Consider the following 121,896-nt stretch of genomic DNA (forward strand, 5'->3'; position numbering starts at 1 on the left):
TTAAAGTCATGGAATCAAACAACATCAATCATAGTAAGGCTAATCCCTAGGGTATTCCACACATTGCATGTTTGGAAAAGGAGAAAATGCCAGAAGAGACGATGCAAAGAAATAACTGGTGAGTTAAGAGGGAAATCAAGGGCTTATCAGGCTTAGGATTTCAAATAAAATTTGCGATATTTCAAAAAAAAAAAAAAAAAAAGGAATGATCAACTGGACCAAATAGCACTGATAGTTTGGGTAAAATAAACATAGATTGGTAAAATGAATGTTGTTGGTAATCTTGAAAAAAGTGGTTACCATAGGGGTAAAGCTCAATGGGAACAGGTTGATGAGAGAATACCATGTGAAACAATAGACACAGTAGTTTGGACACTTCCTTTCTGATGGTTACCATAGAGCAGTCTAAAGTACTGCCAAGGATGGAATTTTTTCTTTAAAGATGGGAGATATTATAGCCTAAGTATGGCTTGCACTTGATCCTGAGGTAAGGAAAACACTGAGGATGCAGGAAAGATGAAATTACTGCTAGAAACAAGTCCTTGTGTAAACACAAGGGGAGGGAATCAAGTTTACAAATGTAGGAGTTGTGTAACCAAGCAGGACCCTGTGAAGCCTTCCCACAGTGGATCCACACTCTTGTCCTCTGCCTGCATTTTTGTCTATAGAAAAACTTTAGTCAAAGAATCAGTTTGATCAGAGAAGTGAGAAAATACAGAGAAAAAGGAATACAGTCAAGCAAGACAGAGTAATAATAGTTTAGCCACTCAGCAATGTCAAGGACTTATGGTTCTTCCTCATGGACTATAGATAATATGCTGAGCCATGTCTTGGAACGGTTTTGCAGGTGCTCAAACCCCTACCAGGCGGAAGAAGTCAACTGCATGCTGCCCACAAACATGTAGACCCCAGACCAGTTGGAAACAGAAGGTTGATGATGCTGACTCCCAATTACCTCATCACCAAACAGTTAGGAAAATATCCAAGGGCTGATCATGCCCGGCTCCTTGAAGAGTAAGAGTAAGAGTCCTCACCACTCCTCCAAGAGGCACACAGTCCTCGAAGCACTAGCCTGCTGTGTACCCTCTGCCTGGCAATTAAAGCTACTTTTGCCGGTTTCCACATTTCTATTTGGCGTCAGTGTATAGAGGCAGCCGATACTTCGGTGATAGTTGGTAGACAGATAATTCATTGCAATGAAAAAATTACTCCACAGACAGAGACAAGGGATATCAGAGCTTCACATAAGTCTACTCTCTTGGGCATTAGTGGCTAAAACAACATCCTTCAGCTCATTCTATTGTGACACTGGCACTGGCTGCTCTAGTGTAAGTGAGGAATGTGGAGCCACACGGACACCCATCCTGCACTGTGTGGGGTGCTATTCACATTAAAACTTCAATAAAACCCTTTCAACTGACTGTGTTATAGATGCAAAAACTGAATCTTTGAAAGCCTAACTTATACAGCACCATTTAGCCACCATGTTACAGAGCCGTGATTCAGATTTTACATTGGAAGCCTTCTTATCTAGGAGGATCATAAAATTTAACATCCAATGCAGATACTTTTGAGAGTGAAAGGCACAAGTATAATAGTTCAGCTGAGATAAGAGGTATAAACCAAGACTTTCTAGAGTATATTCAGCATTAGATCACCCTGCCTTTTCCTCCATTTTTGATATAATTTAGTACTCAAGTCAAAGCATTCTACTCAATTTCAATTTTTCCGTGGCTATTTTTGACATTAATAATAACTTTAAGTTAACTAATAAAGAGGCCAGTTAGGTTTGGAAAATTATAATAAAAACAGGAAAACTTAAATATGCCTAAGGATTAATTTATTGAAATGACTGGTTAGGAAATTATAATTCCATAAATTATTTTTATACATATTTTTGAAATATTCATGGTATTTCCAACTCAAAATTGAAATTCTGTGCTATTAGTTGAATTAAAATTTTGAAAATAGAGAATTTCTGAGTCAAATTCAAATTAAGATGAAGGCCATATAAAGCATAAAATAAATAAGAGAATAAAGTTTCATTTTTTTCATGTAGACTCATTTAAAAATTATTTGGTAGCATGATGCAAAGATTGAAAAGTTGTCACATTTCCAGTCGCAGTCAATTCTGCGGAATAGAGAACAAATATAGAATTAATTATGTTATAAAACTAATCTCTTCCCCTCTGTAATTCTGATATGACTAATTCATAAGAGAAATTTTATTACAAATGTTCCATGCTGTGCCCTATCTTGGAGGCATATAAAAGTTCCTCTAGGAAAAAATATCATCTCACCTAGAATTGTTTTATTAAAATGTTTACTATATCATGATCACAAAAGGGTGTGTGTTTTAAGAATCTCAAAACTGTATTGACTTCCTTTTTTAAGCTTTATATCTGGACTAGTGAACTGCATTTTGACTCATGAATTAAGAGAAAATTTATACATTTTAAATGAGATTAAAAATACTTGAAGTTCATAAAGCCTAAGTTAGAAATGTGAATGCAGTTGGTCTTTAAAATAGCTCTACTATATTTACATAAAAGTAAAATAAATTATTTTTAGTTTTCCATAACAATGATGAAAATCAAGTGTAAGTGTATAGGCAACTGAAAGAAAACCAATCAAATCTGCCAACAGTACATAAATACAATTTTGAATGATTTGAAATAGAAAAGATTCATAGCTAATTAAAAGATTCAGTAAATAATCAATCAATGAGAATAAATTGATAATTAATAATTAGGTTGCCATATTGATGGAATTTGCCTTTATTTTAGGCTTATCCAGGAGAATGAAGTGCAGAAAGATACTAACTATAAAAATGATTAATCTGATTTTCAAACTCTTAAAGCTTACCAAAAGTGAGGAGAGGGCATTAACTTTGAAATCCTCTTAGACCTTAAAAATTAAAAAATAAAAAAGCGAATAAATATACAGTTCATCTTTTGGCAAGAACAATTTCCCTGAGTATTCCATGAGTATTGAAATAGGCATCTCAGTATCTTGCCCTCAAATGTTCATATATCAAAACAAGATGTGAAATGAGGCATGTGGGGAAATAATTGCACATAAGGAAAACTTCAAAATTGCAGATAAAAGCAAACCTTCTTAGGTTTGTTATTCCAAGCCACATGAGATTGTTACATTTAATTCTGGCTTTAGTATACCTTAAATCCTCTCTCTTTATCTCAATTCTCAACAGACCAATTAAATCATAATCCCTGAAATTATCTCTTCCCAATATTCAATTTCCCCTACATATAGAGGTAAGTACAATTATGTCGAATCTTTGTGGGTAATCCTGGACTTTGAGATTTGGGAGGAAATCTCCCAGTTATTGGTTATTCTATTTGTAGCAAATGTTGAGAATCACTATCTAAACTATGTGCATTTTGGAACCACTTATTATTCATTGTCTCTTTTATTCTAGAGTTCTTGCTTAATTACTCTAACAGCAACTAAACATCATAAGTGAAACAGCACAGTGAATAAACTTGGACTTACAGGGTTGTAAACTGGGGCAACTGGTTGAGGCACAGGGTAGAACCCTGGAGAGGGCCAAGTAGAGGATCCTGGTAGAGCAGAAGGGCCTGGAAGGGCATATCTCTCTGGGGGAAGGGCACCACTTGCTGGGGAACAGGCAGGACTTTGGCCTGAGGCAGGGACAGCAGGGGCTGAGGAGCAAACATGGGGGTCTGAGGAACAGGCTGGGGAATCTGGTGCATCAGGGACTGGAGCAGAGGCAGAGAAAGGCCTTCAAAATTGGTGAGAGTTAGGCTCTGGCCTTCCACAAAAGGCTCTGCTGGAGATTTAGGGAAGGGCATTCCTTTACGCTTGGGAACAATGGTCTCCTTAGCTTTGGAATCTTTCATTACTTCAGGATGAAGAAGAGGCACCACCACAGGGACCTGGGCAAGAGGCAGGATGTTTTGTGGAAGGATGGGGTAAGGGATGGGCTCGGTGTAAGGATGGGCTAGAGGCTGAGGCTGGGGAAACTGGTGGATTTTATTCTGGCGTTCATTCTGGAAAGAAGGAAAAAGAATCGTTGAGTCCGTAATGCAGCTACAACTGTCATTCATGATGAATTAGCGGCCTCTTTTTTTGAACAGTCATAATTAAGTGAAAAGAGAACAAATTGTTCACTTCTTTTGGTTTAGGAGTCATACCATGTGAGGATACTGGGTAAAATGCTCATGGAGGGACTGCTCCCTAACCCCTTCCTTCCTAGGCAATGCGCAGAGCCAAGGGAAATCAGTGTTTGGAGATGTCAAGATTTGTTTCACCTTTTCCTGAGCTGCCTGCGGAGCTGTAGCTACTTACTTTGGTCTTCAGAGGGTACAGACTTTACAACAATGTGTTGATAATAGACCAAATTGTTTTCATATAATGAAGGAAGAGTTCTTCCCAAAAAGGCTTGGATAACTCCAAGATTTATATTGTTTAAGTCTTAATTTGTGTTTTTAATTCAAGAGGTACTTAATGGCAAACTTCCAGCACTACTTCCCTTGGTATAAAGTGGTAATCTTGAGTTTTTAAAGAGGCATAAATTTGTAAATTCATTTTGATTTAGAAAATATTTGGGGTAAGTACCAAATAATCCAACTTCATTGGTAAAACAGGAAAGCTTAAATATCATGATTGGATAAATATGTTACCACAAGAGTAATTTAATTAAAGAATTTTATTTCATCCTCAAATCCTTGTTTTTAAGCAAGCCCTGCTTATTAATAACTATGCAAGTTGTCACACAATTGTGTACTCAATTGTTCTGTATCTTACTTTTCTCAACTGTGTAATGGAAATTTTTTTAAGACCTTCACACATTCATAAATGAGTATAAAAGCTACAGAATGTTAATGTAAAATCATTGGATAGTCACTGTGTGCCAGCTCATCCACCCTATTGGCTTATGAATTTTCTCAATTTTACAGAAGAAGAAATTGAGGTACAGAGAAACTTGGGACCAGGGTTATACAGCTGATATAGGATCCAATCAGGATTCGTGGTGCACCACCTCCCTACTCTTTCATCAAGGGGATCACAGCCCGAACCGGAAATGTTCCCATTAAGTGCACTTACTGAAAACAGGTATACTGTTGGTAAAATGAATAAATCAATAGTTATTCACAGGTACTTATTCTTTACTCTGGAAGTTGATTATGTATTTAAATGTGTCTATGTCTTTAAAATCTTTTCACTTTGTCATAGTTTAATTTCTTACACTGATTTATATTAATACCATGTTTTTGAGTGAACATATAAACATTTTGCATATATCATGTTTAATAATAATTTTCAAAATATGCTCATCATGAACAAATTACCTCTGTTTGTTGTTGTTCCTCCCGCTTTAGCTTCTCAATTTTCTCCTAGAAAACAGATCACACCAAAATAAATGTTGCTATTTGTAACAAGTGAACAGGAAGTTTTGAAAATAGGCGTATTTAAGGATGAAGTCTTTACCTTGCTGATGTGAGTAATAGATTCCTTTAGAAAAATAAAAATAAGATTGAGTTTTAATGAACAATTCTTATTTGTCAATATAAGTCAGCAAATGACATTTTATAGGTTAATGTGGACACCTTGTTTGATAATATTATTTTAATTGCTGGAAATTTATGTTACACTATTCTGAATAAATCTATTGTATAAAAGAAGAACAGATGATGCAGTCATAAAAGGAAAGAAAATGAGTGAGCATAGTAACAACAGAGGCCTGTAACAGATACTAATTTCTCTCTATTACCCTTCTTACAATAACAAAGGATCTCTAATAACCCATCTGATTTGAAAAGAATAACAGTCATTGAAAATACAGTAATCAGAGTTCCTGTCGTGGCCCAGTGGTTAACAAATCCGACTAGGAACCATGAGTTTGTGGGTTCGATTCCTGGCCTTGCTCAGTGGGTTAAGGATTTGGCGTTGCCATGAGTTGTGGTGTAGGTCGCAGATGCGGCTCAGATCCCACTCCCACATTGCTGTGGCTCTGGTGTAGGCCAGCGGCTACAGCTCTGATTAGCCCCTAACCTGGGAACCTCCATATGCTGCAGGAACAGCCCTAGAAAAGGCAAAAAGACAAAAATATGTGTGTGTATATATATAATCACTGATACCTTTGTTACTCATTCTTAGTCCGCTTGTTATGAATTATAAGAAATACATATCCTCCCTCTAGGATCTCATAACCTTTGTGAAGAGTCAAAGTTTAGTGATGTACCATTTCACTAACAGGTGATAACAGACTCAAAGAGTGATGTGAGGGTTAATATCTACCTGACTGACACCCTGGGCAGATTTAGGACTAGACTAAGTCTAACTACCTCTTATTTACTAGACTGCTATTATGCTATTATAATGACAAAATGTGTCCATTTGCACATCCGCCCCCTGACTACACTGCGAGATCTTTCTTATGGGCTTCCCTCTTTCCAGTTTGTACCGCAGCTCTAGTTAAAGTCTGATACATAAATGTATCAATAAATGTCAAAACAGTGAATGAGGTTAATATAGAGAGAGATCAAGATAGAAAAAAAGACTGTACAGTTCATTAAAAAAAAGAAGAAGAAGCGGAGCACAGTGCCACAATTTCAAGTAGCCAGTCAACTCAGAAATGGCTAGAACGTTAAATCCTCCGGACATGTATTCTCTCTTTAAATATATACAATGGAAATTTACATTAGAACTTAAGTGTCAGAATATAGATATGATAGCTTCATCAATGCATGTTCGTGTTCACACTAAAAGAAAGATAGTGCAGTTTTTTTAATAGTTCTAAATTTGGGAAATTACCTATGAATAAACATTGGCTTACCTCACTGCTTGAAAGGCTTTCCACAGTCTGAAAAGGAAAAAAGAAAGGAAAAGTTGAAATTCAACCTCCAGCTAAATCTGCTAGATCATCAGAAAGTTTTACTATTTTATGCTTGGGAATTTTTCTCTGAATAAAAATATCTTACCTCACCAGATGCATTGAGTTCTTCCTTCTATAGAGAAAAAAAAGAAAAACCAGCATTTTAGTCCCCATAGTTGACTCATTATTAAACATTTTTCCTATCTGAATTTTACCTTCCTTATGCAGAGCTATCTATTTCACAAACTGAAAAAATATGTTCTATGTCTTTTGAGAGACTTGTAATTGCTTTTACATTATTTAAATGTATTAACTTTTTACTGGTATATTTTTATTTTTCCTTAATGAGGAGTTTTTTATGGATAACAGAAAAAAAAGTTATTTTCATTTGTATTGAATACTTTCATTATGATTATGAATATGTTTGTGATTATTGTCTGATACCCCATCTTCTGGAGTATCATTCTCTGTTCAATAGACACAGGTAGGATTTAACTGGGTGCCCTAGAGATCATATATTTCATCACTGGAAGAAGATGGAAGTGTATTTGTGTAATATTACTCTTTTTATTGTTCTCATATGTGTTTCTTCTTGTTTATCTGTTGCTTATTGGTTTGCTTGATTACCTTAGGCACTGGTGGCACAATACTACAGAAAGCATTTGATCCAGATGTGTGGCCCCAGTGGATATTGTTGAGATGGTGGGTGAATGCAAGGAATTTTCTTAGAAGTGAAAAAATAAACAAACAAAAACAAACCTGCTCTTCTGCATTATTTATACCTTTACAGTGTTGGTAATACCATTTTCTACCCATAGGCAGGTAGTACTATTCCTTATTTATTCAGAGATTTTTTTTCTGTACTTACCGCTCTTGCAAGGGCAAGAGCCACGAAGCAGGCAAGGATGAGGAGCTTCATGGCGATCAAGTCCTGTGAATGGGGAAATGAGGGAAAAAATGTATATGACTGGTCAATCTAATATATTTCTTATTTTATTTCCTCTAAAAGAAACCAAAGGTGTAATAAAAATGTCTGATAGAAATTTTGTCATATGACCAGGGTCAACATCTACTATGACTCCTTAATCTTACATGTCAAGTTCCTATTTCATTGCCAGCCATTCAGATTTTTTCCACTAACAGCCTTATCCTACTTCAATCTTTTTCATCTCATTTCACAGTACATATTAGTTTTTTCTTTTGAAATACAGAAGCTACAAATATTGACAGAAAGCTTAATTAATAGATTCAAAAATATTTATTTGGCACCTTTTAAAATTTTTTAAAATTGAAGTACAGTTGATTTACAATGTTCTGTCGATTTCTGCTCTACAGCAAAGTGACCCAGTCATACATATGTAAACATTCTTTTTCTCATATTATCTTCTATCATGTTTTATCACAAGTGATTGGATAGAGTTCTCTGTGCTGTACAGCAGTTTCTCAGTGCTTATTATTTAGCACTTTTTATTGCCAGACTTTGCTTATGTGCTGGAATGTTAGCAGTGAACAAAATAGTAAGGTCTCAGCCCTATTGGAGCCTCAGTTCTACAGAGAGGAAAGTTATCAGATAAAATGCATACAAAGAAGGTCATATTTTATTTTAGCTTTATTGAACTAAATGATTTATATGGATAATTGGCTTATACATAGCTTTTTATTTCCATAAGACTGAGCTTTTCATTTTAGTATTTCGTTTACTTGCTCCACTTATCCAGATGTTTTCTTGGGCGGAATGGTTTGTTTCTTCTCCATATATATCCACCTCACAGTCCTAATCCCCCATACCTAACAGCATCTCTTCTCCTTTGTGCCACATAATTGTGGAGATTATACACTCTCCTTCTTTCATCTCTGTGAACATGTGTGCACTTGTCTCTTGATGATTTACCAAAAGGTCAGGTTCACTTGCCCAATCCCCACTCTAGGCTGCTTACCACTCCAGGCTATCTCCCCACTCCAGGCTACCTCCCCACTCCAGGCTACTTCCCCACTCCAGGCTACTTCCCCACTCTAGGCTACTTCTCCTGGCTGCATAGCATAAAATATGTTAATACTTTTGACCAAAATGTACTAAATGGTAGATTTTACTGCATTTCTAAAAGTTTTGTAAAAAAATAATGTTTGTGCCACCAATATCCCTTGACACGCAATCTTCAATCCAAGATTTTTACTAAATTAAGACTTTTCGCCCTAGATTTTTCTCATGGGTGCTGTCTTATTCCTTATTGATTTTACTTTATGCAGAAATTCTCAAACATTTCCAAATATTTTTTACTGTAGAGACTGAAAAAAAGAATATAGTACTTTATTAGAATTCTTTACAAGTAGGGAAGATATTATTACATGTTCTTTATTTTATAATTATAATTTTATTTATAAATTTTTAAGCCAGGATTTTTATTATTGCCTTTTTTTTTTTTTTGGCATATTGAAATTCCTAGGCTAGGGATTGAATTGAAGCTGTAGCTGCTGGCCCATGCCACAGCCACAGCAATGCTGGATCCTTAACCCACTGAGCAGGTCCAGGGATCAAACCCATGTCCTCATGGATACTAGTAGGGTTCATTACCACTGAGCCACAACTGGAACTCCATGAATTTTAAACTATTCTTTATTTCAGATCATGTTTTCCTTCTTTTTTGTTCCCAGATAAACTCTGTTCCCCCTAGGATTTTTTTTTTTTCACAAAGTAAACATTTTGTTTGTCTTTAATTTAATTCTGTATTTTATGAATCTATTTTAATAGTTTTGAAATATCATAATATAAATGGTAAATTGAGAATTTGGATATTTTAAACAATTCTGACAAATATGCTCTTCTTCTAAAAATATTATTTATAAATATTTTAAGGAGCACATGTTCCCAAACAAATCTCTCCATTTCTTGACTGACATGCAACATCTATAAACTATTTGTGGGCTAAAACTTTCTTAATAATGATTATTCATATACCCATGCTATAAATTAAATGTATTTGCCTTTATGGCTGTGGTATGTTTAATCAATTTGAGAGACATATAATTCAAGAAATGTATCTTTTAATACAGCCTGTTAACTAGTCTTTTACTAAAGGAAATAGCAGTCACCATTACTACATTTTGTTAGATTCATACAACACGGTCATTTAAATTTTTATCAAATCTTTACAGGCACTTCTATTTTCTTAAACTAAGTACTGAAAATAGTATCAGCACTATCTTAAATACCCACAAATACCCTATATATTAAATACATATTTTTAAGCAACTATGTTCTTTCTATATCTCAACGTAGTTTAAGATCAGGATGAGAGGATACATTGAATTGAATCTGAAATTCTTACCTTTTCTCCAAAGTGGAGGACAAGAAGTGAAGGAGGAGGTGAATGGATAATCATCCACTTCTGTGGCTATTTTTATACAGTATTTAATGACATGCTAATTGTGTGGTTGGAAAATAAAATCAATAGTGAGTTTGAATTCCAAGAAATCTGCATGATTAGAAAATGATTTCTTCCTATTATCTATCCCCAGAAATTCTGAGGAGCATTTTAACAAGTGGATAATTTACCATCTGATAAAGAAAATCCATCCAGGAAATGAAACTGTTCAATAAGTACAGACGTTGGCTGGGGGACAGTGACATTCTGGCCCAGTCCCCAAGTTATGGTAGCCACAATAAGGTCTCTTTAGCACTTGGTAGGTTTTCAAGAGTTTTCTTGTGGGGAAATTCTAATAGGTATTGGAGATACACAGGCCACACGAAGGTCACTATTTCATGCTAACTAAATAGATGTTACCATTTTATGCCATAATGGAGAAAATGACATGACAAGCCTGTGATGACAGCTCAGACCTAAGGAAGAAAGAGAGATGTAGGCTAAAAGGAAAGGAAGAATATGGTCTTGAACATGATAACAAAGTCACTACAACTAAATCAAATAGTGAATTTAGGTTATGAAGTGCAAGGAGTAGCGAGTAGATGGAGATGAGAAGAAAGACAAAGGGGTGACATAACAGTGGGCAAAGAATTCTAAGGAGTGCAAATTTTATTCTCTAGATAGTGAGGACTTTTTGAAGGGTTTTAAGACAGAAAGCAACATTTAGAGAATATTTCTAGAGAAAAAAATGATACTGGTACAAATTTATTAAAGTGGTGCTTCTAGGAATTCCCTTTGTGGCTCAGCGGGTCAAGAACAAAACATGGTGTCCATGAGGATGCAGGTTCAATCCCTGGCCTTGCTCAGTGGGTTAAGAATCCGCATTGCCACAAGAGACCTTGGTCACAGGTGCAGCTCAGATCTGGTGTTGCTATGGCTGTGGTATAGACCACAGCTGCAACTCTGATTTGACCCCTGGCCTGGAAACTTCCATGTGCTTTGGGTGCAGCCTTAAAAAAAAAAAAAAAAAAAAAAGAAGAAGAAGAAGAAGAAAGAAAGAAAAGAAAAACAAATCGATCCTCTCAAGTTTGGTCTCATATCTTCTATAGTGAATCAATGTATGTCAGCTAATATTCATGAAGGCCAAATGATGGAAGGAAGAAAGAAGATGAAAGCCCAGACAGGAGGAGGGTCTCACCTAACGTGCTATAATAGAGTCTGAGCCAGGCCTCAAAAGTATTTCTTAGTTGCCCACGTATAAATGTTGTCTTCAAGTTTCTTTGCCTCTTTAGTGATAGATGTTCATAAATGTAATTGGCTGATTGTATTAGACTACTCATTTTTATCTTTATTTCTTCTATTCATTGCCTGTAAAGATATATTCAGTACTTAAGTATAGATAGATGCTGTTATGAAGTAAGCAAGTAGAGTATCGGCATAATTAATGATTTTTCTTCATAAGATACCTTGCATTCATATCATGCTAGATGTATGTGGGAGGGGAATATTCCTGACTGTCATATAGGTTTTGTATTCCTCAGAAACCCAACTCAGTGTCTACTGTGTATTCAAATTATTCAGCTAATATTCATTCTAAGAGTGTTCATATGGAGCCAGGAGGAAGCCATGAAAAGAAATGATGAAATGACCCCAGTGTCATAGGTATAACTAGAAAAGGTCTTGGCTGTTCACTGTGCCTTTATGTGTTAGCTCTTGGTTGCCAAGGCCATAGGCAAAAGAGTATAATTTCTAAGAAAAGGAATACAAAAGCAAGTGTGCCCTAACCATTTGATACTTCCTTTGTGTTTTCTCAGCAAGATGCTTTACCTATTGTGCAATAAATATAACATTCCCTTATGACTATCTCTCACCAATTTTGAATTATATGAATAGATACAGTTATGGACTTGATTGGGCCAGAAAAGTAGGTAAAACCTTGATCAAGGAAATCACTAATAATACACCAGAGAAAAAGACTTGCCCAAGGGAGAGTTGAAAAGCCAGAGATTTAAGATAACATCAGGTGCCACTGGCCAGGTAAGCCTCAGAGCACAATGACCAGTAAGGAGCAAAGTGCCATATGGGCAAACCAAGCTTTTGCAATGAATAACCCAAGCGTTGCCATTTTTATATATCAAAGTGAGAATTTCATCCACAGAAATTTTATAAGACAACCCTGGGTGAGGAGTAATATATGATCTATGCAAAGTGTTCTAGTACTATTTGTTATAAGCAGAATTTGTTCAGTCAAAGCTTTTTCCAATATTGGATGATGAATCTGAAATATGCAGGCATGAGATATAGGTAAAGCAAAAAGGTAATAGCTGAAACCATGTGAATAACACCCTCAAGAAATAGAGTAATAGAAAAGCTGATAAGGGAGTTCCTGTCGTGGCTCAGTGGTTAGCAAATCTGACCAGCACCCATGCAGATAGGATCCTGCGTGGCTGTGGCTGTGGTATAGGTCAGCAGCTACAACTCTGATTTGATCCCTAGCCTGAACCTCCATATGCCACAAGTGTGGGCCTAAAAAGAAAAAAAAAAGAAAGAAAGAAAGAAAAGCTGGATAAAAAGTACAATAAAAGGACCAAAAATTGTTCAGAAAATAAGGACTAGAAGAGACCCTAGATATCATCCATATGATGTTTTAAATATATTTTAGAGGCAAAGAAACAGAGGGCCTGTGAATTTGCATTGTTTTTTTTTCAGGAGACTGCAGCTCTTTAGAAATAGAGCTGTTACTAAAAACTTCATTTTTCTAAATAATATTTGAGACTCTGTTTAATAACTTCCAAAACATGGGCGGGGGTGGAAATAGGATAAAAAAAGAGTGAAGTTTATATAATGATTCAGATATGGCAACAATGTAAAACAAAATTTGTTAATTCCACCAAATTATTAGTTAAGAATAGGTAGCATAGCATTATTTATATAGATGTAATATTTTAATTCTTTCCATGAGATTGCATAGCATTATTTATATAGATGGAATATTTTAATTCTTTCCATAAGATTAGCCACATAAAATAACATCTGATTTATGATAAATATGGCTATTGAGATTAATTTATAAAGTTAATCAAGAATCAGGAAATAGTGGGAGCTCCCATTGTGGCTCAGCAGGTTAAGAACCTGACTAGTATCCATGAGGATGCGGGTTCCATCCCTGGCCTTGCTCAGTGGGTTAAGGATCCAGCATTGCCATGAGCTGTGGTGAAGGTTATAGATGCGGCTAGGATCTGGCTTTGCTGTGGTTGTGGCATAGGCTGGCAGCTGAGGCTCCAATTTGACCCCTTCTGAGGCTGCAGGTGTAGCCCTAAAAAGCAAAAAAAAAAAAAAATGTTTTGAAGTGAAATGTCTTGTCGCATCTGTCTTGGAAAATGATTCAATAAAATTGACTATTTCATTTGCTCAGGGAGGAATGTGAGTGATGGCTGGTGGTTCACCCACTGCTGAGATGGCACTAGCAGAAGCCCAGAGGCCCATCCCAGCATTTTCTCCATCTGCTCCATCTTCTTCTGGAAAGCCAGGGTGCAGGTTTTGGCTTCTTTAAACTGATTTAAAAGCGAATTCCTGCTGTATTTTGCACTTTATATAATTAATAGCAAGGAAAAGTTCATCGTCGATATTAAAGAAAAATTTAAAGAATTGTTTAAGGAGATCTGGCTTAACACATGTTTATTCTGCTCACCACTTCAGGCATAAGATATAGCCAGATGTTTGTAGGTACTCAGAATATAGCTGTTGAAATACCAAATAAATAAGTGAAATAATTATTACAACCAATTATGTGATCAAAAGGCATCGAGTAAAGGAATCTTCACGTTAGAAACCAAGAGTTTCGAACTTTTAAAATTACTGCTTAAATAGACTTCTTTATATTCACCAGCATGAATTCATCAGGCCTTCATATATTTCATTACCCTTTGCCCATTTTCTGTGATAAAGATATGAAGATATATAAATACAAATATATATATATATAATCTGAAATGAGTTACTGATTGTCTTCATTTACTTTCACAGTCTAAACAGGAAGTTTCTCATCCTTTCCTGCCTTCTGGCTCTTGCTCTGGCAAAACATGTGAGTATAATGGCATCTCCATCTTTATTTAAAGGAAAAAAAGAAGAAAACCTGAGGACATTTTGCAACGTGCACAGGAGGATGGGGGTAAGTAAACTGACTATATTCTGAGCCTGATGAACCAGCAAATAAAGACCTAACTGGCACTAAGCATCTCCTTTCCAGAATAGGAATGTGCTCTAATATCAGGGCGGTTTTGAAATACCTTCCCTGTTGCGTTGAATTGGGATTCTAGCTGCAGATGGAAAAGCAAACACTGTACTCTGTGTTTTGATTTTCTTGAGAACGTGCATTCCTCTGGCAGGTAGGTCAGAGCCACAGTTACTGCATGGTTTGACAAAACAGTGTCAGGGTCTCACCGTACTTAATGGCAATAGACACAGGACAGCGTTACGTGACAAAATCTGAACTTGCATTCAGCATGTCTGAATGTGACGTGGAACTTTGCAATTTACCAGTCATGTAGCCTAGTGGAAATACTTCAGTTTGTTTGAGCTTCGTTCCCCTTAGATGTGAGGAACTAATTATAGTCTTCATAGGTAGTTCTGAGTATTTAATTAGGTAAGAAATAGGAAGGTGTTTTACACATAAAAATACTCATAAATGTAATAGACCATCATGTTCATTATTATTCTAAAGAAGAGAATAGGGGTTTGTTCCTTAATGTACAGGGAACATGCCTTCCAACTCCCTTCAATGGCTGGCTCATTCGTCACACAAGGTGTGTTGGTGCTCAGAGCCTTGGCTACCTCAGGCATTCTGTTCTGAAGGAAAATCCTTGCTTATTTTGTTTCCCTAAGGAATCTGAAGAAACAGTCACTGAGGTTATTATTTTTCATTCAAATAAAATTATCTTAATATTATCTAATACGTTTTTTTTGTGTTTTTAAACGTGGGCTTTTCCTTCTTAACAGAAAAATTGAGCTGGCTAAAGAAGAAAAGCACTCCCTAAACCCAGCAGGTAAATTTCATTTACCCTTTGTAACTTCAGTTAAAAGATTTTACTACTTTTTCCAAGTGATCAGTGACCTCTTAATTTTTCAGAATAAATTAAACTTTAGAAAGAGAAAGACAAATACCGTGTGTATATGTGGAATCTAAAATACAGCACAAGTGAACCTATCTACAGAACAGCAATGGACTCAGAGACTGTGGATGCCAAAGGGAGGAGGAACAAGGAGGTATAGACTGGGAGACTGGGGTTAGTAGGTGTAAACTCTTACATTTAGGAAGGATAAACAACAAAATCCTACTGTATAGCACAGGGAACTCTACCCAGTCTCCTTTGATAGGCTGATGGAAAAGAATTCAAAAGATAATGTATATATAATGTATATATATGTATCACTGAGTCATTTTGCTGTATGGCAGAAATTGGCACCACATTGCAAATCAACTATACTTTAATAAAAAAAAAATTGTTCAAGTTAAAAGAAAAAGTTTCAGGAGTTCCCGTCATGGCGCAGTGGTTAACGAATCCGACTGGGAACCACGAGGTGGAGGGTTCCATCCCTGGCCTTGCTCAGTGGGTTGAGGATCCGGCATTGCCGTGAGCTGTGGTGTAGGTTGCAGACATGGCTCGGATCCCACGTTGCTGTGGCTCTGGCATAGGCTGGTGGCCACAGCTCCCATTAGACCCCTAGTCTGGGAACCTCCATATGCTGCGGGTGCGGCCCTAGAAAAGGCAAAAAAAAAAAGTTTGTTTCATGGTACAGTGCTATTACCCTAACAAAGAAGTGTGTCTGTCTTGAAATAACAATGAGGTATTCTCCTTCTATTTATTCAAATATGAATGAGTTCCAAATGCTAAAAATATTATTTAAAATCGAAGTGACTTAAGTGCAAATATAGCTCAAATGTGTCTTACTAATTTATTCTCACTTACTTTTACTTGAGCAACATGGCCTAATGCCTTATGATTAAAAATGAGTAACTGCTCTATTTTCAAGTATCGGGTTATCTAATACCTCCAAGACAGTGCAAGTTTGGTCCCAGGCCCCCACAATATAGCAAATATTGCAGCAAAGTGAAGCATACAAATTACCCGTTTTCCAATGCACATCTAAGTTATGTTTACATGCTACTATAGTCAATAGCACACTTGACAAAGCAAGTAACTATTAAGATAGTATAGCTATTTATTAAATATTTATTTCATTAAATTTTAAACTTCAATTAAATTTATTTTCTTTAAAATTTATTTTATTATTTGTATTAATTTAAAATTTTTATTCTATAAATTTTAATAAAATTTTTATCTTATTGAATTTTAATTAAAATTTATTTTATTAAAATAGCACACTTGATAAAGTGTACAATAGCATTATGACTGAAAACAATGTACATACCTTAATTAAAAATACGTAATGATAGAGTTCCTTCCCACTGTTATACAAGGGAATCAGTGGTATCTCTGTAGCACCAGGACTTAGTATGATCCCAGGCCCAGCACAATGGGTTAAAGGATCCAGCATCACCGTACCTAGAGCTTGGATCTGGATTTGATCCCTGGACTGGGGACTCCATATGCCCTGGAGCAGCCAAAAAAAACAAACAAACAAACAAAAAAAACAAAAAAAAACAAAAAACTAAAAACTTTATTGATAAAAAATGCTAACCACCATCTGAGACTTTAGCAAGTTGTATCATCTTTCAATAGCAACATCAAACATCACTGATCACAAATCACCATGACAAATATAATCATAATGAAAAAGTTGGAAAGATCCAGAAAATTCTCATAGAAAAATTGTACCATTTAAATTTGTCACAACTTTCAAATTATTTTTAAAAAATGCAGTAATGCAGTATCTTTGAAATGTGATAAAACACGGTGCCTTGCCAGAAGCTGTTTTAGATTCCAGCAACTTGTTTTACAGTGCAGCCCTATCACTTAGTATCTCTTTTTTAATTGTTTTTTTTTTCCTTTTTAGGGCCGCACCTGCGGCATATGCAAGTTCCCCAGCTAGGGGTTGAATTGGAGCTGTATCCACAGCCACAGCAACTCAGGATTTGAGCCATGTCTGTGACATACACCACTCCTCTTGGCATCCCCAGATCATTAACCAACTGAGTGAGGCCAGGGATCAAACCTGCATCCTCATGGACACTTGTCAGATTCGTTTCCGCCATAATGGGAACTCTCTTAGCGTCTCTTGGAAATTTGTCCAATACCAAACTTTTTTAAGCTGAATTTTTCTCCTCTATAAAATAATAACAGCTTGTTGGCCCTGTGAGAGTTTTTTTTATTAAATTTGATAACATATGTAAATTAGGGAATGCTGGGTGCACAGAACATGCTGTTATTCTTCCATAAACAACAAATTTCCTCTAAAATGATTGTCAAAGAAATAGCCCCTGCCTAAGATCCTCCCAAAGTGCAACCCTCTCCACTAAAAAACTACCTGATTTTAGAACTTTGTTTCTGTTTAATTATAGTTTTAATAATATAACTTAAAATTCCAGTTTTACAAAGTTCTCAGTGTTCCTAAAATTTGGTCAAAGTGATTAACAATGGCACACGTTTGTTGTGTTGATTTTTTCCATAACCATTTATCAATCTAATAATTATTCTCTGGCTTTTTAAAAATCTACTGGCTCTCCCTCTGTATGAACTAAAGCTGCATTTTAAAGTCTTACTGGTGGGGGACAGGATTAAGATGGAGGAATAGAAGGACTGGAGCTCAAATTCTCTCCTAAAAATAACAAAATTAACAACTAAAGACTGAGCATTCTTCATCAAAATGGACCAGAAAAATTAAAAAAGATACCCTAACTCCAGAAGAAAAAGAGGAGGCCAAATCAAGCAGTAGGAGGGGTGATTTCACCATATAAACAACCCCATACATCCAGGGTGGGAAGCTGCACAGACTGAAAACTAACTGGCTCACAGAGACTCACCTACAGGAGTGAGAGTTCTGAGCCCCACATCAAACTCTCACGTGTGGGGATCTGGCACAGGGAGAAAGAGCCCCATAGCATCTTGCATTGAAGGCCAGTGGGGCTTGTGTGCAAGAGCTCCATAGGACTGGGGAAAATGGAGACCCCATTCTTAAAAGGTGCACACAGACTTTCACGTGCACTGAGTCCTGGGACAAAGCGAAGTCTCCAGGGGAATCTGGGTCAAACCTGACCACAGTTCTTGGAGGACATCCTGGGAAAACAGGGGTGAACATGGCTTGTTGTGAGGGAAGGACATTGGAAGCAAAGCTTTTGAGAATAGTCAGCAGCGTGCCTATCTCTGGAGGTGGCCATTTTTGGAAAATCTGGCCCCACCCATCAGCCAGTGCTGAGAAGCCCCAGGGCAAACAACAACCCAGGTGGGATCACAGCCCCACCTCACAGTAAACAGGCTACCTAAAGACCCCTCAGGCACACAACTGCCTCTAATCCCATCCAGAGACTAAGCCCCACCCACCAGAGGGATTAGAATCAGCTCCACCTACCAGGGGGCAGGCATCAATCCCTCCCATCAGGAAGCCTACAGCAAGCCCCCATACTGACTTCAGCCACAGGGGGGCAGACACCAGAAGTAAGAGAGGCTACAACTCTATTATCTGTAAGAAGGTCACCACACCAAAAACCTATAAAAATGAAAAGACAGAGGACTATAACTCAGATGAGGGAGAAAGGAAAAACTCCAGAAAAACAGCTAAGCCATGAATAGATTCTCAGCCTCCAGGAAAAAGACTTTAGACTCTTGATGCTGAAGATGATGCAAGACACTGGAAATAAACTGGAGGCAAAGATGGATAACTTACAGGAAACACTGACCAAAGAGATACAAGATAGAAAACTTAAATAAGAAGAGATTCAAAATACAATAACTGAAATAAAAAATGCACTAGAAGGAGCTAACAGTAGAATACAGGAGGCAGAAGACCGAATAAGCGAGGTGGAGGACAGATTAGTGGAAATTACGGATGCAGAACAGAAAAGAGAAAAAAGGTTGAAAACAAATGAAGAGAGTCTCAGAGAACTCTGGGATAACATGAAACACACCAACATCCGTATTATAGGTGTGCCAGAAGGAGAAGAGAGAGAGGAGACAGAAAAAATATTCCAAGAGATAATAGCTGAAAACTTCCCTAACATGGGGAAGGAATCAGTCACTCAAATCCAGGAAGCACAATGAGTACCATATAATATAAACCCAAGGAAGAACACCCCGAGACACATACTAATCAAACTGACCAAAATTAAAGACAAAGAGAAAATCTTGAAATCAGCTAGGGAAAAGAAACAAATAACATACAAGGGAACCCTGATAAGGCTATCAGCAGATTTTTCAACAGAAACTCTGCAGGCCAGAAGGGAGTGGCATGATATACTTAATGTGATGAAAGGAAAAAACCTCCAACCAAGAATACTCTACCCAGCAAGGCTCTCATTCAGATTTGAAGGAGAAATCAAAACCTTCACAGATAAGCAAAAGCTGAGAGAATTCAACAACACTAAACCAGCCTTGCAACAAATACTAAAGGAACTTCTATAGGCAGAAAAGAACAAGAGAAGAAGGAAAGGAAAAAGAGCAGCAAAAACAAATCCAAAGTAATTAATAAAATGGAAATAAGAACATACATAACAATAATTACCTTAAATGTTAATGGACTAAACGCCCCAGCCAAAAGACATAGACTGGCTGAATGGATACAAAAAGAAGAACCACATATATGCCGTCTTCAAGAGACCCACTTCACTTCTAGGGACACATACAAATTGAAAGTGAGAGGATGGAAGAAAATATTTCATGAAAATGGGGATCAAAAGAAAGCTGGAGTAGCAATACTCGTATCAGACAAAATAGACTTTAAAATGAAGAATATTTTAAGGGACAAAGAAGGACATTACATAGTGATCAAAGGATCAATCCAAGGAGATGATGTAACAATTTTAAATATCTACGCACCCAACACAGGTTCACCACCATATATAAGGCAACTTCTAACAACCTTAAAAGGAGAAATCGACAATAACACAGTCATAGTGGGGGACTTTAACACCCCACTTACAGCAATGGACAGATCAACCAGACAGAAAGTCAATAAGGAAACACAGGCACTGAATGACGCATTAAACCAGATGGACTTAATAGATATTTATAGGACATTTCACCAAAAGCAACAGAATACACAATCTTCTCAAGGGCACATGGAACATTCTCTAAGATTGATCATATCCTGGGTTACAAATCCAACCTCAGTAACTTTAAGAAAATTGAAATCATCCCAAGCATCTTTTCTGACCACAACGCTATATGACTGGAAATTAACAACAAGAAAAAAACTGCAAAACCCACAAACACGTGGAGACTCAACAACATGCTATGAAACAACTAATGGATCACTGAAGAAATCAAAGAGGAAATTTAAAAATACCTACAAGCAAATGACAACAAAGATACAACCCTCCAAAACCTATGGGATGCAGCAAAAGCTGTTCTAAGAGGAAAGTTTATAGCAATACAAGCCCACCTCAGGAAACAAGAAAAAAGCTCAAATAAACAAGCTAACTTTACATCTAAAGCAGCTCGAGAGAGAAGAACAGACAAGACCTAAAGTTAGTAGAAGGAAAGAAATCATAAAGATCAGAGCAGAAATCAATGAAATAGAAACAAAGAAAACCATAGAAAAGATCAATGAAACGAAAAGCTGGTTCTTTGAAAAGATCAACCAAATTGATAAACCCTTAGCCAGACTTATCAAGCTAAAAGAGAGAGGACTCAAATCAATAAAATTAGAAATGAAAAAGGAAAATAACAACGGACATCACAGAAATACAAAGGATCATAAGAGAATACTACATGCAACTATATGCCAATAAAATGGAAAACCTAGAAGAAATGGACAATTTTTTAGAAAAGTACAATCTTCCAAGATTAAACCAAGATGAAATAGGAAAGATGAATGGACCCATCACAAGAACTGAAATTGAAATTGTGATAAAAATCTTCCAACAAACAAAAGTCCAGGACCAGATGGCTTCACAGGCTAATTCTATCAAACATCTAGAGAAGAGCAACACCTCTCCTTCTGAAACTATTTCAAAGAATTGCAGAGGAAGGGATACTCCCAAAGTCATTCTATGAGGCCACCATCACCCTGGTACCAAAACCAGACAAAGACTCCACAAGAAAAGAAAACGATAGGCCAATTCCACTGATGAACATTGATGCAAAAATCCTCAACAAAATACTAGCAAACCACATCCAACTATACATTAAAAGGATTGTACATCATGATCAAGTGGGATTTATCCCAGGGATGCAAGGGTTCTTCAATATCCGCAAATCTATCAGTGTGATACACCACATTAACAAACTAAAGACTAAAAACCATATGATCCTCTCAATAGACATGGAAAAAGCCTTTGACAAAATCCAACACCCATTTCTGATAAAAACCCTTCAGAAAGTGGGCATGGTGGGAACCTACCTCAACATGATAAAGGCCATATACAACAAACCCACAGCGAACATCATTCTCAATGGTGAAAAGCTGAAAGAATTCCCGCTGAGATCAGGAACAAGACAAGGATGTCCGCTCTCACCACTACTCTTCAACATAGTTCTGGAAGTCCTAGCCACAGCAATCAGAGAAGTAAAAGAGATAAAAGGAATCCAAATTGGAAAGGAAGAAGTAAAACTATCACTATTTTCAGATGACATGATACTATACCTAGAGAATCCTAAAGACTCTACCAGAAAACTGTTAGAGCTCATCCACGAATTTGGCAAAGTCGCAGGATACAAAATCAATACACAGAAATCAACAGCATTTCTATATACTAACAATGAAAAAGCAGAAAAGGAAATTAGGGAAGCAATCCTATTTACCATCACATCCAAAAGAAGAAAATACCTCGGAGTAAACCTGCCTAAAGAGACAAAAGACCAGTACTCTGAAAACTATAAGACAGTGATGAAAGAAATCAAAGATGACACAAATAGATGGAAAGATATACCATGCTCGTGGATTGGAAGAGGCAATATTATCAAAATGACTATACTACCCAAGACAATCTACAGATTCAATGCAATCCCTATCAAATTATCAAGGACATTTTTCACAGAACTGGAACAAAATATTTTAAAGTTTGCTTGGAAGCACAAAAGACCCAGAATAGCCAAAGACATCCTGAAAAAGAAAAATGGAGCTGGAGGAATCAGGCTTCCGGACTTCAGAATATACTACAATGCAACAGTCATCAAAACTGCATGGTACCGGCACAAAGACAGAAATGTAGATCAGTGGAACAGGATAGAAAGCCCAGAATTCAACCGACGCACCTACAGCCAACTAATCTATGACAAAGGAGGCAAGTATATACAATGGAGAAAGGATAGCTTGTTCAATAAGTGGTGCTAGGAAAACTGGACAGCCACATGGAAAAGAATGCAATGAGAACACTCCCTAACACCATACACAAAAATAAACTCCAAATGGACTAAAGACTTAGATGTAAGACCATATGCTCTAAAACTCTTAGAGGAAAACATAGGCCAAACACTCTCTGACATAAAGGACAGCAACATCTTCTCAGAAAAAGAAAAATAAACAAATGGGATCTAATAAAACTTCAAAATTTCTGCACAGCAAAGGAAACCCTAAACAACACAAAAAGACAACCCACAGAATGGGAGAAAATCTTCGCAAGTAAATTGACTGACAAGGGATTCATCTCCAAAATTTATAAACAACTTCCACAGCTCCATACCAAAAAAACAAACAAGCCTATCAAAAAATGGGCAGAAGATATAAACACAATTCTCCAAAGAAGATGTACAGATGGCCAAGAAACACATGAAAAGATGTTCAACATCACTCATTATTTGAGAAATGCAAATCAAAACCACTCTGAGGTACCACCTTACACCAGCCAGAATGGCCATCATCTGAAAGTCTACAAACAATAAATGTTGGAGAGGGTGTGGAAAAAAAGGAACACTAGTACACTGTTGGTGGGATTGTAAATTGGTGCAACCACTGTGGAAAGCAGTATGGAGATTCCTCAGAAAACTAAACATAGAACTACCCTTTGATCCAGCAATCCCACCCCTGGGCATCTATCCAGAGAAAGCCATGACTCGCAAAGACACATGTACTCCAATGTTCATTGCAGCACTATTTACAATAGCCAAGTCATGGCTAAATGTCCATCAACAGAGGAGTGGATCCAGAAGATGTGGTACATATACACAATGGAATATTACTCAGCCATTAAAAAGAATGAAATACCAGAATTTTTTGCAGCATGGATGGACCTAGAAACGATTGTGCTAAGTGAAGTCAGCCATACAATGAGACACCAACATCCAATGCTTTCACTGACTTGTGGAATCTGGACAAAGGACAGACTGAACTTCTTTGCAGAACAGATGCTGACTCATAGACATTGAAAAACTTATGATCTCCAGAGGAGACAGTTTGGGGAGTGGGGGTATGTGCTTGGGCTGTGGGATGGAAATCCTGTGAAATCAGATTGTTATGATCATTATACAACTACAGATGTGATAAATTCATTTGAGTAATAAAAAAATGGAAAAAATAAATATATAATAAATAAAGTCTTACTGGTGTTCCCTCTGTATAATCTAAAGCTCTTAAGGAAAGGCTATGCCCCTAAGGTCTCAAGAAACCTCTACAGTAGTAGGTGCAAGTATTTGTACTTAGGATTGAAGTCATAATCAGGAGGTAAGAGGGGCATTTATTAAGTTCTCATTCATGACAGGCAATACCCAAAGTGCTTTACATAGTTCTATCAGTAAGAGGCACTCAAAAAGATTCGGCATCCTGCTAAAGATCAAAGATTTCAGAATATAGGCTCATGCTAGGTTCAATTTAGTTTCTCTGACTCTAAAGACCACTTATGGAAAACAACATGGAAAATTCATATACACATCTTGGTAATTAAACAATCCTATTCTTTCTTTTTTAGTTGCAAATATATTCTTACATTTTAAAACCTTTTTGTCTAAATTCTGAATTTAATATATGATTTCAAATGTTATAGTTCACTCTATGAATGTAGTCGCAATTTTAGGGAATTTTACATAATGATCAACTATTTAGTTCACTCTATTTGATATTAGTTGACCTGATCTGTTTCATGGAGATTGTTTAATTGGGGGTAATTATTGCTTTTTTTTTTTAATATGAAAGTAATCTCAATATTACCAGCAGTGGGCAATCCTCCCAAATCCCTGGGTTTATCACCAATATCAGCTAGCTGTGAGCCCATTAAATCTCATTAAGACAACCCCTTACTAATTTATGCCTACTCTGGCAAGTCTACTTCTTCTAACCCCAGAATAAAATAATAGCCATATAAAGAAAAGGAATGAAAGAAATAGTTTTTGGTTTGGTTTGGTTGGCGGCGGGGGAGTGTTGAGCAACACCCACAGCATATTGAAGTTCCCTGCTGGTGCAGCAGATTAAGTATCCAGCATTATCACCAAAATGGCTCAGGTCACAGTTGTGTTGCAAGTTCTATCCCTGGCCCAAGAATTTCTGCATGCTACAGGTGTAGCAAAAAAAAAAAAAAAAAAAAAAAAAAAAAAAATAGGTTTAATAAGTGAATTCAAAGAAATTTTTAGGTCAGAAATTATTTCACAAATATTTAAGCATTAATTATACAAAGCATAAATACAGTAATAGAAATTGAAGTGATTCTTTATTGGACTTATAGTTTTCTTTTATGTGTTTATCGTGTATTATTTCACTTTAATCCTATATTTATTCATTGGTAGGCAGAATTCATTAGTTTTGTTTTACAGAACAATTTTATTCAAAATTATTCAGTGTCCTGCCCAAACTCTAACATGTCAATATCATTTGGTAAAACTCTACTTTGGCTTAAAGAAGTCTTATTTTTCTAATAGGAGAAGTAAAGAGCAAAGCAGGAACATGAAAGAAAGAAAGTAACAATTTATTCTAAACAATTTAAGACTGGAGTCAGAAGTCCTAGTTCCACCATTAACACCCTGCCCTTGACTGTTTAGGCTTCGCATGACTTTGATGTAAATGAGCTTCTGAGATAAGCATGTAGAATCAACAGAGAAAACTCAGCATTTCAGACTATGTGTTTAAATGATAATATCTTACCATTCATTTTTCATTTAAATGTATCTTTCTTTTCAAGAGAAATCTCTAAGACAAAGTTTTCACTTGATCAGCAAGTAAGTTCTTTAAACCTAGAACTTAAAAAACAAATAAAAATCAGAAAGTTATGTTTTAAATTTTGATAATTTTTTATTTTTGTCTTTTTTTTTTTTTTCTTAGGGCCACACATGCACCACATGGAAGGAGAGGTTAAATCGGCAAGCCTATAAGACCACCACAGCAATACAAGATTCTTAACCCACTGAATGAGGCTAGGGATAGAACTTATGTCCTCAGGGATACTAGTTGGATTTGTTACTTCTGAGCTACAATAGGAACTCTGATAACTTTTTAAATCGAATGAAAACTGCAATAGCAACCATCTGCTTTAAGCAGTCATTAAAAACAATGATAGTTCATTTCCTCTGAAGGCACAGGGGATATTCATACTCTATAAGAACTGTATTAAAAAAACAATTTAACTGGTAGAATTTTCTCTCATAACTCAATCATTGTTTTTGTGAAGTATGTTGTTTTTGTGAAGTACATTCATACTCTATAAGAACTGTATAAAAAAAAATTAACTAGAATTTTCTCTCAAAACTCAATCATTGTTTTTATGAAGATGTTTTTCAAAATAATCTAATCTGATAAAAATGCTAACTAAAATTGCTATTATGTGAATACTGTGATTAAACTTATGCTTTACATAAGAGGAGCATTCGCCTTGAAGGATTTATTCATAATTTAATTCCATGTATTTACTATGAGTATTTATTCTGTACTATACCAAGTGGGGACTATTACACATAGTGAATACTCAGGTTCTAATAATATATTTAGTCATATATCTGTATGTATATCTATATAAACTTAGTTATAGGTAATTAAATTTATCAATATATAGTTATAGGTAATTAAATTTATCATATAAAATTTATATATATATCTGTACATATTATATATAATCTTAGTTGTAGGTAATTAAATTATCAATAAACACTTAACCCTGTACCAGGTTAGAATGTGCATGCATTTATAGGATTGTACAGAAATAATTTGTTATTTTCTCTTTCTGAAAGAATGTGACTAGAAAATTCAGTCCCTGTATTTTCTTACTTCACATATCATACCACCCTACAGCCATATTTTGGCAGAATTATTAAAAGAGAATGCAAGAAAAAAGAAAGATTCTAATGCATTGTGGTCTTTGCCTTTCATGATACTCACCTTCCTTATCAATGTTTGATAAAATGGTTGCAATTGAAAACTGTTAAGCTCTTTTCAGCTCTCTCCAAGTAATAAAAACCCTTTTTTTGCTCTAAAAGAAATGAATGTGAAGCACAATCCTATCTGTATTTTCCTTATTGACTGACTAAGCTACATAATCATCCCTTTAACCAATTCCTTTTCCCACTTTGAGTTTTACTGGAGTAACATTATGTGAGGGCTTCTTTGAGGTCAACTAATTACAATTTTTTAAAAAAGTTTATTGGAATATAGTTGACTTACAATGTTTTGTTAGTTTCAGGTGTACAGCAAAGTGAATCAGTTATACATATATAGTACCAATCTTTTAAGAATAACTCATTTAATATAGGTAAAATCTTAGAATAGTACCTGGTGCATAGGAAGCTCCATATTAAATGTTTGCAATTTTATTATCTTAAACCAATAATTTTGCGTGTTTTTAAGCTTTATGTAAATACTGTGCATATATCTCTTTCTGCAGCTTTTATTATTTGCTTAATATTATGCTTGAGACTGGATATTCATCCATGCTAATATATACAAATTTCTTTTGTGGTATCTCACTGTGTGATTTTACAAACTAATTACAATTTATTTCATCATATTCCATATTCTACAAATACATGGTCCACAACTTCAGCTGGATTCTTTTGAACTATTTATTCTAACAATTCCCTGATTTGTTGCTAGTTCCTTTTGCCACAGTACCCATTCTAAACCTTTCATTGAGTCCTTACATTTCCTATCTGAGTCGAGCGAGGTCAGAAGAAAACCCCTAATGTCACTTTACCCTAATGTCACTTTACCGAAGCAGCCAGGCACTGGAACATTAAGTTTCTAATGCCCTTCATAAGTGGTGTCACCAATGACCTTCAACAAGAAATATTTTAGTGGTTCAGGCACTTTTCAAACAGTACTTATTGAATGTTTATTGAGTGCTTAATTGTCAGCCAAATTTCTGGTTGCTGAAGACACAGCAGAGAGCAAAAGAGACAAAGCCCTACTTTATGAAACTTTCATTAGGCTTGGAATTGGGAAAAAAGAAGTAAATAAATGATGCATAATATCTCAGATGGTAACAAGTGCCCTAAAGAGATAAAGGAGGGGCAGAGGCACAGAGGCTATTTTAAATAAGACAGTCAAGGGCATCTTCTCTGGTAGAGTGACATTTAAGAAATGATATAAATTGAGTATGGGAGTGAGTATGGAGGAAGAAATTTCCAAGTTGAAGGAATAACAAGTGCAAATTTATTGCAAAGGAAATGTGTCTGTTTTGGGGGTAAATGTCAAAGAGACCAGTCTGGATAGAAAAGAAGCAGAAAGAAAAAAAAAGTAGGCCACACAAAAAGGGTGTGCAGATTATTAAAGCTCTGTAATTCAAGTTAAAACTTTGTTTTGAGATGGAAGTCACTGAAAAGGATTAGATCTTTATATTTTGAAAGGAGGCAAGGGTGAAAACAAAGCTACATATACTTTGATCTTAGTTAAACTCTTGATTTTTTCCATTTCCTTTTATTTTATATTTGTTTTTAATTTTATTTCATTTTCTGAAGTGTGAAATCTAGGATTTCATATTTAATATTTAGCACGTCTTGAACTCAAATAAGTCCTTTAAATCTAACACTTTAAGTAAATTTGCTTGTTAAAATCTCATTCCTAGAAAGTCCTTAAATATACCTACATTGCCATCCTATTGAGGACATCAATTCTATAGGGAACAAAAATTTTGTTTTTTGTTTTTTCCCTAAATGTAGAATTCAGGACTACTTACTAGATCTTTATTTTTTCCCCATTTTTTTCACATATCTCTCACCCTTCCTCTCAAACTGTCTAAAAGTAGCACTAGTTTTCTGAAGCATCTAACTCCTCTCTATTTCTAGAAAATAATCACCTATTTCATAGAGAAAATTGAATCTATTGAACATTAATTTCATCCATTGCCCACTTTCCCTCTTCTGTAGATGTCTCCTCGTATATGTCTCCTTCCTGTATACATCTCCTTCCTGAATGTGTCTATGTTTCCTGAGATTTATAACTTTGTCCCTTCAGTCTTAAAAGCTCTGGTAACTCTCACATTTTCCTAAAATATTTGACCAATGTTCTTAGGTTTTCATTTTCTCCTTCATCCTTATATAATTTTTAATTTATTATTGCTAATGAAGATTACCATGATAAAAACAAAAGTGATAATGCTTAACATTTCTATTTGCAATGTATTTTATACACATTCTTGTTCAATCCACTCTCAGCTATTAGTCACCTATTCCAGAGGATAAAATTGTAGTTTAAAGAGATTAAGCAATCTTCAAGGTCATTATAACATTTGTTCATGATAATTAATCTTCCTTCCTGATGTTTTATCCCCTTGGATTCCATGATTCACTACTTGCCTGAGGATTCTCTTCTCTTGCTTTGCTTTACCTTCAAGGTAAAGACTTCATAAACTTCTATATTTTCTCTTACACATCAAATTTTGTAATCTAGGGGTTCTTTCCTAATTTTACTTTGCTTCTGACTCTACAACTTTTTCCTATATGATCTCTTAAATTTTCATAGTTTTAATCACGTTAATATGCTGATTACTCCTATATCCTCAGCTCCAGCCTGTATCTTTTTCTCTCTAATTTGGCATCATATATCCAACCTTCTCCCAGACTTTTCTATCTTCAGTTGCCTTTAACCTTGTCTATTTCACAAATTACAAGATGTCTTAGTCATCTTGGCTGCTATTATAAAACACAATTGATCCTTGAATAACATGGGTTTGAATTGTTCTGGTCCACTTACACTCTGATTTTTTTTTTTTTTCCAATAGTAAATACAGTACTGTATGACCTGTGTTGGTTGAATCTACAGATACTCAACTGTGGATACAGAAGCCTGACTATGAGAGTTAAGTATCAATGTATTTATGCATCCTTTGTGGGGACCAGGACCAATCCCCTAAAGTTTCAGAGAGATGACTGTACTATAGACCAGATTGCTTAAACAATGGACATTTATTCATTACGCTCCAGAGGCTGGGAATTCCAAAACCAGGGTACACTTGGGTTCTATTATACAGGCTCTCTTCCTGGCTTGCAGACAGCTTCCTTCTTCCTGTATCAGCACATGGTAGAGAGAAGCCTTAGAGTCTCACCTTTTAATATGGGCACTAGTACCATCATGGGCTCTCCACCCTGCGACCTCATCTAAATCCAATAACCTCCCACAATGCTCACCTCCTGATAGAGTGGATTAGAAGGAAGGTAGGGCTTAGACATATGAATTTAGAGCAATACATTCAGTCCATAATATAAGGTAATGTCCTTAAAGGCAAGAATGAGAGATTATCACTTTGAATATTCCCATTTCCCAGAAGTTTTTGTTACCTAGTAGGTCACCCTATGGTCCATATTTGTCATTTGCAGTATTTTGTTGTTGTTTTTGGGGGCCATACCTTTGGCATATGGAAGTTCTTAGGCTAGGGGTTTAATTAGAGCTGCAGCTGCCAGCCTATACCACAGCCACAGCAATGCTGGATGCCAGCCACATCTGCAGCCTACACTACAGCTCGCAGCAATGCCAGAACCTTCTTAACCCACTGAGCAAAGCCAGGGATTGAACCTGTGTCCTCATGGATGCTAGTCAAATCCGTTTTTGCTGAGCCACAATGGGAACTCCAGCACTATTTTTCAACTTAGTAATTCACACAGGAATATATACAAAATGCTTCTTTAATTAAATAAACATCATAGATTTGTAACAGACCATACCTTGTTTTCACTGAAGGAAAAATAAAGGAGAAGGAGGAGAAGGAAGAGGAAGAATAAGAACAAAAGGAGAAGTAAAAGAAGAGGATGGAAATCCAGCATAAGTAAGTGCCCTTTTATATGTTGGGTCCTAGGCCACCAATTAAATGTCACACTCGTGATAAAGCAGGTGCTCTTATTGATTTTTTTTTCATTCAAATAAAAGACCTTGGCATTTTCAAACAGTATGGTGGTTGATTATATAGGATATATATCTGTTTTCTTAATTATAAAGTATCAGGTCATGTTCTGGTTCATGAGTCTTCTAAAATGACCTATTGTTCCTGGAGGTTGAAACCGCAAGTGACACAAGAAGGCTACTCCTGTGCTCAGAGTCCACTACTCTTCCTTTCTACTGTCAAACATAATCCTCACACTTCCTACCATGATGAAGTGAAAAATAATGGGTGGAATAACGCCTACATTTTAGTGTCCCAAACCAAAATACAGGTGACTCAAATTTAATGTTTTAGCATCTATCAATTTTTATAAAATGGAATTTCTAATTTGTTGCTGTTGTTGTTTGGTGGGGTCTTTAGAATACTATTTCATTTTTTGTTCTCTAAACTATGGATATCATAGGTCTACTGCCTCAGAGTATTTCTTAAACAAGCCAAGAAGAAAGGGGGGGGTGGGGCAAGGACAAAGTAATCAATAAGGAGAGAGAGAAAAAGAATAGAGGAAAAAAATAAAAATAAAATGTTTGATATTTCCAAAATGAATACAGAAGGGCTTATTTTAAAAATTGGACTTATATCAATGATTCCTAAACCTTGCATCTCTTTTTTCCACTGAGAATATACTTGAGATTTGATTTGTTTTGCATTTGAGAAGAGACTTCATATAGCCATGAGGCATAGAAAATAATGAAGAGGAGCAAGAATTGTTTAAATTGAATTGGATTTTAATCCTTTATTCATTTTAACAAACCATCTCTAATGTTTTATATGCTATCTAAAAAATAACAGTAATTTCTAGGAGGGATGGTCAAAGGTAGCATAGAAAATTGACCCAATAAATATTTCCTTAAAACATCTAATGTAAAACTAATCCTTAATTTCTGTTTAAGAAGTTCACTAGAGACAAATGTACATTTATGAGTCTATTATGTGATTTCTCAAGCTTTATTGTACACAAACACCTGCAGATATTGTTAAAATGGCATTCCTAGTACCCCTCTAAGATTTCATTCAAAGTGCCCACATTTTGAGTAAGAGAATAACTTTGTTTACATTTTGAGTAACAGAATAACCACGTTAACATTTAGTTTCCATTGAGGAAACATGAGCCCCTAAGACTCAGAGGAAGTAAATTCAATTCAAAACATATGCGCACCTGCTTATTATGGGTGATAAAAAGTACTGAGCTTCATGGTTATTTGACCTTTTTTTTTTTTTTTTTTTTTTTTTTTTTTTGCACAGTGTCTTTTTTTTTCCATTTCGCTTTAAAAATAAGAAACATTTTATCAAACAATACCCATAGGTTTGCCAAATTTTTACAACTTTAAGACAAGATATTCTAAGTCAATAGAGTAAAAGCACGATTTGACACATTTGAAATAAAGGATGACTCCAGTTTATCATGGTGGTCATCACCATAATTAGAAAGCAGGTAAAATTTTGAGATGATACTAATTTTAGTAAGGACATGTTTAAACCTACATAGGATAGATGGCATTCTCTAGAAACACTTTTACCATTGCCAATCATTTCTACACCTGGCTTATTCTACACGTTTCCTCTTGTTTTATTCAATTCACACATGCCTAGACTAACACTGGGACTAACATTTGTTGGGTCCATTGATTTTCTGGTCACAGTGCTTCACCATTTCTTTTGTAAAATCACCCTACCAAGTTTATTTTTAGTGAGGACAGATTTGGGGCAGTGTTTTCAGTTCTAATAATATGATCTCATAACTGATGGGATTTGTAAAAATAAATGGAAGACTTCAGTGTATTTAAATACACCAGTCCTCTAGAAAAGCACAACTTCTCTCAGGGCTTCAGAATTTCAGCTTCTCTGACTGGTAAGTCTCATCTTGGAAAATGATATTATACATTTACTTATAATATACATAAACTTTTGCTTGCTGGGATGAATTGGAAACCATTTATAAAATGTGTTATTTATTGATATTTTTGCATATAGAATATGTGCAAACTATATAGGAACTATGTATATGCATATAGAAACACTTTAAAGAAATTGTAACTCTATATCATGATCTGAAGATAAGTTCAGGATGTCAATGCCTCTGAATTGACAGCAATTATTTCACAAAATGAATGTTGTGGAAAATGGAGTGCTCCATCTTCTCTGTTGCTGGGGTATTCTCGAAACCTTTTGAATTTCCTTGACTAAATATATGCTCTCCACTTTGTTAATAATTACTTTTACTTTAGACCTAAAGTTAAACTTTACATTTTATAAAAAAAAGATCTCTTGAGTACCTTAAACTCTCTTTTTGCAAATTGTGTATTATTTTAAAGGTTTGAGCAAACTTTTTCAAAGTTATATTATTTCATCACTAATTCTTTCATTACTTTTTGATTATCTTTTTCATCTCTCAGAATAAGTTCCTTTTTTTCTGCATAAGGAATACCATATAACAAACCATTGTAATAATTCATTTTATTTAATACATCTTCATTTAGCCTGTTATTTCAAAAGTTCTTATTATTTCAAACTTCTATTATTGTGTTCTTTGGGAAGTGTTTTCTCAGAACCCTTAGATTGTCTGTCTGTCTGTCTGTCTGTCTATCTATGTATCATCTATCTATTGAATACCCATTTCTGTGTATTTACCTGAATCTAATATCTAATGCCACAATCCTGAATTAAACCAATGAAGCAAAATCAGCAGATATGGAAAAGGAGAAATATCATCAGTCTCCAGTTCTGATTCCTATGTTCAAGATTTAGCGTTATTTAGCAGTAGAATAGTTTCTTCTATCATTACAGCGAAAATATTGCCATAACATTCTATAAAACTTGATGAGTAAAAAGGATAAAAGAGAGTCTTTACCCATTATTTGCCTAATATTTGGGGAAGTATTTTTATTTAGATATTTATTATTCAGAAATAATCTACTTTTCAACAATGATAATGAGCTGGAGTCGCTTGCATATACAGAATTATAAAAACACATCAGAGTCCCAAATTAGTTAATTTTGATCATAAAATCATTTAAATATCATTTCAATTTAATTTTCAAAACAACTACAAATATTTTTCCTGAAACTTCTTTTCAATTTAATTTTTTTCTAACGAGTATTATTAATTTTCTAATACCAGTGCTGCACCATGCCCACAATGCTCAAGCCAGAAAACTGGCTCATACGCGCTAACTCTGTTCTAAAACAAGACCCTGTTACTTGCCATTCTATCTTCTAAACACCTCAGACCCTGCCTTAATCATGATTCCTAATGTCATTATGTTAGATCGTATAAATTCACGACAATCTAACTGGCCATCCTGTCTCCATTTTCATCCTGTTTACATGCTGAACTTTTTCATTTTCAGGCTTTCTCTCTCATTTTCATTTCTTCGCAGGCTCCTCACACTCTCTTTACTTATCCTGTGGAATGTAACACAATTTTCACCTTTTTCTTTTCTTTAATACCTCCATGCCTTTGATCTGTTTAAGATGCCCTTTGTGCATATTTTTATAGCACTTTAATATTCTCATATCACAGCACTTCGCTTATCAAGATACCTACCAGTCACTAAATTCCATGGGATCAGTAATGTGTTTCCCATGTCCTTCTGCTTCTAGTCTGTTTCACAAGGCATTTGATATGTAAATGTTTGATTTGTAAGTGTAGGAGTGAATGTGCTATTGATTTTTCACATATGTTTTCACAGGACTCTGCCAAATATGAAGTTCTTTATCTTTGCCTTTATTATGGCTCTCATGTTTGCCATGATTGTAAGTATATTGGGACATTTTGAAGAATATGTTCTCAGGAATTAGCTAGCATCTCTCTGATTTCTTGTGTTCTGATATATGTGTGCATTTACCTGAACATGTTTTTAGAAATGTTAATGTTTTTATATGAACATTTTCCTTGAAGTAAGCTATGTATTAAGGACTTAGAATAAATCTTAAATACACAAACACACACACTAAACACACATAATTAGCTTGATGTAAAAATTGATTTTTTAGAGAGCATCATACAGATGTGAGTCTGAGATGCTAATAAAGACATTTAAATATTAAAACTATGGAACTACCAAATGTCAGGTTTTCTCTATATTGTTGTTTACTGTTCTGTGTCACTAGGTAAAACCGACCTCTCTGAATTTCTTTCCTCCTCCTTCTAAATTTGTTTCTTCTTCTGTAAAAACAATGCTACCTTTCACTTTGGTGTTTTTTGTGTCTAGTTACTGAGATGTTTTTCAAGAAATAATCATTCTTCTACTAATCTAATCCAACAAGTTCTACTGGATATTTCAAAAGCAAACTGATTGTGACATCACAGTCTAATAGCTTATATTTTATAAAATAATAGAAGTGTAAAATATAAAAATCTAAGAAGAGAAAAATAGATCATATCAGACCCTATTAGCACAACTTATATATGAATGTAGCAGCTTTTGAGCTACTTGAACATATTTATATAAAAAATATTTGACTTGAGGAAACCTAAACATTAACTTTTCGATTTCATTCTCCTAGTCACAATGATAGATTTGTTTTCCTTTCACAAAAGATAATCCAGAGCGAATGGATATTTCAGCGTAGCAAAGTAATTATGGTAAAAGACTTTATTCACATTAAAGATACCATTCAACAGACAAAAAATTAGTTTAGTGTATCAGTTGCCCCAAACTTTATTGCCATTTTGTTTAGCCATAACTGTGGAAGCTAAATGCATTTGTATGCTCAGTATGGAATTATAAAATTAAAATGTCAACTATTTTCTTCTTTTCTTTTTTACCAGAAAGCAGATTCATCTGACGAGGTAAGACTCTTTCTTTCACCTGAAAACTTAGCAATTAAATATGTTTTAAAGTGTTAATCTGGATTTCCCTTTGTGGCCCAGTGGGTTGAGAAGCCTACTAGTATCCATGAGGATTCAGGTTCAATTCCTGGCCTTGCTCAGTGGGTTAAGGATCCTGCACTGCTGCAAGCCTGTGGTGTAGGTCAAAGATGTGGCTGGGATCTGGCCTTGCTGTGACTGTGGCATGGGCTGGCAGTTGCAGCTCTTATTGGACCCTTAACCTGGGAGCTTCCATATGCTGCAGGTGTGGCCCTAAAAAAAAAAAAAAAAAAAAAAAAAAAAAAGTTAATCTTGGAGTTCCTGCTGTGCTGCAATGGGTTAAGAATCTGGCATTGTCTCTGTGGCAATGTGGGTTTGATCTGGGTTGGTGCAGCTGTGATGTAGGTCACAGTTGCAACATTTATGATTTGACACTTAGTCCAGGAACTTCCATATGCCTAGTGTGTGGCAATATATATATAAATTTGTTCTTTACTTTAACAGAAACATCACCGGAAATGGCAAAATCGGGAGGTAAGTATTCCTCCGATAATGTGGTATAGTACAAGAATATTTGTTTCTCTGAGTACTTAGAATCCATACTTATCTCTGAAACATATTTATATAATGATTGGTTAAAATGAAGTTTGACTTATTTATTTATGATACAATGGATAAAGACCCCAAAATCTTGTATACTAGTGAAAATTCAAAATGCCACCCTGATAAATCCAATTATTTTTCAGAAAATAGCTATCTTTGTCCAGTAAATTAATTGCTTTGGTCCAAACACTATTGAAATCCTAATTATTTTGAGTATAATATATGCCTAAAGGACCATAGAAGCTATTAAAAACACGTATAATGAGGTCAGTTTCTAAGACCTGATCCTTTTGGAAGGTAATGAAGTCCTTGATGTATGTTGAATTGACCATGTTAAATAAGGTAAAATTTTTCATTTATCTGACGTTCTCTTAATGAAATGTATCCCTGATATCTCATATTATTTGGCATGTCATATCAATGTGATCAGGTCCAAAAAATAACAAGTAATATAGTAAGTAGGTGAATTCAAACAGCATGAAATAAAAAGATGCAGAACGATGGAGGGTATTTGAAATAACAAAAGTGAATATCAAAGAATGTAGGACTTTTAAAAAACGTTATCTCATTTATAAGTAAAAAATTAGAAGGAGCAAATCCACCTAAACTGCAATTCCTCCTCCCTGGAATATTCCCAGATGGTCAAAGTAACAGTTTGAAGGTAATGTTATAAATAATATTTAAATCTTTTTTAAGTGGTCGACTCTAATCATTGACTCCGTCTATACTCTAAAACAACAAAATTTTCAACAAAAATACAAATGCTTCATTATTTTTGCTACTTTAAAACATTCTTGGAGTTCCCGTCGTGGCGCAGTGGTTAACGAATCCGACTAGGAACCATGAGGTTGCGGGTTCGGTCCCTGCCCTTGCTCAGTGGGTTAACAATCCGGTGTTGCCATGAGCTGTGGTGTAGGTTGCAGACGCGGCTCGGATCCCGCGTTGCTGTGGCTCTGGCGTAGGCTGGTGGCTACAGCTCCGATTCAACCCCTGGCCTGGGAACCTCCATATGCCGCAGGAGCGGCCCAAGAAATAGCAACAACAACAACAGCAAAAGACAAAAAGACAAAAAAAAAAACAAAAAACAAAAAACAAACAAACAAAAAAAAAACATTCTTATTTTAAAAAGTAGAAATCCAACTTAGAGTTTGAAAAAAGCAATAAAGTAGATGATATATAAGGTCCTACCAACATTAATAACCTAAGTTTTTCATGAAATTTAGTGAATTACATGCACTGTAATGATCTCAATTCTCTGCAATTTTCTCTTTCCTTTTGTTTGTATACAGAGAGAGCATTATGGTCGAAATCGGCCATATTACCCGTATGCACCAAATTATCCTGCATATCCATTAAATTACCCATATGCTTAAAACGCTGCTCAGCAACCACAGGACATGATTACAGAGGTAAATTGACATTTAATATTCTCTAGAAGTATCAGTGGTGACAGTTAAAACAAGAAAAAAAGAAAAGAAAAAAAAATCAACCCATCAAACTAAAAGCAGCCCCTATTTAAGAAATGTAGGCTGGTATAGCTTTCATAAAGTATGCTTACTTATTTAAATGTATCCAAAAGAAAACTTCTGTCCTAGTGTGGTTAAGAGGCTGATGCTTTGGGGGTGGGACCACCTATTTTGTATTTTATTCAGATAACTATAGTTTCATGACCTTGAACTATTCCTAATATTTTCTAAACTTCAATTTTTCCCATGGACAAAATAGATATTATAATAATTCTTAGCCACATCACAGAACTGGTGAGACACTTGAGAAACATATTACATAAAAACTTTAAACAGAATTTTATTTAATTGTGACTGTAAGCTGCCCTACCACTTAATCTGTGCCTGGATAGTGTTTAAAACTTTTCCTCTAAATGTAATCTTTGGAGCAGCTGCACAAGCAACATCTGGGAACTTGTCAGAAACATACACTCTGAAGCCATACTCAGACCTATTGTACCAGAATCTGTAGGTTAACAAGATCCCTGTATGATTCATAACATAAGAAATTTTGAGAAACTTTGCCTTGAGGATTCTGATGAGTCCTCTGATGAGGACAGGGACCTAATATAAACCAACAAGAAAAATAGGAAAATATTACTAAATGGACTTTAGAAAATCACTTTTATGTAAAACAACAAATTTTCCAGGAGTTCCCATCGTGGCTCAGTGGTTAACGAATCCGACTAGGAATCATGAGGTTGTGGGTTCGATCCCTGGCCTTTCTCAGTGGGTTAAGGATCCAGCGTTGCCGTGAGCTGTGGTGTAGGTTGCAGACGCGGCTCAGATCCCGCATTGCTGTGGCTCTGGCGAAGGCCAGCGGCTACAGCTCCAATTCGACCCTAGTCTGGGTACCTCCATATGCTGTGGGAGCAGCCCTAAAAAAGGCAAAAAGACAAAAAAAGAAAAAGAAAAAATTTTCCAAACATTATGAAAGATTAAATATGTCGCTAAAAAATAAAGCAATATTTTTGGAGGCCGTCCCACAATTTAAAGCTGAAATAGTTTCCAAGGTTTTTAATACATTTTAAATACACATAGTAAATTATTCAAATTGAATTCCCTGTTGCCATTAATGACAGGAATACCTATTACCTAGGCATAGGCAATAGCTGAAGATAATTTAAAATGGAAGGGTTAGGAGTTCCCATTGTGGCTTAGTGGGTTAAGAATGCAACTAGTATCCATGAGGATGCGTGTTCAATCCATGGCCTTGGTCAGTGGGTTAAGGATCTGGCATTGCCACAAGCTGTAGGGCAGGTCACAGACATGGCTTGGATCCTGCATTGCTGTGGCTGTGGTGAAGGCCCATAGCTCCACCTCTGATTCGACCCCTAGCCTGGGAACTTCTATATGCCACAAGAGCTGCCCTAAAAACCTTTTTTAAAAACAAAGAAAGAAAGAAAAAGGAAGGATAGATTTAAAATATTATTTGGGAGAGATATATAAGGATGAAATGAATAGGCTATATTTAGGTGGAGGGGTAGGGAGGCGGAAATAGATTGGTGATAGAAAGACAAAGAAATATGAGAAAGAGGCCCTAAGAAAAGGCAATCAGATTTGGAGATAGATTGAATAAACAACTAAATAAGGGAAAAAGTTTGAAAAAAAAAAAGAAGTAAATACAAGATTGTCAGTATTTGATTAGTAAATATAAGGGCTAAGCAAATATGACTTTCAAAAAAGAGACATGGCTCTGCTATTATTTTGTCTATGTCTTTATTATTATTGCTGTTGTTTCTTTTGTAGAATTTTGTTTTATGAATATGTTTGGCTTCTTTATGTAGAAGATGCTAAAGAAGACAGTTTGGCTATGTTCAATCTGAAGGAGAATAGCATTCAAATTAAAAGACCAAGTGGGTTAAATGCAGGCCTTACCCACTGCATCTCATGTGAGAGGAGACAAGTGGAGGAAAAAGGATAATAGAAAGCATTCTTTGAATTTTCAGTATTCATTTCAAGTTCTTGAAGTGCCAGAAATAGTACTATTGGCTTCGTACATGATTAGCTTGGTTACATGTTTGAAGGGTTGGAAATAAAGTAGTTACTTAAACGTAGAGAAAGATGAGTTCCTTTGTTGAGCAGCAGGTTAAGAGTCCAGCCTTGTCACTGTGTGGTACATGTTCAATGCCTGGCCCGGAAATTTCCACATGCTGTGGGCGTGGCCAAAAAAATAGAAACAATTTAAAATAAATGCTGTTCCTTGTGTTATTATTTTAGAAAATAAGGGTCCAACAGAAGTTTTTATTCATTCAGTCATCAACTATTTCCTGACCACATCGTGACCATGCAGTGAGACATCTGCTGGGGGTATAAATACTTTTAAGCCCAAATCTCTGGACTTGACAGTTTATTATCTAGTTTTAAAGATGGATGTAAAACCAAGTAATTATAAGTGAGAAAATCACTTGATAAAGGAATGATATGATTGGATGGGTTGCTTAGGCTTATTATAGAGAAAGTACATGGCAGGTAGAATCAGAGGGAATACAGACAGACAATAAAGAAGTCAATATGGAAACCATCAAAATATTTTAATATGAAAAATAGGAGTTTAAACCAAGAAAAAGGAGCAGTGAGAGCAGAAATCTAATGTATAAATATTTTAGAATAATTTAGCAAAGCAGTTTTTTTACATGAAGCACTAAAGTAGACACAGTTTTTGGTCAAGGATCCTTTGACATGTCAAATAAAAACAAGTCCAAAATAGATCAAGAGAGATTCATTGAGAACAGCGACCACTGCAACAGGGAGAAAGCTCAAATCTCAGAAATCTGCAAGGGTCTCAAAGCAAATAGTAAAGTCTTTCCTTTCTAGAGTAGAAAGAGGTAAGCAAAGATTAGCGGAAACTTTTAGGGGAAGTTGGGCAAGCAGAAGGAAATGACCAGTTGAGTCAGACAGAAAAAGTGCCCACTCTGGTCAGCTAATCCTCAGAAGAAGCTGTTAACAGGGCATATTCTTAGAAGTTAGCAAAGGAGAAGACAAGCAGGGGTAACACATACATGATTGTGAGCAAAGAAATAGAGCTGATATAACTCAAAAACAAATGCACATAATAGGATTAGCAATGACTTCATGTGTGCTTCAGATTTAATAAAAAAGACTGTTTACTCTTTATTCACAGGTTTGGTGAAAAATCCCATTTGCTTTGTACTCACGACGATTCTTCCTATTCTTCCCGCTATGTCCACTTCCCAGCTTTCACAGCAGAAAAGAAAAATTCAATGAAGTAGTTACATGAACACCACCAGCTGAAATCAAATATCAGTATTTTTAAAACAATAGTAATGATATTCTCTGAACTATTTGATTGGTTTCTACTTTCCTTTCTCTGTTAAAATATTTTGAAAATTAAAAAAAAAGTCCCACGCATAATAAATTGATCTATCAAGCATACAGTGGATTAATTTCCTAGGGTTGCCATAACAGGGCACCAAACTTAATGGCTAAAAACCAATAGAAATTTATGTTTTGAAATCTTTATCTGGTAAATTGCAGTCTTGGACGGTGTGCTTATGTAGGAGCATCCTTGTAGATACTGGGTGTGCCCTGTGCCTTTGGTTGGAGGGCTGGATTGGGTTGAATGTCAGTCACATCTGTCTTCAGTGTGTGCTGGCAGCTGTCACCTTGGTAGGGGGCGACGCTGGTGATGGAGGGGCTAGGGCAGGTGCCAGGAGTGAGGCATGACTTCCTCTCTGCTCTGTGGCTGTCACTTCCCTGCCAGGGGCCAGGTTTGATCTCAGCTTACTGCACCAGAAGCCCTGAGGGTTGGGCTCAAGCTGGCTCTGTTCCCTTTAAAAGTGTGTTTTTCTTTTTCTCCACACCAAGACCTTTGCCCCAGAGGAGGGAATGCTGAAGCAAGGGAGGCCTATGCACAGATAGCGGTGCCACAGGCCACCTGTGTAGACATCTGTGGCTCTGCTCAGACTGTCTCAGTTGTAAGCCAACATTGTCTTTCAGAGTCAGTCATTGCTGTCTGTCTTTGCCACCCCTGCCCTGTTGTAGAACTGCTCCCCAGAGCTGACAGGGCCTGCATGGACTCTTGGCATTTGTCAGGAGGTGAGCTGTGGTGGAGCAGCTGCCATCAGAGACCTGGGTGGCTTCTGAGGCACTCCTTGAGAAAGTGTCCCCAGTGGCCACCTCCCTCCCACTGGGGATCTGCCCTGGGACTGGGCTGCCACTGGGTCCCAGCTTTGAGTCTTTTTCCCCATCATAGCCACGCCAAATCCAGTGCCACACGATGGCATGGACTGAGCAGGGTTGGAGCTTCTGCTCAGCTCTCTCTGTCCTGCTTCGGGAGCTAGTCAACATGTGCGTGCTCCCCATGAGTGGAGTCCAAGTTTCTCTAGCTCTTCTGTTTGATCCAGTGGTCTTCCTCCATTTTTGACGGTTGGCCTGGGATGCCCCATCTGTGGCTTGACCCACTCACTCGCCGGGGTAGGTATCAACTGAAGCAATCTACTCTTTTCTGTGTCCTCTTCCAGGGACACAGTTCCCAACCCAAAGGATTTTCCTCCCTTCCTACCCAATTATGTAGCTGTCTTTCCAACAGCCTTAGATATGAAGGAGTCCTTCTGCCAGTTTAGAGTTAATTGTCAGCGAGGATTTTGCTACATGTAGATATACTTTTGACATTCATAAGAGGAGGCGAGCTCCACCTATTTTATTGTTATACATGGTTGAGAGAAAGTAAGGTAGCCAAGAAAAATTATTAATTTCAATAAAACATAAATAATAAGATTTCAATTTATTTTGACATTTATCTCCATATATGGAAAAACAAGAAAAGTTTAAAAAATTATAGGTTTTCCTCTTGATACAAGGATGTCCTTCTTGGATACAAGGTTTTTAAAATACAAAAGCTCTTATTCTACAGAAACACATACGGCACTTCAATTCATTTACTGTTTCTTTATTTGCTCCAATTTTTTTTCCACATTGACATCCTTTGTAGAAAATATTGAGACCACTAGACTGTCAACTATCCAATCAGACCCTTCTATAACTGAGTCCAAATTTAAATATTAAATTTTCTTCTAGTCTCAAAAAATATCCCGATTCTCCTCTATTTGAGTGAACTTCTTTCTGTTCCCTCTCCAATCTAATTTCTTAGTGATAAGAGTGAAGAGAAAAATAGGAATGACAATGATAAATCATAAAAATTCACTGACCAAGTTTAAAGTGCCATATAATATATATGCATTTTCCTCTAAAGAGTTACTAAACACCTTGCAAATGAAAAATTGCAGCTGAGAAAGATTAAGTAATTTGACCCTGAAGTTTTCCATTTTATTCAGTTCTGGTTATCATGTTTTCTTTCTTGGTAGTTCTCCTTATAAATATCTTAATTTGGTTATTTTTTACATGTAATTTCATGGTCTTCTGTTCTCTCTCCCATACATAACATTAATGATCTAAAGTTTTGACCTCAGCCTACTTACTGCCTGACTGCACTTTTCCTGTATCATCTCACCCACATTAATTGCCATTTATATTCTAGGATGCCCTAATACCCTCAGCCTAGATGTCTCAACCCTAGATGTCTCTGTATACTCGTTTGCCTTCCTGGTTAATATGTAAGCACCTTACGTCAGGGTCAATATGTTTTCATTTGAATCCCCTGGACTAGAACTGCTTCTTATACCCAGTTGCACTCAAAGAATGTTTCTAATTTGTCATGTCTTATTTCTAGATTACAAAATAATGAAATAGTAATATAACATACAACCTAAATTGTTTGGGGGTTAAAAAAAGATGTACTCAAGGACCTGTCAAGGACCCTCCAGCTTGGGGCTTCTCTCATTAGTATGGATTGATTAGTGTCATCCAGTCATTGGAGGAGATTAAAGCCATAAAACAGAAAAGTACTTTACAGAAGTTGGCTCTGGGTTGTATCCTCATTCTCTTGAGATATCAATATCTCTTTGTTGTGCTGTGTTGCAAATGAAACACCTTGACATTCTCAAGGATACAGCATTTGGCCTTGGAGGACAATATACCACTCTTCCTTTATTTAAAGAGAGCAATACAAGCTCTGGAGTATTAGTTTTTTAAAGCCATCCACAGGCCATGGAATATAAGATTATAGATGAAATAAGAATGCCTCTCCTGTACTTGAGACTGGCAGTTCTTATTTCTGAATGTCACACATAATCCACCTACTTCCTATTTTATTGAGTATAATTTAAATATATCACACTAAATAAATAACATTATATTTTAATATTGCAACCTAAACTATAAGGTGTGTTAAACTTCGTATGGACTATATGTATTTTCATTATATTAAAATAGGACCATTTCTTTTTTTTCTATGGATCTTTTTTTTTTTCACTGTACAGCATGGGGACCAAGTTACACATACATGTATACATGCTTTTTCCTCCCATTGTTGTGTTGCAATGTAAGTATCTAGACATAGTTCTCAATTCTACACAGCAGGATTTCATTGTAAATCCATTCCAAGAGCAATAGTTTGCATCGGTTAACCCCAAGCTCCTGATCCCTCCCACTCCCTCCCTCTCCCCCTGGGCAGCCACAAATCTATTCTCCAAGTCTATGATTTTCTTTTCTGTGGAAACATTCATTTGTGTTGTATATTAGATTCCAGTTATAAGTGGTATCATATGGTATTTGTCTTTCTGACTTACTTCACTCAGTATGAGAGTCTCTAGTTCCATCCATGCTGCTGCAAATGGCATTATTTCACTCTTTTTTATGGCTGAGTAGTGTTCCATTGTGTATATATACCTCATCTTCCTAATCCAATCATATGTTGATGGACATTTGGGTTGTTTCCATGTCTTGGCTATCATGAATAGAGCTGCAATGAACATACGGGTGCATGTGTCTTTTTTGAGGAAAGTTTTGTCTGGATATATGCCCAAGAGTGGGACTGCTGGGACATATTGTAGTTCCATGTATAGATTTCTAAGGTACCTCCATACTGTTCTCCATAGTGGCTGTACCAGCTTACATTCCCACCAACAGTGAAGGAGGGTTCCCTTTGTCCACATCCCCTCCAGCACTTGTTATTTGTGGACTTATTAATGATGGCCATTCTGACTGGTGTGAGGTGGTATCTCATGATAGTTTTGATTTGCATTTCTCTACTACTCAGAGATGTTGAGCATTTTTTCATGTGCTTGTTGGCCATCTGTATATCTTCCTTGGAGAACGGTCTAAAATAGGACCATTTCTTTATTTCAAATTTCTTATCAGATATTACTTTTTATCTAGTCAGTAATGTGAGCTTAAAGCATGTAACAGTGCTTATGTCTGTTGTTTAAAAGAATAGGGAAAGAGGAGTTTCTGTTGTAGCTCAGCAGGTTAAGAACACAACACGGTGTCCATGAGTTTGCAAGTTCCCTCCCTGGCCTCTCCCAGTGAGTTAAGGATCTAGCATTGCCACAAACTGCAGGGTGGGTTGCAAATGCAGCTTATATCCGGCATTGTTGTGGCTCTGGTGTAGGCCAGGATTTAATCCCTTACCTGGGAACTTCCATATGCTGCAGGTGTGGCTGTAAAAGTCAGGAAGAAAGAAGGAAAGAAAGAAAGAAGAAAGAGAGAGAGAGAGAGAGAAAGAAAGAAAGAAAGAAAGAAAGAAAGAAAGAAAGAAAGAAAGAAAGAGAAAGGAATAAAGAGAGAAAGAGAGAGAGAGAAAGAAAGGAAGGGAGAGAGAGAAAAAAGAAAGAAAGAAAGAAAGAAAGAAAGAAAGAAAGAAAGAAAGAAAGAAAGAAAGAAAGAAAGAAAGAAAGAAGGAAGGAAGGAAGGAAGGAAGGAAGGAAGGAAAGAAAGAAAGAAAGAAAGAAAGAAAGGAAAGAAAGAAAGAAAGGGAAGAAAGGAAGAAAGGAAGGAAGGAAGGAAGGAAGGAAATTAAGAAGGGAGGGAGAGAGGAAGGAAGGAAAGAAAGAAAGAAAATAGGGAAGGAAGAAGATAAAATGGAGAAAACTTGGGGAAAAAATGACATTGATCATGTCTTAGCAATGCATACTTTAAAAGTCAGCCTTATCCTGGGAGTTCCCGTTGTGGCTCAGTGGTAATGAACCTGACTACTATCCATGAAGATGTGGGTTCCATCCCTAGCTTTCTGGCCTTGCTCACTGGGTTAAGGATCCAGCATTGCTATAAGCTCTGCTGCAGTAGCAGATGCAGCTCGGATCTGGCATTGCTGCAGCTGTGGCATAGGCTGACAGCTGCAGCTCTGATTCAACCCTAGCCTGGGAACCTCCATATGCTGAGGGAGCCTACATAACTACAGTATTTAGATCACATGCCCAAATAATTTAATTGAATTTTCTAACTGCCTCAAATAAATACATGGTTTCTTTTTTTAATGATCCAAAGAAAAAGTGTAGAATATGTGCCACTAACATCTTGGGTGTGATTACATAGAAATTCATCATCTGAAAGCCTAACATATATTTTGCTATAATTAAGTATACATTTAAACACATAGTAATAATAATGATTATATTTCATAATTTCTTCTGTTATAACACAAAAAAACAAGCCAAGTAGTCAGAGATCCTGCACAAGCCTTGTGAGATAATTACAAATGGCAGGAAGTCATTTTAATGGAGAAATGTATAACGTTTAGAGGGCCTTTATGTAGCAATCTCATTATTTATTTATTTTTTTGCTTTTTAGGGCACACCCAAGGCACATGGAAGTTCCCAGGCCAGGGAGCTGGAGCTGCTGACCTACACCACAGCTCACGGCAACGCCAGATCCTTAACCCACTGAGCGAGGCCTGGGATTGAACCCACATCCTCATGGATACTAGTTGGATTCATTACTGCTGAGCCACATCAGGAACTCCTCATTTTTTTACTTTTTTATTATTTATAATTTTGTTTTTTATTTTTAATCTATTCTATGTTTCAGGGATTTTGTTTTGAAATTAATTTTTAAAGAAAGTTGCTTTTTAGTTTTCTACAGTAATTTGCTAACGAAGTTGGCTATAAATCTAGACTCAATTAAATCCACCTATTCTAAAGATAGGAAGTCATAGTATATCTGATGCCTACTAAACTACTAGGGAAAATAAGAATAAAATCATTATTTGGTGAAAAGAATATTTCTCACTGTATATGTAATGGCAAATTATTCCCTTGCGTAACAATTTGCAGAAGCTGGATAATATTTTTTTCCAGATACTCATTTAGCAAATATTTAATTGTCTACACAGTTACTAATAGTGTAATAGTAGAATACTATAATCAGACATATGTGTATATATAATAGTATTTACAATACATAAAATGTAAAGTTAATTACATTACTAAAATAATCCATAAATAGCTTCTCTGCACCAGACTTGAATGTATGTGCAATTACAGGATTATAAATTATAGAGATAATCCATTGTTTTCTTTTTCTGCATAGGTGTGACTGGAAAATCCAATCTGTGTATGTGTTTTCTCACCTCTCATCTCACACTATCCACCACCACCACGTTTAGGCAAAATTGTCAAAAAGACAGAACAAAACAAAAGAAAGACTGATGCAAACTGACCTCTGGAGTTTCAAGATATTTGCCTTCCTAATTGAAGTTTCATGAGATGGTTACAATTGCTAACTCTTAAGCTCTTCTCACTGGGGTTTCTGAGTAATAGAATTTTTTTAAAATTCTTTCCTAAAGAAATAAATATGAAGCACAATTTTAGGTGTGTTGTCTTCATTTCTATTTTCATATTGACAAACTAAGCTATATAACCACTCTTTTAACCACTTCCTTTTCTCATTTTGAGTTATGCTGAAGCAAATTTATATGAAAGCTTTTTAGAGGTCAGTTAATTCTAATTTATTTCATTATATTTCATATCCTATATGATTGAACTATTCATTCTAAAATATCCTGACCTTGTTACCAGTTCCCTGTGCCACCGTGCACAGGGCCAGAGAGTCCACAGAGGCCAGAAGAGAAACATAAGAAACACTTTATAGCAGCCTGCAAAGAACTTAGAGATTCTAATGACTTCATTCTGTAGTGTCACCAATGACCGTCATCAAGAAGTACTTAGTGGGTGACTCAATTAAATTTCCCCAGATATTTATTAGATGACTATGTATTGAGTGCATAGGGGTCAAGCATTGTTCTGAATGCTGAAGACACAGCAGGAAGGAAAGAGATAAAAGCCTTGGCTTTTTTTTTTTTTTTTTTAAGGGCAGTACCTGTGGCACATGGAGGTTCCCAGGCTAGGGGTTGAACTGGAGCCACAGCTGCAGGCCTACACCACAGCCACAGCAACGTGGTATCTGAGCTGCATCTGTGACCTACACCACAGCTCACAGCAACACCGAATCCTTAACGCAGTGATCAAGGCCAGGGATTGAACCCACATCCTCTTGGATACTAGTCAGGTTCATTTCCACTGCGCCTCAGTGGGAACTCCCAAAAGCCCTGTCTTCATGGAACACAGATGACAATGGGAAACAAGAAGAAAACAAATGATACTTATGTCTCAGGTGGTGATAAATGTTATTTAAAAAGTAGAAGAGCACAGAGAATATCCTAAATAGAGAGTCAAGAACTTCTCTGATAGAGTGACAGTTAAGAAAAGATATAATTAAGCATACAAATGGTCAAGGAGGAAATTTTCAAGTTCAAAGGGGAACAAGTGGAAAGTAATTGCAAAAGAAATATGTGTGTTGTTTTAGGGAAAATTTCAAGGAAACCAGCCTGGATGGAGAGGAAGGGAGGAAGTGGAGAGACAGATACTAGACCGCAGAGATGGGGTGGGCAGATTTTCAAAGCTACTTTGGTCAAGTTTAGACTTTGGCTCATAACGGAAACCATAGAAGAGGATAAGATCTTTATTTATATTGTGGAAAGAGGAAAGGGTGGAAATAAAAATACTTTGACTTTACAGAGACCATTAGTTACCTGCTCTTTCCATTTCCTTTTATTTTCTGTTTGTTGTTTATTTTATATCATTTTCTTCTAATCCATGATTTCATATTTATCATTTAGTACATCCTTGAAATAACTCAAATAACTCCTCTGAACTTCTGGCTTTTAAGTAACCTTCCAGGATTGCTAGAATCTCAATCCTGGAATGTCCTTATTTTCACTTACACTATAATCCTACTGAGAACACTCAACTTTACAGAAAAAATTTCACTCATATTGCCTAAACATAGAATACAACACCACCTACTATGTTTTTTGTTGTTTTTTGTTTGTTTTGTTTTTAACTTCGTCATGTACTCCTCACCTTTAAATACATTGTGCAAAAATTTATTTGCTGAAGCGTCTAACTCATCTAACACATTAGTCAATTCTAGAAATGATCACCTATTTTGTAGAGACAATCGAGTTCATTTGTCACCACTGCCTTCAACCTCCCAAACTCATTTTCTGTAAATTGCTATATGTCTGATCAGATTTCTAACTTTGTCCCTCCAGTCTTACAGGTTCCAATGACTCTTCTACTTTCCAAAGATGTTTTGTCACTGTGCTGCAGTTCTACATACTGCTTTATCCCAGGGGGATATTTTTTAAATTAAGACATTCTTTCATATGAGGCTATGAATATAAAGTAAAATAAAATTTAATGCTTATAGTTGAACAATTTCTATTTGACATGTGATTTATATACACTCTCATTTAATGTAGCGCTGATTCTTATTATAACTCTTCAAATGGAAGTTGTAGTTTAAAGAAATTAGGAAAACCTCAAGGTCATGGCAACATTGGTTCAGGATGGTTAAGCTTCTTTCTTGAAAGTCTATCTACTTGGCTTCCACAATTCTCAAGTTGCCTGGAAATTCTCTTCTCTTCTGTTTGCTTTACCTTCCAGGAGACATTCCTGGACTTCTGTATTTTCTCTCACACATTCCCTTGGTGTGATCTAGGGGTTCTTCCTCAGCCTACTTCTCTCCCGACTCCACATGCTCTTTCATATATGATCTCTTCAATTTTCACAGTGTTCCCTATAATCAACAAACTGATTATTTGCAAATCTTAAGCTCTAGTCTGGATCTTTATCTCCCTAATTTAGAATCATGCACTCTCTGGGACTTATCTATGCTTGCCTTTAACCTGTTTCATAAGTTACAAAATAACATGCATTGGGTTTCTTAAACAACTGACATTTATTTCTAGTAGTTCTGGAGTCCAGAAATGAGACATCAGGGTATCCGAGTGGTTGGCTTCTTGGCATAGGACCCCTTCCTGGCTTGCAGACTTCCTTCTTACTCTAGCCTCACATGGTGGAGAGAGGAAACTCTAAGCTCTCTTCTTTTTATAAGACTTCTAATCCCATCATGGGGGTTCCACCCTTTGACCTCATTTAACCAAATGACCAAACTTCTAATAAAACATATTGAAGGTAGGACTTCAACATATGAATTGGGAGGAATACAAGCATTCAGTCCACAACAGAAGGTAAACCCCTTAGGAGCAGATAGAAGACAGAATCACTTTTTGTCCCAAATGCCCAGAAGTTTTGTTGTTATCTGGTGGTCAGTCATATGTGGTTTTGTGTGGTCATTTGCAATGTTTTTCATTTTAGTAATTCCCATGGGATTGTAACACAATGTGATTTTTTTATCTAAATAATAAAGATCATTGTTTTTGTCATAGACTGAAGACCATGGTTTCACTGTAGGACAAATGAAGGAGGATGAGCAGGGGAGGAGGATGAGGAAGAAAAACAAAGGGAGAAGGAGGAGAAGGATAAGAACATTCCAGCAATAATATCACCATAAATACTCATTCACAGGTTGCATGCAGTGTCACCAATTTAATGTCACACCTACGATACAGCGGGAGCTCTTTATTGATGTTTCCCTTGTAAATGAGGGAACCTGGCATTTTCAAACAGTATGTTGTTTGGTTTTTTTGGACAAGACATCTGTATTCTTAATATAAAATATCAGGACATGTTCTGGTTCATCAGCCTCCCAAAATGATCTACTGTTCATGGAGGATGAAACCAGAGGTGACACAAAAGGGCCACTCCTTGTTTAGAGTCCACTGTTCTTATTTCTTACTGTCACACATAATCCCCACACTTCCTATTATGTTGAAGGGATAATGACGGGGGATAAAAGCCTATTTTTGTTGTTCCAAACTAAAGTATGAATGAATTAAGTTTAAATGTGTTTTAACATCTATCAATTTTGTTACCTAGGAGTTTGTGTTCATTGCTGTTGTTTGGTAGTGTCCTTGGTGTGTTGACTCAAATTTGGTTCACTAGGGATGAATATCATAGATGTATCAGAATAGTGCCTTGTAATGTTGCTAAAATGAGTCAGTGAAAACAAAATGAAGGAACAAACAAAGGGGAAAAAGTGAGGGACAAGAATGGGAGAGAAAAATAATAAGGAGAAGATGGAGGAAAGTCATTTGTTAGTTCAAAATGAGGAAAGCAAACCTTATTTTGAAAAATCAGACTTATTTCAAGGCTCACTGAACTCTACATTTCTTTTTCCATCCAGAATATAGTAGAGATTGGATTTGTTTTGCGTGTGAGGAGACTGTCTATCTAGGAACTATGGACATCATGAAATAAGAGTAAGAACTAATGAAATTAAATTTGACTTTAATTCTTTATTTGCCTTACTAAATTATTTATATTATTTTTTGGACTGCTCAGAGAACAAAAATAATTTCTCTTGGGATTGTTCAAATATAGCATAGAAGATCCACCTAATAAATATTTATTTAAACTCCTGATACAAAACAGTAAGTTCTATTGATAGAGTCAAGTCTCTAGAAAACATCTTTATGAATCTACCACCTGACTTCTCAGATTTATGGTACAAAAAAAAAAAAAATCACCCATAGGTATTGTTAAAATGGGATTCCTAGTACATCTCTAAGATTGTGATTCAACATATCTGGGTAGAATGTTAATGAACTTATTATTCCAACAAGCTCTTATATGTTGATTTTGATGGTCGCATGTAATAGACTTTGAGTACAGATGAACTAAGATATGTAACCCATTTAAACTTTATGTGATTTTTCTAATATTCAATTCTGAGTACATTTCTTTAGTCCAACCAGTAGAAAGAGGAATGTTTTTTTAATAAATTTTCCTAGGGATGTACTGATATCTTATTTTTTTCATCTGTCTAGAATAATCATGCTAACGCATGACTTCCATTATGAAATAGTGGTTCTTAACACTCACATAAGTAAGTTAAATTCTAACATATGCATTAATTGTTATGTGAAATGTGTACTACTCAATTTCTATGGTCACTTGACTTTAAAATTAAGAATTTTAAAATTATTTTTTAGATAACTGAATTTTTCAAAAACACTTGAATATACCTTAAGATAATATTCTAAACACAGTGGAATAAAAATACAATTTTAATAATTTGTAGTAAACACATTTGAGGTACAGGATAACTTCAATTTTATTACACCAGTTATCAACATTCATTAGACAAATTATCACCACCATCAAGGCTAAAATTGTATCTGTCACCTCCCAAAGTTTTCTCTTGCCCCTTCTGCAATTATTATTATTATTCTGTGTGTATGTGGGGGTTGGATCTCTTAACATAAGATCTACCCTCAGAGCACTCCTTAAAGATGCACTACAGCATTGTTGGCTATACACATGGTCTGTATAGTAGGCCTCCAGAACTGTTATCCTGCACGATGGAATCTTTGTACCTTTGGACCATCATCTTCTTATTTGCCACTGACCCCAGCCCACAGTTCTACTCAATGTTTCTGTGAGTTGGTCATTTAAAACTTCTACCAATAAGTGAGATTGTACAGTATTTATCTCTCAGTGTCAGGTTTATTCCATCTAGTACAATATTCCTCAAGTCCTTCTATGTTCTATATGTCCTGAGTATCATATTTTCTCCTGTGTTAGTGCTGAATAATATTCCTTTTGTGTATATACCACATTTTCTCTGTCCCCTCATCTGTCAATGGACATTTAAATTGTTCCCATGTTTTGGCTACTGTGATAATGATGTGATGAACATGAGAGTGCCAGGGTCACTTTGAGACCCTGACTTCAATTCCTTTGGGCCAATACTCAGAAATGGGCATGCTGGCTCAGATGGTAGTTCTATGTTTAATTTCTTGTGGAATCTCCATGGTGTTTTCTTTATGGGATACACCAATTTATATTCCTACACCACCCCAGGAAATCACCAACACATCAAGCTTCTGATGTCCTCCATCAGTGGTGTCACCAATGACGTTCACTAAGAAATATTTACTGAGTGACTAAATAAATTTTCCAATAATATTTATCAAGTGACTATTTATTGAGTTCTAGGTGGTGAGCATCGCTTTGGGTGCTTAAGATACATCAGGGAGCAAGAGACAAAAGCCCTACCTTCGGGGAATTTACCTTAGAGTTTGGAGTGGGAAACTAGAAGTAAACAAATGATACATACTATCTCAGGTAGTAATAAGAGCATAGAGGCTATTTTAAATAGGAAGAGTCAAGAACATCTCCATTCCATTCATTTAAGAAATGAAATAATTAGAATATGAGTGTGAGTATGAAGGAAGAAAATGCCAAGTATAAGAAACAGCAAGTGAGATGTTCATTTGCACTGGATATTAGATTCCAGTTATAAGTGATATCATATGGTATTTGTCTTTGTCTTTCTGGCTCATTTCACTCAGGATGAGATCCTCTAGTTCCATCCATGTTTCTGCAAATGGCATTATGTCATTCTTTTTTTATGGCTGAGTAGTATTCCATTGTGTATATATACCACATCTTCCGAATCCAATCATCTGTCGATGGACATTTGGTTGTTTCCATGTCCTGGCTATTGTGAATAGTGCTGCAATGAAAATGCGGGTGCATGTGTCTCTGTTAAGTAGAGTTTTGTCTGGATAGATGCCCAAGAGTGGGATTGCAGGGTCATATGGAAGTTCTATGTATAGATTTCTAAGGTATCTCCAAACTGTTCTCCATAGTGGCTGTACCAGTTTACATTCCCACCAGCAGTGCAGGAGGGTTCCCTTTTCTCCACAGCCCCTCCAGCACTTGTTATTTGTGGATTTATTAATGATGGCCATTCTGACTGGTGTGAGGTGATGAAAATCATGGACTTGGAGAAGAGACTTGTGGCTGTCTGATGGGAGGGGGAGGGAGTGGGAGGAATCGGGAGCTTGGGCTTATCAGACACAACTTAGAATAGATTTACAAGGAGATCCTGGACTTGGAGAAGAGACTTGTGGTTGCCTGATGGGAGGGGGAGGGAGTGGGAGGGATCGGGAGCTTGGGCTTATCAGACACAACCTAGAATAGATTTACAAGGAGATCCTGCTGAATAGCATTGAGAACTATGTCTAGATACTTATGTTGCAACAGAAGAAAGGGTGGGGGAAAAAACTGTAACTGCAATGTATACATCTAAGGATAACCTGACCCCCTTGCTGTACAGTGGGAAGAAAAAAAAAAAGAATAGATTTACAAGGAGATCCTGCTGAATAGCATTGAGAACTATGTCTAGATACTCATGTTGCAACAGAACAAAGGGTGGGGGAAAAATGTAATTGTAATGTATACATGTAAGGATAACCTGCCCCCTTGCTGTACAGTGGGAAAAAAAAAAAAAAAAAGAAACAGCAAGTGCAAGTTTATCACAGAAGAAATTTCATAGAGACCCGCCTAGATAGTGGATAAGGCAAGAGGTGACAAGAGAGAGAAAGTAAGTCGGCCGCAAAGGAAGTGTGTGAGGATTTTTAAAGCTCAAGATTAGACCTTGGTTTGAGATGGAAGCCCTTGCAGAGAATCTGATCTTTACATGTTTTTTTTTTGGAAGGATGCAAGGGTAGAAGCAGAGATACATTTGCTAGGACTTTACAGAAATGTCTACACCCTTGATCTTTCCTTTTTTTTTATATACTTTTTACACCCTCACCAAGTTCCCAGACTAGGGGTTGGATCTGAGAGTTGCAGCTGCCAGCCTACATCACAGCCATAAGCCACAGCAACACAGTATCCAAGCTGCATCTGTGACCTACAGCACAGCTCAAGCCAATGCTGATCCTTAACCCACTGAGCCAGGCCAGGGATTGAACTTGCATCCTCATGAACTAGTCAGGTTTGTAAGCTGCTGAGCTACAGCAGGAACTCCCTCCTTTTCCATTTATTTACTATGTTATTTGTTAATTTTATTTCATTTTCTTCTCACCCAGGACTTCATAGTTATCATTAGCAAACACTTCACTACCTCAAAAAACTCCTCTGAACCTCTGGCTTTAGACAACCCTACTTGCTAAAATCTTAATCTCAAGAAGTCCTTATATTTTACTCACACAGAGGTCCTACTTAGGACAATTAATTGTACAGAGGGAAAGAAAAGTGTCTTTATGCTTTCTAAACGTAGAGCACACTGCCACTTACTAAAAGTTTTTTCGTACTTGGTCCTATACCTCTTGCCTTTTCCCTTTAATAAAACATTTAAAATAGCACTCATTTTCTAGATCATCTCACACTTCAGTCAAATTCAGAAAACAATTACCTATTTCGTACAGAAAATTGACTCCATTGGCATCCCTGCCTTCAACTTCCCACCCACCCTCTTCTGTAAATTGTTCTATGTCTGATCCCATTTTTAACATTTCCTCTTCAGTTTTAAAGATTAAGATGACTTTTCTAAAAATGTTCTATCACTGTGCCTTGGCTTTTATTTCCTCCCTGATCCTTGGAAAACATTTTAGGTAAGATGTTATTGCTAATAAAGATTATCATGATTAAAATAAAAACGATAATCCTCGATGTTTACATTTGAACAACTTCTATTTGCAATGTGATTTATATGCATTTTCATTTCATCCAGACTCAGCTATTATTACAACTATTCCAAGGGATAAAACTGTAGTATAAAGAGAGTAAGCAACCTTCAAGGTTATCGTAACATGAGTTCAGAATGGTTAAGCTTCCGTCTTGAAATTCCATCCCCTTGGCTTCTACAATTCTCAAATTGCCTAGAAATTCTCCTCTCCTCTACTTCTCTCTCCTTTCTAGGAAACCTTCATAAAGATATGTAGTTTTCTCTCACACATTACATTAATGTAATCTAGGGATTCTTTCCTCCGTTTCCTTCTCTTCTACTAAATTTTTCCAATATGATCTCGTCGAGTTGTATGTTTTCATTACATCAGCGGCCAATTACTCCTAAATCTTTGGTTCCAGCCTGGACTGTTTTCTCCCCATTTTGGTATCCTGTGTTCAACCACATTCTGGACTTTTCCAACTTCAGTTACTTTTATCCTTGTCTGTTTCATAAATTATAAGGAGTCTTAGCATAAGACGCCACAGCAAAATACAACTGACCCTTGAACAACACAGATTTGGCCTCTCCATGTCCGCTTGTATGCAAATTGTTCAATGGTAAATGCATTACTGCAGAATCCATGGGTGTGGATTGATCTGTGAATGTGGAACCGTGGTCTCCTTGTTGGGACTTAGAATCAATCTCTTGAGAACAGAAAGGAAGAACTGTACCATAGACCAGGTTGCTTGAACAACAGATAATCATTTCTCATCATTCCGGAGTTTGGGAAGTCCTAATCAGAGTCAGCATAGCTAGGTTCATTGTGGGGGCCTCTTGCTGGCTCACACTCAGCTGCCTTCTTCTTGTGTCTTCACAAAGTGGAAAGAGGAAGCCCTAGTGTCTCTTCTTCATCTAATAAGGGCACTAAGCTCATCCCAGGGTCTCCAGCCTATGACTTCATCGAAACATAATGACCTCCATGAGGCAACCACATAATCACCTCCTATTATAGTAAATTAGAGCACAGGGCTTCAACATGTGAATTTAAGGAGCTACAAATATTCAGTCTCTGACATAAGGTAAGCCATTCAAGAGCAGGGAAAGTAGATTGTCATTTTATATATTATTCCCATTTCTCAGTAGATTTTTGTTATCTAACAGGTGGTCATATGTTCTACATTTGTCAACTGCACTATTTTCCATTTGAGTAATTCATACAGAAATAAAATTTTTTAGTTGAATAAGTAAACATCATGGATTTTGTCATAAATCATAGACCCTGATTTCGTTGTAGATGAAATAAAGGAGGAGGAAGAGAATGAAGGATAAGAAGAATATAATATGAAGAGGAGAGGAAGAGAAGAAGGAAAATCCAGCATACTGTCATAAATACCCATTCACAGGATGCATCCTAATGCTGTCCCTTTCATGTCACACTTGTGATACAGAAGTAGCCCTTTATCGATTTTCCCCTTGTAAATGAAAGACTCTGGCATTTTCAAATGGAATGGTGACTCATTACAGAGGATATGATATCTGTTTCCTTCATCTAAAATATCAGGACATGTTCTGGTCCATCGGTCTTTCAAAATGACGTCCTGTTCCTGGAGGATGAAAGCTCAAGTGACACAAGAAGGCTACTCCTTGTTTGGTGTCTTACTGTCACACATAATCCCGTCTTCCTACTGTGTTGAAGAAGCAAATGGTGGATGGACTAATGCCTACATGTGGGGGTTCCAACCTAAAATATGAGTGAGTTAAACTTAATTTTAGCTGTCAAATTTGTACACAGGCATGTGTCCATTTTTATAAGCTGGCTGTTGTGTGTTTGCTTTTTGTTGTTGTCAGTACGCCCTCCTGAGCAGCAGCTCACTTTTCATTCACTGGACTGTGAATGACAAAGGCCTATGAGAATAGCGCCTAGCAGCACTGCTTAAATAAATCAATGGAGAAATAAATGGAGGAAGAGAAGAGATAAGTGAGGAATGCAGGGAGAGAGAAAGAATAGAGAAAAAAGGATGTAAATCAAAATGAAAAATGACAGATTTATTCTTAAAAATCAGACTGGTTTCAATGATTGCTAAACACTAAACTCTATATAGCTTACATTCTATTGAGAGTATACTAGAGATAGGAGTTTTTTCTTTTTCCTTTTTTCTTTTCTTTTTTTTGCCTTTGTGAGAGACAATATATGAGAAAGATTTTTTTTGTGTTTTTTTTTTTTAGGGCCGCACCCTTGGCATATGGAATTCCCAGCTAAACGTGGAATTGGAGCCCTAGCTGCTGGCCTATGCCACAGCCACAGCAACATGGGATCCATCCAAATCACATTTGTGACCTATCCCACAGTTCATGGCAACGCTGGGTCCTTAGCCCACCATAGAATCCATATCCTCATGGGTACTAGTCAGGTTCGTTACCTCTGAGCCACAATAGGTACTCCATGGTTTACCTAAACTTGAAGCGATTTTATGATATTCAGTTTTGAATACATTAAATTATCAAACCAGTGTCGAAGGGGTGAATTTGTATAAAATTTGCTCAGGGACTTAGTTAAACCTAATTTTTTCTTTTTTTGAGGATAGTCATGTTAACACATGGCTTCCATTGAGGGACATGAGCCCCTAAAACATAGGAAGGAAATTAAATTCCAGAACATAAGCAGCAAGTTACTATGTGAGATATAAAGTACCAAGCCCTACAGTCATTTGACTTTAAAAATAAGAATTATTATATCAGACAATCCAAACATTAATGGATTTTTGCAAACATCTGCATGCACTTTAAGACCTAAACTATTCTACAATCAATATAATAAAAGTATATTTTCACAATGAATAGGAAACACACTTGAAATAAATGATGACTCCAATTTTACCGTGTCAGTTATCACTATTTATTTGACAACACATAAGATTTGATAAGACGGGGGTTCTCCTGCAGCACAGCAGGTTAAGAATCCAATGTTGTCACTGTATCGGCTCAGGTTGCTGCTGTGGCTGCGAGTTCGATCCCTGGCCCGGGAATGTCCACAGGCCACAGGCACAGCCAAAAAAAAAAAAAAAAAAAAATGAGGAGATGGTGTCATTTTTAGCATAGACTTGTTTGCTCTGACAGGATTCATTAAAACAGCATAAATGGTCTTCCACAGAAACATTTCTACCTTTTCCATTCACGTCTACATTTGGCCGAGTTCAGCTACTTTTCCCTTTGTCTTATTCAGAGATTCTAAAACTAACACAGGGATTAACCTTTGTTGGGCCCATTGGTTTCCTGTCACTCTGCTTCACAATCTTCTATTGTAAAAATCACCCTGTTAAGTTTATTTTTAGTATCTGTGGGGACAGATTTGGGGCAGTATTTTCAGTTCTATAATATGATCTTATAATTAACATAATTTATGAGAGCACATGGAGGATTGCAGTGTATTTAAATACTTACCAGTCCTCTAGAAAAGCACAACCTCTCCTAGAGCTTCAGAATTGCAGCTTCTCTGACTGGTGAGTCTCATGTTGGGGAAAATGGAATATATTTATGTGCAATATAGTCCAATAGCTTATTCTAAACTTTTACTTGCTAGAATAAGTTAGAAACCATTTATAAAATCTTTATTATGTAATTAATTTCTCATTGCACAACAAGCGACATGATGGTTCTGTGTCAGGATTGAATGTGAGTTCAGGCTTTCAATGCCTGTGAATTGGCAGCGATCATTGCACAAAGTGATTGAGCTGGAAAATGGAGAGGTGCTCCCTCTTTTCTGTTGCTGGGCTGCATATCCTAGCAGCCTTTATACCTCCTTGCCGAAATATATGATCAGCACTTTGTTAGTCATTTCTTTGACCCTTAGCCTTTTAAATTTTACAGAAAAATCATCTCTGGAGTAACATCAGCTCTCTTTTTGGAAATGTGTATTATTGCAAAGGTTAAAGTAACATTTTTCAAAGTTACTGTATACCCAGCACTAATCAATTTGTTTCCCTTTGCTTTTCCTTTTCTTTTCTTTTTCTTTTTCTTTTTTTAGGGCCACACCCGTGGCATATGGAGGTTCCCAGGCTAGGGGTCAAATCGGAGCTATACCGCCGGCCTATGCCACAGCCACAGCAAGGCTGGATCCAAGCCACGTCTGCGACCTACACCACAGCTCACGCAATGCCAGATCCTTAACCCACTGAGACTGAGCAAGGCCAGGGATTGAACCCGCAACCTCATGGGTCCTAGTTGGGTTTGTTGACCACTGAGCCATGATGGGACCTCTGGCTTGTCCTTTTCTTCATTGGAAATAGGTTCTGGTTTTTTTGCGTGGTTAAAACTGTATAACAGTTCATTTTGTTTTAATAATTTATTTATTTAAAACCTGTACATTTCATTATATTACTATTACTATTTCAGTACATTACATTACTATTTCAAACTGTTATCATTGTGTCCTTTGGGAAATATTTTGTTAGCATACTTAAATTGTCTAATTGTCTGTCCATGTATCTATCTATCGATCGATCTAGCAATCTGTCCAAGACAGCTTTCTGTGAATTTCCCTCAATCTTCTCATTCCTATAAAGTCCAGATATAATCAGAACTAAATGTTACATCATTGTTTGTATCATTACATGACTGAATATTTGGTTTCATTATTAGGTGATAGGAAAACTTCACCAAGAAATGAAAATTTTCATAGTTTGTTGCCACAGTCCCGTGTTTAAACAAATTAAGCAAAATCACCAGATAAGGAACATGGAGACACCCTCAGTCTTGAGTTAAGATTGATATGTTAGATATTAAGAGTTATTTAGCAAAAGAATATTTTCTTCGGTTGTAAGACAAATATGCTATTGTAATTTTTTTCAAAACTGATGATTGAAAGCATTTACTCAGTATTGCCTATGTTTAGAGAAATATTTTTATTTAGATATTTAACTAAATAAATAGTTTGATTCACTGTCTTTTTAAAAACTGGTATTCCCTGGTGGTCTAGTGGTTAAGGACCTAGCATTGTCACTGCTATGGTACAGGTTTGACCCTGGTCCAGGAACTTCTGCACGCCGTGGGTGTGGCCAAAAAATGTTTTAATTTAAAAAAATAAAAACAACAGAACTAGGTTCATTCGTATCTACAGAATTATATAAACATATCAAAGAGTCCCAGATTAGGTTAATTATGTAGAATGAAATTATTTGGAAAATTAAATTACCAATTCCATTTTCAATATATCTACCAATATTTTCCCTCAAATTTCTTTTCAATTTGACTTTTCTACCCAGGGTCATTTAGTTTTCTAATTACACTGCAGCATTACAGCACTTACACAAGTCTTAGGCCAGAAACCTGGTTCTTTTTCACTAACTCTATCATAAAACTAGGCCCTGTTGCTTGTCATTCGACCTTCTAATTCTCTTTTAAACTCTGCCTTATGAGTCCTAATGGCATTTTGTAAAGTCCCTATCATCTCACAACAATCTAAGTGGTCAGCCTGTCTCCAGTTTTGTCCTTTTAACAAGCTGAACTATTTCATGTTGATGCCATGTCTCTCATTTGTGTGTGTGTGTGCCAGCTAATCCCTTTCTTTAATATGCTATACAATGTAGCGCAAGGTTTACCGCTTTATTTACTTCAATGCTCCCATACTCTTAGTCCAAGATGTCCATCTGGTGAGTGTTTATAGCACGTTAATGTTTCCTGATGACAGCACTTATCTTTGCTTATCAAGGTCACTGGCTAGTCTCTAAGGGCCATGATGTCACTGTGTTTCCATAGTCTTTGTATTTCTAGTCTGTTTCGAAAAACCATTTGGAGAGGAGTTTGATCACTAAATCACTGACTTATTAGTGCAGAGATGAATGTACTACTAATTTTTCAATATGCTTTCACAGGACTCGCCCAAATATGAAGATCCCTCTTTTTGCCTTTTTAATGGCTCTTTTGGTTGCCATGATTGTAAGTATGATTAGAAATTGTAAAGAATATGATACCACGAATCATCCAAAGTGATTCTCTCACGTCATGTGTTCTGTCATATACTGCATGTACCTGAATGTGGCTTTACACATTTTATTGTTTTTATGGACAGTTGCCTTGAATTAATATGTATAAGTTTATTAAGGACCTAGAATAAATCTTGAATACCTCTCCCCACACACACACACATAAAACATACGGATACTGAAATAAAATCAGCTAAATGTAAAAATTAAATCTGTTAAGAGCCCAATTAACTGTGAGATGGAGAGGCTGATAAAGGACATACATATTACAAGCTCTACACTCACCAGCTGTTAGGAGTTCCTGGCGTGGCTGTCATTTACCGCTGTGTGTCACAGGTAAAAGGGACCTCTCTGAATTGCTTTCCTCTTCCTTCTCCTCCATCTTTGAAGGTAATGATCCTTTGCTATACAAAACCTTGTCAGTTTGATTAGGTCCAATTGGTTTATTTTTGCTTTTATTTCTGTTGCTTTGGGAGACTGACCTGAGAAAACATTTGTAAGGCTGATGTCAGAGAATGTTTTGCCTGTGTTCTCTTCTAGGAGTTTGTAGCACTGGGAACTCTGTCTGGTCACTTATGATGGAGCATGATAATGTGAGAAAAAACAATGTATACATGTATGTGTGACTAGGTCACCATGCTGTACAGTAGACAATTGACGGAACACTGTAAACCAGCTGTAATGGAAAACAAAAATCATTATAGATAGATAGATAGATAGATAGATAGATAGATAGATAGATAAATATAAAGTAATGATCCATTTCTTCTGTTAAAAACAATGATCCATTTCAGTTTTGTATTCTTTGTGTCAAGATACTGAGATATTTTTCAAAAAATAATAATTTTCCTTTTACTAATCCAACTAGCCCTGGCAGATGTTTCTCAAACAAGTTGGTTAAGACATCAAAATCTGGGAGTTCCCATTGCGCTCACGGAAATGAATCAGACTAGCATCCATGAGGATGCAGGTTTGATCCCTGGCCTTGCTCAGTGGGTTAAGGATCTGCCGCTGCTGTGAGCTGTGGCGTAGGTCACAGACGTGGCTCAGACCCCACGTTGCTGTGGCTGTGGTGTAGGCCAGCAACTGCAGCTCCGATTCAAGCCCTAGCCTGGGAACTTCCATACGCCGAGGGTGTGGCCCTAAAAAAAAAAGACATCAACATCAAAGTCTATCAGATTATTTTTTCTAAAAGAAAAGAAGGAAAAAACTGAGACTAACAGAGGAAAACATACTACCAGAATCTATCAGCAAAGTAAATATTTGAAATTAAGTTCCTTTTGAGCTACTGAAATATATCCATACCCCCCAAAAAAGAAAGTTTTACTTGAGCAAATTCAAATTTTAAATTTAACTTTCATCCTCTGTTCACAATGCTACATTCTCCTCCCTTGTACACACACAAGCTTGTTCCAGAGTGAATTGATATTTGTATCTAACCTGTTAATGATAGCAAAAATCTTTCCACTCATTTTAAAGATGTCATTAAACAAAACACACAAAGAAACTAGTTTAGTGTATCACTAAAAAGTAATTAAATAATTAATAATTTAGTAGACTGCCTAAAATTTTGCCTCCATTTTATTTAAGGATAATTGTTGCAGCTAAATACATTTTACACTCAGTCTGAAGTTGTAAAATTAAGATATTAACTGATTTCTTTTTTTCTTTTTTCAAGGGCGCTGATTCATCTGAAGAGGTAAGATAATTTCCCTCACCTGAAAAGGTGATCATTAGACATGTATCAAAATTTAATCAGTTCTATATTTTAACAGAAACATGATTGATATAGAAAAAATCATGAAGGATCCCCCGATAATGTGGTGGAATACAAAGATATTTTCTTCTGAGTGTTGATTATATGAGATGATTCCATGCTAAACTCTCAAACCTATTTTCATAGTGAATGGCTAATGTGTACATTTATTTATTTATTTATGATACAGTGGGAAGCACCCACAAGACTTGTGTACTAGTAGCATTTAGATGGAAACTCAATGCCACCTTGAAGAAACCAAGTTTCTCAGAACTCAAATATCTTTGGTAAATCGTTGCCTTGGCCTAAAGAATAATTGAATTTATAATTTTATTAATCATAATGTATGCCTAACAGGGCATGGAGGTTGCAAAAAAAACGCATCTAATGAGGACAGTTCCCACTTTCTGATTCTTTTGGAAGATGATGAAGTCATTAGATGGTATTAAACTGACCATATTAAATAAGATTGAAAATGTCATTAATTTCACATTCCCTTAATGAAATGTATCCCTAATCTTTCATTTTATTTTGACATGTCATATCAATGTGATAAGGTCTCAAAAATTCTTACTAACCAAGTAAGTAGATGAATTAAAAATAGCATCAAATAAAAAGATGTAAAAGGCAAGAAGAACGATATTTGGATTAACAAAAGGAAATACTAAAGAATGTAGACGTTTTAAGAAATAACATTCTCATTAGACTTTAAGGATAAGAAGCAATTCCACCTACCCTGGAATTATTAGTAAATTCCTCCTTCTGGAAAGTTCACGGATGGGCAAAGGAGGATAAATTTAAAACTTTTTAAATTTAAAACTTTTTTGAGTGGTGTGCTATAATCCATAGCCATATGTAACATACTCCAACAAAATTGTCAACATACAGAAAAAATGTAAAAGGCTTATCATTTTTACCTTTCTTACAACATTTTTCATATAAGAAAGTGAAAACCTATTCGAAGTTTGAAAAATAATCACCCTACCAACATTTACGACCTAAATTATAAATGGAAATTATTGTGGAATGCTGCACTCTCGTTGTCTCAATTCTCTGCAATTTTCTTTCCTTGTTTGTATACAGAGAAGGTATTACTGAGCTTCATATCTGCCATATCAACCACAGCCATATCCACCAAATCATCCTCATCGTCTTCCTTATCAGGAGGCATAAAGTGCCTCTCAGTAAGCACAGAACATGATCACAGAGGTACGTCAGGTCTAATGACATTTAACATTTTTCAGAAGTATCAATGGTGGTGACTTAAAACAAGAAAAAAAAAAAAAAAAAAAAAAAAAGCAAGGCATAAACCCCAAAACAGTCCCTATTTGAGACATGCAGCTTGGGAAGCTCTTTTAAAGTGCACTTATTTATCTAAATGTTTCCAAGAGAAAATTTCTGTCCTACTATGGTTAAGAGGCTGGGCTCTGGGGACCAGATCACCTGTGTTTGTATACTAGTTCTGACGACTAGCAGCTTCAGGACCTCCATGAACTATTATTAATCTTTCTGAAAACTTAATTTTCTCATGGACAAAATAGGTGTAATAATAATCCACTTCATAAGCCTGGCAAAACTCCCAGAAGAGATATTACATGAGAGCCCTTAAACAGAATTGTATGAAATTGTGACTGCAGGCTGACCTGGCACTAAATTTGTGCCTGGATAGTGTTTAAATCTTTTCCATCTAAATGTAAAATTTGGAGATGCTGAACAAGCACCACGTGGAGAACCTGTCAGAAATGTAGAGTCTGGAGTTTCCCTGGTGGCTCAGTGGTAACGAGCCCGACTGGTATCCATGAGGATGTGGGTTCGATCCCTGGCCTCACTCAGTGGGTTAAGGATCCGGTGTTGCTGTGAGCTGTGGTGTAGTTTGCAGATGTGGCTAAGATTCCCATACTGCTGTGGCCGTGGCTGAGGCCAGCAGTTACAGTTGGATCCAGCTCCAGTTGGATCCCTAGCCTGGAAACTTCCATATGCCATGGGTGTGGCCCTAAAAAGACAACAACAACAACAACAACAAAAAAAAAAAAAAAAAAAAGAAAAAGAAAAGAAAAGAAAAGAAAGAAAGAAAAGAAAAGTAGAGTCTGAAGCAACACACAGACCTAATATACCAGGATCTACATTTTAATAACTTCCCTCCATGATTCATAACTCAATAAATTTTGAGAAATTTTGCCTTGGGGATTCTGGTGAGCAATTAGGATAGGGACTACTGCTCTAATATAAACCAATGACAATATAAGGGATTAGTACCTGTTTACTAGTAGAAAGTCAATTTTATTTAAAATGTTCAAAGTTTCATTCTTTATAAAACATTAACTATTTCACTGCAGAGTAAAGCAATATTTATGGAGTTTAAAAAAAAGTCCTACAATTTAAAGGTTTAATAGTTGCAAAAGATTTTTCATTATTTAAAAAGCAGGTGGAGAATTTATTTAAATTATATTGTCTGTTACCTTTAATGACAGAACAGAGCCTGATCTTGACACCCTAGACATTAGGTAAAAGGTGAAGATATTTGATCCAAGAGGGATATATTAAAATCTTATTTGGCAGAGATAAGTATGGACAAAATGTACAGGCTGTATTCAAGTGCCAGAGAGACTGAACTAGGTTGGTAAGAGAAACTTCAAGAAATATAAGACGCCCTAAGAAAAGGCAGTCAGAAGACTGCAGACAGATTGAAAGGAGGAACTAATCAGAGAAGAAGAGAAAAAGAAACAGACCCAAGTTGTCAGGACGGGATTAGCAAAATCAATGTGCTCTTCAAACACAGTTTTCAGAAAACAGACATGGTTCTGCTGCTGTTTGTCTACCTGTTTCTTTGTTTTTTTTTACTTTTATTTTAATTCAGTGAGCAATTGTGTGTGTGTGTGTGTGTGTGTGTGTGTGTGTGTGTGTGTGTGTATTTATGCATATATGCCTCACTTTGAGTAAGGGAAGCTGAAGAAAATAATTTGGCTATGTTCATTTTGAAAGAGAATAGCATTCAGATTGAAAGGTCAAGTGGGCTAAATGCAAACATCAGCCACTGAATCTCATGTGAAAAGTAACAAGTGGAGATTTAAAAAAAAAAAATACACCTCTGAATTTTTCAGTATTTATTATTTCTTATGTCCCTGACGTACCAGGAAAAGTAATTGTAGCACCATAAATAGTTTGGCTAGGAGATTTGGAGACATGGAAATAAATAAAGGAGTTATTTTAAAGTTTGGAAAGAAACTGTTGAAAATAAACCCTGTTCCTTGTGTTACTATTTTAGGACTTCAGGATCCAGGTGAAATTGTATTCATTTGGTCATCAGATATTTCCTAACCATATCTGAGCAGTCAGTGAGACAGCCCCTGGGGATATAAATACCAGGAAGCATAAATCTCTGCATCTGACAGCTTATCTAGTTTTAAAGATGGCACAGGAAACTATACCCATTACTTGTGATGGAACATGAGAAAAAAAAAGTATGTATATATATATAAAAAACTGGTCACTTTGCTATACAGCAGAAATTGACAGAACATTATAAATCAGCTATAATAAAAAATTTTTTAAAGAAAAAAAAAAAACCTCCATAGCAGAATAGTTCATAATAGCCAAAAGTGGAAGTGACTTAAATGTCCATCAATGAATGAATAGATAAACAAAATGTAGGATAGCCATACAATAGAATACTATTCAGCCATGAAAATGAACGAAGCGCTGATAGATGCTACAACCTGAAGAAGCCTTGAAGTTTATCCTAGGTGAAAAAAATATAGTCATCAAAGGCCATATATTTATGATTCCCCTTGGATGAAAATCTCAGGTTAGGCAAATCTATAGAGACAGAAAGCAAACTGGTTGGTTCTTAGGGCTGGAAAAGTTGAGGGGTTTGGGGAGTTTGGGGATCACAGCTAAAGGCCGGGGAGTTTGCTTTTCTTTTTTCTTTCTTTCTTTCCTTCTTTCTTTTCTTCTTTCTTTCTTTCTTTCCTTGCTTTTTAGGGCTGCACTTGCGGCATATGGAGGTTCCCAGGCTAGGTGTTGAATCAGAGATACAGTTTCTGGCCACAGCCATAGCCACAGCCACAGCACTGCCAGATTCGAGCCATGTCTGTGACTTACACCACAGCTCACAGCAACGCCGATCCTTAACCCACTGAGCAAGGCCAGGGATCAAACCCAAAACCTCATGGTTTCTAGCTGGATTTGTTCCCACTGCATCACAACAAGAATTCCTGGGGGTTTCTTTTTGAGGTGATGAAAATATTCTACAATTGACTGTGGTGATGCTTCTGCACCTCAGTGAATTGTACACTTTGAATGAGTAGATTGTATGACATATGAATTATATTTTAATAAAGGTATTATCAAAAATAAAATAATTTTTTTAAAAGATGGCTGTAAAAACAAACAATCATCAGTCAGAATATCATTTGGTATAAAAGGTATGAAATCAAATGGGTTATTTCAGCATATTATAAAGTAGGAGTATGGCAGGTTGAGTGAAAGGGACTGTAGACAGAAAATACGGTGATCCACTGAGAAACCATCATGATACTTTAGTATGAGAAATAAGAGCTTGAGCCAAGACAGTGTTAGAAATAGCACCAACTTAATGTAAACTCTGATTATATAACTTTTTTTGACCACATTTTTTTTTACATGAAGTGTTTTAAATAGTTAGTTTTTGGTCAAGGATCTTTGCCATGTCAAATAAAAGCTTGCATAATGAGAACAAAGATAATTGCAATAGGCAGAATGTTCAAACATCAGAAATCTGCAAGTGTAGCAAAAGCAAACAGAAACAGGCTTTCCTTTCTAGGTAGAGAAGGGTAAGCAAAGATTAGCAGAAACTTTTCGGGAAAGTTGGGCAAGCAGAGGGAAGTAACCTGAAGGGTCTGACAGAAAAAATGTCAATGGCAATCAGCCGAATCTCAGGATAAGCTGTTAAGGGGCAAGTTCCAGTTCACCTTTTAGTGCTTGTTCAGACTCGGGGGCAAGCAGAGATCAGGGTCACTGAGGAAGAAGGGAAGCCTGATTCACACATGGAGAAGACACAGCAGGTGTAACATTGTGAACACTTGGTCAGACACAAAGGAATGCATATGGATGCAACTCAAAAACAAAAAGCATAATGGTTTAAAAAAAAAAAGCATAATGGTATTCGTAATGATGTCATTAGTTCAAATTTCATTTTTATTGTTTATTTAATTTTTAGAAAGTTTTCTCTTTATCCACAGGCTTAGTGACAAGTTCCATTTAGCTGGTCCTCATGATGATTCTTCTCAGTCTTCCTCATATCTACAAATCTCAGCCCTCAGGGAAAAAAAAAGAAAGAACAAAAAATTCAGTCAATACTGTTAGATGAATATCACATACCTGAGATCAAATATCAATACTTTTAAAACCATAGTAAAAATATTCTTTGAAGTATTTGATTGCTTTCTACTTTCTTCTATGTGTTAAAGTGTTAAAATAAAAAAAAAAAACTTACCATGCATAATAAATTGATCTTTCAAGCATATACTGGATATCCCATTGTATTTGTTTCCTAGGGCCATAATAAAGTCCAAACTGGTGGTTGAAACCCAGAAACTTAGGTTCTCACAGTTCTGTTGGCAGAATCTCACTCTTCTGACAGCTCTAGACTACAGTTCCTTTTTTCTCCTTCTTAGTATCTGGCATTGGTGGCCAATTTTTGACATTCTTTAGATGCCTCACTTCAACCTCTGTTTCTGTTGTCATGAAGCCAGCTTCTCCTGCCATGTCTCTCTTTTTGTAACGACACCAGTCCTATTGGATTAAGAGTCCACTTTACTCCAGTTATGCCTTTATCTTAACTCACTGCATTGGCACTGACCCAGACCTCCAGAGAAAGTCACATTCCAAGCTATTGAGGCTTAGGAGTTCCCACCATGGTGCAGCGGAAACAAATCTGACTAGGAGCCATGAGATTGCTCAGTGGGTTAAGGAGCCGGCATTGCCATGAGCTGTGGTATAGTCCGCAGACGCGCCTCAAATCCTGCGTTGCTGTGGCTGTAGCATAGGCTGGCAGCTGTACCTCCAATTCGACCCCTGGCCTGGGAACCTCTATATGCCCCCCCACCAAAAATAACCAAGGTATTGAGGCTTAGAACTTCAGTATACCTTTGGGGGAAAGACACAATTGAATCCATGACATTAAACTTCTTCTTAATTTTCAGCCAAATTTTCTGCTACTATGATATGCCAATCCTTCCTACATTCTTCAGTGCATCAGTATTTCTGAAGAAAAGATGTACAATGCTAACTAATAATCTTCTGGGAAAATAATTTGGAAGAAAGCAGGTCATGAAATACCTGGATAGTTATTCAAAGGGCAAAGCAATAATTTAGACAATCTCATTTTAATATTGAAATATTCTGTCCTAAAAGAAACTTTTTTTTTTTTTGGTCTTTTCTATGGCTGCTCCCGTGGCATATGGAGGTTCCCAGGCTAGGGGTTGAATCGGAGCTGTAGCCACCAGCCTATGCCAGAGCCACAGCAATGCGGGATCTGAGCCACATCTGCAACCTACACCACAGCTCACAGCAACGCCCGATCCTTCACCCACTGAGCAAGGCCAGGGACCAAACCCGCAACCTCATGGTTCCTAGTCGGATTCGTTAACCACTGCACCACAATGGGAACTCCCTAAAAGAAATCTAATCCAAGCAGTTGCATGAGGCACTAGAATGCTAATCAAGATCTCATCTTTTTTGTAATCCTACTTGTAAGGAAAACTGATTCACATTTAGCATGTAGCTGGAAAGATAATCTAAGCTGTAAGATACAATTTTTATGAGATAGAAATTTTATTCACCCAAATTCGTGGAGATAGGGCTTCCCTTTCTGAGAAAATCAGCCTGAACTGAGGGCCAATCTTCAATCTCCAGAGGGCTGAGCACAACAAGGAAGTCTCCTGTGGAACCAAAGACTTTTGAAGGGAAAAAGAGAGAACTGATGGTTTAGATGCTGAGCAAAGAGTCAGAGTAAGGAAGTAGTAGATGCTGAGTTGTGTGTGTAGTGTGCTTTCTCCTAAACTGCCTTTTCATCTTCTACTTACATACTTCTGGTGTGAAAATGACATTTGTAACCTAAGAAATCCAATACAGAACTCTTTGTTGTGTCCTCCCTTAGTTCATTTCACTGTGTAGTTGCTCAGATTCAATACATGAGAATAATCTTTGACTTTTTTTCCCACAGACCTTCACTTTTTACATATGGCCAATGTATATCTGGTATGCTCTAACATTAACATACATATTTAAATTATATACATTTGAAGTTACTCTAATATATATTAAATATACCTCATATGTATATTTAGTCAAATATGTGTATATTTGACTAGAACCTCAACTCAGTACTCAGCAGTTCATTATCTAGTTTTAAAGATGGATATAAAAACATGTTAATTGTCAGCCAGAATATCATATGATAAGAGTGATGTGAGGAGTTCCTGTCATGGCACAGTGGAAATAAATCCAATTAGGAACCATGAAGTCATGGGTTCGATCCCTGGCTTTGCTCAGTGGGTTAGGGATCCGACATTGCCATGAGCTGTGGTGTAGGTCGCAGACGTAGCTCGGATCTGGTGTTGCTGTGGCTGTGGTATCGGCTGGCAGCTGTAGCTTGGATTGGACCCCTAGCTTGGGAACCTCCATATGCTACAGGTGGGGCCCTAAAAAGACAAAAAGACAAAAAAAAAAAAAAACCAAAGTGATATAATGGGATGACTTATTTAGGCATGTTATAAAAGGAGGACTTTGGCAGGTAGAATGAGAGGGATTATGAGAAACAATAAAGTCCCTGGGAAACTATCAAAATAATTTTGCATGAGCAACGGCAGTGTGAACTAAGAAAATGTTAGATATAGCAACAATTTAGTGTGGACAATGATTACATCAATTTTATAGAATAATCTTAATGTTTTCTTTATATGAAGAATTTTAAATAGGCACAGGTTTTGGTGAAGGATCTTTTGTCAAATCAAAGGTAAACAAAAGTACAGTCTGATAAAGAGAGACTATTCAGAACCAAGAGTTTTGAAAAAGGAAGAACAAGCAACTCTGAAATCTGCAAAGACCTCAAAAGCAAATAGAAACAGAAAGAGAGAGAAGTAAAATTAGCAAAAACGTTTAGGGAAAGCTGGGCAAGCAGAAGGAAACTGGAACAGGAGGGAAAGGGGCAGGGCACAACCTTTGAAAGGGAGGCATAGCTCTTGAGGACACCAAAAAAGGGATGGAAGCAATGAGACCCAAGAGGGTGGAAGATTGACTTCCAATGGGCCTTGTGCCTCATTATGTACTCAGGGTAGTACATTAGCTAAATGACACTCCCGCGGGTGCCAGGACAATTCTGTGGCCAACAATAAAAGGCTAAAAAGTGGGCAGTAGCCTAATTCCTGGAAATCTCCACCGGTTTCCACCCCCCCAGAATAGTGGGAAAATGCTCCTACTCATCAGCTTATGAAATTACCCAGCCCATAAAAACCACAAGGCATTCTGGGGCCTCTCATTCTGAGATGCCCACACCCTGTCCATGGAGTGTGTTTCTCTCAGGGTTACTCCCTCACCTTTTGCATCAGATCATATTTTGTCCGTGGAATGTATCTCCCAGGCTACTCTAGGCTTCCGACATGGCCCACACTTTGTCTATCTCCGTCCTTAAACAACTCCTTACCTAATACTTTGATGCCCACTTGAATCCTCCATCATTGAAACATAAAATCTGAACTCCAGTGTGTGACTTGAGACCAAGTATATGATTTTAAAATAAGAATGGGTTCAAGTCCTAATCTCTAATCTGGGTTTTGGCTGGACTTGTGTCCTGGCCAGTGAGTTCAAGTTCCAATCTGAATTGTGAGGAATCAAAATGACTTGTAGGATCTAACTGAAAAAGCGTCCCCTGTGGTCACCTGATTTCAGGATAAGCAGATAAGGAGGCACATTCCACCTTTTAGTGCTTGTCCAGGCTTGGGGTGAGCAGAGATCAGGGGCACCAGGGAAAGAGAGAGTTTTGATGAACAGGAAGGATACAAAGCAGGGAGTTACAAATGGGGACTTGTGAACACTTGGTCAGAGACAATGGGATGGATTCGCTATCACTCAAAAGCAAGCAAGCAGAGTGATATTAGCAAAGACTTCACCTGATTTAATAAAAAGTATATTTTCTCATTTTCTGCAAGATTGATAAGTCCTCTTTGCTTTGGCCTTATGATGATTCTTGCTACTTTCCTGCTGTGTCCAAACCCCAGCTTTCTAAATGACAACAGCGACAAAGAAAAGAAAAATGTTTTTAAATTCTGTCAGTTGTTTTCCATGAACAACACATATCTGAAATCAATTACCAAGATTTCTAAACAGTAGTAAATTTACTCTCTGAGGTATTTGAAGGTTTTCCACTTTCTTTGCTAAAGTACTTCAGAAATTAAAAAAACAAAAAATACTTTCATCATGGCTCAGTGGTAATGAACCTGACCATTATCCATGAGAATGAGTGTTTGATCCCTGGCTTCACTCAGTGGGTTAGAGGATTGGCGTTGCTGTGAGCTGTGGTGCTCATCGCAGATAACAGCTCAGACCTGCCATTAATGTGGGTGTGGTATAGGCTGGTGGCTGCAGCTCTGATTTGACCGCTAGCCTGGGAATTTCCACATGCCATGGGTACAGCCCTAAAAAGACCAAAAAAAAAAAAAAAAAAAAAAAAAAAGAGAGAGATAGAGAGACTTGCCATGCATAATAAATTGATCTATCAAGCATATATTGGATATCCAATTGCATTAGTTGCCTAGGGCTGCCTTAACAAAGTGCCCAAACTGATACTAAGGGCCAGTCACCAATTGCCAGGGGTTGAACACAACAGAGAGGGCTACTGCTGGGACCAAAGCCATTTGAAGGGAACAAAAGGAGAGAACTCAGGCTCAGCTGCTGAGCAAAGAAGAGAGAGTAAGGGTTAAGAGATGCTGAGTTATGTGTGTTGCATGTGCCCTCCTGAACTGCCTTAGAACACTCCACTTACACACTTTTGGTATTTAAAAGACATCTGAAATGTACTAAATGCAAAATAAAACTCTTTGTTAGGCCCCTTTCTGAGTCTCAGTTAATTTCACTGTGAATTTGTTTAGATTCCAAAAGCCTAAGAATAATCGGAGATTTTTTTCTCATCTGCCTTCATTTTTAACATATAACCAATGTATATTTGGTGGGCTCTAACTCTAATATTAATATGTATAACATATGTATATACACACACATATATATACACATATATATAAGTACATACATATGATAAAGCCTCAACTATTTGTGACCACAGCGAGTGTTATTCATAAAGGAGATCAACTAGAGCATGGTTCAAAAGATATAGATGGCAAGAGGGCATGTGGACATCCTACCAATTAGGCATTGTTAATAAATTAGGCACTGAGAAGGAAACTGGCTTTGCGATATACTTTTGAAAGAGGCTTATTTGAGCATCAGCTATTACACATGTGATCATTGGCTTAGCACACAACTAGTTCCTTCTACATGTACACATTTTTTTCAAAATTTTAAATTATGGTTCTTTCCATTTCTGGTGACGTGATTCTGGCCAATTAACCCTATTTTCTCTAGTGTACTAACGTCCTAAAAAAGTTACTGGAATAATTACTGTAATAAAATTTCAAGGCACATATTCGACGCCTGACAGAGAGCAGGTACTTAAAAGTGGTGGCAAGGATATTTATCACTTTCTAGAATTGGGGGCTAGGTGCTTTCCCATGAGTCATTTTTTGAAATCTTTACACAACCCTGTTGAATCATCCAGACAAAGAATCAAACATTGGACAGATTAAAGTTACTAGCCTCAAATCACAGCACTAGTTTATGATATAGAAAAGAAATCAGTATTAGAGCCATTAGCTTTCAAAGTCCATGCCATTTATAAGATTCCCACATTGCCTATATTAATTTCTTTTTGCTATAACAAATTACCAGAAATCTAGTAGCTTAACCTAATGCAATTTTTTAAAAAAGCTTTTGTTAAAGTAAAAGGGTGGGGATATGAGCACGATTATGAAACTTATCACCATTGTCAAGACCGTAAACATATCCATTGTCTCCCAAAGTCTTCTTCTACCCCTTTTATTACTATTATATTATTAATTATTATTTTGTGTGTGTGTTGCAGTAAGAACAGAATATAAGATCTACTTTCTTAGCCAATCTTAAGGATAGAATACAATACTCTTAGTTATAGGCAGTAATGCTGTATAGTAGTTTTCCAGATCTTACTTTGCATAATTGAATCTTTGTGACTTCTATCACCTTCCCATTTGCCAAATATGCAGCCTCTGAAAACCACAGATTTACTCTATGCTCCTATGCATTTGACTATTTTAGATTCTACATAGATGTGAGATCATAAAGCATCTGTCTTCTGTGCCTGGTTTATTCCAATAAGCACTATATCCTTCAGGTCCCTCCATGTTGTCTCAAATGGCAGAATGTCTCCTTTTTAAAGGCTGAATAATACACCACATTTTTACTCATCTATCCATCTGCTAATGAACAGTTAAGTTATTCCCACATCTTAAATAATGCTGCCATGAACATGGGAATGTATGTGTGTCATTTTGAGATCTTGATTTCACTTCCTTTGGATGAACAGCCAGCAATGGTATTGCTACATCAGAAACAGCTCGATTTTTAATTTGTGGATTTTTAATTTTTGGATTCCATGCAAAGAGGTTGCATGGAATCACATTCCCACAATGAACCAGGGATGCCTTTTCTCCATAGCCTCACTGATACTTGGTACCTTCTGTTTTCTTAATATTAGCCATTGTGATTGTAAGACTTAAAACAGTAGCCTTCAGTTTTCCCTCTCCTGCCCTTTGTGTTACTGTTGTTATATTTTTTATTTATTTATTTAGGAATAATTGACACTAAATATTATGTTAGTTTCTAGTGAACTACATAAAGATTCACTACCTACATATGTCACAAAAAGATCCCTACAGGAAGTCTAGGAACCATCTACCACATCTTCCTTATAAGGACTCAAGCAAAATCACTACCTTTATTCTTGTTCTTGTGGTTGCCATATCTTTAAGTACATGAGAAAATGTAGAAGATAAATTCTTACTGACTACATCGATGAGATCCAATTTTTGTTAATTACATCAACAGATCTAATATATTTATGTTCTAAACTATATTTGCATTCACCTATAACTTGTCTATTATTTTTTTTACATAAATGTTTTGCTCAAGTTAGATCACAAAATTTCCTGATGGTGACCAAATATACTTTCATTTACATGAGGAGATATATTTGGCTCAAAATCAAAATTGAAAAAGATTGCTCAATAAAGAGGCGGGGTGACAGAGTACTCTTGAATATGAAAATCACGGAATAAAATTCAGTGTTTCCTGGCTTGATTTCAACCATGTCTTTATACTCATCAATGACTTCCCTGGACCTCTCTTCCGTTTCTGGTAAAATTAGAGGCCCTTTCACCTCAGGGATTCCTTGTATCTAGCTACTGGGAAATGTCATTCATGATTAGTGAATAGTATCCAAATACTAATGTATGCTCTTTTCTGAATTTAAAATTACAAATGAGTAGCAGAGTCATCATTTATCACCTTGTAGTGCATGGAAAAGAAAGAAGGTGGTGGGTAACAGGAAAAAAGAAAAGAAAAAAATAGTTTAGTAAACCCATCAGCAAGCACATATTAGAATTTAAGAAGTTGAGGAGTATTTGTGTTTTGATCTATGTTCACTGCTAGTTTTACAAGTCTTTAAATAGAAATTGCTGGTTTAATATACCAATTACTCCATGATCTGTATCAATTCTGTGTTTAATCACGATAGTGGCACCAGGGTGTTGTAATTTTACCTTAGGAAACTGTTTGACAGTCTATATTCAATGTGCATCTAACATATGACACAGCCACACCATTCCTTGGTCTTATCCAAGAGGAAAAAAAAAAAAAAGTAAATCTTCAAAAATCCTTGTACAAATAATATAGCATCTTTATTCGTGACAGTCGCAAACTAGAAACACCAGGGTGTCCTTCAGCAATATACAAATGTGTATATTCTTACAATAGACAACTCAGCAATAATTACAACAACATGGATTAAATAAAAAAAAAAAACCAATATGCCACGGGACAAAAGCTAGACAGCACAGAACATACGCTCTATGATTACATAGAAATGATGTTCTAAAACAGGAAAAACTAATTATTGATCAACTCAGAAAAGTGATGGTTTCTGAGAGGGGTGATCAAGTGGGAAAGCATAGAAGGAAACCCCATGGGGCGATAGAAAATTAAGGCACCTCAACCCTGGTGACTGATACATTAGATACTTAAAATATGTGCATTTCAAGGAGTTGCCTGGTGGATCTGGCATTGTCACTACAGTGGCTTGGGAATCTGCTGTTGTAATGAGGGTTCATCCCTGGGCTAGAAACATGTACACACTGTAGGTGCAGCCAAAAAAACCGTGTATTTTATCATGGATAAATAACAGTTTATTAAAAGACTTTAATTAATGAAAAGAAAAAATTTGATCACTACAACTGAAGGTGAACTGTCCCCACTCAAGATCATTTCCATCCACAGTTCCTCAGAGGTACCCATGATTGTTTAATTAGAGTGTACACTTCCCAGGCATTATACTATACCTAAACTACACATGTGTATAGCTATTCCAATAGATAGCAGACATTTAGTTTAAAAAGGATTGTTTTTTTCTGTGTATTAAAGTAACATTTTGACCTTTAGTGACAATTGCATGTGTGTTTTCATAAGATTTCATTCCTAGATTTCTCAAAGCACACCAAAAATAATTGAATTCATCTTATTTTTAGAAAAATAAATTTGTTATCATTCTTTACAACTCACATTAATTTAATGTTGTTTTTTGCTGCCAAAGACCATTTCAGACTTAGAAATTCATCAGTGTCCACATTTTTTCCAATGAGTCAGTATTCACTAATCAGTAATATTTTTCATGATAATTAGCATCTCTTAAATTATTATTAGCTCTTACTAACCTGTGTTCCTGTTTTGTTTCTATTATCAGAAGTCCCTTGGCCCTTTGGATTGCTTATGATCTAAGTCTCAATTCCCTTAACTCTGAGCAAACTCCCCCCATACATTATTTTCTTTCTGGACCTCTTGATTCTTTTTTTTTCCTTTTTTTTTTTTTTTTTTTTTTGGTACATTCCCATGGCATGTGGAAATTCCTGATCCAGGGATCGAACAGCAATCCAAAGCACTGCAGTGACAGTGCCAGATCCTTAACCCACTGGGTCACCAGAGAACTCTAGGACTGCCTGATTCTTAAAGACATTTCTGCATATAACTGTCTTAATAAACTATCAATACAATCAATGTAAAGTATTAAACATTATTAACATTAAACATATGACGACAGGTATCATATACAACGTTAAACATTAAACATATGATGACTGGTGTATACCCATTGGAAAAAATATGGGACTTCCTGTATTATAGGATTTCCTTCCTTTCTTTCTGTTGAACTATATCCTATAAAACTTATCTACTCTGGGTCTTTTATTTCTAACTGGTGGTAAGACCTTCCTTTTCTTTCTGTTCTCATATTAAGCTATACATCAGTAACATCAGAAAAGGCTGAAACGATAATAGCTAACACTGATAAGGGCTTTGTCTTTAGTCTGTTGTTTAATATTTTCCCCAATCCCACTAGATAGCTAAATATCATTGTATGCTGTTTATTTTGTATTCCAACTTAAACTTCTCACTGGTATTTCAAACTTTTTATAAAACTAAGCTCCCAATATTTTCCCCCAACCAGCTCCTCTCTCAATCTTTGCCATCTCAGTAAATAGTAACTAAATCATCGCAAGTGATCAAGGCTGGGGTAATTATTGACCTTTTCCTTTCTCTCACACTTCACCTTTAATCTATTAAGTTCTATCCTCTCTAATTTTCAAAATATATCTAGAATATTACAATTTCTCACTACCGCCTCTGCTGGTGTAAACACCTCTAGATTATTATAATAGGCTCCAAATTGATCATAGTTTTTCACTTACCCCCTCAGTCTACCTCTTAGTAGGTAATCCCAAATTACCTTCTACTCCATTAGTTTCCAGTGGAATTATTTTCTCAAAATCCTTTGAATACCCAAGAACTCTGCATTATTGTTTCCATTTGCCTCTCTGTGTTCGTGTCCACCAGCTTCACCATTTTCTAGCCACACTGGTCTATGAAAAATTTCTCAAATTTGCCAGGCAGACTCATAAGTCAGGGCCTTTGTAGATGAGCTCTTCTTGAACTATCCACATGCTTTACTGCCTTTAAGTTTTATTGTCTTGCTCAGGGAGACATTTCCTGGCCAGACCATCTAACAGTGACGACCCCATCTCTACAATACTCCCTAATCTCTTTCTCCAATTCAGTTTTCTCTTTTGCATGCATCATGATCAGGCCAATAATTTATTACTTATTATGGGTTCATCTCTCTCAGCCAATTAAAATATAAGCTCCATGAAAGCAGATTTTTCTTTCATTTATGGATTTCTTTTAGATACTTAGAATAATTTCTGGCATATACTAGATTCTCAACAATTACTTACTGAATAAAGTAAAAAAACCTTAACTACAGTTCAAACTTCAGCATCTGTCCAAATATTTTGTTCATAGAATGCATTAAAAAGTTCAATTACAGGAGTTCCTGTCGTGGCGCAGTGGTTAACGAATCTGACTAGGAACCATGAGATTGTGGGTTTGATCCCTGGCCTTGCTCAGTGGGTTAAGGATCCGGTGTTGCCGTGAGCCGTGGTGTAGGTCACAGACACGGCCTTGCTGTGGCTCTGGTGTAGGCCAGTGGCTACAGCTCCGTTGGACTCCTAGCCTGGGAACCTTCATATGCGGTAGCTGCAGTCCTAAAAGGACAGAAAAGACCAAAAAAAAAGTTCAATTACATCAAAGATTTGAGATCTTTCTACAGATGGTTCAAATTTCAACTGTATCTTCATTAACACATGGGCATTTACAAGGCAGATAATGTGATGGAAGGGCCCTCCTGGTCAGATGAACATGGGACATTTCATGGTGCTCTGGAAAGATTTCTGAATGAGGCATATGACATGCCAAAAATCAGGGCCAGAAAAATCTTCTGGGAAGGTTTCGAATGACTTTAAATTCTATGTTAAATATCTTAACATTACCCTAAACTATTAAAAAAAAAACATAGAAATGTTTTGATTCAATAAAGTCACCTGTTTCATCCATTTTAGAAAGAAAATATTTGTGAGGAAGTTATCGAAAATGAACTCTGGAATAAACAGATAAGAGGTTGGACAAACTTTCAGAAACTGTTTATAATGATCTAAGCAAAGGTGATAAACTGGCACAGAAACAATGGATTGAAGAGGTCAGGAGGAAAAAGTCACAAGTATGAAGACTTCTGAGAAGTCTGGTGAAGAGTGAAAGGACAGAATGGATGGACGATGTGTTCAGTGATTGACACAGAATGATGAAATCATATGTGTGGAATGAAGAATTGAGGGTATCGTAAGCTGAGCAAAGGAGCAAGTACAAGTGAAACAAGTAAAACTGTAAGATGAATAAAGGGGAAACATATAGGTAAATTCTTAGAGGATAAGAGGTGCAGATGAACCCGCATCTCATAGAGAAGTGACTCATAAAACAGCTACAGTCATAGAAATGAATAGGCATGGTTGTCTGATTCTCATGCTCTCAAAAATTAAAAGCAACAAGAAAGAGCTGAAACCATGGCTGCTAAAGGCAATTTGTCCCAATTGCTAAGGGAAATCATTTTAATTTCCCTATCCACCAAGTGTCAGGCCAACCTAAATGGCAAATACGTGAGGATGAAAAGCCAGATTTCTTCTCTGGAGGACAAAGTTATTTAAATAGTTCCACCAAAAAAAAAAAAAAAAAAATGATGGCTAGGCAGTGGTAAAGGAGACAAAGAAATCAGAAACAGATTAAAAAAGAGCAGTTCCATGAAACAATCCCATGGGAGAAATAGCTTTAATCTCTTTAGTACCCTCTGTAATCACTGGTCTTCGTTAGTTATAAGAATGTGATTATAATATGTCTTGATGTGGACCTATTTGGGTTCAACTTCTTTGGGGCCCTATGTGCTTCCTGAATCTTGATAATTGTTTCCTTTAGATTTGGAAAGTTTTCAGGCACAATTTCTTCAAATATATTTTCAAAACCCTTTTCTTTTTCTTTTTCTTCTCCTTCTGGAATTTCTATTATGCATAGACTAGCCCACTTTATGTTATTCCATAGATTTCTTATATTGCTTTCTTGCTTTTTCATTTGGTTTTCTGTCTGCTGTTCTGACTGGGTGATTTTCATTATTCTATCTTCCAAGTCACAAATTCATTTCTCTGCATTATTCATTGTGCTCTTTATTGCCTTTAACTCAGTTTGTGTCTCTGTAAATGAACTTTACAATTTTTCTTGGTTTCTCCTTATATTTTCTAGTTCCTTTCTAAAGTAATCTGCATTACCATTTATATCCACTCAATTCCTTCATATTCACCCTTAATCCCTTCAGTATTTTCACAATTTCCCTTTCAAACTCAATGTCCATGAGACTGAAGAGGTCTGTTTCATTGTTTGCTACTTCAGGTGAATTCTCCTGTTCTTTTAACTGGGAATGGTTCCTGAGCTTCTTCATTTTGCTTATATTTTTTCTTTTTCTGTGAATTTGGGGAAACCAACTACTGTAGTCTTAGAGGATTATTTCTATAGAAGAACGCCCCTTTGTATTTTGTGGGAGGTTACTATTTATTTTTGGTGTGGGAGTTTGGATATTTGCTGTCTCTTTCTTCAGTGTGAGCAGGCTGTTATCCCCAGGATGCTGAGTGTGTTTCCAGGGAGAAGGAGGCAATAGGCAAGACTAGTAGTTAGTGCCTGGTTGCAGTGCTCCTGCCAGCAGCAAGAAAGTAAACAAGTGGGACCTAATCAAACTGACAAGCTTTTGCAGAGCAAAGGAAAACATAAAAAAAGACAACCTATGGAATGGGAGGAAATAGTTTCAATTGTTGCAACTGACAAGGACTTAATCCTCAAAATATACAGACAACTTATACAACTCACCAGCAAAAAAACCAACAACACAATTGAAAAATGGGCAAAAGACCTCAACAGACATTTCTCCAAAGAAGATATACAGATGGCCAACAAGCACATGAAAAAATGCTAAACATCACTGACTAAATGAGAAATGCAAATCAAAACTGCTATGAGGTACCATCTCACACCCATCAGAATGGCCATCATTAACAAATCAACGAATAACAAATGCTGGAGAGAGTGTGGCGAAAAGGGAACCTTCCTGCACTGTTGGTGGGAATGTAAATTGGTACAACCGCTGTAGAAAACAGTATGAAGGTACCTCAGAAAACTCGATATAGAACTACCATATGACCCAGCAATCCCACTCTTGGGCATACATCCAGACAAAATTTTCATTGAAAAATCACAGGCACCCACATGTTCGTTGCAGCACTATTCACAATAGCCAAGACATGGAAACAACCTAAATGTCCACTGACAGATGAATGGATTAAGAAGATGTTGTATATATACACTGTGGAATACTGCTCAGCCATGAAAAAGAACAAAATAATGCCATTTGCAGCAACATGGATGGAACTAGAGACTTTCATACTAAGTGAAGTAAGTCAGAAAGAGAAGGACAAATACCATATGATATCACTTATATCTGGAATCTAATATATGGCACAAATGAACCTTTCCACAGAAAAGAAATCCATAGACTTGGAGAACAGACTTGTGGTTGCCAAGGGGGACAGAGAGGGAGTGCGGTGGACTGGGAGTCTGGGGTTAACAGGTGAAAACTATTGCATTTGGAGTGGATAAGCAATGAGATCTTGCTATATAGCATGGGAATTATATCTAGTCCCTTGTGATGGAACATGATGGAGGATAATGTGATAAAAAGAATATATACATACACACACACACACACATATTACTGGGGTCACTTTGCTGTACAGTGGAAATTGACAGAATGCGGTAAATCAACTATAATGGAAAAAATAAAAATTGTAAAATAAAAAATAAATAAAGAATGTAGTCACGTGTATGGTAAATTTCGCAAAGATTTCTGTGGAAACTCATGATGCTTTCTGGATGCTTAAAAATTAATGCTTCAGTTAACCAGAGTAATTTTTTTCCCCCTAAAACTATTCTTTGTCCAATAATGACATGTACCTAGAAACTAATGCTTTCTCCAAAAGTCTCAAATTAGCAACACTTGGATGAAATCTAGCTGTGCTTGTGTATTGTCTACAGACCAAAAAAAATTTTTTTTTAATTTTTAGTTTAATTGACAATCAATATACAAAAATATTCTAAATAAATAATGGCTCTGCTTATCCTAAAAGTGGAAGGTTTGGCAACAATGGGGCACATATATTACATGACAAATTGAGTGGAGCTGAGTATTGCCAGGTTTGCTCTTTCTGTAACACTGCATTATAGTCCCAGCGATATCTTTCTTTCCTTAAACTGGAACGAACCTACTTCAGGCGCTTATGTTACCTGCCTGGTTACTATAGCCATTTGGCTTTGTGACTTCTGAAAAGGAGGTGTCATGTCAATACCAATCTACTTCACATAAATTATTTCTAACCATTACAATTTTATAAATTGGACTAAATATGAATATTATTTTACATATGCAGAAATTACTGAGAGAAGTTAAGAAAGTAAATGCTGGAGTTCCCGTTGTGGTGCAGTGGTTAACGAATCTGACTAGGAACCATGAGGTTGTGGGTTCGGTCCCTGCCCTTGCTCAGTGGGTTAACGATCCGGCGTTTTTGCCATGAGTTGTGGTGTCAGACGCGGCTCGGACCCTGCGTTGCTGTGGCTCTGGCTTAGGCCGGTGGCTACAGCTCCGATTAGACCCCTAGCCTGGGAACCTCCATATGCCACGGGAGCGGCCCAAAAAATAGCAAAAAGACAAAAAAAAAAAAAAAAAAAAGAAAGAAAGTAAATGCTCATGAAAGTTACTGCTAATTAGTAGGAGAGCTGAGTTTCCCATTATATCACATAGACTGGCATATGGCTAACCATATTTTTAGTATTGTTAAATGATAAGCAATGAATATGAAGAATGTGGTTTTCATACATTAATGACATTTTAATTAACATATCCAAATGCCATTTTAGATATTTATTTTAAACGCTTTAGACTAGAAAAATACAATGAGGTACTTCCAGGGAAAAAATGAAGAAACTTATCTTGAACCATACAACTAGTACATGGCAGAGGTGAACTACACAAACATGAAATAATCACTGCACATCATAAAATCCTGTTATCATGTTCTAAATCAACCTCAGTAGAAGCACTCCTTGGAATACGGGGTACAAAAATTGGTTGGAAAGACAATTCTAATTGTCATGACTTCTTAGAATTCAAATTCTGTTTAGGTATTTGAAACCACAGAATTACCATATTATTGAGGAACAAGGTTTAAATAGTGCCTCAGACCCATCTGAGACCTGCCACTGATAGGTCTGATAACCCATCTCAGACCTGCCACTGCCTGGACTACTTGTCTTCCTTTTAGGAAACAAGGTAATAGTTTTATTTATCTTTTTGTTATCCTACATGCCTGTAATACCATAAAAACCAATAACTTTAAAAGCTACTTTTAAAGAAACTAATGTCAGTGTACCTTATGATTCTTTGAGAAATTGTGTGATAACTAACATAGCCAACTGATTTATCTCCTTTTAAATGTTTCTGAATATAATTAATATATAGACAAAGGAAACTATGTCCATATCTTCTCTATCTTACGATGAAGTTCCATAGTCTGATTTTAAGGATGAGCTCATCATAATGAGGTTTTTTGGAAACCCAGGGCACTGCATATTTGAGGTGTGACCTATATCACTTTCTTCATCTGTTAATTAGACACTTTTACCTAACATAATGGTCCTGGAGAGAAAGTCTTTACAAACTAGCATGATGTCTGGCAATAGCAGTTGCTTAGTAACCATAACTATTTCTAGTTCTCATTTATCAATGTGCTAAAAGCATTTCCTTAACTCTTTGTCCATGTTCCAATGTCTTACATCCATGGAAAATAAAATGTCTACAGTAAAAATGAGGTAAATAGCTATATATATATATATATATTATACTTCTTTCAAAATTTAAAAGGCAGTCATATATTTATAATCTCATTTTAAAACATTGTCCTTAGGAAATATTTCTAAAGCAGGTGTTATATGTACCATTCCGTAAGACTGAACAAATATAGCTGAGATTCTTTAGTTGGCTTGAGAAATTAATAGCAAAATTAAGCAATGCAAATCTGAAGACAGAATAATTCTCATGTATACACATTCTCTAGAGGCTCATAGGTAAAAATCCCCAGCAAGTTTAACAATGGATGAGTCAAATAAAATATTTCCCTTTAAAGTAATTCATTTCATATTTACAGTTCTAAGAGAGTAAAACACTGTTTTATACCAGAAAGGTATTAGAAGACTTTATTTTTTCAATTCTCTGTTTATCTTCTGAAAACAGTTGAATAGACATGTATGTGGTCAGAAAACTTTGTGGACTTACACAGAGTCACAGTATTAGAGATTGAAGTGGAAGGGATCTTGGAAATCAAATCTCATTAGTTAAATCTCTCTTTTGTTAGATATTCAAAATGATATTCGGTGATGTCCATTGACTTGCTCAAGATTGAACAGTCTATCTGAAGCTGAGCCAGGATCCATTAGCAGGTGTCCTTCTCTCCAACACAGTATTATTTCCACCTGCTAATTCGTTCCTTCATGAGGGAGTCAGACTCCATCTTTTGGCTCACCTGAAATCTGATTTTAAAATGATTTTCTCTTGTATTTTTGCATTTGTGATAGTGATTCTTCATAAGATTAAAGAAGAATTATAAATAATATAGCCTTATTAGCATAAGCATAAGTTAATTTTCACCACCAGTATTTTCATGTCTAGACTAGTACTTGATATGGTAGTAAATATTCACTGAATAAATGAGTAAATTAACAAATAAATTAGCTATTTATACATAGAGTCAATTATACTATTAATTTGCTATGTCCCAAAGGAACTTCCACAATTTAGAAACCAAGATTTTACATTATGTTGTATTAATTTCTCCTTATGAAGAACTTGTCATGGTCACACACAGGTGTTTCTCAATGAATGTGCTTTTATCAATCTCCGTTTCCCTTTCTCAATTACCTTTTACAAAACAAATGAATACATAGTTAATGAGGAACAAGGTGATTTTTAAGGAGATTAAAATTATTACTGATTAGCTCTATATCTATTCCACAGGATTAAGTAAACATGAAGTTCTTCATCTTTACCTGCCTTTTGGCCGTTGCTTTTGCAAAGCATGTAAGTATAATAAGATATTTATGAGTATCTATTATTATCTAAATATGTGAAGAATGAATCTTTTGTGCAGATAATGGCAGTGGTAGGCAGCAGAGAATGGAGACAAAGTGTGTCACCTTTGAAACTTATAATCAAAGATGGCATTGGCCTTGCCCTATACAAGCTACCAAGGTGGATAAAATAATTCTTATAAGGTGTTCTCCTTGTAGGGTTGGAAGTTTGAATTTACTGGGGTACTATTTTCACTCCAAGAACACCCTCCTGAAAGTAAGACATGTATTAAACCACAAAAAGAAAGATATCTTTTAAAGCTCAAGAGAGCCACAGGTAAAATGTAGATTCCCAAACTATCCCAAACCATCTCTCAAGCACACTTCATCATTCTTGACTACAGCAGCTTGGCAACCATGGCACTTAGACAGGAAACAAGGATGCATTGAAAAGTGGTAACTTTGACAATGATTTACCAAATAACCTAAAGCAAAGTAATCCGTTAACTTCTCAAAGTATCATATTTCTCTAGTGAGAATGTAATGATAACATTTCCATCACATAATGGTAAGGAAGGACTAGATGCTTTAGGTGAAGAGCTTTGATGACACAAGCACATAATCTCTTAACATTTTCAGTAGTAACTCAGTTTCTCCCTTAACTGCAGCCTGTGCTGCCAGTCCCACCCCCATATCCGGTACCTCAGTCCCTACAAGGGCACCTGTCATCAGGGTGACCAGAATTCTTTGCCTCCTATGCATTTCCATATCTCATACATCAATCTTGAAAAGGTTTGTTATTTCTTCAACGGAGAGTTAACCGAAGAGCATGCTACAGTAAGAATTTCAGTGAGGCAAAGAGAATAAAGCAATAATAATGCTTCAGTGATCCATCTTACACCATTTCATTGATTCTTCTCTTGTAATCTCCCAGTCTTAACCACACTTCTCCCTTTCTCTCTAAATCAGTAATTGTCCTCAATCTTTAAGATTAATTAAATCTAGCAATTCATGTAACACTGAATAAAATAAAATAGCAGGGTATTATAAAATTTTAAGATTCTGTAGCATATGTGCATGTCCTTCTTATTATATTTTAAACTGTGACAGGATTAATACTTAAAAACTAGGAACCTAACCACTGCCTAAAAGTAAGAAATATATTAAGCCATAAAAATGATTTATTTGAATCACAGAATGATTTGTTTATTAATATTATAGGGTATAATATTACAATCACAATGGAAAACTTTAACTAAACCCTACGTGTTCCCAGAAAAAAAAAAATTCTAAAAGTCCCTTGCCATCAAAACAAAAACAGCAACAAAACAAAACAAACAAAAACTATGAGGACAGCTTAGCATTTTAAATCTACCATAAAAATGAAACGTATTTTTTTTTTTAATAGGAGATGGAGCATGTCTCCTCCAGTGAGGTAAGATACTTTAGTGTAAACATCAAATCCTTTCACCTAGTTAAAACATAATATGCCCTGATTATTGCCTTTAAAATAGGTTTTTTCACCAGTAATTCTAGAGATAGAGTCAGAGAAAATTGAAAAAGAAGCCATAAAAAAGCCTATATGTGAAGGAGTAAAGTAAAAATCTACACATTCAAATCACCAAGATTAGACCAGTGCATTTTTTTTAAAGTTTTCTTAGTATTAATTGATTGATAGTTGTTCATAAGTCGTGAAGAACATTTTGTGAATAGAGTGACAGGAATCCATTCTGTGTTTCTGCAATAGGGACTCAAGTTTTTCTGGAACAGTATTAAACACTACTTTCCAAATGACTTTCTGGCCATAATAAGTCCATAACAGATGCCCACAGACAATGTTTATGTAACCTAAGAATTTTCTTGTTTTTCTGCAAAGCATTTAATTTCTTTCAAAAAGACAAATGGAAAAATAAAAAAAGTAAAGAAATTTGGAAATTGTACAGAAGAGATAGGAAATCTTTTCTTTCTTCTCTGTGGATGATTTTGAGAAAGCTTTTGATTCCGTTATTCAGAACCCAAAGCATAATCTGAAATGCATTAGTTATCTGAAATATATAAGTATGTAGACAGAGTGAAACTTTGACTGACTTTGCCATATAGTTCAGGTAAAGACTAATATGTGAATCCACACAACAGATAATGGTTGTAGATTGAAACTTTATTAATCTAGTATGAATACAATTTAGGTAAATAAATAATGGTGTCTTTCTTTTTCTAAGGAATCTATCAACATCTCCCAGGAAGTAAGTCCTAGATTCTTAAATTAAGTATATTTTAACTTTCTTTAATCAAAATCATAAAATAAATTTATTTATTTATTTTGTAGAAATATAAGCAGGAAAAAAATGTGATCAATCATCCCAGCAAGGTAAGGTTTAATTACTTTAGATGATTAATCTGATTAAGACACATTTTTCTATCAAACATGAGTCACTGTCTCACTCACCCCCAAAGAGTATTATTTTTAACTATGATTGTGAAGATGGCAATGTTTTCATTGTTTTGCCAAAATGCTATGGACTAACATGAAAGGAATTATAGAAAAGATTTTTGAGACATAATATTGATGCAGAAAATCTTTGAATTTCTTGTTAATTAGTCATCACCTTTACTTTTCTTTCCTAAGTTCTGTACTCATATTTTATTCACAAAATTATATTTCCTTTGCTATGACTTTGTTCTCAAGAACATTATATTGCATTTCAGTAAATGCTATATACCCTTGGTTTTGTTTTTTTTTAGGAGGACATTTGCGCTACTTCCTGTGAGGTATATGTTAATTTCATATCTGTACTACTATGTAAAGTAAATATTATGGTATTTTGAACCAAATTTAAATTATTTCCTGGATTTGGAAAATGTATTTCAAGTCAATCAAATATGAAAACCAAGATTTTCATTAAATGAGAACAAAATTATATCCTCTTCTCTTAATTCTATGAATAATTCAAATGAAGAAAATATATCTTTGCATGAATCAACTACTACACTTGACTCTCAGATTCTATGAGGAATGAAGAAGTTGTCTTTCAGTCGTTTTTATTCTTTTTTTTAAATTTTTTTAAAATTTTTTGTCTTTTTGCCTTTTCGAGGGCTGCTCCTGAAGCATATGGAGGTTCCCAGGCCAGGGGTTGAACCGGAGCTGCAGCCACCAGCCTACGCCAGAGCCACAGCAACAGATCTGAGCCGAGTTGGCAACCTACACCATAGCTACGGCAATGCCAGATCCTTAACCCACTGAGCAAGGCCAGGGATCGAACCTGCAACCTCATGGTTCCTAGTCAGATTCGATAACCACTGCGCCAAGAGGGGAATTCCTAGTCATTTTTATTCTTAAAGCCTCAAACTTATTTTCTTCTTTTATAAAATTATTTTTCTCTTGCAATATTTTCTTAGAATTGACTTCCTGGAACTAAAACCAATTTGTTATCATGAAAACAATATGGATTTACTTCTAAAAGCATGTTTGTTGGCCTAGTGAAGTATGTTTCCTAATACACTGTAAAATAAATCATGACTATAAAATGAAAAAAAAAGTTTATGCATATATTGTCTAAATTTATCTTGTGTATTATTCATTTGTTCACTTGTTAAGCATTTATTTAATAAGAACTATGTCCCCCAAACTGTCTTAGTCTCTAGGAACACAACAGTCAATATGATGGTCTCTGGGGATGCAAGAGTAAATACAGTAAATGACAATAAATCCCACTGGTTGTATGTTTATCACCAAATAGGGAATTCTAATGCAATACATACAAAACTCATATAATGAAAATAAATCTACTCTACTGCTTCTCTTTATGGGAGAGGGATTGTTCCCTTTATACTCAGGAGAAAATATTGTGAGCAATGCTATGGAGATATTACATCTAATTCTTTTTCTTCTCTCTTCAAAAGGAAGCCGTAAGGAACATAAAAGAAGTGGTAAGGAATTTTCATTTATTTAACAATTTTTGATTCATATTGCAAATACATAATATTATAATACTAATAATGATATATGGAAACATCTGTAAATTTCCTTTTTTAATAAATTGAAAAGAAATTTGTGTCACTTAAAAATGATAATTTTCCCTGCCCACTGCAGTAAAAGCCACCTAAAGTGGTCCATATTCTCATGAGACATTCCCACTTAATTACATGATCATTTTTGTCTCTTCCATTTATTTCCCAAAGATGATTAATAATAAACAGCCAAGAAACCTAATGAATTGCATTGCTTTTATTTCAATCCTTTTAACTTTCATACTAATGATCATGTACGTAATATGAGGCCTATCCCAAATAACCACCAACCATCAAAGAATATTGCTGGCATTTCTTCTGGTTACCAGATTTCAATTATATATGTTATTATTTTTTAAGGGATATGCCAGCAGCTCATCTAGTGAGGTAAGAAACGTTCTCTTTTAACATCAAATAGCAAGTTCATCAAAGAATAGATTTTCAGAAAAGTCATGTGCATTAGTTTGCCGCTAATATAAGCAATGAAGAAATCATATATCCCAACATACTGTCATTTGGGGGAGATTGAAAGTGACTATCTACACTGTGGTGTCCATTGATACTCTTTTGACAGAGATGGCAGGAATCTGACTCCAAAGGAAAGTACTGTCTAAATTACTTTACTGTCCAGGAGTTTCCGTCGTGGCGCAGTGGTTAATGAATCCGACTAGGGACCATGAGGTTGAGGGTTCGATCCATGGCCTTGCTCAGTGGGTTAAGGATCTGGCGTTGCTGTGAACTGTGGTGTAGGTCGCAGACGCGGCTTGGATCCCGCGTTGCTGTGGCTCTGACGTGGGCTGGCAGCTACAGCTCCGATTGGACCCCTAGCCTGGGAACCTCCATATGCCACGGGAGCGGCCCAAGAAATGGCAAAAAGACCAAAAAAAAAAAAAAAAAAAAAATTACTTTACTGTCTAAAGCAAATGCCAAATCAAGCCTACCGTTTGCCTTCAAACCTCTCAATATGGCTTAGGGTAGGGCTTCTCAAAGTGTTATCCAGCATCCAGCAGTGTCAGCATCACCTGTGCAATCTGATACACTTTAAAATTTGAGAACCTCTTGTTTAAGAGGGGGTGAAGGAGGGGATGGACTACAACATACAGGCCACTGTACAAGAAAGACAGGCTGTGGTAGAAATATCCAAGTAATAAGCACAGTGGGCAAAGGTTTCTGGGAAAGGAAGCAGCACAGCCATGGCCCAGAGCCTTGTGTCTACAGGCACAGCCTGGGGGCTTCCTACTCAGTGTCTGGGAAGCTGCTTTACTCTTTCTCTAAGTTATAGGTTCTGTCTCAAACAGAGAGCCAGTGGTGTCTTACAAATAACAGTTGCTTCCTCTAGAAAGGATGGGCAAGGTTTAGTTTGTCATGCATCTCACCAGGCCTTCTTTGTCATTGTTCTGTCACCTGCCTGCACTCCATAGGCATTTGCTATTAAATGAATGATGCAGACCTGATGAAAATTTTGAAAGGAAACAGACTGTCCGTTACATGATAATTACTTTGACACAGGGTGCAGGCTCTGAATATTGAATTTATTGAATTCCTAATAAATAATTTCTCAGTCGTAGAGGCTTGGGCCCTAAGTAAATGTAACCCATTTCCCTTTCTACTCTAGTAAAACTCTAAGGCTAAATCATGCAAATTAATTCTCCTTTTCTGCCCTTAAGGAATCTGTGGACATTCCCGCAGAGGTAAGTACTTTTCATTCAAGAAAAATGAAGTTAATATCACCTAGCACTATTTCCTTTTTGGGCATTTTTATAGCAAGTGCTTTTGTTTTCTTAACAGAATGTTAAGGTCACTGTAGAAGATAAGCACTACCTAAAACAACTGGTAAATTCTTCATACAAATTATAATTTCAATAAACCATCATATTGTCGCTGTTTCTCTTCCCAATTGTTCACATAACTCATTCCATCCAGTGAGATATTTACCCCTGATTCACAGTAAGTAGTATATTTTTGTGACTTTAATTTCCAGCTATTCTTTTGTCAAACTTGTGGATTTATAGTTTAAGAACAATGAGTACTGATCAATTATCCAACTAATTTTGAAGTCACAAACCTCAGAAAATTTGTTTCAAGTTTAAGTGATATGAGGTAGAAACCAGCATAGGCATCACATTTTTTGTCCACTCAATTTGTTTTTGACAATAGTGCCGTAGACAAATATCTCAAGAATAAAGTTTTCCAAGCCACTCGTAGGAGGTCATGTAACCCACTCCTGTGGACCAGAAAAGTCTGCTGTGTGCACAAAGACAGAGCGCCTGCTTTGGAGTCGGCATCTTATATTCCAACCATAACTTCACACCAACCTACAGTTTCCTCAACTAAAAGTAAAGATAGTTCTTTATATTCACCCTGAGGAATTACATTAGATGATATGTATGTACATCATATTTTAAAATGCTTTGAAAACAGTAGTTAGGTGCACCTAAAAGAAAATAACAATTATTGTTATCATATCTCTACACAGAGCAGACATTCCTTCTACAGGCTTTAGAACAGAAGTAGCCTTTCTTTGAATCATTAAAAATGGGACTCCCCAGATTAAATTTCTCTATTTAGGAAATTCTGATGACTAGAAAAGCCATTCTTAACTTTGTCAAAATGCTGCCAGTAGCATGCTTCCTTTGTACCACTCTTACTTAACTATGAATTCATCCAATGCTCATTTCCAGGCAATTCTGAAAACCAACTGACATTCTAAACATCCGCTTATTTTTAAATCTTTATGAAATGAAAATTCCCCTGAGTGAAGAAGCCATTGTGATTTATATTTAATCTTTTTAAAAAAAAAAAAGAGTCTTCAGTCAGATCAAAGACTCTGGAATTTACTAGACTATTTATTGAGCCTGATAGATAGATGATAGATAGATAGATAATAGATCTATCTCCCTATATATAGCACTATGAAAGCTGCTATGTATTTTAATGATATAACCCTAAATGGTAAATAATGCTCAAGGAAATTAAGCAATATAACCAGGGTCATGAATTCCAATACCCAGGATCAAGGGTTTAAAGTTCAGTTTTGTCTCTGAAACCAGACTTCATATATACCTGGAAAAAAAATGATAGGCACTTAACCTTCTAATTCAAAAAATGTTTCTTTCCTTTCTTATACATACTTTTGTTTTTCGTCACATAGATATTGTTCTGAAGGCCTTAATAATCAGATAGTTTCTTTAATTTTGCAATATATTATAAATGTAAAAATAGTTACAGTAAATATGTGACTCTTCCCCTTAGGTAAACTTGCCACCATTTATATATTACCTAATTAAATAAAGTTTAAGTAACTTGTTTCTACCAAAATCTGCTTTTGACCCATAGAGAAGATTCAATACCAGAGTAAATATTGCTAATCTTCTTTCTCTCTAGGAGAAAATCAGTCAGTTTTATCAGAAGTTCCCCCAATATCTCCAGGCTCTTTATCAAGCTCAGATTGTTATGAACCCATGGGATCAGACGAAGACAAGTGCCTACCCCTTCATTCCCACTGTGGTGAGTGCTGTTTTTTTATCTGCTGTCTTTTGTTTTTCTTTTTTGGTTTTAGTGAGGGATGAAGTCAGGATAAAGATATGCAAAAAAACCAGAGATGAAATGCCCTGACGTGTTTTAACTGAGAACATAGAACAACTGCAAATAAAATCATGTAGTTCAGAAATTAAGTCATAGACAATATAGTCAAAATATAGTGACAAATAACAATAGTAACCGTCATGATGAATAATTTAATATAAATTGAAGGTATCTGTCCTAAGTTTTTGGCTCCTCCAACAATTCTCTAATGCAGAAAGGGATGGTAACCACTATTTTCATGTCGTAAAACGTTCGTGTTTTAAGAAAATAAAAGGAAGTGAAGTAATTTGCTCAAGTTCCAAGTACCCTCTACCATTTTGTTTCATAAAACAGTCTGTCTCAAGGAGCCTTTTCTCATATGAGGAATAAATAACAGAAGTTCTCTTGGCCCTTCTTTTTTTTCAGATACAGAGCGGAGAAGAGCTCTCCACCAGTGAGGTAAGGCCTTTTACTACAAAGGTAATACCTGGGTAACTAGCAAGATATTACACGCTAATTATACACTCTACTAGATAGTCTTTGATCTAGTTTTTTTAAGCAATAAATCTATATTTACATAATATTGGAAAACTGGAACTTCAGACCTCTAAGAAATATCTGGGGAAGGCAGAACAAAAATATGTACATCCAAGGATACAAAGATTAGATTTGTGCTAGTTGACTTTACCAAAAATGTTAATACTATCTTAAGGTCACCATTAATAGTGCTAAGTACACCCAGGAGGCATGGTGTACATCTTAAATATTATAAATAAGGTGGGAGGAATCCATTGGATCTTTCTGAAAAAAGAACTCTAGTTTATCCAGATCCATAGGGTGCTGTTATCCAAACATCTTCCTGCACGTCAGATGTGATTAAACACAGCACCACATCGCACAAAACATAATCTAGTTTTATCCTTACTTATTTCATCTCTGATAAGGAATTAAAAAGCCCAGGAAAGAGAAATAACATTTTTAGAAATAAGACTAAAATGTATCATTTCAATTTTTTTTTTCAGGAACCTGTCAGCTCCTCTCAGGAAGTAAGTCAAACCAGTTACATTAAATATAGTTAAGAAATTACTTTTTATTTTATTATGTTTAAAAAATAAATATTATTTATTTTGTATAAACATAAGTAGGAAAGGACATGGTTATATGCACCAATTGGATAAAATTTATTTATATATTTACTGGTGCATTGATGAGATATATCACTCATCACTCAAAAAATATATTTAGCAAGTATGACATCCCTTACATGATCCTAGATCACTGGGATGCAACAGCAATTTTAAAAATCAATAAAAATAAATTTATTTTTCATTATAAAAGAGGGTTTTTTTCCTACATATGTTCAAGTAGAAATTAGGTATAACCTATACAATGAGAATAAAACGTCTAATTCTTCTTTTTTGTTTTAAGGAAAATACAAAGACTGTTGATATGGTAAGGTATTATTTCTATATGAAGCTATATTTAATTCATATTTTTAAAAACTAATATTAAAATATTGAGTTATGCCTATCTGAAATGTTCTGCTTTTAATAAAAGAGTTAGATTGCTAAGTTACTTAAAAAATAGTTTTTCCACCTCTTATCTTTGTTTCTCTCAATTATCTTAAATTCTTTCAATTAAGTGCTTCTATGTATGTAAGACCTTTCCACATTTCATATGGTTTATATTGCTTCTTTTTTTTTATTATCCAATTTTTACTATTTTTTAAACTGGAAGTTTTACTTCAATTCTTCCTTTTTACCTGCCATATTAATATCCTTATTATAATATGAGGAAGATCTTTAATTTCACAGATAGTAAGAATATACTGATAAGGATTCAATTACTCTGGTCCCCAAATTTTGATTATTTTTTTTATTTTTCAAGAATTCTTCCAGTAGCTCATCTAGTGAGGAAAATGATACTTTTAAAATAAACCAACCAACCAGTTTATTGAGAAATATTGCACTTTTCTGCTGCTAATAATTTTAGATAAATCAGGTATTGCTAATTTTTCTAACAGAGCCATATCAAAATAGCCAATGGAAATAAAGAAAAACTCTTGTATGAAATATACACAGACTCAAAGTCATTTTAAAGGTCTGAAATGAATTATATCCATAGCCCAGAGTAGCTGTTCTATCCCATGATTTTGATAATGTTCAGCTGGACTCTGGTTCCTTGGTAATAGCCATTTTAAAAATAAGCCAATGCCAAATCAGGACGCTGCCAACTGTCTTCACCAGAGCTCTATCCTAGGTCTCTCTTGTTCAGGGAGTTGAATACTGGATTGCGTTATGAGTTTTACAAATCACAGGTACAAGAACATTTGCTGTGGTTAAAGAGCCCAGTGAGTAAGCACAATGGGAAAATGTCCTAGGAGAGGATGAAGGATCGGTGTCTTGTGGCCTGAGGCACAGCCCAATATCTTCTTCCTCAAGGGTCTTAGGAAGCATGGTTTACCCTTTCTCTTGAACTGGGGGTCCATGGTTACTAAAGGAAACGACAGTCTTTCCAGAAAGGGCATGCAGGCGCTGCCACATACATTCCTCAACATACTGTTAGTTTTCCTTTGTCTCTCTCTTTCTATCACCCATTGCATCTACACATGCTCCACAAGAACTGGACATTTATATGAACAACATAGGTAAATGGAAAACTCAAAACACATTTTCAGTCAAGTATCACATTGACAGAGAATGCTCTTAGAATGAATGGTTAAACTAATTAAATCCATAATAAATTCCTGTAAAGCAGTCCTTTGTTTCTTGGTAACAGTAGCTTGGCCCTGAATTATTAAAATAATTAACTCTAGTTCTTTGCTATAATGACACAGACAAAATTAGTGGTGGGGTATCCAAGTAAAGCTTATTCTCATTTTCTTTTCCTAAGGAATCAATGGAAGAATTCACTAAGGTAAGTAATTTCCATTGAGATGGAATTAATTAAATATCAGCCCATAATATTTTTGTATTTATCACAGTTTATTTTGTTATTGACAGAAAACTGAGTTGACTGAAGAAGAAAAGAATCGCATAAAATTTCTGGTAAATTTTCTACATGAACATTGATAACAACCAGATGCAGCTTGGACACTGCTGAATCACAATCCTCCCAACAACAACAACAAAAAAAAACCCACATTTAAAATAAATTCTAATTTCTATAAAAATCTCCCCTATACTTTGTCAAAACTATTACAAAAACATTCTCTCCTTGTAACAATTGCATCATTGCTGTGTATCCACCCAACCATTATTCCCACGTTATTCTAAAAACCCACTGATTTTTCATTTTGTGAAAACAGGAGATTGTCCTGAAGGCAGATACACACCTTTTTTTCTTTTTTCCACTTAAGTATTTTGGCATTGGGATCTGAAATAACTGAAGACTATTCTTAAATCCACAGTTCATTTTACGAATATACACATAGAGTAAATTTTATATGAATAAACTTTCCCTCACACAGGTCTGTTTGGTATCGTTTAATCCAAATAAAGCTTAAGTTTATTTGGTTATGGACAAGTGTGCTCTGACACATGGGATAACAGGATAATTATTTATATTTTTTTTCTAGAACAAAATCAAACAATATTATCAGAAATTCACCTGGCCCCAGTACATCAAGACTGTTCATCAAAAGCAGAAAGCCATGAAGCCATGGAATCACATTAAGACAAACAGTTACCAAATTATCCCCAATTTGGTGAGTTCTCCCTTTTATTTTTTATTTAAAGAGAGAGTTATCTTCTGTAGTCAAAATAAGTTAAGGAAATGAAACAGGGAAATAAAATTCTAATAAGTTCTCAAGTCGAAGCTAAAGCAAAATTAAATAAAAATTGTAGTCTGGAAATTAAACTATAAATTATCTAGTACAAACATAGCTACTATAAGCAAACATAATTATAATGATAAAGTGTATTCACATTGGATTTAAACTTCTTAAGTGTTGGTTTAGAATATTTCAGTTGATTCCCATAGCAGTTCTTGAAGGTGAGTCAAGATAGGGAAGATTGCTTCCATTTTACAAAAGTATCTGAAATTCTAAAAAATAGCTAGACCAAACTCTAATTAATATTTCTCTTTTATTTAATTTTTTTTTAATGGGACTTAGGAAACTTTTTTATACATAAGGAAAAGTGGGAGAGCAGGAAATTGAAAGCAGAGCACTGAAAATTTAGTGTAGAAAATATAGGATTGGAATCAGAAGATCTGACATAAATAAGCTTGTGATTTTGAGCAAGTCACATTCTTTCACAGGATTTTGAAAATATGTTTTACTTTATTACATATGCACATAGCATTTAAAGATATCTTCCCCATGATTAAAGAAAATAAGAATTAGTATCTAGTTTCAATATGAGATGCCAAATGAATGTTCTAAATATTTTCATGGAGATGTAAATATTCTTTTTGTTTGTTTGTTATTATAAACATTTAGTTAAAATATATTATTCCTTTCTCTTTTAAAGAGATACTTTTAAGATTCTCAAATTAACTGCTTCTACTTGGTTACGGTAAGTGCCTTTAAGTTTAGAATTTAAATAGTATTTCTGTGTGAAGAATGTAACCTTAATATTGTTAAGTAATATAGTTTCAACTGTATTTAAATCATATTTGGTTTATGAAACATTTTAAATTTTGCTTCTGCCGTTTGACTTATAAATATAAGCTATCTGTATAATTTGCATGGATTTTATAAACATTTTTTAAAATATTATGAAAAAGCTTCTCTATAGCTAATGATACATTCAGCCAGAAGCACTGGCTCTGAATGGAAGTTTCCACAAGCACATTCACTAGGATGTTTACCTACTGCATTCGAGTTGAGCCAAGAAGTTCAGACTCAGCATTTCAGTTTGCTGGAAGATATATGTGATATCAAGAGAGTCTTTCTACACAAGCTAGTTTAAAACAAATTCTCCACATCATTTTTACCTGGAAAAATAATCATTTTTTTAAAATACACAAAACCTATTTTTCCTAGTTGCTCTCTTTGACACTTTAACCATTGCTTTGGAGTCATGATGACTATCCAAGGAAACTAATGCACATCAGTGTTGCTTTTTTGCATAGTTACCTTTTATTTTTTCTTACATTGTCCTTGCAATACATAGGTTATCTCCACTTTTGGAATTCTATCTCACTCAAAAGTTATCTTCTTGCTCTTTTTATATGTCCTACATTAGGACAAAGTAAATATCAGGAAAAGGAGTAATAACAGTAATAGTAATTAATTGAGGCCTTACAATACTAATCACAATTATAAGCCCTTTGCCTATATTAACAAATTTCATGTCCACAAAAAACCTAAGAGGTATTTAATATAATCCCAATTTGAGATAAGGAAACTGAAGCCCCTGGTAGTTAAATAAATTGTTTGTGATCACCCTGCAGAAGTGGAAGAGCTAGGAATCTAATACAGATTTCCAGCTCCAGGACACAAACACTGCAGTACTGAAGCCAAACTATGCTGAAAGTCCAGCTCGGGAATTTTTAGAGGATAATTTTCAGCTTTAGGTACATTGCCACAAATTTGATTTGCTTTGTCATGTCAGTTTGGCCCTCTGAACGACGAAAAAAGGGTCAAGTGAATACGCAAAATAAGTTTCTGTGAGAAAAAGAACTATTATGGGTAAAGAGCTGAAAATGCAGTTGTATTTTATAAATAGCAATATCCCCCCTTGCTATTGTTATTTATCTACTACTTTACATTTTTAAAAAGCTGATCATGTGTCTTCTAATGTGAAGGATGTGAGGGAGACAGAAAAGCTACCAAACTTTTCCTCATTAAGCTCTGTTCTAGACAAGGACACAGAAATATCCATACAAGTTGCTAAATGCTAAAGTAGAGGCATGAGAAGTATACAGTAGTGCAGAAAGTCAAGTGACGTGTCAGACTAAAGTCTTACACTAAGTCCCTTCAGAGAATTAGAAACAGACTAAGCAAAACAATGGCAGAGAAGAAAAAGCAAAAGGTAATGAACTGACATAAACATTACAAAAGAGACAGAAACCAAAAAGTGCACAATAAAATATTTTGAAGAGTTTAATACTTTTAAAGTGATTTCTTAACATATCCCCAAATTGTTTTGCATGGTAATTTTTTAAACTAAAAAAACCCAGATTTCCATTAGATTAAAGGGTTTTAAATGTAGAAAGCAATGATATTTTGTGCCTAAGAAACTGTTGGTAAATAAGAATAAATGTTCTTTCTAAGTTGGCTGAAAATGGGAGTTCCCTAGTGGCCTAGCAGTTAAAGATCTGGTGTTGTCACTTCTGTAGTACAGGTTTGAGCCCTGGCCCAGGAACTTCCACATGCTGCAGGCATGGACAAAATAGAAAGCAAAAATTGGCTGAAAATGTAAATATTTATCATTTAATAAATATAAATATTACCTTTGTATGCTGGATTGAAGAATTTGGACAACTTTCACTCCTTCCTTAATCGTTCACAAATAGTTATTAAAATCCTACTATATCCTGGGTATCACACTGAGCACTAGAAAATATTAACTAATAATAGTTATAAATAATAACATTCTGCTAGACTAGGATGGATGAGTATGTGTGGGTTCTGTGTACAAATATACATTATTTCTGGAATATAAATCTAATAGACTTAACTTTTTTTTTAGGCTTGACTGGAAAAATCTCTTCTACAGTTTCTAATCTACCACTTTACTTCACATTCCCAGCATGTTTGGAGAGGCCAAGACAGAAATGTTAAGCAAAAGGAAGACTGTGCAGATATTTCCTGAATTATTTATAGTCTGCCTGTTAGTTCATGTTAAACATACTGGGTTTGTACTGTGGTTTCATCTGAGTTTAGCTGATGATGATTGAAAATACTTTCACCACTCTTTCTGAGCTATAGAACTGCATTTATTCTCCCCTGAAAATAAAATTTCAAATGCATCCTTTGGTGTGTAATCATCATTTCCATAGATCATATTAGCTCACTAAGATACTGATGATAATATAAATAGTCCGTTAACAATGGCTTTAAACCAGCTTGGCTACCACTGAAATAATTGTACACTTTCTGCATATTTCAATTGTACTTCTCACAGTGGATAACCTTGAACACTACAAATTATATTCTGCAACCACAGCTAGGTTTACAGTACTATTCAGTCATCATTTTACTATATATACATATTTTTATTTGTGTTCATAATTTGCCACAGCATTAATCCCAAACCTTCACCAGAATCCTCTATCCTCCTTTCTCAACTCACATTGTCACCTAAACTGAGTCAGTCATTGAGAACATAACCTTCCAACCCCCCCCATTAATGATACCAACAAATGTAGAAAAAACAAAAATAAATAAGCAGGTTCACACATGGGATAGAAGGGAAAACTCTACAGCAGTGACATGTCCAGAGAAGACAGAGGGATAGGGAAAGCTTAAAAATGTAGATCAGGAAGGAAAGGATAAAAATGAGCTTAGAAATTTGTGTTAAGCATTTGCTTGAGATGGGAAGATACTGGAGGAATTTTCACAGAGGTGTGACATTGTATGATATATACCTTTAGTGAAAAGATTTGAAAAGTAAAGACTATTTTCTTTGACTTGGTAGAACACCCCACTCCTTTAACCCTCCCATTGTATTCCATTCTATCCCAGTCCTCTTAGCCTCACTGCCTTTCTTATGCAGGCTGAACATTGAAGGGTTTTCAGAAGGTGGTAACATATGCCATATATTTTGAAAGGGGAAGACAGATAGATAGCTAACAGAATTTTTCTTTGTCTTCATAGAACACTCCATCCCTTAACACTCTGATTATATTCCATTCTGTCAATTTCCTATGAGCCTCATTTCATTTCTTACCCAGCCCAGACTTCAGACTCAACTATTTTAAGTATTATCTTGATAGTTCATATAACCCTTCTTTCTCTCTGCACTTAGTCCTACTGGAAAACACCCAACCATGAACTAAATTTCTACTGTGAGTCCATGCAAGCAGCTGAATCCTAAAGTAAGTTTGTTTTCTAAATAGTATTAGTCACAAAAGACTGCTTTTCAAACAGAGTTAGATAATATCCTGAGTTAGCTGTCTTCTCTGTAAACTTCCAATGATCCCTTGGAAAAAAAAATGCCTTTCTACTTGATGGACAATATTGAGTCCATCAAGCCCAAACACCATCCATCTCCCTAGTATGATACTTTGATAATTTGATCTAAATCGAAGATAATTTCGATTGTCTCCTTCAAGTCTCAGAGGATATAGTGCTCTTCCTTTAGCTCATAGGTACCAACAAATGTAGAAAAAACAAAAGCTCTTTTCAGTGCTTTAAAAATCTCCTCTGCCATCTATTCCTTTCAATGTGTTCATTTGGGGCAAAATAATAATGACAATTTTAATATCTAAAACTAATTGAACAACTATGTGCATGGTAATTTATATATTTGTTTCAATGATCCTTACAATTATTTATATCACTCATATTACAAATAACTATGATTATTAGACCTTGCAGATGAGAAAACTGTAGTAGAAAAAGAATAAGTTGCCCCCATGTCATAATTTTATTTCAATCTGTTGATATTTACTTCCTGATAATTCTTAGAATTCTTTTTATTTAGCTATTGTAGGTATTTTGCAGAATTCCTTTCCTTTCTCCTACACAAACAATGATGTTCTCTTGGGCTCTAACCTTAGCCACTTCTTTTTGAATTCTACATATTTTTCCCTATATGATCTTATCCATTTTAACCATTTTTAATTCCCACATATGATCAGCTGATTGAACTCAGCTCCTAATTATCTAGATAACTTCAGCTCTAAATTAGAACAATTTACAATATACCCAGTTAACCTCTGAATCTCTCTATATGTTTGTTGGCTGCCCCAATTAAAATATAAGCAGTAGAAGGGGCAATATGTTAGCAGAGATTCACCTGCATTTCCAGTAGCCAAAAACCTTATCTGATATTTGGATGAATTCCATATATTTCAGACCTAATATTTTATTATAGTAAATTAAACTGGAATATAGCATTTATTATAGCTCCTTTTCATGATCAGTAAATAATCTTCAATTATCTATCAAAGACTCTCTAGGTTCAAGTTTTAATTATTGGTATAAATAGATGGCCAAAGAGCTTCCTATAATGAAAGATATTTGAAACATATTAAACTAGGAAACACACATTACAAAAATCTGACCATGGTTGTATCCTTATGGCAACAATAGTAGTGTATCTCTGTTAGGCATTTCTCTTGTAAATTAAACACTGTGGCATTTCCAAGAGCATATGAAAAAGTATCCTATTTCCAATATTAAAAATAGCAGAATATGGTCCTGTCTATCAGTATTCTGAAGTCACCTACTGCTTGTGGAGTATGAGATTGTACTTAACAAAAGAAGGATACTCTTGTGTTTATTCATGTCTATTCTTTTTAGTCCATAGATTTCCTATCTTGTTGAGTCACAAAACAACAGAATTAACAATGCCCATTTTTAGTTTAATAATCTCAAATAGAGGGTCAATTAATTTTACTTGCAACTTTTCAACATTTTCCTTCACAAAGTAGTACTTTTGAAGCTTTAAATTCCAAAGATCATATTTTAATTTTGTCTTCATATTAATTTTTACTTACTGAGTTGAAGTTCTCATATTCTCTAAAGTCTATAATGGTCTTCAGCAAACATTGTTTTAATGGCTAAGTAAAGGAAGGAATGGCGGAAGGATGGGAGGAAGGAAGGAAATATATGGTCAAGTTCTCTGATTCTTTCCTGGGCTACACTGGGTCTACTAGTGAGCCAATCAAATGCATTCTGTTTCTCTGTTGTTAAAATTTTGATTTCTAGCATTTCCCTTTGATTCTTTGTATTGCTTCCATCTCTGGGATGAAAATTACCTATATGATCTTGCCTCTAGTTTATCTTGCCATAAGAACTTTAAATATATTAATCAATATTATTTTCATTCCCTGTTTGAGAGTTTCAACATCTGCATAATAATTGACTCCGGTTCTAATGATGGGTTATCTTCTAAATCTTTTCTTCTTGGCTTTCTATATGCCGTGTAATTTTAACTGTTTGAATCTGTTCTTTGGTATTCAGGAAGGTCTAGGAAGCTGAAGCCTTTATCCTATAAATAAGAAACTGAGGACATGGAACAGTTTTCGTACATAGGAGGTCCCACTGGGTCCTGTTCAGTTTCACTGCATCTTTTGTTTTTTTGTTTTTGTTTCTTAATGAACAGGATTTGAAATGCTAGAGAGTAAAAACTTTGAATCAAGTACTGAAAACCAAAACTAAATTTTAAAATGTCCTGAGTTAATACATTAGTTACAAGTTTAGACAGTAAATGTCTATTTGCCAGAAACATTTCTGGTCAGAATGGCAACTGGCAGTTGTGGCTTATGTCCCTTCGGAACACCAGGAGCACTGGTTTTTAACATGAAAGGATATAACTCAAGAATAGTAAATATCTTATCATTGTTTATTATTCAGTATTACGTATAACTAGAGATACTTAGTTGTCAATAATAAATTCACAGGCTGGAAAGGTTTTTTTCAGCTTTTAATATGAAACTGAAACATCTTTGGCTCAAACCCAGACTAAACCCAGATTGGGACTTGAACACAATTGTTTTTGTTTTTGTTTTTGTTTTTCATTAGAATCACCCCACCTTGTGTCTGGACTTACTGAGGCTCAGCTTTTTTGCCACAACACAGAAGGAACTCAGAAAGAGGAATAGTGATAGGCAAGAAATAGATTTATTAAGATAGGACATTTGTGAGGGATACAAGCAGGCAGGTGAGGAGGCTCTGCCCTGAGGATCAGGTGGGCTACAGGTTTATAATCCAAGGAGGTGGGAGAAGAGGAAAGACCTCCTTCTTCCTTATCCTAAGTAGATGTCAGGCTTACATCACTAGCTCCTCCTTTGTATCAGGTAAGAGAGTATTTGACCCTTGTGGCCAAACTAGGACTGACATAGCGCTTATTCAAATCAGTAGAAGGATGGTAACAGATGCTAAAATATGCTGACTCATCTCAGATTTCCCTATGATGAGAGTCTCCTACTTTGGAATGTAATCTTTCCTTTAAGTTCCTGTCCTTGGTCCTAAGGATCATTATCTTGAACTTGAATGCAGACCTCATTTTATCTTCCACTTAATAACCTGAGGCATATCCCGTGCTTTTACTTAGGGCTATAGTTAAGCAAGCTTGCTTAGTTCCATGGCATTCTGTTCTGACAGCTTTCCAGAGCAACCGTTAACTTAAACAGTGGTCTCCCAAAGTTCTCTAGGTTTCCTTCTCTATCGATGGTCCCCCTACTGGAACTTCTACAACTAGCTGTGTAACTATCCTACTCTATCCCTACCAATAATACATAATTCAATTTGTAACACTAATATAGGAAGAGACACCACACTGGGTTTTTTTGTTTTTTTTAGTTGTTTACTATTATTATTATTATTTAATAGTTATTTCCCCAATACATTTTTTTTTCTACTGTACAGCATGGGGACCCAGTTACACATAGATGTACACATTCTATTTTCACACATTATCATGCTCCATCATAAGTGACTAGACATAGTTTCCAGTGCTACACAGCAGGATCTCATTGCTAATCCATCCCAAAGGCAATAGTTGTATCTATTAACCCCAAGCTCCCCAGCCACCCCACTCCCTCACCCTCCCCCTTGGCAACTACAAGTCTACTCTCCAAGTTCTTGATTATCTTTTCTGTGTAAAGGTTCTTTTGTACCTTATATTAGATCCTAGATATAAGTGATATCATATGGTATTTGTCTTTCTCTTTCCGACTTATTTCACTCAGTATGAGAGTCTCTAGTTCCATCCATGTTGCTACAAATGGCATTATGTCATTCTTTTTATGACTGATAGTATTCCATTGTGTATATATACCTCATCTTCCTAATCAATCATATGCCAATGGACATTTGGGTTGCTTCCATGTCTTGGCTATTGTAAAAAGAGCTGCAATGAACATGCGGGTGAATGTATCTTTTTTAAGGAACGTTTTGTCCGGATATATGCCCAAGAGTGGGATTGCAGGGTCATATGGTAGTTCTATGTATAGATTTCTAAGGTACCTCCATACTGCTCTCCATAGTGGTTGTACCTGCTTACATTCCCACCAACAGTGCAGGAGGGTTCCCTTTTCTCCACACCCCCTCCAGCATTTGTTATTTGTGGACTTATCAATGATAGCCATTCTGACTGGTGTGAGGTGGTATCTCTGGGAGTTTTGATTTGCATTTCTCTACTAATCAGGGATGTTGAGCATTTTTTCATGTGCTTGTTAGCCATCTGTACATCTTCCTTGGAGAAATGTTTATTCAGGTCTTTTGCCCATTTTTCAATTGGGGTGCTGGTTTTTTTCCTGTTGAGTTGTGTAAGTTGTTTGTATATTCTAGAGATTAAGCCCTTGTCTGTTGCATTATTGGAAACTGTTTTCTCCCATTCTGTAAGTTGTTTTTTTGTTTTTTTTCTGGTTTCCTTTGCTGTGCAAAAGCTTGTCAGTTTGATGAGGTCCCATTGGTTTATTTTTGCTCTTATTTCTGTTGCTTTGGGAGACTGACCTGAGAAAATATTCATGATGTTGATGTCAGAGAATGTTTTGCCTGTGTTCTCTTCTAGGAGTTTGATGGTGTCTTGTCTTATATTTAAGTCTTTCTGCCATTTTGAGTTTATTTTTGTGTATGGTGTGAGGGTGTGCTCTAGTTTCATTGATTTACATGTGGCTTTCCAGTTTTCCCAGAACCCCTTGCTGAAGAGACTATCTTTTTCCCATTTTATATTCTTGCCTCCTGTGTTGAAGATTAATTGACTGCAAGTGTCTGGGTTTATTTCTGGGTTCTCTCTTCTATTCCATTGGTCTGTATGTCTGTTTCGGTACCAGTACCACACTGTCTTGATGACTTTGGCTTTGTAGTATTGCTGAGGTCTGGGAGAGTTATGCCTCCTGCTTGGTTTTTGTTCTTCAGAATTGCTTTGGCAGTTCTGGGTTTTTGTAGTTCCATGTAGATTTTTGGATTGTTTGTTCTAGTTCTGTGAAAAATGTCATGGGTAATTTGATAGGGATTGCATTGAATCTGTAGATTGCTTTGGGTAGTATGGCCATTTTTATGATATTAATTTTTCCAACCCATGAGCATGGAATGTCTTTCCATTTCTTTACATCTTCTTTAATTTCCTGATTAAAGTTTTATAGTTTTCAGCATATAAGTCCTTTACCTCCTTGGTCAGGTGTATTCCCAGGTATTTAATTTTGGGGTGCAGTTTTAAAAGGTATTGTATTTCTGTATTCCTTTTCTAATATTTCATTGTTAGTATACAGAAACGTGACTGATTTCCTGCTACTTTGCTGAGTTTGTTGATCAATTCAAGTAGTTTGGGGTTTGAGTCCTTAGGTTTTCTAATACAGTATCATGTCATCTGCATACAGTGACAGTTTTACCTCTTCTCTTCTTTTGGATGCCTTTTATTTCTTCTGTTTGTCTGATTGCAGTGGCTAGGACTTCCAGTACTATGTTGAATAACAGTGGTGAGAGTGGGCATCACTGTCTTGTTCCAGATTTTAGGGGAAGGCTTTCAGCTTTTCCCCATTGACTGTTATATTTGCTGTGTGTTTGTCATAAATGGCTTTGATTATGTTAAGGAATGTTCCCTCTATACCCACTTTGACAAGAGTTTTGATCATGAATGGATGTTGGACTTTGTCAAATGCTTTTTCTGCATCTATTGAGATGATCATGTGGTTTTTGACTTTTCTTAAGGTGTGTATGACACTGACTGATTTGCATATGTTGAACCATCCTTGTGAACCTGGGATGAATCCCACCTGTTCGTGGTGTATGATCTTTTTGATATGTTGTTGGATTCGGTTGGCTAAGATTTTGTTGAGAATTTTTGCATCTACATTCATCAAAGATATTGGCCGATATTTTTTTTGGTGGTATCTTTGTCTGGTTTTGGAATTAGGGTGATGGTGCATCGTAGAATGTCTTTTTGAAAAAGTTTAAGAATGATGGGCACCAGTTCCTCTTTGTATGTTTGGTAGAATTCACCTGTGAAGCCATCTGGTCCTAGACTTTTATTTGTAGGGAGTGTTTTTATGATTATTCAATTTCATTTCTAGTGATCAGTCTGTTCAGTTGGTCTATTTCTTCTTGATTCAGTTTTGGCAGGCTGTAAGTCTCTAGAAAGTTGTCCATTTCTACACTGTTATCTTAAAAATATTTATATTTTCCAGTTATATTTCATGCTTAACACAAAATGAAATAAAGCATAAGATTCCTTCATTGAAGTTACTAATTGACGAAAAATTCAGTTAAGTAATGAATATCTGTAAACTGTCTTTAGGAGTTAAGTTTAATGTGGTTCCTAAATTTGTCTTTAACTGTCAAAGTAAGGAAACTTCCCTGTTTTTATGGTTCTGTGAAATGTGGGGGTAATTTACAGCCAAATAAGCCAAATGGATAGGTTTTAATTTCTTCAGATTTAATGCAGATTTATTTCAAAACAAAGAAGAAAGAGTAAGGGCTTCTTATACATATCCCTGGAGGAGAAGAAGTGAGGCATATGTTCAGAGTAAGACCAGGATCCTCAGCTATTAGTTGGAAACAGGATAGCTGTTACACCCCATAAGATGCTCTCATTCTTCAAAGATTCTCTGATGGAGATCAGTTAAATAAACTTTGTGTGCCTACAAATATACAGCATCTTTACATTGTCTCCTGGTTCAGAGAGTTTGGTAACACAGGTATTGTGTAAATCTAATCCCCATACATCTGAATTCCCACTTCCAGGCTGCATGAGAGAAGACTTATCAAAGGAATTTTTTTTTTCTCCAAGTCAGACTGGACTTAAAGAGTCCACATTAATCCTAGAAGGATGTGCTTTTCCTACTCAGGAAGTCTCATGTTCTACTGAGGAGCTGAAGCGTGGGGTCAAGTAAGTCCTTCCACTTAAAAGCTATTTGAAGGGGGAAAAAATCTGAGGAAAAGGGATAGAAAAAGCATTATTTGAATGGGACGTAAGTGTATTGTTCCTCTTGGAGCACTCTAAAATAACCACAAGTAATATATGAGTAGATAAATGGACACAATGAGACACTGGGGAAGAGATTTTTAAATGCTGATACATCTGGAATCTTTCCATTTCTGAAGTGATTATTTTAAGGACTCTAAAATTATAGTTCTATTATCTTTCCTTAGCTGTCATTTATTCTGACTATAATAAAAACTTATTTTACGTTATTTATGAAGAAATACTTCTTCATCCTTAATGGAATTTCTAATGCATTAGAGCTTCACTAAATTAATAGTTGTCATATTAAGACAAATGTCAAATTTAAGTGAAATATGTTTATTGAATTATCTATGACAGAGTAATGACATAAGCTGGTATTATTTAAACTATTCATGTGGAATTTGTTTTAAAAGCACATCAAAAAAGGTGAATGTGCACTTTCTGACATAGCTTCTTTTTCTCTATTTATAGATTTGGGCTATAATATATGATCAAATTAATATGTTCTCAAAATAATTGTGGATAAAGGAGATATAAATTTTTCAATTGTCATAAAATATGTAAATTATTAGACAATTTTTACACAATATGACAAATTAGACAATTGCTATATAATTTGGCTTTGAAAATTGGCTCCAGCCGATCAAATACTCCTGTTTCAGAAACCCAGATAGGGATAACTGCAATGCTTTAGAGAGAAGACTAACAGTTAACTTTATATTATTAATCTTTAGGACTCTAGAATGAGGTATGGGCTACTTTAAAAACAATTAGACCATAATAGGGAATAAAATACCTTCCTTTATGTATAAAACTGTGATATTTTTGTTTCACTAATTAAATTTTTTTGTTGTTGTTGTTGTCTTTTGTCTTTTTAGGGCCACACCCACAGCATATGGAGGTTCCCAGGCAGGGTCTAATCAGAGCTGTAGCCACTGGCCTACACCAGAGCCACAGCAAGGCAGATGCTAGCCACGACTGCAGCCCACACCACAGCTCATGGCAATGCCAGATCCTTAACCTACCAGCAAGACCAGGATCGAACCTGCAACCTCATGGTTCCTAGCCAGATTCGTTTCCACTGCGCCATGATGAGAACTCCTCACTAATTAAACATTTTAATTTTTTTTAAAATAATGTTGGACAATAATGGAGATTTTGGTATTGTAAACAATGTTAGAAAGAATCACTTGATTAATTTGTTCCTTCTTATGTTTGTTTATAATGGCCCATTCTAAAAGGACTTAAGGAAGCTTGCAAAGTAGATAAACAGGACTTTTTTTTTAAGTTGCAAATATTTCTGAGAGAGATATTAGACTAAGGAAAATAAGATAAAGCTAGAGATGAAGTCAGCCCCCTGATTGAGGTGCCATAATGCCCTAGAAAGTTCTAAAAATGGGCACGATATTTGACTCTGAAATTCCTGGTAGGCAAAGAAAAAAATAAATGCAAAACCAAGAAATAAACAATAACAGTGGAGTTCCCATTGGGGCTCAGTGGGTTAAGGACCCAACATTGTCCTGTGAGGTTGCAGGTTCAATCCCTGGCTTCACTCAGGGGATTAGGATGCAGCATTACTGTGAGCTGTGGCATAGGCTGGCAGCTGCAGCTCTGGGAACATGCCACAAATGTGGCCATAAAAATTTTTAAAAATAAAATAACGGCACAAAGGAAACTTTCCACAGAAAAGAAAATCATGGACTTGGAGAATAGACTTGTGGTTGCCGAGGGGGAAGGGGAGGGACTGGGAAAGACTAGGAGTTTGGGGTAGACAGATGCAGAATGTTGCCGTCAGGATAGATTATCAGTGGGATCCTGCTATGCAGCACTGGGAATTCTGTCTAGTCACTTATGATGGAACATGTAATGTGAGAAAAAGGAATATATACATGTAAGTGTAACTGGGTCACCATGCTGTACAGTAGAAAAATATATAAATATATATAAAATGATTAAAAAAATACAGACATAAATGAATAATATCAGTGTATCTATGACATAAAAATATACTAATAGTTTAAGGAAAACCTAGGTACTAGAACCTGTCAGGAATGTCTCCAGTACTGCTTATAGAGAAAGAGAATGAAGCATAGATTTTTGTCCTGTATGTCTTTACAACATAAAGACAATAGCAATAATATACCTGTTAGTCTTTTTCTTAAAGGATCTCTCCAAAAAAAGTTGTACAATACCAAAAAGCATTATAGCAAAGACCATTCAATATTTGATCAAAATCATGTCAAACAAATAAGCAGCTTTACCTAAAATTAAAAATTTGTTTGATAACTTCCAGGCCGTCTTCCAAGAATATAATTTTCCCAGCCTAGATTTTAAGAATTAGGCAGGAAAGCATTTCCTGTCTCATCAAAAAAAAAAAACTTGAAAACTCTTTCTGGTTATTAGAATACATTTGGCATTCAAGGAATACATCCTCACTTCACATAGAAAATTACAGACTACAGAGATAAAATTAAATTATGGAAATAATTATTTTTAAAATGTCATCAACTACTTAGAACTAACCCATTAAATACTTTGGCTACATTGAAAATCTGAATAGTCATTTAGCAATACATCATGAAACTGATACTATTCTTATTAAGCATTTCTTTTTTCTTTTTTTGAGGTACTAAATAATGTTATAAAAATGTATGCACTTTTTTTTGGTTAAGAGTGGAATGAAATCCTGTGAAATTGTATTGTGATGATCATTATACAACTACAGATGTGATAAATTCATTTGAGTAATAAAAAATAAATAAAAAAATAAAAGCTTCTTCTATAAAAAAAAAAAAGAGTGGAGATGATTGGCATTTTTGAAGAAGAAGCCATAGACTTTAACAATCAACCAAGTAGAGATTGCTTTTACAATCTCTGAAGAAAACTGAGCCTATTCGAGACACACTCCGAATATATGCCTGCCCCGCTATTTTCAGAGACAGAGGGAAAAAATGGTGATCAAGAGCCTTAATATTTACGCTATAGCACATGGTGATGACAGCTTTAAGACTGGAATTTTTCCAAGTGAAAAATTCCATGCTCCCAGTGAATCCATAAAAAGAAAATCTTAATAAAGCAGCCATAGAATGGCTATTTTGAAGCAATTTTATTTCCTAGTAAGCCCTCCAAGACAAATTAATTGCAAATTTTATCCCTTGGTAGGTAAAGAAGGTGATTTCCACTTCAAGAAGTTTAGCCAGAAGCCAGTAAGTTGTTAAAAGACATCTGCCAACAAAGATAATTTTGGCTTTAGTTTTATTCCTGTTAGGTAATGCTGACAGTGGTTAAATAGTCAGACCACATTTTCTGTGAATGGTCTTCCTAGTTAGACTAATAAAGCCATATATTCGTTTGCTATTCTCTAAAAAGAAATATAAAATATCTTGTCTATCTTCTGAAGCAATCTCTTTACAATACTAATGTTCATAGAGTCAATCAAAATGAAGCTTCTGCTTTGGGCCTGCCTCATGTATGTTGCTTCTGCAAAGGTGAGTAGATGGATTTTTTAAATTGCATCAATAGTACAGTCATTAAATAATTGTAGATAGGGATTCATGTTAGTGATAGATGCAGCGGAGAGACATGTTAATAGTCATGAGGCCTGTTGCATCAAACATTTCAAAAGAAATTTTGAAAGTCACAATAATAAAGTGTGATCTAGAAATGGGTAAACAGCAAGGAAAAGAGATGAGTTCAGAAATTAAGTGGGCTTAAGGAGGATAAAATTATAGGGAACTAGAATCCCATGTAGATAATCTTAATAGTTTACGTCTTCAAATTATGGAAACCTGGATTAGGCTTCCCCTGATAGTGCAGTCCCATTGCTGGAGGCATTTATGTAGTCACAGGGAATATTGGATGGAGTTAAGATAAATGGACAGGAGTTACCACTGTGGCTTAGCAATAATGAACCTGACTAGGATCCATGAGGATGCAGGTTCGATCCCTGGCCCTGTTCAGTGGGTTAAGGATCCAGCATTGCCCTGAGCTGTGGTGTAGGTTGCAGAGGCGGCTCAGATCCTGCATTGCTGTGGCTGTGCCTGTGGCTGTGGTCAGCAGCTGCAGCTCTGATTGGACCCCTAGCCTGGGAACTTCCATAGGCCACAGGTATGGCCTAAAATAACTAACTAACTAACTAACTAACTAAATAAATAAATATATAAAGTAAATGGAAATAATGACCATCAGTGTAGTGTAAATAGATGAGCCTCTAATATAAGAAATAGCTGAAAATCCTTAACCCTAGCCAAAGCGTGTATTAAATATTCTCTTTTGTAAAAAGGAGAAAATTATGACATCTACCTCATAGGATTGCTTTGACTATTAACTCTGACAATTATGTAATACACTTAGCAGAGTACCTAGGATATTGTAGGAACTCAAATTTATCTGATATTATTAACAATTATTATCCAGTTACTAACTGACATTACTAATTATTATCATCATCTTTGCAAATGTCAAGATACTTATCAATCTCCTAAAATCACCTGAATTAAACTAAGGCTTAAAATAGTAAATGATGACTTTTCTACACTATTCTGCCATCCTTATCTCATTCCATGTTGGATAATCTGTGAGCAATTCATGAAAGAATTTGAAGCATGACTGGAGAACAAGTGGACATATAGTCATTCTGCAATGGCAAACTACAAACACACACACACACACACACACACACACACAGAATGCAAATAAAACCTGAGAGGTGAAAGAGAACAGCAAAACCAGATAAATGAGTAAGACTGAATGATCCTTCAGATGGTAAGATTTATGTACATCTAGAAAATTATAAACCAAAATCCATCAGCTAAGGTAAAATTTCCTAGGACAATAGTCTAGGTCAAAAACATATAATGATAATAACAATAAACAAATAATTTATACTAGTGATTCTTATCTCAAAAAGAAACTAACTATACTAAAAATAAAGTACTAATTCTTCTGTAATATAAAATTCAGATACAGATGTTTTTCAATAAATAACCAAAGTAAATTTTTTTCTTTTGTTTTAGAAGCGTTTCCATGTCATTGATGAGGTAAAACATTTTTTTCTTTTCATTTAGGTATAAATATATTTGCTTTTACTTTAAAGCATATTTTACATTTTAAAACCCGATTTTGTACAATGCAATTTTGTGACTACCATTGCTGTTAAAATATTAGTACTATTACTCTCTTCTTAATTGAGAGAAACAATATATTTGGGTTCAATATATTTCAACTGTAAGGTCTTTATTTCTTTTCAATGAGCAGAAGCATTAAGTGTACTCCCTCTGTAGTGTGATAAAATTTTTGCCATGCACAGGTTTCTTCCTCACGCCTCTGTAAAACTGTATGGCAATGTCGTACTAACTTTACTTCAGCAAACTAAGTGATGAATACCGGAAGGCTTTGCCGGTAATTTAAGAAAGTAATTTTGGAACATGTTCTCTTCTCTTGCTGTGATGGTCTCATTTTAAAATGCATCTTTAGGAAGTTCCCGTTGTGGAAATCCACTGAGCCACAACAACGGGAACTCCCTAAAGCTGCATTTCTTATCACGTTTCTTTTAATGCTAACCAATTGATGGAGTTATTTTCTTGACATGAATTCCAAGTTAAACTGTAAATAACAGGCACTATTTATAAACACAGACTCAGTTTCCTGCTTGTTGGAAAATGCTGCCTTTTTTATCAATGATTCATTTTTATGATATAAAACTTTATTTATAGAATTACTTTTCATTTAAAAGTATTTACCTAATGAATAGGCAGTGAAACTGGATATCAGTATGAATAAACAATTACAGGATGTATAAATGTAAATATGCTCATCCTTATAGATACATTTTTTTTTTTTTGTCCACGCCAGCATATGAAAGTTCCTGGGCCAGGGATCCAATCAGCGACCCAAGCCACTTCAGTGACAACACTGGATCCTTAACCTGCTGTGCCACAAGATAACTCCTATATAAAGATGCATTTTTATTTATTATTCATTTATTTATTTATTGTGGCTTTTCAGGGCCATACCTGAGGCATATGGAAGTTCCTAAGCTATAGGCTGAACAGAAGCTGAAGCTGCCGGCCTACACCACAGCCACAGCAATGCCGGATCTTTAACACCCTGAGCAAGGCCAGCGATGGAACCCTCATCCTCATGGATACTATGGTTAGCATTAAAAGAAACATGATAAGAAATGTTAAATATTGCTTATTATATTTTAAAATTATATTTCTGTTATGCAAATTTTTAATTTCTTGAATTATAATTAGACCATGCAATGAATACAAGAATCTAGAATCTTGATGTATAAACAAACACATACCAAATTTGCTCATAAAACTGACAAATGTATGATAGGAAACAAATCTTCATGTAGTGAGACCAAGAAATTAATTTTCCATAAATTCTTACATAAGGTTGTGACCTCCCTGACAATTTTCCACACATGTAATAGACAAACCCAGAGCAGTTAAAGGAGAATGAGGAAGTCCTTCTACTAAAAATCCCATGTGAAATGTAACAGTAAATGCATTAGTAACATTAATAATTGTCTCCTTTAAAAAGCAAACACAACAGGGAAAATTAAATATGAAAAGCCAGTGGTATATATTCTGAAATGATCATCACCATTAGTTAATATCCATTTCCACACATAGTTACAATTTTTTCTCAGGATGAAAATTTTAAAGATCTTCTCTCTTTGCAACTGTTTTGTTGGGTTTTTTTGTTTGTTTGTTTTGCCTTTTCTAGGGCCGCACCCACGGCATATGGAGATTCCCAGGCTAGGGGTCTAATGGGAGCTGTAGCCACCAGCCTACTGTCACAGCAACGTGGGATCCCAGCCGCGTCTGCAACCTAGACCACAGCTCAGGGCAACACTGAATCCTTAACCCACTGAGTGAGGCCAGGGATGGAACCCGCAACCTCGTGGTTCCTAGTTGGATTCATTAACCATTGAGCCACTAAGGAACTCTTCTATGCAACTGGTAAATACAGGAGACAGTGTTATTTACTATAGCCAATTATATCTCAATTGGAAAAGAAAAAGGCAGTAGACATCATCCACATGCAGTCTCCTTGCCTTCTTCGGAACAATTTGAGATGCCTGGGCTCCAAGCAGAAGCTTTGAGGCAGGGTGAAAAGAGTTCCGAGGGAGCTAGAAGAGGTATAACTCAGTGAGGGCTTCCTTGAGGCCCTTCAGAGACCTGGAGAGTCCTGAGGGCACTGGGCTGGGGATGGGGGAGGGGCGGGGCAGGGCAGCGGGGGACAGTGCAGAGGAGGAGTAAGCCCAGGCCAGGACAAAAATAGACGAAAAGAACGTGCACATTCTAAAATTGAAAATAAATTGTTTCACTATCTGACCACTCTGTCCCCACCAACCCACCCCTGCACAGATAATTAAAAACTAACAATCACTAGCAAAGCTTGAAATCTTCCATCTCTTCCATTTTCAATAATAGTGCATGTTCTTTTCGTCTATTTTTGTCCTGGCCTAGGCTGGCCTACTGCGCAGTTTATGACACTCCAATTTGCTGACACACAAAATACTTCTTTCGGAATGGGGGCTTATTCCACTTCTTAAGAAATTATTAGTGCCTGCTTCAAAGACGATACGAGCACATTAGCCTTGAGGTTGAGACGCAAGTGGAATTCTTAAACAAAAATAAACTTCACTCGGAGTTTCCGTCGTGGCTCAGTGGTTAACGGATCCGACGAGAACGATGAGGTTGCGGGTTCGATCCCTGGCCTTGCTCAGTGGGTTAAGGATCCAGGGTTGCCTAAGCTGTGTGTAGGTTGCAGATGCAGCTCGGATCCCACTTTGCTGTGGCTGTGGCATAGGCCGTTGGCTACAGCTCTGATTTGACCCCTAGCCTGGGAACCTCCATATGCAGCGGGAGCGGCCCAAGAAATGGCAAAAAGACAAAAAAAAAAGTAAAAAAAATAAACTTCACTCATTGTATAACGTCAAGTCAGAACATAAGTAATACGTAGATAGGGTAGAGGTAATCAGCATTAACTTCTTTGCTCTCCTTCAGGATCACAAAGACATTCATGGCCGTCGCTACCCAATTAACCCATCTCTGGATATTATTTACCCCATGCCAGAAAGTGAATTCACCCCTCCTGTCTCTCCTCCAAGGAAGAATCTCCCCCATTACCCTGGGAATCCTGACCCTGATACAGGGATCCCCCCTTACGCCTGGATCCTCGGTGCTCCTGGAGCCCCCCTCTACCGCATTCCTAATTTTCCCATGCCTTCTTGGTTGTCGCGTCATCCTCCTCCTGGTGGGGCTTTCAGCCATGTCCCTTCCTCCAGCAGAAGCAGGGGGCCTTTTCTCCCAGATGAAAAGGTTATACCTACCGCAGCTGAACTCTACATAGCTATGCCTCTTGCCCCTCCTACTACACCCCCACCCACTATCCCAGACCTGGCTCTGCCTGCTGTGACTGAGCCTGATGAAGCTGAACCTGCAGCTGCACCCCTGCGGCCCTAGAACCTCAGCCGGCTGCTTCTCTTGACCAGGTGGGTCGCCTCAGTCTTCCTCCCGCAACGCATGAGATTTGCAGGAGCCGGAAGGAAGGAGTTTCTGCACAAGCAAACATATATCGGCTCACATATTTTGAGCAGCTTTACTGAGATTCAATGACAAACAGCAGACTACCAATACTGAAAGTGTATACTTTGATAAGTTTTGACACATATATATAGTTTGACATATAGACACACACACATCCATGGAAAAAAACCACCAGGTTAATGAATATATCTACCAAAGCCAGAAGTTTCCTGCCATTATTTATTAATAATCCCACCTGCTTTTTCCTGTCCTCAATCTATTTTCTGTCAGTACAGATTGTTTTGCATTTTCCAGAATTCTTTGTAAGCAGAATCACATGCTGTATAGACTGTTTTGTGTTTGGTTCTCAAACTCAGCACAATTATTTTGAGATTTATTCATGTAATTATACAGATCAATAGTTCAGTCATATTTTTGCAAAGTAATATAGGATAAAATGGACATATTGTAATTTTTTACCCATTCATTTTTTTTGATGAACATTTTAATTGCTGAACTGGATGTCATGCAAATGACAGAATCACATTCTTTTTATGGCCAAGTAATATTTCATCATATATACCACATCTTTCTTATCCATTCATCTATGGATGGACACGTCCATTGCTTCCCTATCTTGGGTATGTAAATAATGCTGCTGTGAACATAGGATAACCTTGTGAGATCTTTGCATCTATGTCTTTGTGTCCCTCTCTTTCCATCAGACTCTCTTCCCTGTGAATTTCAGCCATCTTGGTCTTCCTGAGCTCCCAGCTCCAGCTCCCTTCACTCAGGTCTGGAAATAATCCATGCAGTGAACTTGAACAATCAGAGTCCATTGCCTTTGCTTCCTGTCTCTCAGGGATAGCTCTTCTTCATAGCCTGATGCTCAGATCTTGAGAAATTACTGTTTCTTGTATTTTTAGTATTTCTTAAATTTGTTTCTGGGCAAAGGGTAAATTCAGTTTCTGTTACTCATCTTGACCTAGAGTAAAACTTTAAAAAGAATGATTTTTTTTGAAAAATATGTAGAAGCACTTTGTCCCTAAGTTTTAGATGTGACTCTTTTATAAAAGGGAAAGTGGGATTCCAACACACATCAAAGATTCTTTGAACCCTGGGCATAGGCTGAAGACAAATGGGAGGTTAAATCCAACAGTGAATGATTTATAAAGTAAATTGCTACTAATTGAATACTCCTAGTAGTTGTTTCCTAGGAGAAAGTACAATCATTTCTTCCTGTTCCCTTGTCCCTGATAGGGATCAGGATCAAATTAAATGGTTACTTGGAATTGATCCAGAGAGGTTTGAAGACCCCTGCTTATTCTCCAATGCTCCACACGTTAACATGTCCCTTCAGTAGGTTTCTTTGACACAAAGCACTCTCCCTCTACCAGTATATACCCACCTGTAGTTCATGGCTCACATGGGGGTAGGGAGAAATTTTAGAAAGTATGAATAAGAAGAAATAAGACTTGATAAAAAGAGGCCTTGAAAACACAGCTAACTATCTTAGACTGATTCCTATAGCCAAAGGAATTTATTAAAGACTTTCATTGAAAGGAGATTTTGACCTATTCTCTGTTTCCAAGAGCTAAGTCTGATGTCAACATAGAGAATTATAAATATGAGCTATAAAGAAATCACCAGGGCACAACTTCTTAGAGATTAAATGTTTTCAGAAAAGATATGTTGGGGAGTTCCCTTGTGGCACAGCAGTTTAAGAATCAGGCATTGTCACTGCAGAGGCTCATATTGCTGCTGTGGTGTGGGTTCCATCCCTGGCCCAGGAACTTCCACATGCCATGGGTGTGGTCAAAAAAAATATATGTTCAATACTATGAAATGAAATACATTTTATCATTTATGATAGATCTTTTTTTTTTTTAGGTACAAAAAAGAAAGAGAAGAGAGCACCATGTGTTTATCTCTGTAAGTCACGCATGATCATGAGATTTAAAAATCATATATTAAATAGACAGAATCTCATCATTTGAACCTCCTTTTGAATCTATTTTTACTAAATGAAAATGAGAAAGTGGGGTATGGAGAGACACTGCTAGTCTGTTCCTCAGATTTCTGAAATTAGGAACTCATGTCCTGTGTAACAAACAAGCAACTTTTGGACAGTTCTTGCTCACATTGATCCAAATTGATTATGACTTGGATATTTTAAATAACAGAGGTCAACATAGGGAAGAAACTTCCACAAGGGGAAGGTGATTGAATTATGGATGAGCAAGACCCTTGTTAAGGTTCTCACAGATCATTCTGTATGTTATTTATTCAACCATTATTCTTAGCCCACACTGAGAGGCACTGTTTCAGAGAACAAACAAAGAGACCATTTAGATCCCAAATCTCCTCTCCTGGCCTTTCCACCACCCCAGCCTTGCCTCCCACCCACCATCACACACTGTCCTGGGAAGAAAGGCACAGTCAACAAGCTCGAATGGAGTCATCCCATCCTTCTTAGCCATCTAAACAAAAAACTTGCTTCCCTCATTCCAAGTTCTCATTCCTTTATCCCTTCCAAAGCCTGTTTTTACTTTTTCACAATTTTATTGTCAGAAATATTCACTGGACAGGAAAACTGCAAGGCTTTATTTGACTGTCAACCAAATCAGCATTTCTACTGAGGTGGCATTGGTACTTAAGGCAGAATTGAAAAACAAACTTGATACCACTTACTGTTTGGCCGTGGTGCTTCTCATAGCAGCTATTACAAAGGAGATGAAAAGGCTTAAATTTTGAGTTGAGCCCTGCTTACTGTGATATTCTTTGGGGTTTTATTTATTTTACTGTTACATGAAAGGATATTGATTCTTCTTTGTTGTTCAAATTATCCTTGAATTTGTTCAAGATATTCCATAAATTTAACACTTCACATGTTTAGTAAGCATTTGCATTTCATTTCCTACTATATTAATTACTTAATTTACAACAGTTAAAGGCAAATTCTCTTATGGGAGAGAAGTAATTCTCCTCCAAATCATTCAGCATCAGGATACTGTTGATGTAAACCCAACATCCACATGCAAATAAATCATACTATTTAATTAGCATTATAATTTTAAAGTAACTGTTAAAGAACGTACTATATGGACAAGATAGAGGAAAACAAGCTTGTTTCTCTTATATGTCTTTTTTTTTTTTTTTTTTTTTTTTTGTCTTTTGGCCATTTCTTGGGCCGCTCCCGCGGCATATGGAGGTTCCCAGGCTAGGGGTTGAATCGGAGCTGTAGCTGCCAGCCTACACCAGAGCCACAGAAACACGGGATCCAAGCCGCATCTGCGACCTACACCACAGCTCACGGCAACGCCGGATCATCAACCCACTGAACAAGGGCAGGGATCGAACCGCAACCTCATGGTTCCTAGTCGGATTCATTAACCACTGGGCCACAACGGGAAGTCCTCTCTTATATGTCTTTTAATTGTAGTGCGCATTTGTAGGTCACCATTAGATATTGTCCTTAATTGTAAAGCAACAAAAGCAGTTTTCTATAGCACAAGTAATTAGGTCTTTTTTACACAAAACTAATATATTATTTTCCTTTTTCAGGAATAATGGGTACAGAAACCAGTGAAAGCTACCAAAAAAAAAAAAAAAAAAAAAAAAGACTCATTCTGTTACATTAAAAATGTCAGTCTCACCATATTGGTTGATTTGTGACAGTTTTTCTTTGGACTAAATTGATACACAAAAGATGTTTATGGTATATTTTTTCTCAACCCACAGTTTTAAAATGCTACTTCCTAAATATGTAACCTCCACTAAGAATGAGAATATATGCGAATGCTAAATACATGACCCACCTCCATCCAGCACAACTAAGAAATACTCAGACTCAATAAGAAAATCAGTCTATTTTTCACTTAAAAAAAGAACTTAAGAAGAAATAAATTTGATTTTTTGAGAATTTAATATTTAAAATAAGTTTGTGTTAATTTCAGTGTAATTTTTCAGCACTGACCAGAAAACTACTTTAACTAGTGGGCTTGAAAAATATTTAGTTTCATCTATTCCTGAGCCTTCCAAGAAGGAGCAAAAACTGAACTGTTAACTTTCATGTTGTAAAGACATGGAAGCTATTTCTTCTGGCTGTTTCTTTCTCATCTTGGGAAATTACTGCACAAAACTTGGAGTCATCCTTTACCCATTCCTTTCATTCATAAATCACATCCAAGATGTCAGTATATATTGTCAGCTCTACCTTTGAATTAGAAACAGAATCTAACAAATTCTTACCATTTCCATTGCTACCATATGGCTAAAACCACCATAATTTGTGGCTTGCAGTACTACAGCAGCACTTCTTAACTGATGCCTCTGCAAACACCCTTGTCTATCCAGCATCTGTTCCAATCCTAAGCCTTTAAACCCTAAGTCAGATCATGCACTTTCATAACTCTCAAGAGCTGCATGATGTCCATATCAGAATTAATGCCTAATCTTTACCGCTGGTGATGAGACTTCCATTTCTTTTATGACTTCATGTTTTATTTATCTTAGCTCTTATCTCAAATGTTACTTAAAACAAGGTTATTATTATAATATATTATAATATAGAACCCCCAAATCTGAGCAGTTTAACCCAATAAATAATTATTTTTCTTTTTTTTTTTTTGGCCACACCCATGGCCTATGGAACTTCCTGGGCCAGGGATCAAACCTGAATTGCAGCAGTGACCCAAACCACTGCAGTGACAATGCCATATCCTTAACCCACTGTGTCACAAGGGAACTCCAATAATTATTTTTCAATTACACCACAGCCCAGTGGAAGTTGGCTAGTTCTGCTATGGCACTGGCTTCAAAGAGCGAAACAAAAATCTGAGTTTTTTTGCCATATGGCTTTACCATCATAAAACACTTTGTTTTTATCTAAGCTGATAGGGGAAAGAGAAGAGGTGAAAGATTTCAAGGAAAGTTCTATGGCCAAGACTGAAAGAGGTTTTATCACTTCTCTTCATCTTCCATTATTTAATAGGCAGTCACATGGCCCCAATGTAATAATAAGGGTAGCTAAGGAAAACTAGACTTGTGAATACATAGCATATATCTCCACACCTCGCCTCACTGGTTAAAACACGTCCATTTCACTCTGCCTCCCAAACAGGACGCGGACACTTTCTTGCCAAGTAAGACAAAATTCAGAATTCCAATGGTCTATCATTCTGTATATGTGATTCATCCTGTTCTTAAAAATTGAGTTGAAAAGAAAAGTTATCTGCCGAATAAATATATCCAATGTGCAATGATAAAACTGAAACAGGATGAACAAAATAAACACTCCCATTTAGAAACA

General features: G+C 36.0%; 4 protein-coding genes across 6 annotated transcripts; 3 read left to right on the top strand and 1 right to left on the bottom strand.

Moving 5' to 3' along the window:
* On the bottom strand, nt 1,819–10,224 carry CSN2 (casein beta). The gene is given in 10 exon segments (NM_214434.2): nt 1,819–2,131; nt 2,866–2,907; nt 3,514–3,558; nt 3,561–4,031; nt 5,334–5,378; nt 5,473–5,496; nt 6,821–6,847; nt 6,966–6,992; nt 7,728–7,790; nt 10,186–10,224. Coding segments are annotated over 8 exon segments (696 nt in total). The 5' UTR covers nt 7,779–7,790; nt 10,186–10,224; the 3' UTR covers nt 1,819–2,131; nt 2,866–2,901.
* On the top strand, nt 32,439–40,933 carry STATH (statherin). The gene is given in 6 exon segments (NM_001193291.1): nt 32,439–32,474; nt 34,315–34,378; nt 35,397–35,417; nt 35,940–35,969; nt 37,328–37,447; nt 40,668–40,933. Coding segments are annotated over 4 exon segments (186 nt in total). The 5' UTR covers nt 32,439–32,474; nt 34,315–34,327; the 3' UTR covers nt 37,412–37,447; nt 40,668–40,933.
* On the top strand, nt 58,669–99,931 carry CSN1S2 (alpha(s2)-casein). Of its 3 annotated transcripts, XM_021100497.1 has the most exons (23): nt 58,727–58,767; nt 61,138–61,201; nt 62,927–62,947; nt 64,088–64,213; nt 83,501–83,648; nt 85,389–85,451; nt 86,850–86,876; nt 87,661–87,684; nt 87,768–87,809; nt 88,184–88,210; nt 89,342–89,368; nt 89,810–89,836; nt 91,117–91,140; nt 91,238–91,282; nt 92,834–92,956; nt 93,440–93,472; nt 94,036–94,059; nt 94,442–94,465; nt 95,906–95,929; nt 96,016–96,060; nt 96,591–96,719; nt 97,486–97,530; nt 99,652–99,931. In XM_021100497.1, the coding sequence occupies exons 6-22, from the start codon at nt 85,401–85,403 to the stop codon at nt 97,495–97,497; spliced, it is 708 nt and encodes a 235-aa protein (XP_020956156.1). In that variant the 5' UTR covers nt 58,727–58,767; nt 61,138–61,201; nt 62,927–62,947; nt 64,088–64,213; nt 83,501–83,648; nt 85,389–85,400; the 3' UTR covers nt 97,498–97,530; nt 99,652–99,931.
* PRR27 (proline rich 27) lies at nt 111,480–116,522 on the top strand. The gene is made up of 2 exons (XM_021100540.1): nt 111,480–111,527; nt 116,064–116,522. The coding sequence occupies exons 1-2, from the start codon at nt 111,480–111,482 to the stop codon at nt 116,520–116,522; spliced, it is 507 nt and encodes a 168-aa protein (XP_020956199.1).

Source organism: Sus scrofa, chromosome 8, assembly GCF_000003025.6.
Source record: "Sus scrofa isolate TJ Tabasco breed Duroc chromosome 8, Sscrofa11.1, whole genome shotgun sequence".
In the NCBI taxonomy this organism is placed as follows: Eukaryota; Metazoa; Chordata; class Mammalia; order Artiodactyla; family Suidae; genus Sus; species Sus scrofa.

Coding starts and splice junctions, on each gene's coding strand:
- PRR27 (XM_021100540.1), top strand. CDS start 111,480: ATGAAGCTTCTGCTTTGGGCCTGCCTCATGTATGTTGCTTCTGCAAAG. Junction 111,528..116,063: donor TGTATGTTGCTTCTGCAAAG/GTGAGTAGATGG, acceptor GCTCTCCTTCAG/GATCACAAAGACATTCATGG.
- CSN1S2 (XM_021100497.1), top strand. CDS start 85,401: ATGAAGTTCTTCATCTTTACCTGCCTTTTGGCCGTTGCTTTTGCAAAG. Junction 94,466..95,905: donor ATACAAAGACTGTTGATATG/GTAAGGTATTAT, acceptor TCTTTTCCTAAG/GAATCAATGGAAGAATTCAC. Junction 96,061..96,590: donor AGAATCGCATAAAATTTCTG/GTAAATTTTCTA, acceptor TTTTTTTTCTAG/AACAAAATCAAACAATATTA.